The sequence below is a fragment of the Panthera uncia genome, chromosome C2 (genome assembly GCF_023721935.1).
Source record: "Panthera uncia isolate 11264 chromosome C2, Puncia_PCG_1.0, whole genome shotgun sequence".
Taxonomy (NCBI): Eukaryota; Metazoa; Chordata; class Mammalia; order Carnivora; family Felidae; genus Panthera; species Panthera uncia.
Window position 1 is genome coordinate 96,781,928 of NC_064810.1, and position 144,179 is coordinate 96,926,106.

At 34.2% G+C, this 144,179-nt stretch overlaps 1 pseudogene; it reads right to left on the minus strand.

Moving 5' to 3' along the window:
- Nucleotides 1-21,368: 21,368 nt before the first annotated feature.
- On the minus strand, nt 21,369-86,137 carry LOC125921613 (dysbindin-like; annotated as a pseudogene).
- Between the last annotated feature and the right edge of the window lie 58,042 nt (nt 86,138-144,179).

The following is a 144,179-nucleotide window of genomic DNA, read 5'->3' on the forward strand; positions in this document are numbered from 1 at the left end:
ACTTAATAATTGATTGTGAATTGAGGCCTGCTGGAGCTAAGGGCAGTAACTAGCTGACAGCCAACTGGAGCTGGAACTTGATTCCGTCAACAACCTAAGCGAGTGTGGGAGCCATTCTTCCCCAGAGCCTCCTGGGAAGAGCTCAGGATGGCTGACTCCTTGATTTTGGCCTTGTGAAATCTGAAGCAGAGAAATCAGTTAAGCCAACCTGGACTTTTCACCTGCAGAATCGTATGTTAAATTTCTTTAAACTTAATAGCTTTAATTTAGTTAAATTTAAGTAAATTGTTGCTAAATGTCTGGTATTTCTTATGGCGTAAACAGAAAGCTAATACAAGTGGGTGCAGGTTTTGTCAGCCTCATTCATCTACAATAAAGTCTCACCTAAAGGTTTCAGCAACCGTTGATGATTGTTGCTTACATCTATTGTTGTCATTAGGGTTTACAAAATGGTGATTTTTTTCTAATTCTATCAAACCTTCTGGATTTATTACCTGTAATTGTTCCTTAAGGAAGAACTTTTATTTGCCAATGATTTAGCCTGAAATACATTTTGCACGTGAAAAGCATGCTAAATGCCTGATTTTTTCCCCTTTGTTAGTTTTCAGAATAGTGAGGTGGTGACTTTACTACTGTATAAGTAGTAAAGCTAGGTTTTTTGTATCATTCGTTATAAAGTCAGAGATTGTTACATATTTGTGTGTTTCAACCACTTTGCTGTCTGTTCACGGTGTTTCAATGGTCTCATGTGTGGCCAATGGAAACCCCTTCAAGTTGTAACTTTTTGTCAAGACTTTATTAGTCTATGATAGATTACTTTCTGGCACTACAGATTATCCAAGGTTTATCTTGTATGTTTTTACCCCAGACATTGCATTTTCCATTCCCCCAAGACTCTGTTGTTTCTTTGGGGTTTTAGAGACCGCATCTGGGCACTTAGGAGTGCTTTTAATTACTTCAAGGCCATCTCAGTAAACAAAACCAGTTCATGTTGTTTTTTAGAAATGAAAGATAATTTATGAATTTATACTACATTTCCAATTCAAATACATGGTTTATACTTAACTGTGTTGATTTTTATACCTGAATTGGTTTTTTTTTTTGACGTTGATATCTAAAAACACTACTATAATTTATTACTGGTTTTATTTAGCTGACAACATAAACATTACTCCTTTTAATAAGAGGCATCATTTTTTGTGGTAGATGTGTTATCGTACTAATATCTTGTTTGTAAGCTGGGGAAATAGACCATAAATCTCATGAAAACTGTGTGTGGTAGAGTGTTGGTATGTGGAGAATTAAATATGATCAAGAGATGAAAATTTTCTCTGACTAAAGCTTATAATTTCATCAAGGTAGCTTTGGCTTCTTGTAGTTGATTTTGTTTACTAATATTTTTTACTTCTGTATAAAAGTGAATATATCAGTTCTATAAGTAAGATATAGAAAATTTACTAATACAGATTTGTGAAGGCAAAATGCCTAACCAAGTACTGTTTGCCTTTCACTGTAACATTCCCACTTTTCTGACTTTATTCAGGACTTATGCATTCGAAAAATTTAAGAGCTTAGTGATGTAATTTACTAACCTAAACTATGCTTAATTTTCGAGATGTAAGTATATACTTAGTGGAAATATATTACGTATATTATATACTAATTAGTAGAAATAATATATAAAGATGAATAGGCACTTTGAGGCATTGTTTGTATTTTTATAGAATTTAAAGTAATTGTTAAGTATACTAAACATTTATGAAAACTCTGACATTGCTAAGTGTTGAGTGAGTTAAATAGGAACATCAGAAGAAAAATTGGGACCTGCTCGTATGTCAGGAACAGATTTTTACTTTAAGAGATTTAAAAGGAAAAGAAAGGGAAGAGGAAGAAGGATAGAGAGGAGGAAGGAAGGAAAGAAGGAATGGAAGGAATATTAATAGAAAGAGAACACAGTTTGAATGTGAATGATTAAATCTAAAAAAGAAAAGGAGATTGAGGATATTATATGGTCATATTGGGTAGGGTTAAAAATTAGGTGAGTTAAAGATTTAAAAAGTTGTAACTTCGTATTCCTGGGAGAATCTAGGCTTATTTTCATTGTCCCTTTATCCTGTCTGGTTAACACTACTTTTGTCTCAAAAAGTATGTGGCAGGAACAGTAAATCACATTGTCACACAAGTCACACAATACTTAAAAGACAGTAAATTGTAAACTTATCACCTATTTAGAACAATCACAAAATGTACTGTTTCATTCTTACTAATTCTTGTAAATATTTCCAATACATAGTTCTAAGACTAAAATTTTGAGGCAAGAAAGTACTTTTTACAGTGAAGTTAGTGTTTATAATTTTTCTGTAATTATATCTAATTGAAACTCAAATAACCTAAATGCATCTTCAAATTTAAATGATTGCTCACAGTTATTTTAAAAGCCTTACAGGTGATAAAACCCATTAATATTTCCATATAACAACTCTACTTTTCTGTAACTGCAAGATAGAAGTTAAGCAAAGTGGGATTAAACAAAAGTGCTGTAAATGGAAAAGATTTTGCACCTTAGCTACTATAACTACTCTAACAACTTTGGATTACAGATATTTTGAACATGGGTGGTAAAATCAATGTGTTAATTTGAGAAAAGACTATAATGTGATTAAAACACTTTAATAGGCATAAGGATTATTATAGAATATGATGAATCACAGTGGACATGACAGAGCAGAAGAAGCTTTAGATGGGTGAATTAAGACAAAAAGTATTAAAAATTTTTAGGGTTTGTCTCCCTTAGGAGCTAAGTGGATATTTAGACCCTGTCCCTCTATAAATCTTTGGAAATACAGAATAACGTGACACAGAAAGTGACATTTTAATTGTTTGAAAAATTTTAAACTCCAGTATAATTAACACAGTGTTATTAGTATCAGGTGTACAATATAGTGATTCAACAATTCTGTACGTTACCCAGTGCTCATCATGGTAAGTGTACTTGTAATCCCCGTGGTCTATTTCGTCCACCTTTCCACCCACCTCCCCACCCACCTCCCCCTGGTAACCACCAGTTTCTTCTTTATAGTTAATAGTCTGTGTAACTTTTTTTTTTGGTTTGGTTTGATTTGTATTATTTTTCTGTGTATAATTTCTTAAATTCCACACTTGAGTAAAATCATATGGTATATGTCCTTCTCTGACTGATTTATTTCTTCTCTTTTTTCCCTTCTTTATTTTAGAGAGGGAGAGCGAGAGAGAGAGCATGAGCAGGGGAGAGGGGCAGAAGGGGGGGAGAGAGAGAGAGAGAGAGAGAGAGAGAGAGAGAGAGAGAGAGAGAGAGAAACTTATGGGGCTCCATTCCATAACCTTAGGATCATGACCAGAGCTGAAATCAAGAGTCGAATGCTCAACCGACTTAGCCACCCAAATGTCTCATTTCTTCTCTGAATCTCTTATGGTTTAACGGCTTTCTTTAGTGATATACTTAGAGTAATTTCTCTTCATTTTTTGCATATCTAGCATTGGTTTTTGATTTGTAGTTACCATTAGGTTTATATATAGTATCTTATGCATATAGCAGTCCATAGTAAGTTGAAGGTCATTTAAGTTTGAACCCATTCTAAAAGCACTAAATTTTTATTCCTCCCCCCATCATGTTTGAGATAGATGGTGTCATACTTTTCACCCTTTTATTTTGTGAATGTCTTGACACATTTTTATAGATCTACTTAATTTTACTCTTTCCTACTTTTCTTGTGCTTATGATCTCTCCTTTTCACTCAAAGAATTCTCTTTAATATTTCTTCTAAGGGTGCTTTATTGGTGATGATTCTTTTAACCTTTTTTGTCTAGGAAACTCTCTCTATTCTGAATGATAACTTTTCTGGATAGAGTATTCTTGGTTGTAGGTATTTTTCTTTCATTACTTTGAATATATCATGCTAGTCCCTTCTGGCCTCCAAAATTTTTGCTAAAACATCAGTTGATGGCCTTATGGGGTTTCTCTTGAATATAACTGTTTTCTTTTTCTCTTGATGCTTTTAAAATTCTCTTTTTATCTGTCTTTTTGCCATTTTAGTTACTATGTGTTGGTGTGGACCTTCTTGGGTTGATTAGGGGTTCTCTGTACCTCCTAGATCTGGATTTCCTTTTCCTTCCCCAGATGCGGGAAGTTTCCAGCTATTATTTCTTCAAATTCATATTCTGTCCTCTTTTTCTCTTCTCTTTCTGAGATCTCTACAAGGCAAATGATATTATGCTTCATTGGGTCAATGAGTTCCCTAAGTCTGTTCTCATTAATTATTCTTTTTTTCTTTATTCTGTTCAGCTTGATTGCTTTCCATTACTCCATCCTTCAGGTCAGTGATCCATTCTTCTGCTTCCTTTAGTCTACTATTTATTCCCTCTAGTGTATTTCTAATTTAAATTAATGATTTATTCATCTCTGATTAGTTCCTTTTTATATTTTGTATCTCTTTGTTGTGGGTCTCACTGAGGTCCTCTACTTTTCTCAAGTTCAGTGAATATCTTTCTGGCTATTTATTTATTTATTTATTTATTTATTTTTACAGAATTCTCATATTGCTCCTACCCACCCCAACCTCCCCACTGTCTTCTTTTTAATCATTTTATGATATTTCCATCAGGATAAATGTACTTTTTAATCCACATTCTTATTTCACCCATGCCCTCACTCTTCTCCCCCTCTGGTCATCATTAGTTCTCTGTAGTTAAGATCTGTTTCTTGGTTTGTCTCATTTTTTTCCTTTGCTTATTTGTTTTCTTATATTCCACATATCTGTGAAATAATATGGTATTTATCTTTCTCTTATTTCACTTAGCATTATATAGTACAGTTTTATTCGTGTTGTTGCAAATGCCAAGATTTCATTCTTTTTTATGGCTGAACAATATTCCATTGTATGCATATGTGTGTGTGTGTATATGTATGTGTGTGTGTGTGTGTGTACACACACACACACACACATACACACACATTCACCACATCTTCTTTATCTGTTCATCTTTTGATGGACATTTGGGCTGATTCCATAGTTTGGCTATTGTAAATAATGCTGCAATAAACATATGTGTGCTTGTATCCCTTTGAATTAGTGTTTTTGTGTTTTGGGGGTAAATACCTAGTAATGCAACTACTGTATTGTAAAATAGTTCTATTTTTAATTTTTTGAAAAACCTCCATACTATTTTCCACAGTGGTTGCACCAGTTTGCATTTCCTCCAACATTGCAAGAGAGTTCCTTTTTCTCTACATCCTCACCAACACTTATTATTTCTTGCGGTGCTGACTTTAGCCATTCTCACAGCTGTGAGGTGATATCTTATTGTGGTTTGATTTGTATCTCCCTGATGATGAGTGAGGCTGAGCATTTTTTCATGTGTCGGTTGGCCATCTGTATGTCTTCTCTGGAGGAATTCTTTTCATGTTTTCTGCTCATTTTTTAAACATTATTTTTATTTACTTTGAGAGAGAAGGAGAAAGAGAGTCCCAAACAGGCTCTTTGCTGTCTGTGCAGAGCCTAACATGGGGCTCGATCCCACAAACCATGAGATCATGACCTGAGCTGAAATCAAGAGCTGGACACTTAGTGACTGAGCCACCCAGGTGCATGTCTTCTGATCATTTTTAATTGGATTATTTGTTTTGGGGATATTGAATTGTATTAGTTCTTTATGTATTTTGGATACTAATTCCTTATTGGATATATCATTTGCAAATATCTTCTCCCATTCAGTAGGCTGTCTTTTTCTTTTGTTTCTTGTTTCCTTCACTGTGCAGAAACTTTTTATTTTGATATAGTCCTAGTAGTTTATTTTTGCTTTTGTCTGAGGAAACATATCTACAAAAATGTTGCTATGGCCAGTGTAGAAGAAATTACTGCCTATGTTCTTTTCTAGGCATTTCTGGTTTCAGGTCTCATGTTTAGGTCTTTAATCCACTTTGAGTTTATTTTTGTGTATGGTGAAAGAAAATGGTAGTTTCAGTTGTTTGCATGTGGCTGTCCAGTTTTCCTAGCACCATTTATTGAAAAGACTCTTCCCAATGTGTATTCATTTCTCTTTTGTTGAAGATTTACTGACCATATAATTGTGGGCTTATTTCTTGGCTTTCTGTTCTATTCCATTGATCTATAGGTCTATTTTTATGCCAGTACCATTCTGTTTTAATTAATACCACTTTGTAATGTAACTTGAAATCTGGTATTGTGATACCTCCAGTTTTGTTGTTTTGTTTTTTTTTTTTCAAGATTGCTTTGGCTCTTCAAGGTTGTTTGTGGTTCTGCACAAATTTTAGGATTGTTTGCACTGGTTCTGCACAAAGTGCTGTGGTGTTTTAGTAGGGATTGCAATAAATCTGTTGATTGATTTTGATAGTATAGACATTTCAACAATATTCTTCCAACACATGAGCATGGAGTGTCTTTCAGGTTTTTGTGTTGTCTTGAATTTCTTTCAACAGTGTTTTATAGTTCCAGAGTACAGGCGTTTTCCCTCTTTGGTTAACTTTATTCATAGATATTTTATTGGTTTTGGTGCAGTTGTAAACGGGATTGTTTTCTTATTCACTTTTTCCTGCTGTATTATTAGTGTATAGCAATGCAACATATTCTGTACATTGATTTTGTACCCTGCTACTTCACTGAATTCATTTATCAGTTCTAGTAGTTTTCTGGTAAAGTCTTTAGGGTTTTCTGTATATAGTACTATGTCATCTGCAAGTAGTGAGAGTTTTACTTCTTCCTTACCAATTTGAATGCCTTCTATTTCTTTATATTGTCTAATTGCTTTGGCTAAGACTTCTATTACTATGCTGAATAAGTATTGAGAGTAGACATCCTCATTTTGTGTCTGATCTTAGGGAAAAAGCCCTTGGTTTTTCATCATTGAGTATAATGTTGGCTGTGGGTTTTCAATAGAAAGCCTTTATTACATTGAATTATAGTCCCTCTAGACCTACTTTGCAGGGGGTTTTTATCATAAACAGATGTTGTACATTGTCAAATGCTTTTTCTGCATCTATTAATATGATTATATGGTTTTTATACTTTCTCTTATTGATGTGGCATACCATGTTGATTGTTTTGTGAATATTGAACAACCCTTTCATCCTGGGAATAAATCCCACTTGATCATAGTGTATGATTTTTAAAATACATTATTGAATTCAGTTTTCTAGTATTTTATTGAGAATTTTTGCACCCATGTTTATCAGTAATATTGACCTGTAGGTCTCTTTTTTAGTGGAGTCCTCATCTTGTTTTGGTATCAAGGTAATGCTGGCCTCATAGGATAAGTTTGGAAGCTTTCCTTCTATTTCTATATTTTGGAATAGTTTGAGAAGAAGAGGTATTAGCTCTTCTTTAAATGTTTGGTAGAATTCACACATAGAGGCATCTGGTCCTAGACTTTTGTTTGTTGGGAGTTTTTTGATTAATGATTCAATTTCATTTCTGGTTATTGGTCTCTTCAAATTTTCTGTTTCTCCCTGCTTCAGATTTGGTAGGTTGTATGTTTTTAGGAATTTATCCATTCCTTGTAGGTTGTCCAATTTGTTGGCATATAGGTTTTCATAATATTGTGTTACAGTAGTTTGTATTTCTATCGTGTTGTTATTTCTCCTCTTTCATTAGTGATTTTGTTTAACTGGGTCCTCTTTCTTTCTTTTTTTTATGAGCCTTGCTAGAGGTTTATCCATTTTGTTGACTTTTTTCAAAGAACCAGCTCCTGATTTTATTTATCTGTTCTATTGTTTTTTGTTTGTTTTGTTTTTGTTTTTGTTGTTATTGTTTTTTTAGCTTATGTATCATATATTTACTTCTACTCTAATCTTTCATATTTCCTTTTTTATGCCCGGTTTGGGTTTCATTTGTTTTTTGTTTTTTTTTTTTTTTTTTAGCTCCTTTGGTTGCAAGATTAGGTTGTTTATTTGATATTTCTATTGCTTCTTGATGAAGACCTCTATTGCTGTAAATTTTCCTCTTAGAACTGCTTTTAATGAACCCCAAAGATTTTGGACTGTTGTGTTTTCATTCTCATTTGTTTCCAGGTAATTTTTTATTTCTTTTTTGACTTCTTGGTTGACCCACTCATTGTTTAGTTTAATTTAACCTCCACCTACATGTTCTTTCCAGATATTTTCTTGTGCCAACTTGTAGTTTCATAGAGTTATGATTCAAAAAGATGCATGGTATGACTTTAATTTTTCTGAGATTTGTTTTGTGGCCTAATATGTGGTCTATTCTGGAGAATGTTCCTGGTATGCACTTGAAAAGGAGGTATATTCTGCAGTTTTAGGATGGAAAGTTCTGACTATGTTAAATCCATCTGGTCCAGTGTGTCATTCAAAGCCATTGTTTCCTTACTGATTTTCTGTTTGGATGATCTGTATATTGGTATAAGTGGTGTGTTAAAATCCTTTCCTATTATTGTATTTCTATTAATTCATTCCCTTATGTTTGTTATTAACTGTTTTATGTATTTGGGTGCCCCCATGTTGGGTGTGTACATATTTATAATTACTATATCTTTTTGTTGAATTGTCCCCTTTATTATTCTATAGCGTCCTTCCTTGTCTCTTGTTACAGCCTTTGTTTTAAAGTCTACTTTGTCTGGTATAAGTATTGCTACTCTGGCTTTCTTTTTACATTCATTTGCACAATAAATGTTTCTCCACCCCTCACTTTCAGTCTCTAGGTGTCTTTTGATCTGAAATGTGTCCCTTATAGACAGCATATACATGGGTCTTTTTTTTTTAAGTTTATTTATTTTGAGAGAGAGAGAGTGAGCAAGCAAGCATGAGTGGGGGAAGGGCAGAGAGAGAGAATCCCAAGCAGGCTCTATACTGTCAGCACAGAGTATAATGCAGGGCTCAAACTCATGAACCATGAGATCATAACCTGAGCTGAAATCAAGACTTGGACACTTAACCAACTGAGTCACCCAGGGGCCCCTAGAATGAGCCTTTTTATTCACTGTGTCACACATGTCTGTTGATTGGAACATTTAGTTTGTTTACAATCAAAGTAATTATTTGTAGATATTCATTTACTGTTGACCATTACTTTAAATTCTCTATCATATATATTGCTTATCTCTATTTTATATAGCTCTCTTGCTGTGATTTTGTCCTGATCTTTCATTTGGGACATGTTCCTCTGTCTCCTCATTTAGTCCAACTCTCTATGTGTTTTTATATGTGTTAGCAAAGTCAGCTACATCTCCTCTTGCAAGTAGTTGCCTTGCAACTTCTCTACTATGAAGAAGAGATCCTGTAGTGCCCTGCTGTGCAGTGTCCCCTGTTCATCAGAACCTGGTGCTTCATGGGTGTCTCTAATGTGTGTTGTGTGCACCCTACTGTTGTGTTTGAGCCACGTTTGCCTTTATTCTAGTTATCTACAATGGCTGTCTTTGTCTGTTGTCCACAATGGGTTTGGTCCCTGTGTTGTGAGTGGGCTGGTCTGGGGCTGCCTTGGGCTTGAGCTGGATCAACCAGGCTTTTGCCACAGCTACAATCGTACTGAACTACGGGGTGCTCTCCCTGTTTTGGCCCCTGAGAGGTTTTTATTAGCTTGTGGAACAGCAGTGAAGCTGGTATGTGTGGCTGTCTCCCCTTTTCCCAGAGGTGGAGTCACTTAGGAGTATTGTGGGCCCCTTATCCGTGTTACTTACACAATACCTTGTTTGTGACTCTTCTTTGAATTTTTTTTTTTTTTTGAGGGAGACAGAGCATGAGTTGGGGAGGGGCAGAGAGAGGAGACACAGAATCCAAAGCAAGCTCCAGGCTCTGAGCTGTCAGCATAAAGCCCGAGGCAGGGCTCAAACTCACGAACCCAGGAGATCACGATCTGAACCAAAGTCAGTCACTCAACCAACTAAGCCACCCAGGGCCTTTGTGACTCTTCTTTGGACTCCTGCTGAATGTGGGTTGGAGGAGGCAGTCTGTAGGAGATTGCAGAGGTAGGATGAGTTGTTAGCAAGCTAGATAGAGTATTCACGTAAATCCCTGCAACTGTCCATGTTTCTAGGCTGAAGGTTGGAAGTAGCACTGGCCATTTCTTGTTTTTGAAGACGTCTCCTAAAGATCCTTGTCCCCTGGCACATGTTCTGAGATTAGAAAATAAATCTCCTTACTATATATACCATACCAAGTTTCCCCATGTATACCTATTTTTCAAACTGCTGCTTCCATGCTATATCTCAGCAGGCTGTTTGTTATGTTGTTTCTTTAAGGGAAGGAACTCAGTTTCCTATTTTCCTCCAGGTTCTCCTAGAGCTGAGACCTGCTTTTTAAAGTTCCAGTTAAGCTCAGTAAGAACTCATGAAGTTAAGCCCCTCTCATTTTCAAAGCCAAATGTTGTAAGGATTTGTCTTTCCAGTATGGGCCCCGGTGTCCTGGGTGCCTAGGGTAACTGGTGTGGTGTCTGATTCTCTTCCTTTTCCATGCTTCTGTTGTCCCTCTATCCTAAGGAAAGTCTTGGGGTTGAGTTGGTTCCTGAATGCGTCTCTGCCCTTCCTACCTTTTTTGATGTCGTGTCTTCTCTAGGATTAGCTGTGGAGAGTCTGTTCTGTCACACTTTGTGTCATTTTCTGGCTTATATACACTGATATGGATGTTATCTCAGTATATCCATGGGACAAGGAAAGCCTAAGGTCCTCCTACTCCACTCTCTTTCCTGGAAGTGTCAGCATTTTAATTTGGGTGGTCTTTAACCTCTCTCATTTTTTCTGCTTGAAGGTTTATCTAAAATTTATGTTTTTCCAATTAATTTAAGAAATAAGAGCATAGAAATAAAACACCAAAATAAATTTGAAAACTATTTTACCAGTAGTCCTATCAGTAATATTTCAGGGAAATTTTTATATATTTTTTCATCAGTTCACAATCTAATTCTGGATATACAATTCTCAGCAATAGGTCCTAGCTGGGAATGGGAGGTATGGAGAAAAAGAAATTATATTCATAGGTTTGTAATAAACCAAAGGAAGCAAGTAAATTAATAAATTAATTTTTATTAAATAAATTAATGAATTATAGGGATATTTTTCACAGTAATGATAGTGATAATAATTTAAGCTATTGCCATTATTAATTATTATGGGCAGTAAAATAATATAGACAGATTATGGGATAAAATAGCAAATAACTCTGATAAATAGCAGTTGCAAATTTTCACATTAATATGTGATTGTAGAACATAATTATTTTGGCTAAAATATTTTGTACATTAATTGGTACAACAGTTCACATATTTGAAAATAGCATTTTAAAATAAATAACATAAATAGCATAAATAAAAAACAGGAATAGAGAAAGACAACTGTATAATTTGTGTGAAGTAAAACATTGTATAAGCATAAACTATTCCTATTTTAGTAGTAAGGGTGTATGTGTGTGACATGTGTGTGTACACATAAAACATGACCAACTTGAATATATTCTCATAAAAATTAAGGTAATTTTAGCTACTTTTTGTTTTCTCCATATTCCGGAGGGAAAAACTCCTGGAAAATGAATTGTAAAATAAACCCAGGAAGAAAAGATGGAAAAAATAAAAAGCAGAAATCAATGAAAGAGAACATAGAAAAAAATTAAAAAGTCAATAAAACCGACAAATGTCTTTTTTAAAAAAAGTTTTTTTAATGTCTGTTTATTTATTTTTGAGAGACAGAGACAGACCATGAGTGGGGAGGGGCAGAGAGAGAGGGAGACAGAATCTGAAGCAGCTTCCAGGCTCTGAGCTGTCAGCATAGAGCCTGATATGGGGCTCAAACCCACGAACACTGAGATTGTGACCTGAGCCAAAGTCAGACAGTTACTTACTGAGCCACCCAGGTGCCTCTAAAAGTGATCTTTTAAAAATTAACAATAAAATAAAATAATCTTTATTTACTTATAAATATTAAAGTTTAAGAAATGATATAAATCATTGATATTAGAATTGAAAGAGGGGGTATCACTAGCATTCCTACATACCTTAGCATGAAAATAAAGAAGTGTTATAAAATAGCTTATGACAGTTACTTGACCAAATCAGAGAGAGTACACCAATTCCTTGAAAGATATAAATTATCAAAATTAAGAAAAAACAGAAATCTTGTATAGACCTGTTTTTTAAGGAGGGTTAATTCTAGATTTATCAGTAGTACCTTTATCTTATTTTTGAGTTCTTAATTTTTTACTTTATATCTCAGATATTAAGTTATATCTTCACTTTACACAAAAAGTGATATATCTTCTAAGCTATTCTGTATCTTAAATTCTTTTACTGTGGACTGTCATTCTTCCACTGTATGACCTTCCTATGGCAAAAACTGTACAATTAAAAAACAGAGTAAACCCTATTTATTTGAGTTAAACTTTTTTTTCATTGAAAATAAATAAAAACCCTGTTTCACTTAATTAATGTAATGCCACATGTTGATAGAATTCTGGATTTAAGAGGTTGTAGATGCATAATTATAAACACTTCATTGACTTCAAGATTGCTCCATGTTTTCTTCTGTCTCTTATTTTTCTCATTCTTAAATTCATCTCAGTTTTTTTTTTAATGATGTGGATTTCCTCTTGGTATAAATTCAGATGAAAATATGAAGGGTAAGTAACATTATGTAGCATTAGATAAGTTTTTAAGCTCTTTTTCATGAGCTATGAGAACAATACTGTCACTTGTTGGTAGGAATGTTGTTTCACTGAGTCCTGGTGAATTGTGTTTCTCAAGACCATGAGTTTATTTGTTGTTCTAAGCCATTACAAGATTTCACTGGATTGTATTTTTATCCAGTCCACCTTCTTAAAGCCTCTAAAATTCAAAAAGTTACAGACTTTGTAGGCTTTTCTTGAACTTGTTTGTGAACTTGTAAATCTTTTGTTGTTCTGTTCTTTTGGGGAGATTCATGTTTTAGATAAATTTAATTGACTCGTGAATCTTTTCAATGCGTAGAATTTCAAGATGGACTTCAAGTGTGATTCATTGATCATGACTGATTTATATATGTAATATGCCAGTTCTTATTTAATTACAAATACATATAATTACGTATACCCAGCCACATTTTAAGAAGGAAGGAAGGAAGGGAAGGAAGGGAAAGAAGAGAAGGAAGGGAAGAATGGAAGGAAAGGGATGAGTAGAGTAAGGAAGAGAAGAGAAAGGAAGGGAAGGAGAGGGGAGAAGGAAAGGAAGTGAGAAAAGGAAAGGAAAGGGGAAAAGGAAAGAAAAAAGAAAAGAATAAAGGTATTTTACCAGTACCAGGCATGTGAACTGGATTCAAATATATGCATATCATTAACTGGAAATTTGATCATGGGCAAGTTGCTTATTCTGTAATCAGTAATTTTCCTTTATGGAAAAATGTTTAAGTATATTCCGTAAGACTTGCCAATATCAACATATTGTGAATCCATGTAAAGAAAAGTAGATCACAATAAAGTATTTTGGTAAGTATGGCACCCAAAAAGAAATAGACTCTGAGTGAGAATGTAACTTACAGGAAATCAAGGGGATTCAACTGTTGATCAGGGTTTTACTATCAAATTTCTTTACTGATCCCATTTTAGGGGTGCCAACTAGAGACAAGGTAAAACGAGGTTATTATTTCAGTATATCTTAGTTCGTAATCTCCTGTAGTTTAACTATATCACCAGAAGAAAAATAACTCCTTTAAACCCTGGGTGTACATGTTTTTGGTTTTTGGGTTTTTTTTTTTTTTTTTGGTTTCTTTTGTGTTCACAAAAGGGCCATAAAATTTTAGCTTGAGTGATTTTTATCCTTAGAGAATATTGCTGAATTGGATCACACTAAAGAAAAAAAAAATCTCTTTCCACATGCTACAGATTTATGTCGTCTAACAATTAGTAGATGAACTCTATGAAAGCCAGGGGAGGAATCAAGAATAACTAAAATAATCTGTATAAAGAACAAGAATTTGGCAGAAGAAAAGAGTAGTAAGACAGTATGGGCTGGTAGAGAAATAGATTGTGATGCAGGTGACAGAGGATAAATTTGGAAAGTAAAATACCCGGTGTTGAATAACCTGAATGATTTCAAAACTATTAGGAAAATCTGGTCCTTCTGTTGGAAATTTTACTAAAGCTGCTAAAGTGAAATATTACATAAAATAATTTAAGTTTCACAATTATATTCTCATAACATTAAAAAATAGAGGTAATAGGCAAATGTATCTTTGATCTACTTCCTTCCCCAAGGTCCACTCTCTTCCCCAAATAGAAACTCAATTAAATATTATTCATAACTTTAGTCTGTTTTCTATAAATATATGTGCAAATATAAATATATAGTTTGGTTTTGACTAAATGTCTATTTTAAATAACAAACTACAAAATGATTTAAATAAATGTGGGACATTTGCAATGGACACACATTATATGTAAAAACACAGAAACTTTGAAAATAATAAGATGGATGATAAAACAATATGAAAACACTAGCCAAAATGGTAAAAATTATATTAATGGAAAAATATACTTTAATGAAACAGTGTTATCAGAGATAAAGAGAAATACTTCACAATGAAAAAAAAGATTATTCAAAAGAATATAAGAATCCTAAATTTACATGAAATTAGTAGGCACCCTTTAAAATATACAAAACTTAAGTTTAAAGAATCAAAAGAAGAAAAAAATTCAAAATTGTACTTGGATATTTTCAAGATACTTTTTTCCCCCAATAAATTATAGAGCAAGCAGACAGTCAATAAATATGTGAAAATTTAAAAAAAATCAACTTAACATCACTTCTATTTTTACAGACTACTACCAAACCACTTTAATTGGGTGAATCTGGTCTGCATTCCAAAAATATACCATATTATAGGACACAAAGTAAGTCTCAAACACTTAAAAAATAGCCTTGAATTAAAATTTTTAATGTTTTTTAATGTTTGAAAACTAATCAGTATGGCTTAAAATAACCTTTGGAACAATGGAAGTCGGAATAAATATTAGAAATGGGGTGGCTGGGTTGCTCAGTTGGTTAAGCATCCAACTCTCAATTTTGGCTCAGGTCATGATCTCACAGTTCATGTGTTTGAGCCCTGCCTACATCAGGTTCTGCACTGACAGTGTGGGGCCTGCTTGGGATTCTCTCTCTCCTTCTCTCTCAACCCTGCTTTCAAAATAAATAAATAAAAACATAAAAAAAAGGATAAATATTAGAAAATATTGGACTGAAAAATAATGAAAATGTGACATCTCAAAAATTAGAAAAGGTGAAAATCTGTGAGCTAATATTTATTCTCAAAATGCTACCTGACAGCATAGAAAACCCAAAGATACTGGAAACTAATTAAATTAGAAAGAAAAAAAAAAGTGAGCAATTGAATCAATGAAATCAACAACACATACACACTTGAAGACTAAGCAGAGAATAATCAAGAAATGATGACTGAAAATAAAACTTTTTACAAATATCCAAAATGGAAAATGGACATCATTAAAAATTAAAAGGGTAGCAATAATATTTGAAAAAATATGTCAGTAAACTTGAGAACTAGGATTAATGGAAACTCACTGATTTCCAAAATGCACACTAGAGAAAAAAAAATTTTAAATACTTATGTATCTGTTCAAAAGTTGAATCTCTACCTAAATTTTTCCTACTGTAGAAACTCTGGAGTTAAATTTACCAACACTTACTAATCGTACAAACTCTTCCAATATATTGAAAAGGAGAAAAAAACTTCTCAGGTCATTTTATGAGAAACTAAATCATTATTATTCAGAGTTGACATAACTGGGGATATGTGAAATTGAAAAGAATCTACCAAAATAAACAATAAGAATTAAAATATGAATTTTTAAATTTTCTAGATATGAGTTTGAATACAAAATTAAATGTATTTCTTAAGAGGAAAAAGTTTTTAAGATATTACCTATACACATTAAATACATAGGAATCTATGTAAAAAAGTGCAAGATCTTTACAATAAAAGTCATGACTGAGAGAAATCAGTTGCGCCCTAAATCAGTCAATTGATATAACTTCATCATCATGGATTTTCAGATGGATTGGAATATTTAATATTGTTAGCATTTTATTTTTTCCCAAGCAGATCTATAAACTAAAGAAGTCCTAAATAAAATTCCATCAGATCTGTGTCCAAATTGATGTGATCTGAAAATTTATATGGAGAATACTTATGTAAATTTTGTTTATGAGCAACAAAACCTGATGATTTATTATCTACCAAATAATGAGACTTGTTATATGAAATTGATGAGATTTATACAGACAATAAAATGAGAGTTAAGATACATACTTGTACATATATAGAAACCTGATTCATGAAAGACACCAATTCAATTTGGTAGGAAAATAACTGCCTTTTCAATAGATATTTCAAGGTCAATAATATATCTACATGCAATAGAGAGGAAGTTGATTACTATCTTGCATCATAAAAAATACACAAAATACATTGTAAACCTAAATGTGAAAGCTTAAATTATGAAACTTCTAAATGATAGAATATCTTCCGGATCTACAGGAGGGCAAAAATAACTTCATAAATCACAAGTTCCCTATAACAGAACAAATTGATAAATTATACTTAAGTATATTAAGAAGATAGTCTCAAAAATCAACATTAAAATTGAATTATATTTTAATATAAATAAATTACAAATGTCTATAATAAAATAATGTTATTATAACAAAAAATAACTCACATCCATGATGCACAAAGAAGTTTAATAAACCCGTAAGACAAATACTGCAGTAGTAAAAATGATCAAAAATTTTAATCAACTTGAAATATAGATTAATAAACCATTATATATCTCTATATATAGAGATATATAAATGATAAAACCATACTGTGATACTTCTGCATCCCTTTGACACCTGGGCAGGGCACCTGGGTGGCTCAGTCCATTAAATGACCAACTCTTGGTTTTTGCTGTAGTCATAATCTCACTGTTGGTGAGATCAAGCCCTGGGTCAGGGTCCGCACTGCCAGTGCAGAACCTGCTTGGGATTCTGTCTCTCCTCTTTCTCTCTGCCCCTCCCCCAGCTTTCATATACTCTTTCTCTCTCAAAATTAAATACACATTTAAAAATAAATAAACATTTAAAAATAAATATAATTTAAAGGTAAGAATAAATAAAATTAAAAGTAGTGACAATACAAATGTTTGAAAGGCTTCGGAGCAACTAGTAATCTCACAGTTTGTCTTGGGAATATAGATTCATACAACTTTGGAAAATTTTGGCAATGTCTAATAAATTTAAATATTTGCATATTTTATGGCCCAGCACCTTCACTCCTGTATATAACCAAGAATGATTGTGTATTTCCATGAAAAGATATGTACAATAATGCTTAGAGAAGCTTTATTCACAATAGAGTTATAACTTAACCTAAGTTGTCCATGAGTAGTAAAACTTTAAAAAATCAGTGGTAGGATATTCTACAAAATACTACAGAAATACTACACAGTCTTGAAAAAGAACAAACGTTCCTAGAAGCCACAACATGGGTGAATGTCATAAACATAATCCTGAATTAAAACATCAAGCACAAAAGTATATATATTATATAGTTTCATTCAAATAATGCAGGCAAAATTAATCTATGGTAATAAGAGTAGTGACTAGGTTGAGGGGAGTGTTAAGGAGGTTTCTGAGCTGAAATTTGCTCTATATCTTGATCTGATAATAATAAGGAGTATGTGTAAGTAAAAATTCTCCAAAATAGAATTTTAAGATTATTTTATATTTAACACAAAGAAGAGCAGACTTCATTAAGTAAATATGATTAAACCAGCTGTATTTTTCCAAATTAGCACATATGTTGATATCCTGAAGTAGAATGTTAATATTTCAATAAAATATTAAATATGTGCCTTTGCCTTAATATTGGCAGACAATTGTTAGAATGTAGGTTACACTTGTTTTACTATGGCATATTGTGAGTACAATCTTCACTGTCAACAACCAAGGAAGTACTGTGTGTGTTTTCTTAGCTTTAGAAATAGCTTTAGGGGCGCCTGGGTGGCTTAGTCGATTGGGCATTGGACTCTGGATTTTGGCTTAGTCGTGATCTCCTGGTTGTAGGACTGAGCCCTGTTTTGGGCTCCGTACTGAGCATGAAGCCTGTTTAGGATTCTCTTTATCTCTCCCTTTGCATCTCTCCCTGCTCATGCTTTCTCTCTCTCAAAATAAATAAATGAACATTAAAAAAAAAGTTTTGAAGCATCACAATGAATTGTGTATTAGTTACTAGTGATTGCCATTCATAAGGTATTACCAAAAAATGGTGTAAATTCAGCAAACAATTGGTCATTTAGCAAAGGAAAGGGAATACAGGGAGAACCACAATTTGGGCATAAAATGTTTGGAAATTTTGACATTTCTAGAACTAAAATTGTAAGAGATAAGCTTGAAGAAGTTTTTGAGTGGTAGAAACTCACTAAAAATTTAATGCCCTATAGCAATAATTAGATTAGTTTGTTTTCTTTATTTAAGACTTAAATTTGCAGGAAATCCTATTACCAAGGAGAATATAAGCCTTGTCTAAAATGTTCTGTGATTCCTCAATTCATCTTAAAACAATTGCTGAATAGCCTGTAGAGGCTGCCCAGAAAGCAACGAGGGAATACCCACCACCGTTCGTTTCAGATATAACCAGAGAAGTTAATACATGAGTAGCAGACTCCAAAAGAATAGAATCAAGAACATCAGGGAAAACAGAAACAGCAGTTCCTTTCAGAGAGTAGAATCAGTGTGTAAAGTGACCATTGCACAATGATGGCAAGATTTAAGAATTGTCAGTGCCCTTAGCAGGGCACTCCTCTCATCTCCTAGTTTTACTCGTATATTCTGGTTATTTTTCTGTGACTGTCTCTCCCCGCTCTATTACTATAATTTGATTGTTTAGGGGTGGTGCATAGAAAACTTTCTAGGTCTTACATTGATTTCTTAAAAAGATCCATATTGCCATCTCAAGGATATTGGTATCCATGAATTTGAATTAGATGAAGGAATTGGATGAAATTGTGTGGTGTCTTCATTAACAAACATCCTAAGTAAAAGAGTGGCAGTAAAACATACATTTGGTAACCAAAATGTTAGATTTTTTAAAGAGCACTCTGTGCTCATTAAATGTAGTATTTTCTCTTCTAGGAATACAGTTAGAATATGTTTCCTGTGCCCTTTTGGAGTGAGTTTGAGCCACAGTCCTAAGTTATAACCAATGGGACGTAGATGAAAATGATATACAAATACTTTTGTGATGGGGCTATATGTACCTTTCTCACAAGATTCTATATATCCTTTCTTTATCCATTTGTATATCTTATAAAGAGGATACACGAAAATCTCCAGTGCCCTAGGTAATAGTATTTAGTCACTGAATGGTTGCATGGAGATACATGTCCTACAAATATACACACATAATCTCTGACCCTCATGGAATGTTTATTAGAGACACAACAAAGCTTTGCAGTAATAAGCCATTGTGTTTAGGCTTTTTTTGTTTTTTAATTATAGCAACTAGTGTTATTTTTCTTGACTAATAACATCCATGGGAACAACCAATATAAGTTGTACTTTGGAACATCAGAGAATTAATTTAATTAATTATCCTAAGGTTTACTTGCTTTTGAAAAAAAATTGAAACCTTTTTTTTTTATCATTTACAAAATCCTATTGTTATAAGGTGTAGGTATTTGAGATATTTAATTCCTCTCATTTTTAAAAAAATTTTTAAATGCTTATTTATTTTTGAGAGAGACAGAGAGAGACAGAGAGAAAGAGAGAGAGAGAGAGAGAGGAACAGTGCACAGCTGGGGAGGGGCAGAGAAAGAGGGAGACAGAATCTGAAGCAGGCTCCAGGCTCTGAGCTGTCAGCCCACGTGGGGCTCGAACTCGCAAACTTTGAAATCATGAGCTGAGCCAAAATCAGAAGCTCAACTGACTGAGCCCCCCAGGTGCCCCTCCTCTCTATTTTATTCCAATGTCCTTGTCTTTTTATTTTTTTGCGGGGCATTATACATTTTGTACAATTGTGGAATTTGAGGTAAAGGTTTGCAATACATTTCTTTTTATTTCCTGTCCTATATTTCTAAAAGAGATGATTTCCCATTCTCTCCTTACAACTAGAATGAAGTGGACAAGATTGATTTTTCCACCATAAGTAGAAATGGAAGCTTGTTAGCTAAGTTAACTTTATTATACACCTGGGAAGAAAGTTACATTTTCTGCATATTAGATATATTATAAATTTTAAACTTACATTATTTTTGACTACAGTTGCTTGCTTTTGAATAGGTCTTATCTGGTGCCTTTCTGTGAATTCTATTGTTTTTCCTCTTTTTGTGATAGCTTTAAGTATGTATAATTTAAGTAGATATACATAAATATTTTAATTATTCATCATTTATATGCTTTATATAGAAAGATAGGGCTTTCTACTTTGAATCTTGTAATTTAACATATTCACATGTTTTGTGAGTTTTATGTCATTATATTTATTCTAACTATTTTATGTTTGAAACTTACCACGCATTCTAATTTTTCTTTTCTAAATTGTATTGGATTAATTGAATTTTCTTTGTTATGTAATATTTAAAGTTAAAACTTATATCTTCACTTTACTGACTTGAATGTTGGAAGAAAATAATAACACAAGTTTTTATATATTTTTTGGAATACAAAATTAATAACTGTTACACTGCAAATATTCACAATTCATAAAATAAATTAATTATAAACTAATTTAAATAAAGCTAAATATTTAAATATTTCAAAAATTAGGAACATAAATACCAAATAAAGAATAATCTAAATATAAATGCTGAACACATGCAGTTATTCTAACATACTTATTAGCAGATGAAATCCATCCAAAATTATAGAAAAAAATACAAAATGAAATAATAAAAGTTTATAGAAAAATTAAAATGATATGATAGTATTATTTAGAAGGCAAGATTGCCAAACAATATTAAGAAAAGTTAGATACAAGGCCAGATCTATGTATAGTTTGATTCCAATTACACTGATAAATGCTCTCTCACACACAGACTGGAAAGAACCACACCAAAATAGTAGTAGGTGTGGTTATACTGTGCTGTAGAATTATGGGTAATGCCTCTTTTGTCTTTTTTATTTTTTTGCTTCAACATTTCCATGTATTCTAATTATTTTCAACTAAAGCCTAGAACTGTAGGAAGAGGAAAAGCAATGACAAGACAAATATGGCATGATGCATCCACTAATAATAGAAAGGGACTTCCGAGGACTTTATCCCATGCCCCAATCTGGGAAGCACAAAACACCATCTCTGCACACCCTGGAAGAGCTTCGGATGCCAGTGGACTCTCTCCCCAACTAGCCTCACCTCTCAGCTTTCTGAAGGTGACCTGTGGAAAGACACTATTCCATGATCTGTTGGAAGTCTTCCTCAAAAAGCTGCTTAAACAACTTTTGCTAGGTTTGCTGCATTCCAGGACCTTCTTGGTATGCTCTGCATCTAGTTCAGCTCAGAAGCTTTAAAGTTCCTTCCTTTTATTTTTCTTATACTTATGTATCGTTGTAATTCACACTGCCCACATAAATCCTCCAGATTCGGCAGGCAGTTCTCTATCTTCTCAAAACTAGCCTCTAAATAAAAGTCTGATTTGCTGTCATGGATTCTAAGTCTGTTATGAACGCTGGAAGCTGCTGAAGTTACTCCTGTAATTCGATTAGGGCTTATCTTCTTTTTCTCCCAATGTGTTGAAAGCGTAGCCACCTCACTATCCACCAACCCTCCAGCACGTGCACATTGCTTGGCTCTTCTGTGACATGTAGCTCATGTATCTTCATATCTGCTAAGTGGTTCTAGTCTAACAGAGTACTTTGGCAAATATGGAATACTTTGGGGTCAATTTTTCCAGTTGCTGAAAAGCTTTCTGAATTTTATTAGCTAGGGGAATTATATAAAGACTCTTATAACCTAACTCTAAATATTTTTATCTGATTTCTTTAATCCTTGAATAGTATCTCTTTTCAGTAGTACATTTTAAATTGTTTTTTTAAAGCAATGAGACATTTTAATTCATATGAGTTCTGCCTTTTGAGAAAATGAAACATTCCCAGTTCTTTGTCTTCTTTAGTTTCACCATGCTTACACTTCAGTGCAGTATTGCCTATATTACTTAAAACATTCTTATTTTCATACCCTTCCTATTCAAAGACCTTTGAATGAGTGAAAGTTATTCTAGCAATAAAGCTTTGCTTTGTAAATTATAATTGTCTTCCTTCTCTGGAGGAGTTTGTGATTTAGAATTCTTTCTAAACTATGGTATCTTTGTTCCATTCAAAATATTAATGTAGAATTTCAAAGTACGTCAAGGATAATGAGAACTTTTAAATTTTGAATTTCTGCACATCCTTCAAGGGAAAAAATTACAGATCAGTAAAGTTAGATAATAAAATCATCCATAGTTAATACCAACAGCATAACTAGGACAAAGAGAATGCCATACATTTTAATTTACCTAATGGTGAATAACTACCTAAGACCACAGATTGTGTTTAATGCCTGTACTTGAATGGAGCCAGTACCTGAATGGAGAGTCACAGGCAGTTGTGATGAACATAAGGGACTGCTGTTGGGTCCTATTGGGAATGACTACAGATAACACCTAATAATATTCATTTTCTATAGTAGAAAAGTAGAACCAGGACAGGGGGCCTGGGTGGCTTAAGCCAAACCAAGCTAGCTGGTTAAGCGTCCGACTTCATTTCGGGTCATGATCTCATGGTTAGTGGGTTCAAGTCCCCCATCGGGCTCTGTCTGTACTGACAGCACAGAGCCTGGTGTCCACTTGGGATTCTCTGTCTCCCTCTCTCTCTGCGCCTCCCCTGATAATGCTGTCTCTCTCTCTCAAAAATAAATTAACATTAAATTAAAAAAAAAAAGAATGAAAGAAAAAGTAGAACCAGGTTAAGAAAGCACAGAAAACATTAACAGAGAACGTTAATTGCACTTCAAAATGTGTGCTACCGAGGATGGTGGTGTCATGCAGGCATCAAGTCTGCAGACAATGGAAAAATCTTTATAAAGGGACTCCTTGGAGGCCTGATGGTGAAGAGATATAAAGAAGTGCCTGAAAATTAAAGCCTCGTTGGAATTAGAAAATAGCAAAAAATATAAAATGTTGGACCAGAAGAGATTCCGTTAATTTCCATTTGTTAGAGACATCACTGTAGCAACGGGATAGCTTGGTATTGAGCTAAGAAGTGAAGGAAGTCACCAAACCTCACCTTTATAGGCTCTTTGTACTGTTAGTCCCAGAAAATTCAACACACTAATCAAAACAGCAAAATGTGAACCTGAACCCATTAAAGTTACCGTAAGAATAAAAGAAAACATGAGCATTCTATTTCTTAACCAAAAAGTTCTCTAAATTAAAAAACAAAAACTGTAACACCATTCTGATATGAATTAAATGTAATTCAACAAGCATTTTCAGAATCAAAATAGCACTAAAACTCAGAAATACAAAGAGTCTGGCTACAAATGGACACATGAAAGCATATAAAATAAGAGCTGACTGAAGAAATTAAATAAAAGACAATAGTCTCTGAGATGAAGACTAAATTGCAAGGTCTCCAACAAAGAATAGATACAGTCAAAAGCATAAAGGGGATTTAGACAATAAAAGTGAAAAAAAAGCAAGAACAATATTTAAAAAGGCAAAAGTGAAAAGAAATGTGTATGTGTGTGTATGTATAAAGATCTAAGATATATAGCAAATTAGATGAAGTTTTATAGAAATGTTCTAGTTAATAAATGAAAAAAGTGATGGGGTACAGATCTACTTAGGTATATAGTATATACTCTCTATAGATCATATACTATAGATATAGATGTAGTCTATATCTGTATATCTACATATATAAAAGCTTCAGAGTTTACTTTTCTAGTGACCTAGAATACAATGGTGAAGAAAACAATGGCTTACTCTCACTGTGGTGGAACAGGGCAAATGAAATTTTGGGTTTTATAATCCAGTGAAAGTTCCAGTGCATGTTAGGTGTGAACTAAGATGAGACCCCTATCTTTCTGATCTTCAGCAATACCACATGAAGAGGAGGAACTCCTATTTGATGTAACAGAATTGTCTTGTTGATAAAATAATGGTATTTGATAAAGGCCATTTTCACAACAAAAAGCAAGATTAGTTATTTGAGTTTTCCAATAGTTTACCAATGTTAAATCTCAGTAAAAAGAAATCCATACAAAAATCTGTATATAACTTTAATGAAATTCAAGAAGAGTTCACCTCAAATGCAAGCAGCAATAAACATTATAGTTTGTATATTCTATACATATGTGCAAATGCATATGTACACATATACTTACATGTTTTGTTTATAATACCCACAGTATTAAAATTAATTACAATATTTGTTATTAATGGAGGCAGTATACTTTATAAATATGCATTAAAATGTTTTTCCCTAAAATGTAATCACCATTATGCTATAATTTATACTTTGTATGATGATTCAGAAAGGATTATGAAGTGTGGTGTATGCATCGTATTTTTTTTTCAAAACTGAAGTTATTATATTGATGATAAAGCACACTGTTAGCAAGGGTAAAGAAAGAGACACCTTAAAAACTGCAGTTGGGTGTGAAAATTAGTTAAAATATCTAGAGGGCAATTATGGCACTCATATTTGGGGAAAAATAGAAATATCAATTTCATTTTTAGGAATAATTACCTTTATGGAAAGGTATTACAAAATTAAGTAAAATGAAAATTAACTTAAAATTCATAAATTCTAATTTTATAACTTAAAATATATTTCTAGAGAGACATAAATGTTGATATTCAACATATAAAATTAATATAAATATTTTAGAAAATACTGAACAATTAGGGAAAAAAATCACTAAAATTGATTATTTTATCTCGTGTTTTGGGATAATAGCCACATAGTTAGAATGCTTTTTAATGTTGTTTTGCTTCATGTTATTTTTCTCAAAACACGTGTATTTCTCATAAAAATATGGAATATTGCCAAGATCCAAATAAACAACAACTCCAATATTTATAATGCTATATTGTTGATGTTAATGCTACATTTATTACCATATAAAAATACAAAGCGCATATCAAAAAATACTTATTTTTCCTCACAATTATTGTTGTAGTAAGACATACCTTTGAAGTTTTCATCAATGGTAAGAGTAAATGAATGTATGTTTTAATAATTCAAAAGATCTTATTACCTTCTGCTGCAAGCTAGAACCATCATTGCAAGAATGACTAGGGATAGGGGTGCCCAGGTGGCTCAGTCAGTTAAGCATCTGACCTCAGGTCATAATCTCACAGTTCATGAGTTCAAGTTCAGTTGGGCTTTGTGCTGACAGCTCAGAGCTTGGAGCTGGAGCCTGCTTTGGCTTCTGTGTCTCCTTCTGTCTCTGCTCCTTCCCCGCTTGTGCTCTTTCTCTCTCAAAAATAAATAAATAAACATTAAAAAAAAAAAAAAAGAATGACTAGGGAGAGATAAGCCTTAAGATAGTTGAATATTTCTTTATAGTTGCCTAACTTATTAATATCTTTAAGAAAAATTAACTCATTTCACTTAGCATAATACCCTCCAGTTCCTTCCACATTGTTGCAATTGGCAATATTTCGTTCCTTTTGATGGCTGAGTAATATTCCAGTGTATAAGAGACAAATCGAGAAACTCTTAACCACAGAGAGCACACTAATGGTTACCACAGGGGAGGTGGGTGGTATGGGTGAAACAGGTGATGGGATTAGGGAACGCACCTGTCGCGATGAGCACTGGGTATTGTATGGAAGTGTCGAATCACTATATTATACACCTGAAACTAATATTACATTGTATACTAACTAACTGGAATTTAAATAAAAAAAATTTTAAACAAAAAAGGAAAGAAAAAGAAAAATTAACTCTCCTTGTCCTAAAATACATAGGAAATTTATGTTATAGAATCTGGAAAAGCAGATTCCTCACAGTTATTAAATGATTTATATCTAGTGACTTGTTTATCAAATGGTAAAGTAGAATATCAAAAGCAGCAAATGTTCATTACACAATTAAGACACTCAGGAAGCACATTATGATCCGTTACAAATTATTTGTAAATTTTAACATTTTGTCAAGAAATCCTTACATTTTACTACAGTGGACATGGGAAACAAATTAACAACAATGAAAAAGGGATGATGATATATGTTATTTAACATGTGTTTACTCCACATTGTGCCTGTCTGAAAAAATGTTTAAACAGTCAAGTGATTTCATCTGTTTAGTCAAGCAAGAATACAATAAGCATTTTTTCCCACAATACCATAATAACTGTATTACAGAGCTTCTATAAATTATAAATAATCTATAAAATAATTATAAAAAGCATGAGCCCTAGAGGTGAAAATTTCTGGATTCAAATCCTGGTTCCACTAGTAATCAGAAATGTGATTTGGAGAAAGTCGTATTCATTAGCTTCTTCATCTTTAAAATAAGGTTATTATGAAAATAAAAATGATTAGTATCAGACACGAAAAACCACTATATAAAACTTAGTCATGACTATTATTATAATTGTTATCATCTTTGCTGACAATACTATATTACCAACTACTGCTAGTGTTAGTAATACTGAAGGTAGTTATCATTTGAATTTTATCTGCCATAAAAACGCAATAACCTCTTCTGATAGCCTTTGGTAGAATATAAATTTTAACTTCCTGATCATGAAGCCATTCTTAATGTACAACTGAAATCTTAGTGTTTTTTGGAAGACAACACAGTAGCGGGAGAAGCATCCATTATCTGCAGATTATGATGTGCAAACTTTTAAGCATGTGATTGAATTTTTATAACAGTCTTGAAGTAATTATTTGTATTCACATTTTGCAGATGCTGAAACTAAGTTCTAGTCTATAAATATCTGGCAGAGCCAACACTGCCTTCTACGGACAAAGGAATAAGTCAGTCTTTGACGCACAGTATTACAATTAAGCCATTCTTTAGGTTCAACACAAAGTAGCCCCATGTGTTTATTTTTCTGATGTTGGAGTGATACTATTGTCAGATTATCTATCTAGAGAAGATGTAGGACTATAGATAGAATGTTGCTCCAGAGATTGAGAGACTTAATGTTGCCTACATCACAGGGTTCTTGAGAGGGTGCAAGGAAATGTTTACAGAAATAAATTTGTGAACTGTGAGAATATATGTCACTGGAATACTACATAGCTTTGAGAGTGTTGTGATGGTTTTTGACAAAAATGGAGTATTCTGTAAAGTTTTTTTAATGTTTATTTTTGAAAGAGAGAGAGAGAGAGAGCGGGGAGAGAGCAAGCGGGCGAGGGGGAGGAGCAGAGAGAGAGAGAGACAGAAGATCTGAAGCGGGCTTGCACTGACAGCCAAGAGCCCAATGGGGGGCCGTAACTCGTGAACTTGTGAGATCATGACCTGAGCTGAATTTGGACACTCAACTGACTGAGCCACCCAGGTGCCCCTAGTTTGTATAATTTTTAATAACTCGGGAGTCTCACATATCCAAGCAGAAATGCAGTTAACTTTTTTCATTTTGCTTTTTTATAATATCATAATCCACACATGATTTCTCTTTTTTTGGAATACTGTTTGCTAAATGTTGTTTTACTTCTATTCCTTTCTTTTTTTAAATATATTATAAACATTCAGTAACGGTCCTTGAGGGGCGCCTGGGTGACTCTCTCAGTTAAGCATCTGACTTCAGCTCAAGTCAGGAGTTCCTGGCTGGTGGGTCCGAGCCCCACATTGGGCTCTGTGCTGACAGCTTAGGGCCTGGATCCTGCTTTGGATTCTGTCTCCCTCTCTCTCTCTGCCCCTCCCCCAGTCATGCTCGCTCTCTCTGTCTCTCTCTCTCAAAAATAAATCTAGAAAAATTAAAAAAAAAATGGTCCTTGAGAATTTACTTGCCTCTTGGAATTTGTGGGTACAGATAATCCCAAAATTTTAATTTTGCAATTATGAAACCTGTTACTAACTTCTTCAAGAATAATTATTTAAAAAAGAAATATATGCTGGGGTACCTGGGTGGCTCAGTCAGTTAAGCAGCCGACTTCGGCTCAGGTCATCATCTCACGGTTCACGAGTTCGAGCCCATCGTTGGGCTCTGTGCTGACAGCTCGGGGGGCCTGGAGCCTGTTAGGATTGTGTCTCCTCTCTCTCTCTGTGTCCATCCCTCCCTCAAGCTCTGTCTCTCTCTGTCTCAAAAGTAAATAAACATTAAAAAAAATTTAAAAAAGGGGCGCCTGGGTGGCTTGGTGAGTTAAGCGTCCGACTTTGGCTCAGGTCATGATCACACGGTCCGTGGGTTCGAGCCCTGCGTAGGGCTCTGTGCTGACCGCTCAGAGCCTGGAGCCTGTTTCAGATTCTGTGTCTCCCTCTCTCTCTGCCCCTCCCATGTTCATGCTCTGTCTCTCTCTGTCTCAAAAATAAACGTTAAAAAAATTAAAAAAAAAAGAAATATATGCTAATTTTGATTGAACGCAATTTTAGATGGTACTTCCTTTTGCTATCCTATATTATAAATAATGTTTGCAATGAAACTAGAAAATTTCAAAGTAATGATATCTTCATAGAATTGGTAATCACAATAGCTAATAATTCTGAATACTTGTATATCTGTCTCTTTTATGCCATTTCATCTTCATAACACTCCTAAGAGTTTTGTTATTGTCTATGTTTAAAGATAATTAAATTGAGGTCTCAAAAGGTTAGTTAGTTTTACCAAGATAGGGAAGTAAGAAATAAAAACTTAAGGTCTCAAGTATGATCCAGGATTCAAATGAAAGTGTCTGACTTCAAGAAAAATGTACTACTATGAGACATAGGGTCTTGATGAATCATGATTGCTATGTGAAATATGTAATTAGAACTATTAATATTCTCCTTATTCACGTATCTTCAGTTTACACCTACATTTTACCTATTGAAATTGTGAATTCTTAACCATTGTATCTTAGTTTCTTTCTATTCCCTCTCCTCCCCTTCCTCATTAAACATTTAAATAATGCTTACTATATCTAGGCACTGTTGCAAGTGCATCATATAGCTTCCATATCCTCAAAATTCTGCTCATTTTTATTTTGTGATTAAACTGCACTCTATTAGATCCAGTTTTGTTGAATTCAATTTTTAGGTCTAAAAATGCACCATATCAAGACATAGGTAGTTGCTTTGATTTGATTTGGATTTCTTTAAAAGTTACATTAAAATTGTAAATTAGGTGGCTGCATATTTTACATGTGAACTGAAACAATTTTGAGAATGAAATGGACAGTGAAAATAAATGTGTCAGAACAAGAGGAAAAATGCGGGACTCTCCTAGCATACCAGTCAACCCACTCATAATGAATAAATTAGAGTTCTCAATAGTAGGAAACAATTAGGCTAAGTGAACAACTTTTTAAATTTTTTGTAGGATGATCTTTTGAAAATATATATGCTAATGGTCAGCACTTCAAATGCTGAATTATTAATTCACACCTACTGTTACTACATTTGGTCATATCCTTAAAGTCCCAAAGTTTGCACTTTCAGTTGTAGAATTACACATAAAAGAATCACTAAAGCATTACATTTCAGCCTGTATAGACCCAAGAAACAGGTTATTCAGTGAGTTTGTTTACAGATGATATCTCAATATAATATTGCTTGAGGCAGATCCTGGACCTCCTCAGTACATCTCATGGCTTCTAGGGATTTAGAGTGTGGATATGGGGGGATTCTGTCACAAGAAAGCGACTCTATCTGCAGAAAGTGGCTCTATCTGCTTCCATTTTGATTTAGCCTGCAAGTCACTAAAGGAAGCTTAAGTTGATTTGTAGACTTTCATAAGTTAAATTTCAGAAATACCATGGGTTTCATTAACAGAATTTCAGCATTGCAATTTTGAGCTTTTATATCTCTCCAAGTTACTTACTGAAATAAGTGATTGTGAGATCTTCAGCACTATCAGTGTCTGGCACATCATTATGATCGTCATGAAACATTCGGATAATTCTCACTGTATGCTAGGCACAGTTCAAAGAGCGTTAGGTAGAGTATTTCCTCTTACCCATAAGATCAAACTAGTATTGTCGTACTTATTTTGCAGATAACTAAACCAAGGCACAAAAAGACTAAGTTACCTGCTAACGGTACATAGCTGGAAGGTGGCAAAATCAGAGTTGGTTCTTCAGTCTGCACTCTTTAACCATTATACCATGTTGCTCCTGACTTATATTCTATTAATGATACATCTGTTATCTCATCTGAATTTTAGTATAAACCAGTGAAGTAGTCCGGATAGCTATTGTATTCTCAAATTATGGATAAAAATAATCAAGCTCAAAATTACAAATAAAAATAATTCAAGCATCTTGTGCAAGCTTATGCAACAAGAGGTACAAGTGGCATCTGGAAAGGGAAAATCTAAATATAATTCCAGTCCTCTTTCAACTACATCATCCTAAATTAAAAGGCTAGAATACATCTGAAGAAAAGTGGGGTATACTGAAAGAATGATTCTAAACTTGAATTCACTTTTTTTTCTAAGACTAAATATATATCAGAATATGTTTAATGTTAAATCATAACTGGAAGGGCGCAAGAAGGAATACAGACACAAGAGCAAGGCAAAGAATGATGTGCAAATGCCTCTAATAAACTAATTGCACAGAATATTTCAAAGACTCAGCAAGCACCTTTATCCATGGTGAACATGATTCATCATCCATGCCCACTTCCATATGTAACTCCTTCATAGTCTTCTTTCCTGCATATCTTTTGTGTTTCCTGCTTTAAATGCCCAATTTTTAAAGAATCATTAAGCTAATAGGAATATGTACTGGGAAATTCATGAGAAGCTGAATACTAATATATCTTTTGCTTACTCTTCTCCTTAAACTTGAATTAATTGGGAGTCTATATTAGTAATGTCTACAGCCTTATTGTTCCTATATAATCTTCAAACATTGAACTCTAGAATAATAATCTTAATCAACTCCCTGGAGTCTCTGAAACTTTAATTTCTTCACCTAAAACAAAATCAAGCAAAACAAAGTGATATCCTAACTACTTAGTTGTCATTAGTATCAAATGAAATAGTATTTAAGGAAAGCTATGTAAAATGTAAAAAAAAATATTGAAATATAAAAACAGTAAATCCATGTGAATCATATAATAAATTCTTACCAAATATTAGGGGCTTTGTATATGGTTATCTTTCCCACTTTTTATGAAACCTATTTTATGGGACTTGTTTTTAACCTACCTGCTTATTTCCAATTCAGTTCTTGTGTTTATTGTTGTTTTGTCATCCTTCACTACCTCCCTGAGTGGAGAACTGATCCTGAAACCAGATAAACTGACTCCGATTCCATTCAAGCAGTTCCTACTAAATAGAATGAAAAATGTGGTCATTTGATTTGTGTACTTAGTGAAGATAAATACCTAGTGCTGAATAAATATTGGATGCTTATGAACTTAAAATTAAGCTACCAGATAAGTAAAATTTCTGGTCTGTCCTCTGGACCAGTTTCTTACTATGATTTATTTCCCCCTCCCCTCTTTTCTTCTTTGTATCTCAGCATCAAACAGGATTAAGGCAAACTAAATATCTTGGTCACATACTTTCTAATTAGTATCCAGCCTACTTTAATCTGGCATCTTTCGCCACTGAAAATTGTCTATTCTAGCGATTTAGTTCAGTCTTTTTCATTTGTTCTTTGAACATTTGAAACTATTCATAACCTTTTTTTCTTGAAATTTTTTACTATTTTGCTTCTACAAAGCCATTTTGCTCACTTATGAACATTTCTTCTCAATCCATACGTCTGTTTTCTTTCCTTCCCCTGCAATCTGACACTCCTCCCTTGATTGTTTCATCCATTTCCTGATTGGTTAGTTGTACTCTGAAGGCTTCTAAATCTGTATCTCTAGTCCAGGTAACTACCCTGGGTTCCAGAAAAATATATAACTAAATATACATTTTCTCCTAGTGCTCCCATAGATATGTAAAACAAGCAAGCCAAATGTGAAACATGCTCTTTCTTACTATTTCCTATAGTAACTAACAAGTGGCTAAAGCCAGAATTATGGAAGCAGTTTAGACTACTTAAAACATTTTATCCCTTTTTCAGAGTTGTCATTAGATTCTGTATATTGAACTTAATATGACTGTCTCCACCTCTGCAGTTTTTGGTCTCATAGTATCTTGGATATTGTTATCTAATGTTGTAATATCTAGCATTATAATATAAAATCACACAGTCTGGAGTGCCCCATCAAATGTCCCTTCGCAACTGTAAACTATATACTTGTACTAAAGTCATAATTGAGTTATTTTCCTGTTTAAAAATATTTAATGACCTCTGTCATGTACAAAATCTCAAACTTCAAAAAAATGGACTGAGAGACTTTTTATGATATACTTCTTCTTATCTTTGCAATCTTTAACCTGTTATTTTCTTTCTCAGTTAAACTACTGTTGAGTCTTAACTCGTATTTAAACTTTCTGGTTCAATTTATATGTGGTTTTTTTCCAAGAAATGTACACACACTACTGTAAATGTAGTTTCTCCTCCTCATGATTTTTTTCTTGTAATTTTCTTAATAACATTTTCTTTTCTCTAGCTTAGTTTATTGTAAGAATACAGCATGTAATACATATAACACACAACATGTGTGTTAATTGACTATTTAAGTTATCAATAAGACTCTGGTGAACAGTAGGTTATTTGTAAATTTGGGGGGAGTCAAAAGTTATATGCAGATTTTCCACCGTAAGAGGGGTCACTGTTCCTAATGCTTGCATTGTTCAAGGGTCAGATGTATAGTGATTGGCTACATCTACTTCCAGAACATACTATGATGTGGTTTGCCTTCAGATCTCTACTCACCTGAAGATGAGTATAATTCCTGAAATGGTACATCCTGTATATCTTAACACGTGTACCAAGGTTTAGTTAAAATATCATTCTAAAGTAAAATGTTCATTCTATAACTAACCTAGGATTTTCTCACATATTTTTTTCATCAATCAGGTTCTATTTTGTTTTTGTTTTTGCCAGGTCCACATGCAGTCATGGTTTAGATGCCCTTTACTTATTTTGCGATTATTCTTTGCTGCTAACTCCATTGAAGTAACCCTTTTCTTCTTACCACTTAGACCTAATTCTCATTTCTCATTCTAGGCATGCCATTTGCATTTGGTTACAGACATTGTTTTCACTCTGCTTTTCCTTGAATAAGATGACACTTATTCAGTGTCTATATTCATCTATTCTCAGGTTACATAATTCCTTGCATAAGCAGCCTAGGCTCTTAGCCACATTGCAGAGAACATTACTGATCTTTACTGTGAGCCGTTTTCGTATCATATGTGGTGCTGCAGCAAGATAAATTGCCAGTGGATTTGTGCAATCCTTTTGTTGGGAAAACACAGCACTTGTAATTAAACACTTAAATTGAGTCTTTTGGGTCAAAGACCTAGTTATTTCATCACAATAACAGTGAGATTCTCAATGAGATGCATGGTGTCCTCCGTTACCTCTTGTTTTGCTAAGTGAAAAGTTTCAAGAAAATAGAAAACTTCAGGCTTGTAATGTAGGTCACAGATGTCAGATTTCAGGTTTACCTAAGTTCTTTAATGCTTTTAAAGCTTTAATGAGGTTTAGTTTATGTACAATAAACTGCATATATTTAAATTCTGCATTTTTGATATAACATTTTAAGCCATCATCATATTCAAGGTACTAAATATTTCTATCAAATCCTACAGATTCTTATGGCCCTATTAATATACACCCTTCACTATCCCATTCTCAAGCCAAAACTGATCAGATCTGTGCCACCATTGAATTGATGACATATTCCAAAATTTTATAAAAATATAATAACATATGCAATCTTTTCTTTATTTCCTCTTTTATTCTAGAAAAGGATTTTGAAATTTTTTCATGTTGTATATAGCAATAGTTTGTTCCTATTACTGATGAGTAGTATTCCATTGTATAGATTGTATAGATTCAATTGTAGAGATATACCATAACTTGTTTTTCCATTTTCCTACTGATGACATTTAGTTATTATACATAGTTTCTCTGTATGTGCACATACAAGTCTCTTAAACATGTTTTAATTTCTCATGGTAGTGAATTACCAAACTTGTTTCCAGACTGGCTTATGATGTATATTGGCTTATGTTACATTACAAAGTGGTCTTTTTATGTTTTAATTTTAATTTATTAGAATTTTTTTAAATTCAAAGATAATCAACATACAGTGTTATATTAGTTTCAGGTGTGCAATATAATGATTCAACAATTCTATGTTTCTCAGTGCTCGTCAAGATAAGAATACTTTATTTTTAAGATAAAGATACTCTTAATATCCTTTATTTCACCCATTCCCCTCACCCACCTCACCTCTGACAGCCATTAGTTCTCCATTTTTAAGTTGTTTTTTAGTTTCCCCTTTTTTTTTGCTTCATTTGTTTTGTTTTGTTTTTTTTTTAATTCCGCATATGAGTGAGATAATATGGTATTTGTCTTTTCTTGACTGACTTATTTTACTTAGCATTATAACCTCTAGGTCCATGTTGTTGCAAATTGCAAGATCTCATTCTTTTTTATGACTGGATCATATTTCATTTTGTGTGTGTGTGTGTATGTTTGTGTATACCACTCTTCTTTATTCATCTATCAGTGGACTCTTGAGTTGTTTCCATGTATTGGCTATTGTAAATAATGCTGCAATAAACATGGAGGAGCATATATCTTTTCAAATTAGTGTTTTGATTTTCTTTGGGTAAATAGCCAGTAGTGGAATTAATAAGTCATATGGTAATTCTATTTTTTATTTTTTGAGACACCTTTATACTGTTTTCCATAGTGGTTGTGCCAGTTTGCATTCCAGCTAACCGTGCACAATTTTTCCTTTATTTCTTATTTTTGTTTTGTTTTGTTTTTTACTTTAACCATTTAACAGGCATGAGATAATATCTCATTGTGGCTTTGATTTGTATTTTCCTAATGATTAGAGACATTGGGTATATTTTCATGAGTCTGTTGACCATCTGTATGTCTTCCTTGGAAAATGTCTTTTCATATTCTCTGCCTGTTTTTAATTGGATTGTTTGCTTTTTTGTGTTAAGTTATATGCTCTTTATATATTTTGGATACTAACCCCTTATCATATATATCATTTACAAATATCTTCTCCCATTTAGTGCGTTCCTTTTGTGTTTTGTTGATAGTTTGCTTCACTGTGCAAAAGCTTTTTATTTTAGTATAGTCCCAATAGTTTACTTTTGTTTTTGCTTCCCTTGCCAGAGGAGACATAGCTAGAAAAAATGTTTCTATGGCCAGTGTCAAAGAAATGATCACCTTTGTTCTCTTCTAGGTTTTTATTATTTTGAAGGCTCACATTTAGGTCTTTAATCCATTTTGAGTTTATTTTTGTGTATGGTATAAAGTGGTCTAGTTTTTGCTTTTGCATGTAGCTGTCTAGTTTCCCAGCACCATTTGTTGAAGAGATTGTCTTTGTCACAAGATGGTATTTTTAAATGTCCAGGATTCAAATTTTAATTTACTGAAATCATCTCCATAACAATGAGTGAGACAAGGTCTTCATCCCACTGCACCCATCTGTAAAATGGGGACAAAATATAACCCCATTTAAAGGTTGTATGACTAAAACTAATAATAAACATTAAGCATAAAACAGAGTGATTAGAAACATATTCAAAATTGCATTATCAATATGATTGGTTTCATGGCATGACCTAATTGGTAGATTGTGGAAAATAAAACTTTATGAACTATCTTTTTTTTTAAGTTTATTTATTTATTTTTGAGAGAGAAGGAGAGAGCAGGGGAGGTGCAGAGAGAGAAAGAGAGAGAATCTCAAGCAGTCTCTGCACTGTCAGCACAGAGCCTGATGTGGAGCTTGATCCCATGAACAGTGAGATCATGACCTGACTTTGGTATCATGGTAATGCAGGCTTCGTAGAGGGAATTTGGAAGCTTTCCTTACTCTTTTATTTTTTTTTGGAATAGTTTGAGAAGAATAGGTATTAAACGTTTGGTAGAATTCACCTGTGAAGCCATCTGGTCCTGGAGTTTTGGTTGTTGGGAGTGTTTTGATTACTGATTCAGTTTTATTGCTGGAGGTCCATCTGTCCAAAGTTTCTGTTTCTTCTTAATTATGTTTTAGGAGGGAATATGTTTCTAGGAATTTATCCTTTCTTCTGGTTGTCCAGTTTGTTAGCATACAATTCTTCATAATATTCTCTTATAGTTCTTTGTATTTCTGTTGCATTGTTTTTAATTCTCCTCTTTCTTTTGCATTTTGTTTGTTTGCATACCCTCTCGTTTTTTATGAGTCTGGCCAAGGATTATTAATTTTGTTGATGTTTTCAAAGAGCCAGCTCCTGCTCTCATTGACCCATTCTATTTTATTTTTCTTTTTAGTTTCTGTTTATTTCTGATCTAGTCTGTAGTATTTCCTTCCTTTTACTACTTTTGGGTTCTGTTCTTTTTTTAGTTCCTTCAGAATTTCTTTTTCCAACGTTTATTCATTTTTTGAGAGGGGGGGAGGGGCAGAGAAAGAGGGCGACACAGAATCCGAAGCAAGCTCCAGGCTCTGAACTGCCAGCAAAAAGCCTGACATGGGGCTTGAACCCACAAACCGCAAGATTATGACCTGAGCCGAAGCCAGATGCTTAACCAATTGAGCCACCCAAGCACCTCTCTAGTTCCTGTAAATGTAAGTTAGATTGTTTATTTGACATCTTCTTGCTTTTTGAGATAGGTCTATGTTGCTGTAAACTTCCCTCTTAGAACAACTTTTGTTGAATCCCAATGATTTTGTACCATTGTGTTTTCATTTTCATTTGTGTGTATTTTTTTTAATTCTCCCTTGATTTCTTGTTTGACTCATTCATTGTTTACTAGTATGTTATTTAACCTCTCTATATTTGTGTTCTTTCCAGATTTTTTTCTGGTGGTTGATTTCTAGTTTTATAGCATTGTGGTTGGAAAGGAAGCATGTGTCATATGACTTCAATCTTTTTTAATTTGTTGAGGCTTTTTTTGTTGCCTAACGTGATCTATTCTGGAATGTATTTCATGTGAACTTGAAGACAATGTGTATTCCACTATTTTGGCATTGAATGTTCTAAATATATGTGTCGAATCCATCTGTTCCAATGTGTCGTTCAAAGACACTGGGTTTTTTTTTGTTGTTGTTGATTTTCTGTTTAGATGATCTATCCAATAATTTAAGTGGGGTGTCAAAGTCCCCTACTATTATTTCATTACTATTGATTACTTTGCTTATGTTTGTTAATAGCTGCTGTATGCATTTTGGTGTTTCATGTTGGGTGCATAAATATTTACAAATATCATATTTTCTTAGACTATTCGTTTTATGATTATGTAGTGTCCTTTATTTTTTGTTACAGTTTTTGTTTTAAAATCTATTTTTTCTCCAATGTAATTATCCTGCCCGGCTTTTTTTTTTCTTCATTTGTGTGATAAATGCTTTTCCATCACTTTATTTTCATTCTGCTTGTGTCGTTAGATCTGAGAGAAGTCTCTTGTAGGCAGAATATAGATGGGTCTGCATTTTTATCCATTTCACTACCCTATGTATTTTGATTGGAGCATTAGTCCATTTGCATTCAAAGTAATTATTGATAGGTATGTACTGTGTTTTGTGGTTATTGTTTTTGTGGTTGTTTTTGTAGTTCTCTTTTCCTATCTTACTCTTTTCTCTCAGGGTTTGCTGGATTTCTTTAGTGATAGACTTAGATTCCTTTATCTTTACTTTTTTGCATATTTATTAGTGGTTTATGATCTGTGGTTACATTATGTTTGTACATAACATTTTAAGCATTTAGCAGTCTGTGTTAAGTTGATAGTCACTTAAATTCAAACCCCGTTCTAAAAACACTACATTTTACTTCCCCCCCCCCCCATTATGTCTTAGGTATATGGGGTCAGACTTTACAATTTTTTATTTTGTGTATCCCTTGACTGATTTTTATAGATATTTTTAATTTTACTGCTTTTGTGCTTCCTACTTTTCTTACTTCTTATGGTCTTTCCTTTCCATGAAAGAATCCCCTTTAACATTTCTTCTAAGTCTGGTCTACTAGTGATGATGCCTTTAATCTTTGTCTAGGAAACTCTTTATCTTTCCTTCTATTCTGAATGATTGCTTTTCTGGATAGAGTATTCTTAATAACAGATTTTTTTCCCCTCTAATCATCTTGAATACATAATGTCACTCCCTTCTGGCCTGCAGAGTTTCTGCTGAAAAACAGCTGATAGCCTTACGGAATTTCCCTTGTGTGTAATTTTTTTTTCTGGCTGCTTTTATAATTCTCTATAATTTGTTTTGTCATTTTAGTTAGTGTGTGTCTTGGTGTGGACCTCTTTAGGTTTATTTGGCAGGGTGGAGTGTGGTGCTTTTCTGTGCCTCCTTGATCCAGACTTCTGTTTTTGTTTGTTTGTTTGTTTGTTTGTTTGTTTTTGTTTTTGCTTTCCCCAGATTTGGGAAGTTTATAGCTATTATTTCTTCAGATACATTTTCTGCCACTTCTTCTCTCTCTTCTCCTTCTGCATATCTATAGTTCTTTTGCTTCCTCTAATCTATTTAGTCTAAAGGGACTAGTATATTTTTATTTTCAGTTATTGAATTCTTCTTCTCTTGTTCATTCTTTATGTTTTCTCTTTGTTGAGGATCTCACGGAGGTCTTCCACTCTTTTCTCAATTCCAGTATCTTTATGACCATTGCCTGAAGTTCTTCAACAGGCATGTTGCTTATCTTGGTTGCATTTAGTTCTCTTGCTATGATTTTGTCCTTTTCTTTAATTTGGGGCATATCCTCTGTCTCCTCATATGTACACTTATGTAAGTACTTGCTCTGGCAAGTGGTGGCCTTTTGAAGAGGTCCTGTGGTATCCTGAAATGCAGTATTCCTGTTCATCAGAACCTGGAGCTACAGGGATTTCTCTTATGTTTGTGTGTGCACCCTATTCTTGCAGCTGAGTTGTTTTTGCCTTCATTTCAGTCATTTGCAATGGCTATCTTTGCCAGTTTTGTGAAGGGTTTGGTCCCTGTGTCAGTGTGCCAGTCTGGGGCTGACTTGGGCTTGAGTTTGGTCAGACCAGGTGTTTGCCAGAGCTGCAGTCACACCCAACTGCAGGGCACTCTCCCTATGAGGTCCTTCAAGATTTTTCTGTTGGGCAGTGACTTCAGTCAGACAAGATGTCTTTCCCCAGTGCAGTACTGGGGCTGCAGTCAGACTGGTGTGTGTCATTATCCTTTCAGGACAAGAGTCACTTTGGAGAGATGCCAGCCACTGTCAGGGCTGTTTGCATACTGCCATGCTTTGTATGGACTCCCGCCAAGTCTGTGTTGGAAGGAGCAGACTGCAAGATAATACAGGGGAAGGGTGAGTGGTATTAGCTTAGTTGGCACAGGTTTGCTGTAGGAGGGGACCTGGAGTAGCTTTGGAGAACCACCAAGGGTTGGCCACAGGAGAATGCAGAGACAGAGCTGCTATTAGAGGGGAATTGGAGCTGCTTTAGAGAACTGCTGAGGGGGTAGAACTGTTAGAGGGGGTAGGTACACAGGTGAGTATCCAGATTGGATGCACTGTTAGCAGGTTAGATGGAGAATGTTCATGATCTTCTGGTTTCCGCAGGTATCCCTGTATTTAGGCTGGGGCAGGGGAGATATCATGCCTGCCATCTCTTTTGTTCTTGGATAAGTCTCTTAAAGATCACTGCTCTTCCCGCACACTTTCTGAGATTAGTAAATGCATTTCCTTTGTTTATATTCTAGGTGGTTTTCAAATTACTGCCTGAATGCCGTATCTTAGGAGGGCTGTTTGTTATGTCATCTCTTTAAGGGCAGGGAGTCCTTTTTTTTTTTTTTTTTTTTTTTTTTTTTAAATCATCCCTGATTTTTTAAATTCCAGATATTTAGCACCACTGATTGTAAGAACTCAAGAAGTTAAGCTCCTCTGGTTGTCAAGCCCAAATATTATAGGGCTTCCTCTTCCCCGTGTGGGGTTTCTGTGCCTGGGTTGCCTCATGTGGGCACCCTTCTCTTTGCCTGTAGTGTCCCTGTCTCTCTCTCAATAGTCTCCTGGGCCAGCTTGGTTCCTGGTCACGTCCCTCCCATTCCTTCCATTTTTCATTTGGCCTCTTCTCTACATTTTGCTGTGGAGAATCTGTTCTGCCAGTCTTTAGGTCATTTTCCAGGTTATTTACACCGATGTGAGTGTTATCTAGGTGTGTCCCTGGGATGAGGTGAGCCTAGGATCTTTCTACTCTGTCATCTTCCCCAGAAGTCCTCTTATGTTATTTTCAAAAGCTGCTTTGATTAGTTACTATTAGAAATCCCTGACAAATAATTACTCCCCTAGGTGATATTGAAATTACAGTACACTTCATTAGGTATTAGATGCTTTGTATAGTTTTTTAATGGAAAAAATAACTTTTATATTAACTAGATGTTTGCAAGGTATTTTTTATTTCTCTTGGGAAATGCTTGTGCTGTTACCCTATGTGTAGGGCAACTTCTATTTAATTCATACATTTATGTGAATAGATTTTACTAATTGGATTCTAGTTCACAATTGATTTATTGTGAAATATTTATTCAGAAAGTGCTAGTGGATGTGATGTATTGGGAAGATTTTATAAACAAATTGTGTTCATTGCCTGTATCTTGGCAGAAGTCCTCTTGACTAGTAATCCAACATCTATTATGTAACTGACTCACTTTTGATTTTCAGTAACTTCAATAAAGGCATTGAATAACTTCTGAATTGTATGTGATTTTGATCTCCATATGAAAGAGGTAATTTTAAAGAATGCAACGTGCCAGATGGGTAAGAGAGATGAAAGTGAAGAAATGAAGCGAGAGAGGTATGCGAAGGAAGAAAAGGAGAAATTTAAGTTATTGGTGGAGAACAGTTGAGGAGAATAAAAATATTTACAAACTCAAGTCCACAAATAACATTTAATAATATAGTAAATATGCAGTGAGAAGAGGAAAGCAGTTGTCTACTTAGCCTCTTTAATTTCTCAAAATATTATTGGAATGTATTTCTCTGATCTCTGCCTTTTATACACATATATACACATAGGAGAAAATACTTTTAAATACAGAAGTATATATACAGTTAAATACAATAATGTTTTTGGGGAAAATGACAAATTCCTAGAATGCGTTACAGGCTACACATTATTCCTTTTACACTGATTTTTAAAAAGAAGAAAAATAAGTAACAAGAAAAACTAAAATGTGTTGATCTTTCAAGATAGCTATTAAGTGTTTCTAGATGGCTTCCAACTCCTCCTAACCACTGCAGTGCTAGAAGGAACAGCTTCACATATGCCCCCTTATGAACATATGCATGCCTTTCTCTCAGATAGGACTTTGGGATCATCAATTATATTTAATTTGAGTAAGCACTCACAGGTTTGTCTTCAGAAATTTCTGTTATCAGAAATTCTTGACAATTTCCAAATCTAGAGACCCAGGAAAGGCCTTGTTCTAGTCATTCGCGTGGGCTAAGGCAAAGTTAGAGATATTGCCAATCTTTTAACACAGTGAGTACTTTCAATTTTAACAGTCCACAGATCAAAATTTTAACATCTTTTAACAACATCTTCTCTGTCTATAAGCAGTGTCCTAATGAAGTCTTTTACATGGAAATTCAAATGTCTGAGATACCTATAAAAGAAATGTTTGGCAGACTTTTTAATCAGAGGATATGGCCCTAATGTCCTTGTACCTATGGTGGCTGAAGTGTGGAAGCCTTATAACCCCTATTTATATATGTAGAATATCACAAGGGTATTTGTTTACTGGGACAGTGGGAAAAATGCTTCATTTTGGATGCTAATGTGGATAAATCTTCAGTTTTAGTGACAAAATGTTGATCTTTTCCATCAACAAAATTGCCTCTTCTCTTTTTAAATTATTTTTAAACTTTTGGAAGTATTTTCTTTTAAATATGATAATTTTACTTTGAATTCAGTATCTGAGAACTGATTCTAAAGAAAGCCTATAAAACATTAAAATTTAATGATCATCTCCTTATAGAAGGCCAAAGGATCTATATATTTGTATGTTCCTCCTATGTTTTGACACAATCTTTAGCACTTTGGTCTTTGCAGAAAATAGTGAACTACTTATTTGAAAATACCAATTACAAAACAATCTCAGGAGGCCTGAATTAGGGAAGCTAAGTGCATTACTCAAATGCATCATATCCCCTGTGTTTTATCACTAGATAAGTTTACTCAACCTGGCAAAATTTATAATCATCAACAAAATAGAATACATTCTCTCTGTGTGTCCTCTGAGGTATTTTTTCTTTCATTATTTACTTTACATGTAAGGGATCAATTTTCTTCTCTATTCAACTAATACAAATAAGTACTTACTTATCCCTTGCTTTAATGTAAGATTTTGGTAATGATTTGCAGCAAAATCGTTAAAGTCCCTTTCATTTTGTTTATTTAGCAGTAATTATCAAATTGTTCTTAACTTTGAAATGTGCATATCAACTCCAGTTATATACAACTTCAAGTTCCTGTTATTTGCCAAAAGAATAGACACCAAATCAGAGAAAAAAATTTGCAATGTAATCACAAACCTTAATGTAGACTGATTTATATCTGTATTTCATAAATATAGACTAATTTATATATCTGATCATTAGTATGAATGGAATATTCCTGATACAAAGCTGTATCTAGTATTGATAATGTTTTCCTAGTATGATTATGAAATAAAACCTAATAGTATTTTAGCAACATATGTGTATTCAAAAACATTCAGATGATGTCACTTTTTAATGATAGTAATTGTCACATTTTTTTCCTTTAGTTATTTAAATTGCATGGGCCGTCACTTAAGAAATAATCCATATTTTTCCAAGGTTGTTTTGACATTAATAGCATTTTACTGCAGTTATTCTTTAACATTGTTCAATTACCGTACTTGAGAAATGTTATATCCTTTTCTGTTTAACAGTTTCTTATGATTCACTGAAGTCTGTGACTGAAATGAAATAGAAAGAAATAGACTACCAAAATTGATAATGTTAAGATTGACAGGTGTGCTAAGAAAGCAAGTCACAGTTGGACCTAGAAATCAGCCAAAGAAAGTCATTGAATCCAATAAATGCTGCTAACATCAAATTGAACAGCTTTCTTATGTTAGCAATTGTGCTGGAAAATAACAAGGTAAATGCATACAAATTTTATTTTTATTAAAATAGTAAGTAGATATAGATATATAAATAGTAATTATGTAATTATTATATATACATATGTAATTATTATTTAGAGATATACAATTAGCAGTATAAGTCTTAACAATAATCTCATCTCATCCTTCTACGTTATCAGTTCTACTATGACAAGGTAAAATTTCTTATGGTGTAATCCCTTTATCCTGGTACTTACCTTGATATTTCCAGATAATTTTATATCTCTATTTTGATCAATTAGAGATGAACATTTAGCTTTTTTACCCCAACACAATACACTTCTGTCTCTGTTTACTCCTTAGCTGTATCACACTTTCTGATTGAATCAGTAATTTCATGGTGTGTTATCTATGTAGTTCACTATGATTCTTTTTTCTTGTGTGCAATGTTGCAAGGTTTGGTTATAATACTGCTTTATGTTTCACCTACAAATTTGCAAACACCAATTCTTATTTTGACCTATTAGTACTGTCATAGTTTAAATACATATACTTTTTGTTTGTCTTATTTGCCCAAAAGGCAAACTTACTATTTTGTTTCTCAGTCTCACTGTTTCACTTGGGTCTGGTTGCACTCTTCCAGGAGCTTATGAAGAAAAGGTGCTAGGAATATTAAACCTTTTTTTTTAATTGCAGTGTTAACTGCATTTAATACATACAGTGTTAAATTAGTTTCATTGTACAGCTTAGTGATTTGATACTTATATACAACACCTGGTGTTCATCACAAGAGCACTCCTCAATCCCCATCACCTATTTCACCCATTATGCCACTCACTTCCTCTCTGGTAACCATCAGTTCTCTAGAGTTAACAGTCTGTTTCCTGGTTCACCCTCTCTTTTTCCCCCTATACTCATTTGCCTTGTTCCTTTAATTTCCCATATGAGTGAAATCATATGGCAAATGTCTTTCTCTGACTTAAACTTCGCATAGCATTAGACTCTCTAGCTCCATCCATATCCTTGCAAATGGCAAGATTTCATTCTTTTTATGGATGAGTAATACTCCACCATACATATATGCACCACATCTTTTGTTTACCAGCTGATGGACATTTGGACTGTTTCCATAATTTGGCTATTGTAGATAATGCTGCTATAAACATAGGCGTGCATGTAGCCCTTTGAATTAGTATTTTTGTATTCTTTCGGTAAATACCTAGTAGTACAATTGATGGATCATAGGATAGTTCTATTTTTAAGGAATCTCCACACCATTTCCCATGGTGGCTGCACCAGTTTGCATTCCCTACAACAGTGCAAGAGAGTCCCCTTTCTCCACATCTGTTGTTTCTTTTGTTGATTTTAGCTATTCCGACAGGTGTGAGGTAATATCTCATTTAGTTTTGATTTGTATTTTGCTTATGAAGGACGAGGAGCATTTTTTTATGTTCCTGTTGGCCGTCTGTAGGTCTTCTTTGGACAAATGTCTATTCATGTCTTCAGCCCATTTTTACTTGTATTGTGTTTCACTAGATGCTGTGTTTTGTAGAAGTTCTTTATATGTTTTAGACACTAACCCTTTACCAGATATATCATTTCCAAATAGTTTCTCCCATTCCTTAGGTTGCCTTTTAGTTGTGTTGATTTTTTTCCTTCGCTGTGCAGGACCCACAATTATATGATCAATTAATCTTTGACAAAGTGGGAAAGACAGTCACTTCAACAAATAGTGTTGGGAAAATTGGACGACTTTCTTATACCATACACAAAAATAAATCCAAAATGGATTAAAGACCTAAATGTGAGACATGAAACCATTAAAATCCTAGGGGAGAACACAGGCAGTAACCTCTTTGACATCGGCCATAGCACCTTCTTAATAGGTATGTCTTCTAAGGAAAGAGAAACAAAAGCAAAAATAAACTATTGGGACTTCATAAAAATTAAAATCTTCTGCACAGCAAAGGAAATAATAAAACTAAAATGGAATATTAATCACTTAATCATTTATAAGAAAATACTTATAATCTGATAAATAAATTTATATGTATATAAATTACATATATATTAAATATATATATCTGCTAGAAAATATAACAGGTTTTTTTTTCCTTCACTCCCTGATAGAAAAATGTTTTTAAATTATTCTGTGTATTCTAACTACTAGTATTTGGAAGACCAACGATACTATGATTGTAATTCTTGGTATTCCTAAATCCTGTGTCTTACTCTAAGTGTTTTAAATTTAGATATTTGGATTATGTTTTCAAACTGATAATTCCTATCCTTTTCAGGACTTCGTTGATAAGTCCCTCTATCAACTGTCCATGTTCATTTTTTCTTTGACAGAGTGTGTATCTATTTGAAGTTTCCTTTAATTATCTTTCATTGCCTGCTGTCTGGTCTTTTGCCCTAAAGTATTTTGTTCTTTGACTATATATTATTCAGAAAAATACTGCTCTTCTCTGCATGGATGTAATACATGCAATATGTTGCATTGTTTTTCTTGATTTAAATTTTCTTGTATGCTCTGAATTGTCAGTGTTTCTCCAGACACCTTTATCTGCCTACTGTGCTTTCTGATATTTCCATTAGAAATTTCCTCAAGTGGAATAAAATTCATGGCCATCCTTTCAGATTTCAAAATAAGTCATTAAGAAAAACCTTGGAAAGTGTATTTCAATCAGAAGGTTTGTTCAGGGGCGCCTGGGTGGCTCGGTCGGTTGAACATCCGACTTCGGCTCAGGTCATGATCTCGCGGTCTGTGAGTTCGAGCCCCGCGTCGGGCTCTGTGCTGACAGCTCAGAGCCTGGAGCCTGTTTCGGATTCTGTGTCTCCCTCTCTCTCTGACCTTCCCCCGTTCATGCTCTGTCTCTCTCTGTCTCAAAAATGAATAAATGTTAAAAAAAAAAAAAAAAAAAGGTTTGTTCACTGTAAGGCTTTATTCTAGGGTGATTGAACAAGGGACCTGACATTTTTGAGTGACCTCTAAAATATAGATAGCTTAAGATTTTGTGTCTGGGATAGTTCAGCTTTTAAAATAAATATTGCAAAAATTTCTGCTTAAGCGAATATGCTGAACTGAAGAATTTGGATAAGAGGAATTGGATAGCCAGTCCATATGGAGAATCTTATAATACCTTATATTTTTTTCCTTTGGCCCACTGCTACTCTCCATTGCACTTCTGACTTTCTTCAATTTCATATATCTGATCCCTTTTATCAATCCAATTCAGGTCTATCAGAATAAATGATGATTTTTATGTCAAACACTTTGCTTAGAACTATATGCATTACAATACATTACCTTCATTTTAGCAGGGAGAATAAATGCATTTTCATGTGCCATATTTAGCTAAATGTTCTTACTGGATACACATTTGGTATTCTCTTTTTTTTAGAAGCCTCATTATTATTGATAACTCTATGACGTTTACTGTAATTAAAATAGTTACATTCTCTTTTTCCTATTTTCTTTTTCCCATGGGTAGATTATTTTAAGAAAATTAAACTTGAATGTTATTCAATTCAAAATTATTATATATAGAAACTATCCTTCCATCGATTTTCCTTTTAAAGAAATAGCTATATTGTAGAAGGATATACATGCAATAAAATCACCGTTTAAAATGTACACTATATTTGGGGCACCTGGGTGGCTCAGTTGGTTAAGCGTCTGACTGGCTCACGTCATGATCTCACGGTCCATGAATTTGAGCCCCGCGCCGGACTCTGTGCTGACAGCCTCGGAGCCTGCTTCAGATTCTGTGTCTCCCTGTATCTCAAAAATGAACATTATAAAATTTTTTTAATAAAAAAAGTAAATGTACAGTATATTTTAGTTTATTCAGAATTGCACTACTATCACCACTATTATAAAACACTTATAACATCCCAAAAGGAAACCCTGTACACATAAGCACTTATTACCCACATCCCTCTACCCTCCTAGCTCTAGACCAACACTATTTTATTTTTATTCTCTATGAATTTCCCTATTCTGGACCTTTCATATAAATGGAGTAGTTTGTGGTATTTGTTATGGACTTCTTTCATATACCATAACGTTTTCTTTTTTCCTAACTTTTTGAGATGTAAATGATATACAACATTGTGTAAGTTTAAGCACTTGATAAAGCATATATAAACTTTGACAGGTAACACCTTCACTACCTCACATAATTTCCTACTTTGCATATGTAGTGGTGCCATTTAAGATCTTCTTCTTAACACTATTGTATATTCTATACCTAAAACATGCTAACTGTAGTCACCATGCTATATATTATATCACCAGAACTTATTCATCTTACAACAGAAATTTGTACCCTTTCACCAATATCTCACCACTTCTCTGACCTTAATTTTCAAAGTATCATTTTGTACATTATAATCAAAGTTTGTATGTGTTCCATAAAATGATATATAGATACACATACAAACACACACAGCAGGTATGGTTATTCCATCAAGGCATTCATAATATTTAAGTATAAAAATTTATATTAAAAATAGGAATACAGGACTTTAAGAGAAAAAGTACAACTTTGAAGTTAAGTATTAACAGTAAATTTTAAGTAATTATACATATTCTGTTTGTAAATCAAAATAGATCATATGACAAAGAATATATTTCTCCATTTAATTTCCAAAAGAAAAACAACCTTATGTTGCATAAAAATCACTTCTATGTTCAATATCAGATGTAATTGGCCAATGGTATCATTAAAACATACTGACATCAAACATTTTCTACAAGTATAGTTCCATGTGAAAATGATATTAAGAGAAATGCTCTGACAAAGCCTGTTCATGTAATAGCAAGTGAGTATGGCAACTAAGCTCAGTAAAACTAGTAATTCCCATCTTTTAAAACCTTGTTTAGAGATACTTTTGTTTTTCAGTGAACAGCCATTCATGGAGTTGAACAGTTTCCAGTCTAACATGGCAACATAGGAAGGCCCTGAACTCACCTCCTGGATGAAACACATCACATTATAACTATACAATAATTCCTCCTGAAGAAGAATTGAGGGCACATTAAACATCTTCTACACAACTAAAGATAGAATAGCAAAAGAGAACAAGAGACACTGTAACAAAGGAAACTCCAAAGCAGTGGAATGGTCATAGGGAGGGATAGCATTCAGCAACCAGGCATAGATTCCTCTGTCTCTGAAAATAGGAAAATAGCCACAATTTAAAAGAGCAACTAGCACAGGAAAGACAAAACTAGAACTACACCAAGCAATGCAAAGTGCTACAAGAACACGCTCCAGGTATCAGGGAGTGGAGGGGGGTGGGAAACTGTTACTACCCCACCTTAAAAGCCTAGACTAGAGTGGGGTCCAGATGCCATTATCAACAGGTCTGGTGCTCAGTGTGATTTGGCAAACACTGTGAGCCCAGAGTTCTCAAGCCCACACCATCCTTTGTGGTGCTGGAACATAGAAAATAAACCATGGGTTGTTTTATCTTTTGTATTATGTATGAATTAAAAATTATAAATTTGTTTTTTTTTTACTTTGTGGTTTTCATTTTTGTACTTCCTAATTTTTTTTGTCATCTTATTTCTTATTTTCTTCATTCAGGAAAAATCCAGAATTTAAAAGAATAACTAACATAAAAACGTAGCTCCTGCCAGATACCAAAGAAAGGATACATAAGAACATTGCAGCAAGTTTAAGAGGAACCATTCTGCCTAAATTAGAATAAGTCAAGACATCTCTTAGATAACATCAAGTGAACAAACATTCATATTATAGGGGTCCCAGTAGAATAGAGTAAGGGGTAGAAAATTGATTTGAAGAAATAATAGCTGAAAACTTCACTAACCTACCTCAAGGTCCAAGAAGTACTGAGAGTTCCAAACAAGATATATGCAAGGAGGTCCACAGCACATCACATCATAATTAAAACGTCAAAGACAAAGACATTGTAAAAATCACAAAAAAAGCAAAAAGTGACCTACATGGGAAAACCTGATTTTTCAGCAGAAACCTTGTAAGCCACAAGGGAAGGACATGATTAATTTAACATGTAGAAAAGGGGGTGGGGGTAGGAAACATACACCTACCAATGAGAATAGTCTACCCAAGGAGGCTCCATGCTGCCAGTGAAGGGCTTAACACAGGGCTCAATCTCATGAACTGTGAGATCATGACCTCAGCCAAAATCAGGAGTCAGATGCTCAACTGAGCCACCCAGGTACCCCTATACATTCTTTTCAGGTATACATGGAACATTCTCCAGAAGAGATTACATGTTAGGCCACAAAACAAGCCTGAATAAATTTAAAAGAGGAAATTAAAAAAAAAAAATATGTCGAGACAAATGAAAATCAAACCAGTCCAAAATCTTTGGGAGGCAGCAAAAGCCATTCTAAGAGAAAAAAACATATAGTAATACAGGCCTACCTCAAGGAACAAGAAAAAGCTCAAATAAACCATGTAACCTTATACCTAAAGGAACTAGTTTCCTCTTTGATTGCTTTGTTGACACATTGGTTGTTTAGTATCCCATTGTTTGGCCTCCAAGTGTATTATTTTCAGGCTTTTTCTTGTGATTTCTAGTTTCATACTACTGTGATTGGTAAAGATGCATAGTAGGATTTCAATTTTCTTAAATTCATTTACTGTTCCATTTTCCAAGGTAGAAAGCTCAGTAATTGAAAATTACCTCAACCCTCTCCCTCTTTATGACTGACTGACCTAAAATTCCTGTTGATTATACCTCAGAAAAGTGTTTCAAGTACAACTTATCCTTACCAGGCCCATTGTCTTGGATTTTGTTCAGAAATTGAAGACAACACAAAGAAATGGGAAACATTCCATGATCATGGATTGGAAGGACAAATATTGTTAAAATGTCTATACTACCCAAAGCAATCTACACATTTAATTAAATCATTATCAAATTATCACCAGCATTTTTCATAGAGCTAGAACAAACAATACTAAAACTTGTAGGAATCACAAAAGACCCCAAATAGCCAAAGCAATCTTGAAGTCCAAATTTGTGATGCCTCCAGCTTTGCTTTTCTTTTTCAAGTTATATTACAACATTGTAGTGATCAAGACAGGATGGTACTGCCACAAAAATAGACATGTAGATCAGTGGAACAGACTAGAAAACCCAGAAGTGGACCCACAGTTATATGGTGAACTCATCTTTGACAAAGTAGGAAAAATATCCAATAGAAAACACTCTATTCAACAAATGGTGTTGGGAAAACTGGGCCAGTTTATTACACCATACACAAAAATAAATTCAAAATGTATGAAAGAACTAAATGGGAGACAGGAAAACATCAAAATCCTAGAGGAGAACACAGGCAGCAACCTGTGCTTTTTGACCATACCCATAGCAACTTCTTACCAAGTGTATCTCCTGAGGCAAGGGAAAAAGAAGCAAAATTGAACTATTGGGACTGAATCAAATAAAAACTTCTTCACAGTCAAGGAAATAATCAACAAAACTGAAAGGCAGCCCATGGAATGCAAGAAGATATTTGAAAATGACATATTGGAAAAGAGTTAGTATCCAAAATCTATAAAGAACTTACCAAACTCAACAACCAAAATCAAATAATTCAGTTAAGAAATAGGCAGAAGACATGAATAGACATTTTTCCAAAGAAGACATCCAGATGGCTAACAGACACATGAAGAGATGTTCAACATCACTCATCAGGGAAATACACGTCAAAACTACAATGAGATATCACTTCACACTTGTTGTAATGGCTAAAATTAACAACTCAGGAAATAGATGTTGGTGAAGATGCAGAGAAAGGGGAATGCTTTTGCACTGCTGGTAGGAATGCAAACTGGTATAGTCACTCTGGAAAACAGTATGGAGGTTCCTCAAAAAGTTAAAAATAGGGGCAACTGGGTGGTTCAGTCGGTTAAAGTCTGTCTCAGTTTTTGGCTCAGGTAAAGTTGTGGTTTTGTGAGTTTGAGCCCTGGGTTCATCTGGAAGTACAGAGACTGCTTGGGATTCTCTTTCCATCTCTGCCCCTCCCTCACATGTGCTCTCTCTTAAAATAAATAAACTTAAAAAAAATTTAAAAATAGAACTATCCTACCACCCAGCACTTGCACTACTCGGTATTTACCCAAAGGATACAAAAATACTCATTTGAAGGGGAACATGCACCTCAATATTTATAGCAACATTATCAATAATAACCAAATTATGGAAAGGGGCCAAAGCCTCATTGACTGATGAATGGATATATATGTATACATACACCACATCTTCTATATCCATTCATCAAATATATATATATATATATATATACACACACATACACATATATATATACATATATACATATATACATATATATTTGACTGATATATATATGTCTACACATATATTTGACTGATATATATATTATATATGATATATATAATATATATATGTATATATATACATCATATATATAATGGACTATTACTCAGCCATCAAAAAGAATGAAATCTTGCCATTTGTAATGACATGGATGGAGCTAGAGTCTATTATGCTAACCAACATAAGTCAGAGAAAGACAAATACCATATGATTTCACTCGTATATGGAATTTAAGCAGTGAAACAGATGAACATGGGCAGGGGGAGAGAGAAGCAAACTATAAAAACAGATTCTCAACTATAGAGAATAAACAGGGTTGCTGGAGAAAAGGTGGGCAGTGGGGTGAGTTAAATGGGTGATAGGCATCAAGGAGGGCACTTGTAATGAGTGCTAGGTGTTATAAGTAAGTGAAAAATCACTAAAGTCTACTTCTGAACTATTACACTGTATGTTAATCAACTGGAATCTAAGTAAAAACTTGAAACTGCAAAAAAAAAAAAAGAAAAGGAAAAGCAGCATGCTGATTGGTGACTGTGGGCTCTGCTTCTCTCTGCCTGCACCAATGCCCTGTTCTTGGCTAAGATTTTTTCATGATTCCATATGTCTCAGCACAGATTTCTTATGGTTCTCTGAAATGTGGCTGCTCATACTTCCCCCTCCTCAAGGTAAATACCTAGGAGTGGAATTGCTAATATGGGCTACCTCAACAAACAAATCAAAGCTCACCTGGTGCAGGGTCCAAAACATCACTACAAGTAGGGAGATAAAGTAACCAAACTCACAACAAGAGAGAGCAAGTAACATTCTCCAAAAAACACCCCCTGAAGGGCAAGGCCCTGGACAGTGCATGATCCCCCTTTAAAATAATAGTACTTGCAGGTGCAGGGCACATAACAAGCTTTTAAAACAAAGAAGGGACAGAAAACTAGCCAAAATGATGAAAAAGAAGAATTCTCCTCGAGAAAGATTCCAGGAAGAAATGACAGCTAAAGAATTGCTCAAAACAGTTATAAACAATATAACTGAACAAGAATTTAGAATGATAGTCATAATAATTACTGTGCTTAAAAAAAAAGCATAGAAGACAGCAGAGAGTCTATTGCTGCAGAGATAAAGGAACTAAAAATAGTAATGATGAATTAAAAAATGCTATCAATGAGGTGCAAAATAAAATAGAGGCAGTCACAGCAAGGATTGAAGAGGCAGAGGGGAGAATAAGTAAAATAGAAGATAAAATTATGAAAAAATAGGAAGCTGAGAAAAAGATTAAAAAATTCTGGATCATGAGGGGAGAATTAGAGAACTAAGTGATTCAGTGAAATGAAAAAATATCCGTATCATAGGAGTTCCAGAAGAAGAAGAAGAGAGAGAAAGGGGCTGAAGGTGTACTTGAACAAATCATAGCTGAGAACTTCCCCAATCTGGTGAAGGAAACAGACATTGAAATCCAGGAGGCACAGAGAACTCCCTTCAGATGTAACTTGAATCAATCTTCTGCATGACATATCATAGTGAAACTGGCAAAAGATACAAAGATAAAGATACAAAAACAAAGAGATAAAAGATACAAAGATAAAGAGAGAATTCTGAAAACAGCTAGGGATAAACGGGGCCTAACATATAAGGGCAAACACATAAGTGTAGGAGCAGACCTATCTACTGAAACTTGGCAGGCCAGAAAGGACTGGCAAGATCTTCAATGTGATGAACAGGAAAAATATGCAGCCAAGAATCCTTTATCCAGCAAGTCTGTCATCCAGAATAGAAACAGAGGTAAAGGTTTTCCCAAAAAACAAACAAACAAACAAACAAAACTGAAGGAATTCATCACCACTAAACCATCTCTGTAAGAGATCCTAAGGGGGACTCTGTGAGTGAAATGTTTCAAGGACCACAAAGGACCAGAGACATCACTACAAACATGAAACCTACAGATAGCACAATGGCTCTAAACCCATATCTTTCAATAATAACACCAAAATGTAAATGGACTAAATGCTCCAATCAAAAGATATAAGGTATAAGAATGGATAAAAAAACAAGAACCATCTATTTGCTGTCTATAAAAGACCCATTTTAGACCTGAGGACACCTTCAGATTGAAATTGAGGGGATGGAAAACTATCTGTCATGCTACTGGATAGATAAAAGAAAGCTGGAGTAGCCATACTTATATCAGACGAACTAGACTTTAAAGGCTGTAACGAGATGAAGAAGGGCATTATATCATAATTATGGGGTCTATCCATCAAGAAGAGCTAAAAATTATAAACATGTATACATCGAATTCAGGAGCACCCAAATACATAAAACAATCACAAACATAAGCAATCTTATTGGTAAGAACGTGGTAATTGCAGGGGACTTTAATATTCCACTTACAACAACGGATAGATCATATAGACAGAAAATCAGTAAAGAAACAATGGCCCTGAATGATACCCTGGACCAGATGGACTTGACAGATATATTTAGAACTTTTCATCCTAAACCAGCAGGATATACATTCTTCTGTAGTGTACCTGAGACATTCTCCAAGATAGATCACATACTGAGTCACAAAACAACCCTCAATAAATATAAAAGAATTGAGATCATACCATGCACACTTTCAGATCACAATGCTATGAAACTTGAAATCAACCACAGGAAAATGTTTGGAAAACCTCCAAATTCATGGATGTTAAAGAGCATCCTACTAAGGAATGAATGCGTCAGCCAGGCAATTAAAGAAGAAATTAAAAAATATATGGATACAAATGAAAATGAAAATGCAACAATACAAACCCTTTCAGATGCAACAAAGGCAGTCCTAAGAGGAAAATACAATGTAATACAATACATTATAATCCAGGCCTATCTCAAGAAATGAGAAAAATCCCCAATACAAAATCTAACAGCACACCTAAAAGAACTAGAAGCAGAACAAAAATAACAAAAAACTGAAACCCAGCAGAAGAGAAATAATGAATATCAGAGCAGAAATAAACAATATAGACTCAAAAAAAAGTAGAATAGATTAATGGAACTAAGAGTTAGTTTTTTGAAAAAAAATTGATAGACCTCTAGCCAGCCTTCTCAAAAAGAAAAGAGAGAGGACCCCAATAGGTAAGATCATGAATAAAAATGGATTTATCACAACCAAACTCTCATAGTACAAGCAGTTATCTGAGAACACTATGAAAAATTCTATGCGAAAAAACTGGACAACCTGAAAGAAATGGAAAAATTCCTAAACACCTACACACTACCAAAACTCAAGCAGGAAGAAATAGAAAATTTGAACAGACCCATAATTAGTGAAGAAATTGAATCAGTTATCAAAAATCTCCCAACAAATAAGAGTCCTGGACCAGATGGCTTCCCTGGGAAATTATACCAGACATTTAAAGCAGAGTTAATACCTATTCTTCTCGAGCTGTTCCAAAAAAATAGAAATGGAAGGAAAACTTCCGGACTCATTCTATTGAAGCCTACATTACTTTGATTCCCAAACCAGAGACCCCACTATAAAGGAGGATTTCAGGCCGATATCCCTGATGAACATGGCTGCAAAAGTTCTCAACGAGATACTAGTAAATCGAATTCAACATCATGTAAAAAGAATTATTCATCGTGATCAAGTGGGATTCATTCCTGGGCTGCAGGACTGGTTCAATATTCACAAATCAATCAATGTGATACATCACATTAATAAAAGAAAGGATAAGAACCATATTATCCTGTCAATAGATGCGGAAAAAAGCATTTGACAAAATACAACATCCTTTCTTAATTAAATCCTCAAGATAGGCAGGATAGAAAGAACATACTTAAACATAAAAGCCACATATGAAAAGCCCACAGCTAATATCATCCTCAATAGGGAAAAACTGAGCTTTCCCCCTGAGATCAGAAACATGACAGTGATGTCCACTCTCACTACTGTTGTTTAACATAGTGTTGGAAGTCCTAGAATCAGAAATCAGACATAATGAAATAAAAGGCATCAAAATTGTCAAAGAAGAAGTCAAACTTTCACTTTTGGCAGACATCATGATACTCTACATAGAAAACCCAAAAGACTCCACCAGAAGACTGCTAGCACTATAACATGAATTCAGCATGGTAACAGGATACAAAATCAATGCACAGAAATTGGTTGCATTTTTATACACCAATAATGAAGCAACAGAAAGAGAAAGCAAGAAATATCCCATTTACAATTGCAGCAAGCACCATAAAATACCTAGGAATAAACCTAACCAAAGATGTAAAAAGATCTGTATGCTGAAAACTATAGAAAGCTCATGAAGGAAATTGAAGAAGACACAAAGAAATGGAAAAACATTCCATGCTCATGGATTAGAAGAATAAATATTGTTAAAATGTCAATACTACCCGAAGCAATCTACACATTCAATGCAACCCCAATCAAAATTGCACTGGCATTCTTCTCAAAGCTAGAACAAACAACCCTAAAATTTGTATGGAACCACAAAAAGACCCCGAATAGCCAATGTAATATTGAAGAAGAAAACCAAAGCAGGAGGCATCACATTCCCAGACTTCAGCCTCTACTACAAAGCTGTAATCATCAAGACAGTATGGTATTGGTACAAAAACAGACACATAGACCAATGGAATAGAATAGAGAACCCAGAATTGGACCCACAAATGTATAGCCAACTAATCTTTGACAAAGCTAGAAAGAGTATCCAATGGAAAAAAAGACAGTCTCTTTATCAAGTGGTGCTGGGAGAGCTGGACAGCAATGTGCAGAAGAATGAAACTAGACAACTTTCTTACACCATTCACAAATATAAACTCAAAATGGATGAAGGACCTAAACGTGAGACACGAAACCATCAAAACCTTAGAGGAGAAAGCAGGCAACAACCTCTTTGACCTCAGCTGTGGCAATTTCTTACTCAAAACATCTCCAAAGTCAAGGGAATTAAAAGCATAAATGAAGTATTGGAACTTTATCAAGACAAAAAGCTTCTGCACTGAAAAGGAAACAATCAACAAAAGTAAAAGGCAACCGATGGAATGGGAAAAGATATTTGCAAATGACATATCGGATAAAGGGCTAGTGTCCAAAATTGGTAAACAACTCACCAACCTCCACACCCAAAAAACAAATAATCCAGTGAAGAAATGGGCAGAAGACACGAATAGGCACTTCTCCAAAGAAGACATCCAGATGGCCAACTGACACATGAAATGATGCTCAACGTCATTCATCATCAAGGAAATACAAATCAAAGCCACACTGAGATACCACCTCACACAAGTCAGAGTGGCTAAAATGAATAACTGAGGACACTACAGATGCTGGCGAGCATATGGAGAAATGGGAACCTTCTTGCACTATTGGTGGGAATGCAAACGGGTGCAGTCGCTCTGGAAAACAGTGTGGAGGTTCCTCAAAAAGTTAAAAATAGAACTACCCTACAACACAGCAATAGCACTACTAGGAATTTATCCAAGGGATACAGGAGTGCTGATGCATAGGGGCACATGCACCCAATGTTTATAGCAGCGCTATCAACAATAGCCAAATTATGGAAGGAGCCTAAATGTCCATCAACTGATGAATGGATAAAGAAGTGGTGGTTTATATATACAGTAGAATACTACTTGACAATGAGAAAGAATGAAATCATGCCATTTACAGCAACATGGATGGAACTGGAGGGTATTATGCTAAGTGAAATAAGTCAGTTCAAGAAAGATATCCTATGTTTTCACTCATATGTGGATCTTGATAAACTTAACAGAAGACTGGGAGTAGGGAGAGAAGGGGAAAAAATAGAGACAGAGGGAAGCAAACCATAAGAGATTATTAAATACAGAGAAAAAAAATCAGGGCTGATGGGGAGTATGGGAGGGGGGGAAATGGGTGATGGACATTGAGAGGGCACTTGTTGGGATGAACACTGGTATTGTGTGTAACCCAATTTGACAATAAATTATATCAAAAACTTTTTTTTAATTAAAGATATAATACAGGGAAAAAACTGCATAAAAATTATTTAATCCTCTGTATCTGTACATTTGTACAATGTGCTTTGATATTCGTGTTCTGGATTTCTCACCAAAAACTTTTTCCCCAACATCTTACGCTGATGAAGCCCAACCCTTCGATGTTAACAGGCATTAAAGATCATTAGGCTTAGCCCTTCAGTAGGCGTATGAGAAAAACTGAATTCAGAGGAACTACATCCCTACAACTGAATGGTATGATTTTCCAAAGATAGGTAGCTTGTTAGTATAGGGCTGGGACTAGAAACCAGATCTGCTGATTCCCCCATCCTGACATCTAAATGACCAGGTACCTTAGTATAGTTATCCAAAAGAATGCCATGGAATTTTTAGTCCAAATCAGAGTTTTAAAATAAGAGTGTAAGTTATTTCATCTCTGAGCAAGCAGTTTGACAAGGCTCATTAAGCTGAAACTATTATTGAAGTTATTCATCTTTTCAAATGTTAGATTTCTTTTGAGACATTAAAGACAGTTCTAAATTACTCCTGTGATGTAATTTTATATTGTATCACTCCAAGTAACTTCACTTTACCAGTTCTAAAACTTTGTCTTAATGTTTTTCTGATCACAATACTCTTTAAAATTATCTATCGATTGTTTTACTTTGTTCTTGTCTCTTTCCACTAAGTATACTATAGATTTCATAAAAGCAGGAACTTGTCTGCTTTGTTTGTTGCAGTAACTCAAGAATGTAGAATACTGGATACTGTTGACACTTAATACATATTTTTCAATAAATAGCTCCAGTGGTTTATTGAAATTTTTTTTGAAATGCATTCTAATTTCTGAAATAGAAATGACTAGCTTCAAAACCATGACTTTGAGTCATCTTTAAACATTATTACATTTAAAAGACATTTTAAAGCAAATAAAATTGTCACTCAAAAATATACTAACAATATCAGTACTAACAATATTAAACAATCTTATTCCTTACACCAGGTTCAAGGTACTTGTAACGGAACCCAAGTTTATCTGCCCAGTGTCCAGAAAAGCCAATTACTGAGGAATAAGTATGCAACAAGGAAAGGGGTTATTTGAGAGGCAGCCAAAGAGGAGAAAGACAAGGCAAGCCTCAAACCACATCCCAGAAAGGATGAGAGTGAGGGCAATTGGAAGGCAAACAAAAAAAGGTCTGTTGCAGTTGCCCTTCTTAATCCAAATAACCCTTTGGTAAGCCTTCCAATCCCGACTTTCTTTTCATCATTCCTCATTCTTGAGGCAATTGGGATGATGGCCTCTCTAGTTACTTCCTGCTGAAATGGGGTGATCACTATTATAGGAATTGAATCCTTCTTCACTCATTTTTACATATTCTTTAGTTCAAGGATGAATCCCAACATTCCGAATTAACAAGATTTTTGTACTTTGGTTAATAGTGCTTATACTATGTTTTATCTAGAGCCTTAGTGGAGATTTGTTGCAACTAAATAGCTTGTTGTACTTATGGATGGATTTCTTTGGATCAGTTCTCCCAAATAGTTCTAGGTTCCTCAGAGGCTTGTTGGTCCAACCAGTGTTCTTGTTGATGTTCTCCTTGCTGACAGGGTATAGGGAACTTGTGGATTCTTTGTAACTTCAGTGTGATGAATCCACAGCTTAAATCCCTTATGATATCATTGAAGAATGGGTAGTTAACAGCACCTCATAAAGGTATTGTCCAACAAAGTTGGATATGGTTCTCTGGCTACTTGCTCTTCCAAGTCTTTAATAAATCTCCAGGATTCAGGTGGTATAAAAGCACATCTGTGGGGTACATAAACCTGATGAAGTAAATTTATGTACTTAATGTACCTGATAGTATCTAATTCTCTAATGTGAGCCCCACCAAGTCGTGAAAGGAGTGTCAAAAAAAGTCTTCCATATAACATTTCATAGCGGCTTAAACCAAGCCTACTTCTAGAGGCTACTCTTACCTTACCTCAGGGTAATTAGTAAGGCTTTTTCCCAAGTTAAGTTGGTTTCTCGGCATATCTTTGCCAAACTTCATTTTTTCTGTTTTTCCAGATTGTTGAGGGCATCCAGGAAGGGTAACTTCCATTGAATGCCCAAGGCATTGGACACTACTTGTGTGATTTTTGCCATAAATACTGCTCCATTGTTTCTCTGCATGGTTAGAGGCAATCCAAACCTAAAAATGATTTTGCTTAAAAATTTTACAACTTCTAAAGTTTTCTCTGAATAGTATGGAAAAGCTTCAACTCAGCTTGTAAAGGTGTCCACAAATACCAGCAAATATCTGAGTGAAATCATATGGTACTTATCTTTCTCATTCTGACTTACTTCATTTGCTATAATACCGTCTAATTCCATCCATGTTGTTACAAGTGGCAAAATCCCATACTTTTTTTTTATGGTGAACAAAACAGACAAAAAACATAAGACAAAATAGAATCAGACAAAAATATACAGATAACTGTTGCCAGAGGGAAGGGGTAGTGGGAGGATGGGAAAAATGGTTGAAAGAAAGTAGAAAGTAGAGGCTTCCAGATGTATAATGAGTAAGTTATGGGGATAAAAGGTATAGCATAGGAAATACAGTCAATAATATTGTAACAGCATTGCATGGTGACAGAATGTAGCTGCACTAGTCATAAGCATAAGGTATAGAGATGTTGAATCACTATGTTGTACACTTAAACTCATATAACATTACATGTCAACTGTACTCAGATTAAAAATGTTAAAAAATAGATCAGCAAATATTGAAAATCACCTGTTTTCGGCACCATGGTAAAGTCTGCCAGGTAAAGATGCCTCTAAGTTGTATAGCTTTTAGAACTGCTGGGGCTCCTGTTTTAGGATTGTTTTTAGCAAAAATGTCACATTTTTAAAACAGGTCTCTGATGATTGGGACCTCTATATATTTCTGGATCTACTGGAGTAGCATCTCACCCATAATGGGTGCTTTGGTGAATATGGTTAATTATTTCTTCCATAGGAAGTTCTGGGATAAGGATTTATTATATTTCTAGCCGTCTTTAGTGCCAACATGGTGTCTAAGTCCCATTTTTTGCTCATCTTAGGACCTCCAGGGAATACTAGAGTTGCTATTTAGTGAAGTCTGTGTCTGATACTGAAGTCATTATAGAGTTTTGGAGTCTTGTATAGGCTGCCATCTTGGCAGCTTAATCTGCCCAATTGTTCTGGGGTCCTCCGCAATGGACAAGAGCCGAGTCATCACTGTATCTAGCTCTTCATTGTCCTTGATCCAGAAAACTGTTCCCAACCATGAACATCTCAGAGTCTGGATTTTACAATTGCTGATCAAATCAGGACGGCTGGAATAAACGTGTTCAATTACCTGTAGGTATCTGGTGATCTTTCTGAATAGCCCATACAGCTGCAGGCATGAAGATTGTCTAGGGCCATTGTGGCAATTTTTCTCTGAATGTTACCTCAGGTTGCCTAGCTTCAGGTGGCAGGGCTACAGGAAAAAATAGTACTTTTAGTTCTCAATGATTATAAATAAAGAGAATGGGAGAACCTTAGTTTGAATAGTCATATCCAGACCTTACAGGAAATCAGAATTTAGGATCCAGTCCAGTTTTATAGGCAAACAAACATTCAAAGACAGTTAATCAGAAATAGGATCTAACATACACAAAGGTGTGTTACTGAAAGGTAGTTCTCTAAAATCAGCTTCATTTCCACCAAAGATAGTCAAATTAAGACTAATTTTTAAAATAAGTCCACTTTTAACAAACTTGGCCTAAGCACAGAAAGAATAATGATTGGCCACATAGTTGTTTAATTTGTTTTGTTACAATTTTTCATTCCTTGAAAAGGAATTTCAAATTACTTTTAAGAGCCTTTTGGGGCTAAAAAGCCAAACCAGATATTTTCCATCAGAGTTTTGCCTGTAATACCTATACATTTTGGTTGATTCCTCTCTTCTCAAGGTCCTCAAAACATCCTGAGGATCTGGCACCTGCCAGGAAGTGACCCTCTTTACTCACTTGGCAAGGCTGTTGGAAACCATGTAATAAACAAGGTAACAGGCTGATTTTTCCAAGGGATTTCATTGGCTCCATAATACCAACCTAGTTCCTTAAAGCTGTAAGGTCATATCTGAGTCTATGCATATCTCCCTAAATATGACATTCCAGTCAAATCTTTGGTAATATGACCAACATTTCCAATGGTGTCCTATCATAAGGATAACAGATTCTTATAGAACTTCTGCAAATAAATGCAGTGCCATGAAAATATAAGAATACTCAGTTTCTGAATTCCGGAGGGAGGAAAAGGGTATTTGTTACCAAATTTCTTTAAGTTATACATAGCTTACAAGAAACAGTTTCCTTAAATCTGGAAGAGTAAAAAGACAATCAGCAGTGTTTTTAATGAGTCATAGTATTTTTTTTTCATATTCTCTAGTAATCCCTGGAGGTATTGAGTTGGTAGTTCTTTTAAATCAGGAACCTGAATGTATAGCTCTTTGGCAGTCTTCCAAAGTTGACAAAATTGAAATCTTTAGAATCTTTGGCTGTTTTTGCTCTCATTTCTAACCTTGCTCCTGCCTTCATTAGATAAATCAGATAATCCAGCTCCCTAGCAGTGATTGGTGAGCTATTTAACCATTGGCTTTGTTTCCAGAGCTGAAGGTAAAGATCTTTAGGAATCTGAGAAGCTTCTGTGGATAGCCTTGGATAGACATATTGCTGAACATAACAGTGTACTTTCTCAATAGCTGGGGGGAAATTTGATCTATTGTTTCTCCAGGAACCACCTTTAATCTTTCTGATAATGATTTCAGAAACCACTTCAAGTACATAAATATTTGAATCTGGACAGTTACTAAGGCATTGCTAACAGTTCTTTGCCTTCCTGCTCTTATTGCAATCACATGTTCAGAGAATAAGTCATGATCCTTATTTGGGTTGTCACCTGCATATTTTTGGCTTCCTTCAAAGAGTGCTGATGCCAAATCAGCCCTAACAAATTCATGATAAAAAATGATAGGACAAGTTGACAATGAGTCTAAACAGGTTTTATTCATCTTGGATCTCTTAGCATAAAATGATAAATCTATCAGTGTTTCATACTTACATGCATACTTGGAAGCCTTTTTTTTCTGTCCTTTGCTATTGCTAACAGAATTTGCTTCAATGTACAAAAGGACTCTATAGCATCTGAGACTGAAAACTCTTCTTCTTCAATTCATTCAATCCCATGTCTGTTTGAATGCTGTTTTCCAATTCTAGAAATTATCACAGACCTGCAGTTGTCAAAATCTTTCTATGAAGATTTTTATGAATTTCCTTAAAGAAGAAATACATTTGCAAGAGCATGAGAGTAAAACTATAACTGTAAATGGCAAGACTCAAAGAGGGCCGTGGTTTATCAATGCAATTGACAAGGAGACCTGATTATTTCTGTGATTATACTAGCACATATCAAAACTTTAGGAAAGTTTCTGGAACAGTGATCACATTCGCCCATACAATATAACCTAAGAAGATTTACCATCATTTATTTGACAATGCTTCCCTTGTAATTTGATATACCAGATCAACAAGCCTAATTACTCAAAAAGCCTTTATTTAGAAGTCGAATTTTGAGAGGTTCTTGGGTGGCTCAGTTGGGTAAGCAACTGACTCTTGATTTTGGCTGTCATGATCTCACGGTTTGGGAGTTTGAGCCCACATTGGGCTCTGTGCTGACAGTGTAGCCTGCTAGACATTCTCTCTCCCCTCTCTCTGCCCCTCTTGTGCTCTCTCTCACTCTCTTTCTCCAAATAAGTAAAATAAACTTAAAAAATTAAAAACATAAGTTGAATTTTGAGAATTTTGTCTGAAATATCAGGTTTTAAAACACATACCTAAATAGGATTATAGATCATTAGAAAACTTAATTATGTATTTAGAGAAGGTGGCTATAAGAGATTCTAAAGGCAAATGCAGAGGGTTATATAGTTGTTAACAAAATAGATTTTTTATTTATTTTTTATTTAAACATTTTTTTAAATGTTTTATTTATTTTTGAGACAGCGGGAGACAGCGTGAGCAGGGGAGGGGCAGAGAGAGAGGGAGACACAGAATCTGAAGCAGGCCGCAGGCTCTGAGCTGTCAGCACAGAGCCCAATGCGGGGCTCAAACTCACAAACACAAGATCATGACCTGAGCCAAAGTCAGACGCTTCATCGACTGAGCCACCCAGGTGCCCCAAAACAGCTTTTTTGATATTGAGAAGATTCAACTTTCTGAAGTAATCAAAGACCTATAACGACAAAACAGAGATTTCGTTTTCTAGACTGATTAGATTGATTTTTAGACTTATTAAAGATAAATAAAAACACTTGTTTACAATTTAGACCAATAGTATTAATAACACTGTCATTTTAGCAAGGAGAAAAACCAAATGGCAATCTTACGTACTTGCGAATTAAAACTCATTCATTTCTACTAGATGGATTTTTTAAACACTTTATGTAATCCCTCCTTTTTCCTCCTGTCACTCCCATGTTGATATATACTTATTGGGACTAGGACATTCAGAGCACTGTATGGATCTTAGTTCTTGTGGTAAATGCTGAAATGTTCAGAGTCTCCAACAGGAATGAAGGGCCTCCAGCTGTAGGGAGGCCACCAAAACTCTCAACTCTCAGATGTTATTGGGGATTGCCTTGATGAAAGACAGCTGTGTTGCTAAGGTTCTCTCCTTTTCCCAGGTAGCCACATCCAATGACCATTATAAAAGTGTAGCCCTTTGCTCCAATTTAAGATGGTTTTCAAGGGCAATCCAACTTTTAGAACTTCTTAGAAAATCAACTAAGTGTTCTGTTAATATTGTATCACCTCTCAACTTTCTGCCTAAACTTGCTTCTTTATTCTCCCTTCTCTTCTCCATGTGTTGATCAGCCCCTAATAAGCTTTTTTATATACTAATTCTCCTTAATCTTACTGTTGACTATGCCCAAAATTCTTTTCTAAACGTTTCCTTCTCACAAACCTCTACAACATACATTTTTACATTCATTCAGATTTTGTCCTAAGTTTTCCCTCTTAAACAACTGGTCTCTTTCCTTGCATATTGTTTCCCTTATTTTCAGTAGTCTTTATTACACTTATTAAAATCACTTACCTCGGGGCACCTGGGTGGCTCAGTAGGTTGAATATCTGACTTTGGCTCAGGTCATGATATCACGGTTTGTGAGTTCAAGCCCCACACCAGACTCTGTCATGACAGCTCAGAGCCTAGAGCCTGCTTCCGACTCTGTGTGTCCCTCTCTCTCTCTGGGCCTCTTCTGTTCATGCTCTGTCTCTCAAAAATAAATAAACATCAAAGAAATTTAATAAATCTATATCTATCTATCTATCTATATCACTTACCTCTGCTTCTGTTCTTAGATTGCCCATAAAGCTTGCCCATGGAACAAAATAAGGCATTAGACAAAGTTCAAGGTTTTTTTTTTTTCCTTACAAACTTTGCAGTAGAGATAACATGAACTTACTTGACTTTCAGTAACCATAGTTTTATATGTAATACTGATAATATTTTTATATGTAATATAAAAGTTTTATATGTAATACTGATAATTCTTGAGACAAGCCTATCTTAATTAAGATAACCTTAAATTACCTTTAATACCAACTATTTTTCCCAGATCATGTTGACTTGTAAATCATTTGAGTTAGTGTCTATCTTTCTGAGATTTGAAGTAAATTCTTACAAGCACTTACCTTTAAACCAACTAAATAAAGCCTTTTTACAAATTAATTTTATCAGTATCATCCAGGGGTAGAGAAAATCTTTCACATTTACAAACATACATGGACACACATACAAATATACAAACAAAATGAAAACAAATCTTAAAGACACAGTTTCCAGGTATCTCCCTTTTACAACACTAATCTAATTGCAAGATGGTATTATAATTTATGGATGCATTAACTGGTCGTTTTTCTCTGGTGTCTAATATTGTGGCCAAGCAGTGTTGCAAAAAATTGACAACTTTGGAGAATACAGTCTGAAGGCCTGCATGTGGGATCAAATTCTCATTTCCCATTTTTCAATTAGAACATGGCTGGTTTTATTCAAAGATACTAAAATCTGCATCAACAAACCAACCAAATGAAGCCCTGAGTGCTGCTGTGAGCATTGGTTCCTCCCCAAAAGTCAGGGCTTTAGTAACTGAAGCAAATGGCTTCCCGATTTCTAGTTTCTCCCTAAAAGTCAGAGTTTCACTGAACTAAACAGCTTCCAAGTCAGCCTTTTCTTAAGCAAGAAAAGAACACAAATCCTCTATTTGGAGGCAACTGAATGGAAAAATTCTAAGTCAAACCAAATGGGAGGAATAAGTTCATGTGCTATTACACACGAAATACTCACCAAGAGATGTCTGTCCAAACCAAACCCAAAAACTTTCCTTGTCACAAGATTTAAGTTAAGCACTGAGGCTAGAGTTCCCAGCTGGGGGTAGGGGGGCAGGATGGCCCAAGAACAAAGAGCCTAGGCAGCTGCTTGGCCTTGTCACCAGTCTCTGGTTACTGGCTGGGGCCTAACAAATCATGGGCAAAGATCTCCTGGTTGGCTGGCCAAATTTGTAACCAAACCCAAGTTTGTCTGCCAGATGTCCAGCAAAGCCAGTTACTGAGACATCAAGTATGCAACAAGAGAAGGGTATACTTGAGAGGCAGCCAAATAAGGAAGTGGGAGAGCAAGCCTTAAATCCACCTACTCAGAGGAGGAGAGTCAGGGAAATTTAAAGGCAAATAAAAAAGCCTGGGCAAAAAGTTGCAGCTGTGCTTATTAGTCCCATTAACCCGTTGGTCACCGGTTTACCTGTGCTATTATGTAGAGTATGTACTCAGTAAATTCTTATCAAATAATAGAAAATATTGTTAAAATAATGACTGATAGAAAACTATTACCTCTTGGTCTCCTATTATAAAACATACTTAGAAACACACAAACAGACGTAATTCAAAACCATTAGTCCCTTGAAAATAAAATAGACCAATATTTTTAGGAAACCATTATCATTGGAAATGTTTTCATTGCAAGTAAACAGATGACTAATAATAACTTAAAAATAAAGCTTTATTTTGCTAATATAACAAAATCTATAATTAATCCTTTCTTTTGGAATTTTATCAGTGACTTAAATATCACACATATTTATAATTCTCTGGGCCTTTTTCTCCTGATCACAAGATGGCTATTTCATTTCAAACCACCATACCTACATTCCGTGATGAAGAATGTGAAAGTAGGAAGGATAAAGGACTGAGGAAAACCACGTCTATCCCCTTTATCACCAAAAAAGAAACCCTTTCCTCTCATCAGGTTTTGTCTTACTGGCAAGAACTTAATCACTTGACCACATTTATCTGCAAAAGAGGACAATAAGTTATGCAATGCTACAGTTAATTTGGACCAATCACACACCATGGCTTGGAGTTGGCCCCATTATTGCTTCAAAACAGAATGTGTTACAGATCTATATCTCTCATGAATATAGATTTAAAAATTCTCAATATAATATTGACAAATGAAGTCAAACAACCTATAAAAAGAATTATACACGATGGCCAAGTGGGACTTATTCCAGGTGTTCAAAGCTGGTTTAATATTTGAAAATTAATTAGTATAATCCATAACATTAACAGATTAAAGAAGAAATATCAAATGATTATACTGATTTAGAAAAGGCATTTAATAAAATTCACCCATTAATGATAAAAACTAAAAAAAAAAAGAGGAATGGGGGGAACTTCATCAAATTGATAAAGAACATCTACAAAAATACCCTAAAGATCATGTTATATTTAATGTAAGAGATTAGAAAAATTTTCCACTAAGATCAGGAAGAAAGCAAGAATGTTCCCTCTTACAATTCATTTTCAACATTGTGTGGGAAGTCCTACCTAATGCAGTAAGGCAAGAAATCATAGCAAGTTATTTTATGTATGTAGAAACCTGATTCTAAAGCTTATATATAAAAGCAAAAGATTAAGAATAGTCAATAACACAACTGTTGAAGGAAAAAATAAAGTCAAAGGACAGACACCATGCAACTTCAGGATTTACTATAAAGTTCCAGTTATCAAGTAAGCAAATTATTGGTGAAAGAATAATTAAATAGATCAATAGAACAGAAGAGAACCCAGATACACCCACACAAATATAGGTAACAGATTTTTGAGAAAGAAGCAAAGGGAATACAATGGAGAAAAGATAGTCTTTTCAGCAAATGGTGTTGAACAGCTTTGTATCCATGTGCAAAAATAAATCTCAACACAAATCTTACATATTTTCACAATTAATCCAAAATGAATCACAGACTAAATGTAAAATGCAAAACTAAAAACTCCAAGAAGACAGTATTGGAGAAAATATAGATGAATGTGATTTCATGATGACTTTCTTTATACAACTCCAAAGGTATTATTCATGAAAGAAAAAATTGATAAGCTGGACTTCATTAAAAACAAAAACAAAACTTATCCATGAAAGACACAGTCAATAGAATGAAAAGAAATAAACTAGGAGAAAACATCTGCAAAAGACATATCTGAGAAAAGACTATTATCCCAAATATACAAAGAACTCTTAAAACTCTATAAGAGAAACCCAATTTAAAAATGGACAAAATATCTGAATACCTTAAGAGACGACACACAGATAGCAAATAAGCATGTGAAAGAATGACCAATATCAGATGTTATTTGGAAATTGCAAATTAAAACAGATACCACTACACACCTTGGTAGAATGGCCAAAATCCCAAACACCTAAAACACCAAATACTGGTAAGGATGTAGAGATATAGGAACTCTCATTCATTGCTGGTGGGAATACATAATGTACAGCTACTTGGGAAGACAGTTTGGTAGTTTCTTGCAAAACTAAGCATATGATCCGGCCAACTGTGATCTTTGGTATTTATCCAAAGGAGTTGAAAACATGTCTGTACAAAAACCTGCTTTCTTCATAATTGCCAAAACTTGGAAGCAACTAAGATGTCTTTCTTAGTTGACAAATGAAAAATTAATAGACAAATATACTATGGTACATACATAAAATGAAGTATTATTCAGTAGAAAAAATGAATGAGCTAATACACCATGAAAAGACATGGAAGAAATTTAAATATCTATTACTGAGTGAAAAAAGACAATCTGAACAATCATATAAGTTCCAAATATAAGACATTCTGGGATAAGTAAAACTATAGAGATAGTAAGAAAGATCAGTCATTGCCAATGGTTTGTGGACGAGAAAGGAATAAATTGGTGGAGCACAGAGGATTTTTAGGACAGTAAAAAAATTGGTGTGACACTATAATGGTGGAGATATGCCATTATACATTTGGCAAAACCCATTGAATGTACAACACCAAGAGCAAACTCTAATGCAAACTATGGATTTGGGGTGATAATCATGTGCAAATGTTGACTCATCAATTGTAATAAACATATCACTCTGGCTTGGGATATTGATGGTGAGGGAGGCTATGTGTTTATATTGGGAAGGAAAAAATTTGTGTATATACATATATAATATACATTACACACACACACACACACACACACCCCCTTATAAAAAGAAATCAGAATGTGTTGACAAAGAGGAAAGGAAAAATTAACATGTAAACATCTAAGAGTACCTACCTTAGATTCAGTGGCTAAGACAGCAATAGAATACTTTGTGTCAAAAAGGAATAAATGTGCAAATACCCTTTACTCACCTTTTTATATTATAATCTGGGCTATGTATCAATTGCATTCATATAACTATAATTATATAATTATAATTAATTATCTCATTTTATCTAATATTATGCTTCAGGGTAACCCTAATGTTGATTAGTGCAAATTTCTAATTTATAGAGGTATTCCAGCTTATAAGTGAAATAGGAATGAGAGAAGTATCTTTTGATCATTTTACAATCTTTATGTGATTAATGAATCAAGGTCACATGATCACCAATATCTACTAACATAACCAAAAGAAAGATGACCAAACATTATTGTGCCTCCTCCTGGAAGGCATATTAATTTAAAAAAAAATCACAATTGGATCAAACCTCTAGATGTAACTAATTTAAAAAAAACACGTTACAAAATAACATGTGCAACCTTACCACTTGGATGAAGTAAGCAAATTTTATTTGGGGAAAATTGTATAGTATAAACAACTGTTTCTTCAATAAATAATTTTAAGTAATATAGTACATAAGCCTATAACTTAAAAATATTCATTAATTATATTTTCTAAGTTTTAAATACATACATTTCAAAGGCTTCACATTAATAAGAGTTATCAGATAATACTAAATTACAATGTGTGGACTTTTTTGTATCCTAACTCAAAAAAAAAAATACTGTAAAAAAGCTTGTCACAAAGAATCACAACACAATCATGCCTAAAATTTTTCAGTAATTACAAATACCAACAAAATCAAGTATGTTGTCCTATTTTTCCAATTGATTCTTTGTTGTTTAGAGAGACACTAAAATATTAATGGATGAAGTCATATTGTGTCTGGTATCAGGTTCAAATAACCTTGCTGGTGGTTGAAGTTGGGAGTTAAGTCTGGATTCAGAGGAAACAAGATTGACTATGATGAGATCATTGCTGAAACAGGGTAATGGATAGAGATTTTTGTGGATATTTTTGTGTATGTCTGACATTTGCCAGAGATTGGTTGATTTTTTTCTGAGGTCCAAATTCTCCTCTGAAGTCATGTTATGTTTAATTTGTATTTTTGGAAATGATTGCTGGTGGTGGGAAATAAATTCTTAATTAGACCTTCACTGATTTGAAGGCAAAATGAGGATTGTTTTCTGGAATAAGGACATACAATGGCTTGATTAAAAAATATCTAATTTATTTTAAGTTTTTAATTTTCTAATTTTTTTTTCTAATTATACCATGATCTTTGGTAATATCTTTGATCCTATTGCTACTTTGACACAATGGCCTTTCTAAAGAAACATCAGTTTGTGGAGACAGTTATGAGTTGGCAATATGCAATCTGCAGTAAAAGCTAGTGATTGTCTAAGGTTAGATGACTGGGTGGGGTGACAAGGGGAAATCAGGACATATTTGTAGGATATGTAAATATCTCTTGGGAACTTCCAGAACTACATGGTGAGAAACAATTTTGTAAACCCCTCAACTCTCAGAGGTGAAGCAAGTTGTAGATTCATTTTTTTAATTTGTTTTTTAATGGGCCACTAAAGAAATGTGCAACTGTGGAAGGGGCAGACTAGATAACTGGTGATATAGCATTAACTTTTAATTTATTATTGAGGGTGAAGTCTCCAAAGATAAATCAGGAGCATTCACTCAAAGTAACTTGTTATTTTCACAATGTAATTACTTCTTCCTAAAAAACAAAACAAAAAACAAAAAAACAAACAAAAAAAATTTGATAAGTCAAAACTATGAGCATTTGATGGTTTTATAGCTCAGCTTGTAAGGTGATACATATTAATTAAATTTTATAAAATTATAAAGGAATATATCTCAAAGATTCCATATGAATAATTTTCTCTGGAAACTAAATGGCAAGGCAACAAATTACTCTGGAATGTAAGTATTCCTCCAAATAGCACTTGAGAATTCTTTCTATGAACTAGCAGTTCAAATCATGCCTGCAATGAGATATAATTTGTAGTAGTTAAATGGAAAACAGTAGTTTTATTACTCAACTGAAGTAATACATGCTAGAAGAAAAACTGGTAAAATATTTTTAATTTGATAATACAAACCTTAAAGAAAGATTTACAATGCTACCTGCAGGATTAGTGGTCTTCTGGATAGAACATGAGTTTTAGCAAACTCCTGTTATCAGTGGGGTTTGAATACCATGATAAACTGAACTCTAATATTAACAGTAAACAAATCTTTTAACTAGCATATTATGGGTCCTTATTCAATATAAAATGTGAATACATAACAGTATCTTTAATTTCTTTAATCATGCTTTTACTTTTAAGTTCACTTTGGCTGTGTTAGCCATGAAGTAGTTCCTGGTCACAGGTCATAATAATTCAAAAAGATTGTGGCTAGCAGCATTTACGTCCACGAAATAACTTACCCTGAGTTTGAAGATAGTTAATTAACTTCATATCTGAGGAAAATCATTGAATTTCATTTCTAACATTTTAAATATAGATCAAAATAAAGTTGGATGAAAGTCAGTATAAATCACAGTAGAATCTGAAATTATATACTTTGTATGTCAGTGCTAGCATTTCTGTCAGAAATCTCTTTAAATATCAGAAAAAATCCCTTTGTAGTTGTGTATATCAAAGAAGGAAATATATGATCCTTTTTTTAATTTTTTTTTTTTACATTTATTTATTTTTGAGAAACAGAGTGAGACAAAGCGTGAGCGGGGGAGGGGCAGAGAGAGAAGGAGACACAGAATCTGAAGCAGGCTCCAGACTCTGAGCAAGCAGTCAGCACAGAGCCTGATGCGGGGCTTGAACCCATGAACTGTGAGATCATGACCTGAGCCAAAGTCGGACGCTCAAACAACTGAGCCACCCAGGTGTTCCCCCCCCACACACACTTTTTTTTAAAATTTTTTTTGTCTTAATGTATTTTATTTTATTTTTTTCCAATATATGAAATTTATTGTCAAATTGGTTTCCATACAACACCCAGTGCTCATCCCAAAAGGTGCCCTCCTCTATACCCATCACCCACCCTCCCCACCCTCCCTACTTTTTTTTTAAATGGTGAGTGCTTTAGGGATCATGTCATGACAAAGTTGAAAAAAGCTTAGTAGTGGGTTAGTATGAGACGAGAGGTAAAACTAATAAAATTAGCTTTTCTTTTTAATTTCTAGCCTGCATATATATAAATAGGATTCTTTATAGCCTATACTTTTATGAATTGAAATAACTATGTACATTCTATATATTTTGTTGTACATATTTGGTTGTTACTTTCAAGTACTATTTCATTTACATATTTACTTATGTTACCTTTAACACCCATGTTGGTGGGTGAGATAGAGAGCAAGCAGGGGAGGGGCAGAGAGAGAAAGAGGGAGACAGAGAATCCCAAGCAGGCTCTGCAGCTATGAGCACAGAGCCAGATGTGGGGCTCAAACTCAAACTGTGAGATCATGACCTGAATCAGAATCAAGAGTTGGATGCTTAACCGACTGAGCCACCAAGGCGTCCCAATTCAACAACTATTCTTTTTTAAAAAAAGTTTTTTTAATGTTTATTTATTATTGAGAGACAGAGAGAGACAGAGCATGAGCATGGGAAGGGCAGAGAGAGGAGGAGACACAGAATCTGAAGCAGGCTCCAGATTCTGAGCTGTTAGAGCCCGACGCAGGGCTCAAACTCACAAACTGGGAGATCATGACCTGAGCTGAAGTCGGATGCTCATCCAACTGAGCCACCCAGACGCCCCTCAACAACTATTCCTAAGCATTATCTTATACAAGAACCGCTCTAGACCCTAGAGTCAAAGTAGTGCACACAGAGAAAAGAATTCTCTCATGAATTACATGTGCTGGTGGGAGAGACAGATATTAAACACACACAAACACATATGCATACACATACATACATACATAGCAGGTGGAAATAAGTATTAGGAAAAGAAATAAAGTAAAATTATGGGAATAACGAGGTCTATTTTGTATCAGGAACACAAGAAGTATCTCTCTGATAAGTGATATCTGGCAGTTCTTAGGGTAGTTTTCCCATAAGAATGAAAAGCAAATGGAAGGGCCTTGAGGCAGTAGTATACTAAGCATATCTAAGGAACAACCAATAGGCCAGTATGGAATCAGCTGGTGGATCCTCCAGATAGGAGAGAGCTAGGGCTTGTCAGCAGTGGTAAGATTTGCTTTAATTCTGAAAAAGATGGGATGCTTTTGAAATATTGTGAGAGGATAAGATAGATTAGATGTAGATATAGATATTTAGATATAGATATTTAATTGGAGAGAAGTATTAGAAGCTTAGATCTGGAAGATAGGTGAGTTCCTAGCTACTGGGTGTCAATGCTTCTAGGCCCTCTCAGCAGGGTAAGGTACAATATATGTATATCCATGAATAGTTCTATATGTACCCATATGTATCTGTATTAGGGTAATATGAGTTCATACTGATGTTTTCAAGCCAAACTGTTACCACATAGAATATTGTGGCCTACTCTCTTTGCTCATCTGTAACCTCCTACTCCAACTATAAGAAAGCTGGCTGCAATCATCCATCTTCATGTACTTAACTGTTCAATTCCAGTATACACGTACAGTGGTTTCAGATATTAACTGATAGGAAACAACTTTATTAACTAGAGTAAAGTGTTGTGCACAGTTACTTTGCCTTTATTCTTAAGGTTGCGACTCACTCCCAACAGCATTTGGACCAGCAATAGTTCCTCCCGTTCTCTTCAGTGAGATTGTTTTCATACATTTATAATAAAGTTAATTTCTTTTGTCACATTAAGCATATCATTCTGAGATCTCCTGGTCTACTAAATGATTTCTTAAATATTTTCATACACTAGGTTCCCTCTTGTTCAACAAAATTCTATGAGTTTTGACAAAAACATAGGATAATATGTGTATCGTTACAGAATTATACAGGAGAGTTTCATCCCCTAAAAATTCCCTGAGCTTCATCCAATCAACACTTCCTCCCCACTCACCCCTGGAAAACCTGATAAATTTCTCATATCTTTAGTTTTCCCTTTTCCAGAATGTCATATAAATGGAATCATGTATTATGTAGCCTCCTAAAGCTAACTTTTTTCACTTAGTGTTACCATGGATTATATTTTCCTGTCATGTCAGTTTTAAACTATCTTAAAGTTGGGGGTGCCTGGGTGGCTCATAGGTTAAGTGTCCAACTTTGGCTCAGGTCATGATCTTGAGGTTCCTGGGTTCTAGCCTTGTGTTGGGCTCTGTGCTGACAGCTCAGAGCCTGGAGCCTACTTCAGATTCTGTGTCTCCCTCCCTGTGCCCCTCCCCTGCTTGTGCTGTCTTTCTCTTTCTCTCTCTCAAAAATAAGTAAACATTAGAAAAAAAATAAACTATCTTACAGTTGATAAACTTTTTCTTCCCAAAAAACACTTACCTCTAGAGAATAAACAGATGGTTATCAGAGGGGAAGTGGGTGGAGGGATGGGTGAAATAGGTAAAGGGTATTAATAGTACACTTACCTTGGGGCACCTGGGTGTCTTGCTCGATTGAGCATCTGACTTCAGCTCAGGTCATGATCTCATGGTCCGTGGGTTCAAGCCCCGCGTCAAGCTCTGTGCTGATCTCACGGTCCGTGGGTTCCAGCCCTGAGTCCAGCTCTATGCTGACAGCTCAGAGCCTGGAGCCTCCTTCAGATTCTGTGTCTCCCTCTCTCTCTGCCCCTCCCCGCTTTCACTCTATGTCTCAAAAATAAATAAACATTAAAAAATTGAAAAAAGAAAAGAGTACACTTACCTTGATGAGCACTGAGTAATATATGGAACTGCTGAATCACTATATTGTACCCCTGAAACTAATGTTACCCTATATGTTAGTTGCACTGGAGTTAAAATTTTTTAAAAAGTTAAAGTTGTTTTTTTATAAATAACAATTTGAGTTGGGTGGGTTTGTTTTTCTAATCCAATCGGAAACTTCATCTTTTAATTGTATCTAGACTATTAACCTTAAAACTGACTATCAATATGGTTAGATTAATATTTGCCACATGTGTGGCTATTATTCTACCTATTGCATTTTGTTTCTTTTTTCTTTTATTTCTCTGCTTTCTCTTGTTTTAATTGTGCATTTCTATGATTCCATTCTTTCTCCTTTCTCAGCACAGTATTCCTTAAAATTTTTTTCTTTAATGGTTTCCTTAAATTTATAATATGTTTTTAAATAATCTAAATCCACCTTCACATAACCTTCTACCATTTCATATTTAGTGCATGTATCATATGAGAGAATACTCCCATTTCCTGCTATTCCTTGTGGCATTGCTGTGATTCATCTTATTTTGCCATATGCTGTCATCACGTTGCTATTATCGTTACTTCGAATATTTACATATTAGGTAATTATGAATAAAAGAGTTAAAATATTTAATTTTATCTTCAATTATTCCTTCTCTGATTCTTTTTTTTTCTTTTTGTAGATCTGAGTTTCTGATGCATATCGTTTTTATTCTCCCCAAGAACTTCTTTAACCACTTTTTTCAGAGAAAGTCTGCTGGTGACAAATTCCTTGATGATAATTTTTTGTTTGTCTGAAAAGCTCTTCATTTATCTTTCACATTTAGAGGATAATTTCTCTGAACATAGAATTCTCGGATTTTTTTAACATCAAATATTTCACTCTAGTTTATTTTTAGTTTCATAGTTTCCTACTAGTCTATTTTAATTTGCATCCTTATTTCTCTTATGATAAAGTATAGTGTTCTTCTTGACTTTTTTCTTTTGCTCTATTCTCTATATTTTTCCTTCTGGTATTCCAATTATGTGTATATTTACTGTTAAAAATTATCACATAGTTTTTTGTAAAAATATATATTTTCTCTTTTCATTTCAGTTTGTAACATTTCTCTTGATCTGTCTTTAAGGTCACTGATTCTTACTTTGGCTGCCTCGAGTCTACTGATGACTGCACTGAAGGAACTCTTCACATATGTTACATTTTTTATTTCTAGTTGTTCCTTTTGATTCTTAAAGTTTTAGTCTTTCTTACACATTTATTTTCACATGTTATCTATTATTTTAATTACATCTTTCTCTCTCAAAAATCAATAAATAAGGAGGCTCCTGGGTGGCTCAGTCAGTTAAGCATCCGACTTCAGCTGAGGTCACGATCTCATGGATTGTGAGTTTGAGCCCCACATTAGGCTCTGTCCTGGCAGTTCAGAGCCTGGGGCCTGCTTCAGATTCTGTGTCTCCCTTCTCTCTGCCCCACCGCTGTTCACACTCTGTCTCTGTCTCTCTCAAAACTAAATAAACATTAAGAAATTTTTTAATTAAATAAATAAGTAAATAAACTTAAAAACGGTGATGATTTTCAAGTTCTTTACATTTTTAACTGAAAATGGAAGGTTGCATTTTAAGGGCTAATAAGTAGAAAAAAAAGATTATAAGGGACTGGTATGGAAGCAAGTGTGATTTTAAGAGGCAGTTGCATTTTGGCTATATTTCAAAGAAAGCCTCAAAAGGTTGCATAAGTGAGTGAGTGAGAGAGAAAGAGAAACAGAGAGAGAAAGAGAGAGAGAGAGAGAGAGAGAGATGTATCAAAGATGACACCATAGTTTTAAATCAGAGCAATAGAAAAATTGAGTTCCCATTTACTCACATTAGGGAAAGACAGGAGGAAGCAAGGAAACAAAAGTTTTGTGGGTTGGCAAAAAAAAAGTCAAAGATGTTTTTATTGACAAAACAGTGATTATTAAAAATTGAAACTACTATTAAGGAAATGTTTAAAATAAAGTACATAATCAGGAACAATAAGGTAATTGTGTTAGAGCATAAAGGGAAATTTGGAAAGAGAAATACTTTATTAGAATTTAGGGTTTGCTTGTTGGGGAATGTCATGGAAAAGACATGACCACAAATTGACCTGTCAACTGGACCCAGGCACTCAGAGACTCCTCACCCTCCCCCCTGTCCTTGGAATGTGGGTTCTGCTGATCTTTTCCACTCCCAGGGGCTGCTCCAGAAACATAATCCTGAGAACCTGCATGGTATACATGACTGAGCCCAGTTAAGTTCTCTTCATAGCTTTATAACATTTGGTGGGCAGAAGCAGGGATCCATTCGTCTTGCTGCTGCCCAAGACCAGCCTCCTGTGTAATTTCCTTTGCTCATTAAAAATGCCACTTACCAAATTGGAGTGGCTTACTTCTTTCTTTGGTTTCTTTGGTTTCTGCCTTCTGAGTACAGGGGACAGTTTCAGATTACAAGGAGGCTCCAGGGAGGGTTACGAACCAATGTTGTTGAGAGCTAAAAATCCTTTCAAATACTGAATTCATCATAGCTTCATTTTATGTATGAAGAAAAGTAAAAGTAAATTAAATTTGAACAGAGAACTATCTTGTAAACCAGGGTCGTTCTCACAGCTCCTTAGCTCAGCAAATTATCACTTAAGATATGTTTCCTCTTTAAATTCCTCTACAGCTATAAGTGATAAAATAACTACTTCTCACTACACACTGATTATGTTAAATACTACTTACAAATTTATGTTTCTTTTTCCATCACCAAATTTTTAATTATATTGCAATAAACTTAGTTTGTATTGTGATCTAATGTTTTCTATAAGTTTGATTATGATGGTATATGTCTTTTAGAGGTTTCTAAAAGTTCATCTGTAAATTTGAAAGCAAATGAGAAGAGTATATTATAAAAAATAATCCCAGTTTAATGAAGCTGACACTTTCTTCCAGTCTTATTCTGAGATCTTCAGCAGCAGAAATACACTCCTTTAATTATTTAACTACATCATTTTCTGGTGTTATTTAGAGGATGGAGACTCAGTGTATTCTTAAACTTAACACATATATTTAGTTTAATACTGAATTTAATATGCATAGATGATTATGACTCTTATGGAAATTATTAGTTACATATTAAAATGTAAAAAAACTTTAAATAATCTTCTGGGATACATGTTGAAACATTTACATTATTTTGTAAAATTCTAATTCATTGTGTTTACATTTCATATTTTTTAATATGTAACTTTAGCAACTACAAAATGCTCTATTTCTTTTTCCAAGTATTTTCTCTCATACTGTGTCCTCAGTTGGAAATATATTTAGATTAGTTTAAAGGCCTAACTATGAAGAGAAAAGAGGAATGAAGGGCCTGGAATAGACAATAGCAGTGAAATGGAACCAGTAAGTTAAATATTGTGGGTTTTTTCACTTTCTCCTTTTTTCCCTCCTTTCCCTGTCTTCCCTGGTGTTTTCAATAAATCCCACCCATCCTTATTAAAATGTTTTCAATCCCCTAGTTTCGTTGGTAAAGCAGTTCAATTAATATGACCAAGCCTTACCCTCCTACATTTAAGAAACTGGCCTCAGAGAGGGTATAATCCCTGAACCAAAGAGTATATTTCTACAATCGAAGAGTATATTTCTCTTTTAGCGAAAAAAATAATCTCACCCAAGCTGGACTGTTTGGCATCCAAATATCAACTGTGCCATAACTTGATAATGTTGAGTCTGAGTAGCACTAATCTTCTTTTAGATGTTACCTTGGAAAGGAGTCGATAGAATTATTTCTAAGATGGTCTGGATAATTATATTTCTAAAATGATATGGGTGATTAAAGATAAATATGTGGAATAGCCTGGACTAGCAAAGGATTCATTGTAATATTCATCTCTACTTAAAACTAAAATTAAAGCCAAATTCCTTTAAAATAAAATTAAAACAGGGGTGCCTGGGTGGCTCAGTTGGTTCGGCATCTGACTCAGTTTCAGCTCAGGTCATGATCTCATAGGTTGTGATTTCGAACCCCACATCAGGCCCTGTGCTGACAGCTTGATGCCTGCTTGAGATTCTTTCTCTCTCTCTCCCCCCTCTCTGCCCCTCCCCCACTTGTGTGCACGCTCTCTCTCTCAAAATAAAGAAACAGAATTTAAAAAAAATAATAATTGAAACAATCACTGTTTTCAATTTTTTTTCCAGGAAATTATCAGAGCAAACTAAAATATAAATTACTTCCAAGATGAGGGGAGAATGGGTACATGGCCTATTTCCAATTGACCAGGTGTAGACCAGAAGAGACAAGATGAACAAGAGTTCATGTGATGATATCTTAATCTTTTCCCTTGATAGTTACTTGATGAGTTACTTAAATAGTTACTTACATACTCTGATAGAGTCTATGTGGAATGGACTACTGTGTGCTCTGAAATTCAATATAAAAGCCATAAGTGATCAAGTGGAGATGAACACATCAAAATATTGCAGTGTGAAAATATCTGGAAAAGAACTAATACTTTTCCACTAAATGCATAAATGAATCCCTCTCCTTCTTATGGACATTTACTAAGTATTAAATTGTAACATTTTGAGTATGTGTGGAAATGTGCACACCCCTCACCCTGCACTTACAGGAGGCTTAACTCACAGCATTCATTCATCCACCTGCCTAAAGTGCTTGGGTTTAGAGACAGTTTCTTTTTAAATATGGTAATTTCAACATGATAATTATTTGACTTTGGCTATGCTCCTCAACTTATCTGTGCCTCACTATTCTCGTCTACAAAAAGAAGATAACAGTATCCGCTTAGGAGGTGTATTCTTGGAATTATATAAAATAATGTTTTCAAAATTTCTGCCACTCAATATATGATCAAATAAATGCAACCATTGTGATTAGCTTTATCATTAATCATCATCATCATCAATTATTAAGTAATCACTATGAGGAAGGAGTGATAAGTGATACAGGGACATAATGATAAATCATATAATTTTCTATGTTTAAGCTATTCATGCAGAAACTTTAATCTTATAAGTAAGAGCTGATGACAGAACTGAACTACAGAATTCTCATGGATGACCCTTTATAAGGAGTGTTGGTTTTATACTGCATTTATATGCCGGAAAGTTAGAACAAGTGCTGACAATTGTGATGTGCCCACAGTCAAGTCTTCCATTACTGACTCTGATCTTTACAAATTTCCACCTTCATTAATTTGTTCTAGGTCCCTTTGCCTATTCCCCATTTGTCCACAGAGCACTCTCAATGCTTTAACAAACTTTCACACCAAACACTGAAGTTATAAGTGAAAGGTATATTTCTCATAATTTGGATGAGAATATTTCTTATACCACAGGTGTTTAAAAATGTTTCTCTGCCTGGGGACCAAGCAACTGTTTCAAACTACCATTTGATTTTTGCAGTTCCGTTGCAAGCAGTTTTAAAGTGCAATTAACTATTCTTGGAAAGTCCTTGTTTTCTGCTATCATAATAACCTACCTGTAATGAACCATGACTTGTAGTTATGAAAAGTCATCAGCCCCAGTGGCTTCATTGGCATTTCTGTCTGCCAGAGAAAGCAACATAAGAAATAATAAGACAAAACAAAACTGCAATAAAAAAACTCACAAAATATTATTACTAAAATATTTTTCACCCCCTGGACAGAACATAATCAAATATAATAAGGAAAGGTTAACATAATATTATAAATCCTTATCTGTCCTGATATATCAATCCATTAGAAGTTAATGCATAATATTTTCTTCTTTCTTGCAGTTGTAACAATATGTTAGAAATAGATAGCTTTGTCTTTATATATATTATATATATACCTAATTTAATATCCTTTATAATATTTATGTTATATATCCACTTAATTCTAAACACATGCAACTACTTTGTACTTTGCAGTTTTTGTCACATACAATTGCAATGCATTTATGATTGATTACAAAATATAGTAGTATTATTTCTAAAAAGTGATATACTCTAATGGATGTTAGTTGATCAAAACTACTCTAAATTAGAGATGAAAATTATTTTTTGTATCTCTTTCCTCATAAGGAAACAGAGGAAAATAATATAAAACTTTAATATTGGTATTGGTAGAATGTATACTTTCTATTTCCAGTGATTATTTTTATGTTCACTCCAAGATGTACATATGAAGTTTATTCTTATAAAAATAAGAGTAAACAGTTTATTTGCTTAAAAAATTAAGTTAACATGTTCACTGATAACTATTGTAATGTTTAGTTGCTTTGAGTTCTGAACAAAATCACTCAGTGTGATTTCTTTTCTTTCCCAATTGATGAGAGGCCTCCAGGCAGGACTTTGTATCTAGATTAATAAACTGGTTACCTCTCCAATTAGTTGTGTTTGGTCAAGGCTTCACATATACTGCAGGGACTTAATAATTTATCTAGTATAAAAGTCCATGCCATTTTGGCATAGTCATCAACCATTCCTATGCTCTACTTACTATTTGTATATATACCCCCATGAAATATCCATAGCATTCTTATTCTCTGCATTGGCCTTTGCAGACTTCCTGAGGTGTCCTCAACACATTGATCTTTCCCTCTACTGGAGCTCAGCTTAGACTCTTAACTACACCTGGAGTGCAAAGTTATCACCTCTATCTAAAAAGAAATCACTGCCTTTTCTTCCAGCGTAACTGAAAGACACATCCACATAAAACTTTTTCCTGTGGGAATAAAGCTTTTCCTCTACCATTTATCTGCAGTATTACTCTTATTTACAATGTGAAACATTTTGTCTTCTACAATAGGCAGTGTGTACATGTTTGCCTTCAATATTCTGTGTAATCTCTGTAAATTCAATTTTAAAATTTGCAAAGATTAGCATTCAATAAGTGTCTTTGGAAAAAAAAACATGTAAATACCATTTTTGTATAAATGTGGAAACTTGGGTTAGGAGCATTATTTTAAGTAACAATATTTTTCTAATAAATGGCTAGAAACAAAATTGCCTGGAATCAATGATTTTCCCCATCTGGAATCAACTTCATCCAGTATCTTTTTTCCACACCCTGTTCCTATTTAGATTCTGCTTCCTGCTAAATTATTTGTAGCAATCCTCACCTTAAAATTAAGGAGGTCAGTTTGTAAAGGATGTGTGTGAAAAGTTGGATTTTATATGTGGGTCATTGTTCATTTGTGCAGCACTCTTAGCCATGACTACTGGGGTCTTGTTTTTAGAACTATCAGGTAAATTAAAAATCTAGGTGACAGAATCACAGGTCTGCAGAAAAAAATGACCAGGAAAAATTGTACAAAATAAGTTTAGTGTGGCATTATGAAATTTGTAAGAAAAAAATGTAATTATTGTACAATTTGGCTAATCTGAGTCTTGCCTTCATCCTGGGAACATTCCATTAATTCTTGCTAATAATAGCCCTTTAAAGAGATAGTTATCTATGAAAGTGAATACAAGGAGATATACCTTGTTTTCTACCCTGAAGTTTTCTACACTGATAATTACAAGCATGTGAGGAATCTATCGGCAAACAATTTGAGAGAGGTTATTATTTGAATAGATAGACAGATAGATAGATTCCATTTAGTCAACCTGTAAAGTAGGGAAAGTAGATATTCTTGTTGATAAGTGAAGAAACAAGATAAAAGAAAAATGACTTGCCCAAGTTCAATGGCTAATAACTGGTTGATCTGGGGTCAGTTATTCCTACTACTAGTCCATTTCCCCCCATTCTCTTACCTTGCATTCACTTAAGAAACAATTACTTCGGATAATGAAACACGGTTTTCATTATCTGGACTTTCCTGACAGCCTGTTTGAAACGTTTTTCATATAATTTTTAATATTTAGTGAAAGTTTACTCACCCCCAGTATTTGTCTTAAGTGTGTTAATTCTATTAACTAATTCAGTTCTCTCAACAATAGTATAAGAGGATAAATATGCTGCTTAAATTTAGATTCTTACCAAGCTCCCATTCTTCGCATCAGTCCTTTGAGGTAGATTATTATTATTTTCTCCATTTTAGGCATGAGTAAACTAAGACAGAGGATAAAACAGCCTTTGAAATCAGGCTGACTACAGAATCTGCACTCTCATGTTAGTTTGATAAGACTAAGTTATGTGATCTTGCATGGGTTATCTTCTTTTCTGGGTTTCCATTTTCTGATCTATAAGATGAATAGGATAATAGTTCTTATGTTAAAAAAATGACTGATAATTAAATACATTTAATGTGCTTAGAAGAGTGACTGGTATAGGATTAGTTCTTTTAAAAATGATAGCTTTCATTTGACTGCCTTTTAAATCAGTGTCTCTGATTTAATCCAGCCATTAATATTAAGCAGTAAAATTAGAAATGAATTTAATTTTTTAATCAAGGATATGTCAACACTAGAACCTTAACCGATCACTGACAGTAGCTCATGGTGATGGAGGTGAAGTTATATCAGAATTGAGTTATGTCAGATATGATGAGACCAGCTGGCCATACATAAAACTGACAGAGAATAAGCATGGCAGAGGTACAACTAAAAACCTAAATGAGGCAATATTATACTGTAACCATAAACTGTTAAGTCTACTCTACAGAGATATTGTAAATAGTTTTTTTATTTTTATTAGTAAATAACACCTTTTATTTGTGAGAATTTAGAAATAACTAGTTTTAAAGAGAAAATAAAAACCAAGAGGCCACCACTATTCCAGTTATCTACTGTTATATAACAAGCCACAGTAAAACTTCAAGATTTAAAGCAATAATTTATCATTATTCCTCCCAGGCCAGAGGGTTGATTATACTCTGGGGCCCCTCATACAGTTGCAATTACATAGTAGATGGGTCTAGAGTCATCCAAAGGCTACTTCGCTCATGTATCTTGTTCATGATGAGATATCTAAAGAATTGAAGAGTTTTCAAGCACCTGTGTGTGTACATTTGTTTCTCAGTCTCTTTCTCTCTCCATAAAGACTATCCCCATTTGATGGGTATTGAGGAGGGCACCTTTTGGGATGAGCACTGGGTGTTGTATGGAAACCAATTTGACAGTAAATTTCATATATTAAAAAATAAAAAATAAAATAAAAAAATAAATAAAAAAAAAAAAAAAAAAAAAAGACTATCCCCATGGTTTGCTTAAATTTCCTCACAGCATGGTGATCAGGGTAGCTGGACTACTGATATGGCATCTGGATTCCCCAGAGCAAGCATTCTAAAGAAAGTAAAAGCTGTTAATCCCTTAAAGTTTGGGGTGGCTAACTGTCATATAATATCTCAAGAATCAGAATTACTGAATTTTAATGTGAACTGAAAAATATTTTTAAATGTGAAATTCAAACATCAATCCCAAAAGACGTGTTTCTTCTATCTAAATCAAAAGATTTCTACAAACTCATCTCATTGCCACTGCAAATGAAATTTTGTAGTACCTTTACCAAGGATTTTGCAGAGATCGTATATTTAACATGTCCATATTCAAGCAGTGTTAAAACTCCAATTCTTTCAATATTTTATGTATTTCTATGACTTATGCAATGGCTGTATTAATGGAATCATTGAGGAAGAAATCCTGGATATTTTAGGTAAAATGTGTCATATCTTAGACACTGAAATTCTGGACAATAGCTAAAAGAATTATCTACAGAAGAATATGAGTTGAGATATCCATATACAGATCTAGATCTAGATCTATATAATCAATAAATTCTTAATTAGATCTGAATATAAAAGTGAACAATGCCAGAAACAGCATAAAGAAAGCTGAAATAATTCTAGCCAAACAAAAAATAAAGCTACACAATAGTCCTTGTTCCTCATTGTAAGTATAGCTTCCCACCCCAAATGGTAGTAATATGAAAACATAACTCCAGATATAATTGAAGATGATAGGCAGTTTATGTTTTGTCAAAAGGCTAAACTATTTGGCCCTGTTTCATGGCTACTTTTGTTGTTCCCAATGTAAGTTTTAGGTCTCTGCTATACTCCTTAAAATTATGTGCTATACAGAAAACCAAGGGTATTTAAAGAAATTTTGTGAAATCAGAGTCAGTAGCTTTCTAACTAGGTGAGCAATAATAAATGCTTTATTTGAAGCTTGAAACAACTGTTACAATGGGAGGCATATTGAGTTGTGCCAGGTGTCTGGGCCTCTTCATCCTGACTTCAGAGAGACAAGACTTTCTACTGTTCTAAAGTCTGATGTGGAAATTGGGTTGCATAAAAGACCAAGGTTCAGAGAATGATACAAATCTGAGATGTTACTATTAGGATTTATAATTTTTTAAATTATTCACAAAGAAGACAAGTACATAATATTTTAAATATTTTAAAAATAGGCATTTTCTAGGGATCCTGATTGACTCAGTCAGTTAAGCGTCCAACTCTTGGTTTTTGCTCAGGTCCTGATCTCACGGTTTGTGAAATTGAGCCCCACATCGGGTTCTGTGCTAACAGTGTGGAGCCTGCTTGGGATTCTCTCTCTCTCCCTCTTTCCCTGGCCCTCCCCTGCTTGTTCTCTCCCTCTCTCTCAAAATAAAAAAACTTAAAAATAGGCATTTTCACATGTAAAATTTAACTATAATTAATGTAAGTACATCTCTCAAAGGGTTAAGATGGCAGAGGAGTAAGGTGACCCTAGGTTTGCCTCCTCCCTCAAACACAGCTAGATAAATATCAAATCATTCTGAACACCCAAAGCCGCATGTCTATATGCATAAAAAGTGACCCATGGAAGGTAAGAGGTGCAGAAAATTGATTTGGGGGAAAAAAGAGCTGCGGTTGTGGTGGAAGGAAGGGAGCCCTGATTGTGGAGAGAGGAGAAAGAGAGAATGAGAGAGAGAGAAAGATTGAAAAAAAAAAATCAGAACATGCACAGGGGACACTTTCTCAAAATCATTGACTGGGAAAAAGGAGAGGACTTAAATACCGCCAGTTCTTTATAAATAGTGAGCGTAGACTCTGAAGTTTCAGAGGTCAGTGCCATCACTAAGGCAGCACCTGGTGGTGCTCCAGAGGGGAAGGAGGTTGGAGTCTCAGGAGTGGGCAGCATGGTGTGAGGATCCCCTGGGTCATGCAGGGAAAAGCAGTTCTCCTGCTTGGAGTGCATTTGGTAGAGGTGATACAGCCTTTCTGCAGACAAAGGACCCTGTGGGCACCACTGAGGTCCCCTGTTCACCAGCATAGGAACAGAAATGCAAACTTAGGGCAGCAAATTCTGGCACTGGCTGTGTGCTGTGATGTACCATAAACTCCGAACCACTGCACAGTCCTGTGACTATTTTCTGGGACAAGTCAGAACTAACCAAAGTGCAGCAAGACCCTCTCCCAGATGATCAGCATGGGCCCCTGCCATGGGGGGATCTCTAAATTGTGGGATTTTGAAACTTAGCTACACCTGAGATAAAACACAGGAGTACTGTACCATCTGACAGGTGGACAGCTTGGAAAAAGACAGGGTGAGGGAAGGGATATAATGGAGACCAGGGACACAGGAGTAGCAATTGTTTGCTTATCTGTGAGGGCTTCCTGAGGAGTGGTAAGCATGAGCTCCCTGTTCCACAGACAAGAGAAGGAGGTAAACACAATTTCACCCCTTGCCCACCACCAGTGACCAACCTCAGTGAGAGAAAAACAGCACCACCAACTAGAGACTGGCCTGGCATATACCAGGTCCCACCCCCTTGTGCCCTGGAGGCACATCTCCACTAGGGCAAGTCCTTCTGAGAATCAGTGAAACGGGCCTCTTCCCCAGAAGACCAGGACGAACACCTCACAGGCACTAAATCTACCGATCATAGAGTGCTGCAATCTTTAGCTCTAGGGGAAACAGGAACTAGCGCCATTTGGGTCATTTTGTTTGTTTATTTGTTTTGTTTCTTTGTTGGTTTTTATTTTTGGATACATAAACAACAATTTGAAATATATATTTATTAGAATTATTTTTAATTTTTTATCTTTTGTTTCTATCAAACTTCTCTTAACAAGCACACCAAAACAAACCTAGGATCTAACTTCCTTTATTATTTAAAAAAATTCATTTTATATTTTTTCTGCCAAAATAATAAAATGGTTGGATTCATCCTAAAAGGAAGAACATGAAGACATGATGGTTAGGGATTTAGTCAATACATATATAAGTAAGATGTCTGAACTAGAATCTAAAACAACAATTATAAGGATACCAGCTGGCCTGGTAAAAAGCATCAAAGACACTAGAGAATCCCTTACTACAGAGATAAAAGAACTAACATTTAGTCAGGCCCAAATTTAAAATGCTATCACTGAGATGCAAACCCAAATGTATGACATAACAATGATGATGGACGAAATAGAGGGAAGAATCAGTGATATAGAAGATAAAATTATGGAAAATAATGAAGCTGAAATGACGAAGGAAACAAAGGTAATGGATCATGAGGGCAGATTCAGGGACCTCAGTGACTTAATACAGCATAATAACATTCATATCATGGGAGTCCCAGAAGATAGAGAAAAGGGGACAGAGGGTTTATTTGAAAAAATTATAGCTGAAAATGTTCCTAATCTGGGGAAGGACGTAGACATCAAAATCCAAGCAGCACAGAGAGCTACCATTAAATTCAACAAAAGCCAGACATCACCAGTACATATACTAATCAAATTCACAAAATACAGACAAGGAAAGAATCCTGAAAGCTGCAAGGGAAAAAGGTTCTTAAAATACAACGGAAGGAAAATCAGATTTGCACCATATTCATCCACAGAAATTTAGCAAGCCAGAGGGAATAATAGAATATATTCAATGTGCTGAATGGGAAAAATATTCTTCCAAGAATACTTTATCCAGCAAGGCTGTCATTCAGAAAAGAAAGAGAGAGAACAAGTTTGATAGAAAAACAAAAACAAAAAGAGTTTGTGACTACTAAATCAGCCCTACAATAAAAAGTAATGGGTACTCTTTGGGGAAAAGAAGGACCAAAAGCAACAAACTAGAAAGGAACAGAGAACATTACCAAAAATACCAACATTACAGGTAACACAATGATACTAAATTAAGTTAGCATAGGTGGATCAGCTGGTTAAGCATCTGATTCTTGATTTTGGCTCAAGTCATGATCTTACAGTTTGTGAGTTCAAGCCCCACATCAGGCTTGGTGCTGACAGCCTGGAGTCCGCTTGGGATTCTGTCTCTCCCTCTCTCTGCCACTCCAATGTTTGTACTCACTCCCTCTTTCTCAATATAAACAAACAAACAAACAAATAAATAAATGAATAAAAATTTAAAAAGTAGAATTTTAAGAAATTTAAAAATGTCACTGAATATAAATGGACTAAATGCTGCAATCAAAGATCTTGGGTATCAGAATGAATAAACAAACAAGACACATCTATATGCTACCTACAAGAGACGCATTTTAGACTTAAAGACACCCAAAGGTGGAAAGTGAGGGGATAGAGAACCATCTATCATACTAATGGACATCAAAAGAAAGCCAGAGTAGCCACACTTCTATCAGACAAACTAGATTTTAAAAGAAAGACTATAACAAGAGATAAAGAAGGATATTACATCATAATTAAAGTGTCTATCCATCAAGAAGATCAAACAATGCTAAATATTTATGCCTCCAACTTGGAAGCACCCAAACATATAAATCTATTAAAAGCAAACAAAGAAAGTCATTACTAATAATACAATAATATTAGAGGGTATTCACACTCCACTTACAGCAGGACAGATTATCTAAGCAGGAAAACAAGGAAACAATGGCTTTGAATGACACACTGGACTGGATGGACTTAACAGATATATTAAGAACATTTTATCCTAAAGCAGCAGAATATACATTCTTCTGAATGCACATGGAAAATACTCCTAATAGATCAAACACTGGTCACAAATCAACATTGAACCAGTACAAAAAGATTGAGATCATATCATGCATATTTTCAGACCACAACACTATGAAACTTGACATCAACCATAAGAAAAAAAAAATTGGAAAGACCAAATATACATGGAGTGTAAAGAACATCTACTAAAGAATATATGGCTTAACCAGGTAATTAAAGAAAAAAATTAAAAAGTACAAGGAAGCAAATGAAAATGAAAACACGACAGTTCAAAAGTTTTGGGATGCAGCAAAGGCAGTCCCAAGATGGAAGTATATTGCAATACAGATCTAAATCAAATAGCAAGGAAAGTCTCAAATGCACAACCTAACCTTACTCCTAAAGGACCTAGAAAAGGAACAGCAAATAAAGCTTAAAGCCAGCAGAAGAAGGGAAATAATAAAGATTAGAGAAGAAATAAACAATAGGGAAACAGCAATAACAACAAAACAGTTGAACAGATTAATAAAACTAAGAGCTGTTTCTTTGCAATAATTAATAAAATTTATAAAACCCTAGCCAGACTTATCAAAAAGAGAAAGGACCCACATAAACAAAATCATGAATGAAAGAGGAGAGATCACAACCAGCACCACAGAAATACAAACAATTATGAGATTATGAAAAATGAGATACCAAAAAACTGAGCAATCTGGAAGAAATTGACAAATTCCTAGAAACATGCAAACTACCAAAACTGAAACAAGAATAAATAGAAAGCTTTGAACAGACCCATAACCAGCAAAGAAATTGAATCAGTAATCAAAAATCTCCTAACAAACAAGAGTCCTGGGCCAATGGCTTTCCAGGGGGAATTCTAGTAGAAATTTCAAGAAGAGTTAATACCTATTCTTCTGAAATGTTTCCAAAAAGGTGGAAATGGAAGGACAACTTCCAAACTTATTCTACTAGGCCAGCATTACCTTGAGTCCAAAACCAGACAAAGACGCCACTAAAAACGGAATTACAGGTCAATATCCCTGATGCACTTGGATGCAAAAGTTCTCAGCAAGATACCAGAAACACAAACCTAACAGTATATTAAAAGAGTTATTAACCACAATCAGTGGGATTTAATCCTGGGCTACAGGGGTGGTTCAATTTCCACAAATCAATCAATGTGATACACCAATAAAAGAAAGGATAAGAACCATATGATTCTCTCAATAGATGCAGAAAAAGTATGTGACAAAATACAGCATCCATTCTTGGTAAAAACCTTCAACACAGTAGGGATAGACGGAACATACCTCAGTATCATAAAGGCCATATATGAAAGACCCACAGCTAATATCCTTAATTGGGAAAAACTGAGAGTCTTTTCCCAACTGTCAGGAATAAGACAAGGATACCTACTCTTCCCATTACTATTTAACATAGTACTGGACATCTTAGCCTCAGTAATCAGACAACAAAAAGAAATAAAAGGCATCTGAATCAGTAAGGAAGAAGTCAAACTCTCACTATTTAGAGATTATGTGATACTATATGTAGAAAACCCAAAAGATTCCACCAAAAATTGCTAGAACTAATACATGCACTCAGCAAAGTTGCAGGATATAAAGTCAAAGTGCAGAAATCTGTTGCATTTCTATACACCAATAATGAACCAGCAGAAAGAGAAATCAAGGAATCGATCCCATGCACAATTGCACCAAAAACCATAAGACACCTAGGAATAAGTCTAACCAAAGAAATAAAATATCTATAAACTATATAACATTTATAAAATAAATTGAAGAGGACACAAAGAAATGGAAAAACATTCCATGTTCATGGATTGGAACAAACATTGTTAAAATATCCGTACTATACAAAGCAATCTACACATTTAATGCAATCCTTATCAAAATACCACTAGAAGTTTTCACAGCACTGACATAAAAAATCCTAAAATGTGTACAGAGCCACAAATGACCCAAATAGCCAAAACAATCCTGAAAAGAAAAAAAACAAAAAAAAAACAAAACTGGAGGCATCATGATTCCAGATTTCAATTATATTACAAAGCTGCAGTGATCAAGACAGTGTGGTACTGGCACAAAAACAGTCATATAGATCAATGGAACAGAATAGAAAACTCAGAAATGGACCCACAATTATATGGCTAACTAATCCTCATAAAAGGAAGAATGAATATCTAATGAAAAAAAGACACTTTTTTCAACAAATGGTTTTTGAAAAACTGGACAGCAACATGCATAAATACATACATACATACATACATAAATGAAACTGAACCAATTTCTTACACCGTACACAAAAATTCAAATTGATTAAAGACCTAAATATGAGACAGGAAACCATTAAAATCCTAGGGAAGAACACTGGAAGCAACCTCTTTGACCTTGACCATAAGCAACTTCTTAATAGACACATCTCTGAAAGCAAGGGAAACAAAAGAGAAAATGAATTATTGGGTTTTCATCAAAATAAAAATCTTCCCTTGTGAAAGAAACAATCAACAAAACTAAAAGTCAGCGTATGGAATTAGAGAATATATTTTCAAATGTGATGTTTGATAAAGGGTTAGTATCCAAAATCTATAAAGAACTTATCAAACTCAACACCCAAAAAACAAATAATCCTGTTAGTAAATGGGCAGAAGAGATGAATAGAAATTTTTCAAAAGAAGATATACAGATGGCTAACAGACACGTGAAAAGATGTTCAACATCATTCATCATCAGGGGAATGCAAATCCAAATCATACACCTGTCAAAATGGCTATAATAATAACACAAGAAACAAGTGTTGGTGAGGATGCGGAGAAAAGGGAACCCTCTCACACTGTTGCTGGGAGTGCAAACTGGTGCAGCCCTCTGGATAATACTATGGATATTCCTAAAAAGGTTAAAAATAGAACTACCCTATGACCCAGCAATTGCAATACTAGGTATTTATTCAAAAGATACAAAAATACAGATTTGAAGGGGGTCCATGCACTCCGATGTTTATAGCAGCATTATCAACAATACCAAACTATGGAGAGAGCCCAAATGTCCATCGACTGATGAATGGATAAAGAATTCATATATATATATATATGTATACATATATATATGTATATATATATATATGTATACATATATACGTATATGTATGTTAACTAAATAGAATTTAAATTTAAAACTATTATATATATGTATATATATATAAAATCAAGAAGTCTTATCTCTTAATTTGTATCTGATTTTGTTACTTTTATGTCCCATACAATTTCTTTGCACTTGAATAATTGAGCAAGGGAAAAACTGGATGCTAAACAATTTTCAAGTGTGTTTTGCAGACTGTCTTTCAGACCCTGTATTGTCCATCTGTCTATAATCAAATAAATAATTTCAAAGCTTTGATCATTTTTTTCTCTAGAGGTATTTATTACTTTTGTACATTTGCCTAGTTATTAACTTCCCAATTAGGGTTGCATAAAATATAAAGCACCCAGAGATGCTGTTCGCTGTATACAATATAAATCTATTTCCATTGTACAAGTGACTCTATTGTTTTTTAAAGATCACAGTATTTAAGACAATTGAATCTTGCAGGCAGAATGATTAATGGATACCTGCCAAGTTCGATTGGCTGGGTTAATCTATATGACTTAGAATCAAGTCAGTTCTCTTGACTCCAAAATTAAAAGACAGAAAGCATCATCCAAAGTCATATTTTTAACATAGTGTTTGATTTCATGTTTACATCATGCCTCTGGCAAGATGCACCATTGGAATGCACAACAAAAATATAGTATAGAGAAAGAAAGAATAGATGAAATCAAGAAGGTATTGAAAGTTCTCTTCTGACACTTGCAAAGCCCTTTTGTTTATTTAAAGATTAAAATATTAGAAGGGAAGAAACTGGTAAAGGATTCTTCCTCTCTTATAGTAAAACAAATACTTTTAAAAATAAATCAAAGTTCTGTTAGTGGCTGGTAAAGAGGATAGATCTTTTTTTTTCCTATTTTTCCCATTAAGGTAATTCTAGCTTGAAATAGATGTTGACTCTCTATGTTATAGAATTGGAGACTAGACTTAAAACAATTTTTGTTAGACTAGAAATCCATATGGGCTTTTCCCAAACTACTTGGGAATAAAAATTTTGATACTTAGTGATTTATACATATAGAAACAAACAAAATTTTAAATAACTTCAATTTCTGTTTACTAAAATTTTCCCCCTGGAGAAGTGGGTAATATTAGGTGCTTATATTTATACATTTACATTTTAAAGTGATTTTTATTTTGTAATCCTAAGACTTTTACAATTAAAGAAAGTTATAATGAGAAGGGATAAGATGATGCACTATGCCAAATCAACTTCCCAACGAAGATGAATATATTTCAGGAATTGAGTCACTCTTGGATGTCCTCTATTCCAACTCTTTCATTTTGCCAATTTGAAAACTGAGGTCCCAAACAAACAAAGACGAAGAAAGAACTTTTTAGGACCACATATAGACAAAACAAGATCAAGATCCTTGCTCTCCTGATTCTTCATCTAGAATTCTTACAACACGATGTACTTCTGCTGTATAGCCTTAGCCACTTCAAGTGCTATGTAATAGCAATTTAGAGTATCTCAAACTAGAAAATGCCTGCCAGTAATAATTTTTATCTAAACAGGCACAACATTTACTAGCTATTCTGCATAAACCTTAGATTTCAAAAGTGTGTGTGTGTGTGTGTGTGTGTGTGTGTGTGTGTGTAAAGCTCAAATGCAAATATAGAAAGTTTCCTGTAACCTGTAATGGCAGAAAATACAAAGCTATCCTTTCAAAATTTAGGCAATGGAGAATTTTAAGGAAAACATACCAGATTTAAAATAAATTGCAAGTCAACAGTTGTATTTCAAACAATTAGATTTTAATTGTATTTTAAAAATCTGCTGAGAACTGAAACATAAAACAAACAAACAAACAAAAAACTATAGTTTTCTGGGGGGGAAATGCACCAATGAAGATGGGAGAAAATTGTGAATTAAAGAGGGAATTTGTGCTGTAGCATATAGAATACCTTCTGCTAAATTCTCTGAACTGTTTGCACTGGCCCTCCAGCCCAATAAATGAATTACTATCATACAATTAAGGTCAGTTTCTCATACTGACAGTATTCCCACAGAAGCCACCCACTAATAGTACCTTTGTTCTAAAGCCACGTTGTCGGTTTAATGGAATAAGTGGTATTATCACACAAAGGAATGTGAAGTAACATATGCATCAGTATTATCTATGAATTATTGCACTGAAACTTCTCTATGCCAAAGTTGGAAAAATGTTTGTGGATCATTTGCTACAGATCTCACAACAGTGGAAAACTCTGTCAATGTATTATTAAAAATTTATGCTGGCATTACAAGAAGGCCCTGTGTGGCTTTCAGTATGAGAGCTAATACATTTTATATTAGCATTTCTGCTTAGAAAATCTCTAACTAGGCTGCCAAAGGGGTTAATAAATTTGAGTGAGAAAACACATTTGTTATTTTTTTCATATGCAGTCTCATGATTATACTGTTTAATATTTATTAACAGAGTCAATAAAATTTTTTGAAATTGTTTGATTGTACCATGACCTAAAAAGTTACTCTCGCAAATGTTTTGACAATGCAGATGCTGAATGCCTTGAGCAATTAAATTTTCAAGTTTCTGGATATATACTTTGATGAATATCTTACATTAATAAACCAGAAAGTCTACCTAGATCTCTCTTTCAGGCTTTAACATATATTTCCCCCTTTTAAATACATAATTAACAAGATCAATAGTCTCGGAAGGATACAATTTTGAAATACATAGTTTGATAAAAAATAGAACACCATGACTTTTCACATAAAGAACTCATTATTTCCATATAATTTGAATTAGGTCATAAAGAACAGGTATGGGGTTTAAAAAGGACTAATGATATAAAATATTAAATACATTTTATGTACCAGGTAATAATATTATAAATACTATTAAGCTTTAGTATGATTTTCTTTGAGATAGATATTATAGTCTTTTTTTAGATGAAGAAACAAACAGTTTGAGTAAATTGTCTAAGCTAACATAGTTTCTATATCAGTAAAATGTTGTTTATATTTCAGAATACATCACTGATCATCACTCTAGACTGGGGCAGGAACTCTGCATTGGTAGGAACTCTGCATAATTGGCCCAGGATCTACTCTCCTAAAAGAGACTGAGTCCTCCACATTAATTATTCTGCTTTTACTAGTTAATAGTAATATGAGGATTAAGCAGTACACTTGCTGTGATGAGCACAGGGTGATGTATGGAAGTGTTGAATTACTATATTTTGTACACCTAAAACTAATATAATACTGTATGTTAACTGAAATTAAAATGCAAAAAAAAAAAAATGAAGTAAAGAGCATGTGGCCTGGACCATCTATTTCCTATCATCCTTAGGTGTTCTGAACTTTCTTATTACCTGAATCCCAAACTTTTCCATTGTACTTTCAAGAATTATGCATGCTACAAAACCCGCCCCCCAATATTTTTAATCTCCTAGCTAGAAGTTCTTTCCACTTCCATGTTTCTTTGCATGACTCACTATTGAGAACACCACCCTAGTTATAGCTGTTCAGTCATGTTTTTGGGTAATTAATTATTGCAGATTTTTGGATCTTTTGTCAATGTTGCCCATTATCTTGTACAGATAGTTCAGAGATTGTTGCTAATCCCCCAAGTAAAAACACAAGCAAACAAACAAACAAGCAAACAAACAAAAACCTTACTGCCATTGGTTTGAATGTTTATGTCTCCCAAAATTAAATGTTGAAATCTTAACCTCCAGAGGTGATGGGTGGTGGTATTAGTAGGTGGAGTCTTTGGGAGATGATTAGGTAATGAGATTAATGCTGTTAAAAAAGAGATCTCACAGAACTACCCAGTCACTTCCACCATGTGAGTATACAGAGAGAAGTCTATAGCCCAAAAGAGGGCCTTCACCAGAATCTGACCATTCTAGTACCCTTTTTCTGACCTTTTAGCTTTCAGTTAGTGAAAAAGAAATTTCTGATGTTTCTAAGCTACCCAGTCTGTGTTGTTTTGTTATGGCAGCCTGAACAGACTAAAACACGCCATGTTCTCCCTCACATCCTTGTGGTTGCCCTTCATTGATTCCTGCTACCAACAATTCATCTTATGTTGGCATATAACTTATTCTGTCTTTAAACTCCAAGCCCTGCTGCGTTACTGTGCAACTTCTACGAGAAGCCAAACATTTCATGAATCACTCTGTCCAGTGAAGTCCTTAGCCTGTTCGTAACCACTTCTCTACTTCACTTAAATCATCCACTCCCACACTGATACCTACAGCTCTGTTGACACATTAAATCAATCCAAATTCAAATCATTCATTCAATTATCTTCCTCTGAGTGTATCTTTGGCCACTCTGTTTATTCATTTCACTGTGATCTCTTTTCAGTCTTTTCAAAATATGCAATCCATTTCTCTACCTTTTCTTTACATTCCATTAATATTATTTTAAATTATCCTGTTATTTTTAATTTTCTCATGATCCAGCTTAGATTGCTAATTCACAAAGATACTTTGTTGGCCTAAGTTTTATCAAATCGTGTTGGAAAAAATCACAGTATTGAATGAATCTAATTCTGAATATTATCTACACTGGCCCTTTAGCAGTTCTGAAAAAAACATACCAAGACAAATTGTTTCCACCATAAATTCACAACAAACAAACAATAGGGGGGGATTAGAAATACTAAGCAGACTTATCATGTTTCTAACTGTTCTCCAATTCTCTATGAATCAAATTTAACATTTTCTTTAAGTCTGAAATTTCTAACTCTCCCCATTATTCTCAGAAAATTACCTTGCTTTACACAGACAAGAGTAGTTATCAGATGAGAACTCCTTTATTATATAATTACTCAACACAAGGTACTAACTGCATCTAGTGGTGAATTTATCCAAACCATCATCCCCAAAAGCACAACCTGGGCAGCATCAGTAGCTTTGTGCAGGGACTAGTAGGAAGATGTTACCAAGTTTTGAGAGCTTTCGAATTATGGACCCTCCAACAAATAGGCTCAAAGGAAAAGACTTCTCATGAGGGAGAACACACGGAATTGAATTTGTAAATGATTTGAAGTACTAGGAAAATAAGTTACAGGCTTTGAGTTGTGGGTAAGTGCAAAAACAAAATACCTGTTGGGTCGGCAGTAATCAAATAGCAGTGTGGTGGCCAGAGCACGTAAAGATCTCAGGGATATACTTTAAATACTCATTTTCAAAAGAACAGAAATCTACCCTGCATGCAACATTCAAATTTAGCAAGCCAGACAACCTGAGATAAAAGAAAACAGATTAATTTAGAAGATGGAGGGGTAGAAAGAAAGCAGATGGTAGAAAGTACAGTGATAGTAAAATAACACAGCATAAAAACTTGAGAGCACCTCCTAGAAAGGCAGCACCTACAGAGCTTTAGAAAGATCTGGAAGTGAGGAAACACACAGAGAACAACAAAAACGTTCTCAATGAGAATACAGCTAATAGATCTTGAGGCTACACAAAGGTCACATTTTGAGTAGATTGTGGTAATAATATATGAAGAACCATTGAAACATTGAAATTGTGAAATTTTGGAAAATTCCTTCACTTCACCACCCTATTCACAAAGAATTAATAGTATTCAAATATGGAGAACAAAAAGGATTTATTCAGAGTTATCCTGAGAAAATATAAAATTGAATCAAATTTTTTTCAAGATAAAATAGATACATTAAAAAGTAGGGACAACAAATCTTATGAAACAATTATCTAATATTTTTAACTTAAATACAATAAATTAATAAAGCTATACAGGCCTCAAAATAATGAAAAAGTCAGAAATAGGGTAACTTGGAAATGAGATATCCAGATAATAAGAAATAAAAAAAAAAATGAGAAGTGACAATAATAAGGAAATATAAACAAAAATTAAAAACCATTTCTGGAAATGAAGGCTAAATTAGGGGGAATAAATAAGAACACAATAGACACCACAAAAAAAAAACCCACAGTAAATAAACTAGAGAATGGAAACAAAAAAAATCCAAATTTAAAAGGGAAAAATGATTAGAAAGGAAGTGATAAATGCGGAGCATAATTAAAGAAAATGCAATGTATATATCTGGTATCCCTGAAAAATAAAAACAGCTTAAGAGTTTATTAAGTATCTTGAATTATTTGATTGAATTAAAAATTTCAATTTAGTGGCTGGTCTCTTCACACATGGACTGATCCCACATTAATGATAACTGGTTTATAGTGAAGCATAGAATTTTCTTAGAATATGTATTTGTCTGAGTGATATTTTCTCAATTTTTAGTAGCTATCATCTCTATGGAAACTGCAATAACATTTGGTTATGTCTAAGTGTATAAGAACCAATTTCTTCTTGAGAATGAGATCAGCTTTCTCCAAAATAGACAGTTAAAATCTGAGATCATATGTTTAGTTTTGAACAATCTGTTGTCTTATACTTTCATGTTCTTATTCAAACAGTTGCACTTTTTAAAAATTAATTTATTTTTTTAAATTTACATCCGCAGCAACTGCACTACTAGGTATTTATCCAAGGGTACAAACAGTTGCACTTTTTAAAGGAATTTGGTCATTTCACATGGATGGGGACAAATCATCTCAATGCTTGCTTTTTAATTAGTTTGTTCAGTTTGCTGAGTCTGCTCTTTCTTTGTTTTCTAATTATGACAGAGAATCTGAAACAGATGCAGAAGAAGCATGACCTACTTGAAAAATCAGCAGCCAGGCCTGTAAGCTTTGTGGAGTGATGTTAACACTAAGGAATTATCAATTCAAGTGAATTCCAATATGCAATTGAAGTCATTAGTATGGATTGGTGTCAAATTTTCAAGCATTTACCTTATTTATTGAATGGCCTAATACTTATAAATGGTAATGAGGAGAGGGTGGAGTAGGAAGATAAGGATAGACTCTAATACTATGGTCCTTAGGGCTTCTATCTGAATTTCAGGATTACTGTCAAATAAATATTTATTAGTGTCCTTTCTCTATATGTAGACACTAACTATAAATATAGATGACTGGCTAAAAATTAAGTGTTAAGCTGGAATTAGATATTGAAACTGAGTACCAATATTCTCCTTAGTAAATCTCTCCTGGGATATTATTCTGTGCATAAAATGTATTTTTCTGCACATATTAATTAAAACTTTTTAAATGATCACTGAAACTGTATCTCCTGACCTACAGAATATATCAAATGTATGTTCTTAGGTCCTTGTGGCAGATGCAAATTAAATATGAGAAATGCACATTGAAATTCCTATGAATGCATCATTTTGCAAAATGAGCTTTACAAATTCCATATTTTATGCAACCCCCCCCAAAACAAAAACAAAAACAAAAACAAATGCTTACCAAGCTGAATGATGCTGAAACAGTTTATCAGCTGAATGATGTCATTCAGCAGTTAGGAACAGTTAAGCTTTGCAGAAAGCAACCAGATATTTAAATGAAAAGTACTTTACAAATATTATAAGAGGAAAATGTCTATGACTCTTCTATATTTGTTAGAATGGAAGAATAAGAAAATAAAAATTTTAAAGTAAAAATATCACAACACATTTTAAATTTCATAACAGTAAAGTAGTATAATGCATCCTTAAATTTTGCATTTTATTTTATTATTTTATATTACTTTATTTATTATTTTTAGAGAGAGAATGTGTGCATGAGCCAGGGAAGGGTAGAGAGAGAGGGAGAGAGAGAATTCCAAGCAGGGCTAGATTTCACGAACTGTGAGATCACCACCTGAGACAAAATCAAGAGTCAGATGCTTAACTGACTGAGCCACCCAGGTGCCCCAATTTTGCATTTTTAAAGATTAGAGTAATAATAGTATATAGGACTAATTCCAGTTCCAACACATCCATTTACAATTCACTTTATGTGTCTGAACCTCAGTTTCTTCATATATAAGAGGATTCCTATGAGAATGAAATGAAGTAATCAATGTAAAATAACAAGCAAATCAAATGGCACATTGTAGTTACATATAATAGGTGCTCAGTAAATATTGGTTTGCTTTTCTTGTGTTTCTGTATTATAATCAATTTTTTCAAAATTTGAGGAAAATAAAAATCATAACTACACCTACCTCTCCAACAATGATTATCTTCACAGTCAACTCTGTTTCTTCTATCTCTATTTTTAGAATAGGTCATAATAACTTAATAAAATAATGTCCATTAAACCATAAAATACCAAAGGAACACAGATACAAACAAGGTAACACTAACTAGAATTTGTACTAGTTATGTTAACAGAAGTTGCTATGGCAGGTACCCCCAAAATAACAGTTTAACACAACAGAAGTTTATTTCTTTTTCACTATTCCAACTGTCAGTGGTTAGAGAGTTGGCACTATGCTTCATAGTCTTTTAGGAATTTGCTAACTCAGGAGATAGAGACTGCTTGTTTTATATCTGGCTACTAAGATTTACCTGAGAGCAACACTCAGTTCAACAAGGAGCAGGCACTACAAAGAAAGTGGGGATGAGGTAATTAGGCAATTTTGTTAGAATTGGCATGGGAAAGGCATACATTATTCCCTTCATAATTCACTGGCCAAAGTTTAATCATTTGGCTATAACTAAGCTCAAGGGAGACCAGAAGAAAAGGCAAACTTTTTTCTGAATATGCTAGTTAATTTGTGCCTAAGAAAATAGTAAGAATTGACTACATAGATATTAGAAACAATATTTTTATATGGTTATGTGTGTAACATAATTATTAAAATCTTCTATGTGCAATAGAAAATGTATTCAGAAATGCATATATTCACCACAAAATGAGGAGTATTTGTCAATGCATATTAATCACAGTGAGTATGCAGTGTTGGACCTAAAAGCAAGACAGATACATATTCTGCATGGCACGTATGCATATAACAGGTGTAGAAGAAAATTAATGACCTCTATAATCTGTGTTAGAGATAAATTCAGTAAATTGTATCATCAGTGACACTTGCTGGGTGGGTGAGAGGGAATAGAAATATTAGACCCCAAATAGGAATTTTACAAGTCTTAGAATCAGATGTCTTAATTCAACTATAAGCACATTTTTAATATTCCCAGGTTTGACATACTTAGCTAAAAAATGAAAGGAATACTTTCAAGTAAGAAAAAAGTTACTCTATTTTGAAAAGAAAATCCATCTTCATCGACTTTATCTGATATACTTAAACATTTCACATATCAACTTAAGCTGTGTAAAAAGGATGGTAAGATTGTTTTCTGGATATAATAATTTGACTCCAAGAAGTATTTATTTGAACATAGAACACAAAATTAATGTTTCCAATGAGCCAGTACTCTCTATTAATCTAGTATTAATAAGATTCATTTGAGATCTTCTATTTGTTAGTGTTAGAACTCCCACAATGGAAGATAAGAATAAAGTAAGGCAAGCCAATAAAGAGGTATAACATGACTTAAGGCTTAAAAAGACTTAAGGAAATGACAGGCATTATTTAAAACAGAGAAAAAATATGGGTTATTCTAATGAATGTTTTTAGATTCTTTAATGAATGTAAAAAGAAACAATGTTATATCTATTAATTTCCATTATTATATTAGCTTATTTACTTGCATTTCCCCCCAGTTTTATCCAGTGTCTTGGTGCCTGATAGATTTTCAAATTGGAATTTATATGGCAATAGGTTTTGACTTTTGGTCATTAAAGTCAATGATGACCACTACTGCCAAAAGTCAGTTTTTGTCATAAATAACTAGAACAGTATGGAATTGTTTAGTAGGTTAAAATTAAGAAGCTATATTTTCAAAATGTGAATTTTATTCAGTCAGTGAATACATCAGTAACAGTACTTTTTTTCTGAACATAAGTTTAAATTATATTACGGAATCTATTAATAAAATATACTTTTAGACAATAGATATTATAAAAATCCTCCAATTAAAGATTCTCGATGGAGGGCATTTTATTTCCTAAAGGGAGCTTCAAATGTCAAAAAGATGAGAGTCTGTTAGAGAAAGGTTAAATTACTATATTGGATTTCAGAAAAGTTTATAGCTTTATTCTCTTAACTTTACTAAAGTGGTTTGTGATATTTGCAGTCAAGCCTTGTCAAGTAAAAGTTTATGCTGATCAATATGGGTGTTTTTAAATCAAATTTTAGTGCATAAGTTAAATGTCTTGACAATGTGATGCTGCCATTATTATTTCATCTGGGTTTTTAAAAATATTAATGAATTATAGAATTTTGTAATAAATTTTGGAAGATAATTTTTGATCAAATACATAAAAATTCTGTTCAGGTTTAACTTTTCAAATCTGATGATCGGACAGCTAGTGTTAATTTTGAGTACTGCTAAATATTTTACAAGTCTATTAAGAGAAACTCCATTTTAAAATTCCATTTAGTTTCTTTATTTACCTTGTAAGATTTATTCAGGTTACAATACAGTTGCAGGTTAGATAGAGCTTACTCTTTGGTATTCAAATTGTAAAATAAGACTTGAAATCATGAAGCTGGGTTCTAGCTGTGCCACTGACTAGCTCCTGTGACCTTGTGCAAGTAATTTTCCTCTTTGAGTCTGTCTGAGTACCCTTATTGGTAAAAATGAGAGTGATAGAATATTTTATTGATTTCTAGATTCTTTCTAATTCTAGCACCTTCTGAGATATCTTTTTAAAGCAATGGATATGTATGACAACTCTATTATGAAGCTTGGAATATGTTCAATCAGTAAACTAGCAAATAAAACATTTAATTGGAAAAAATTAATGAATGATGGTTTTCATAGACCATGATACAGTCACGAATACTTTTTTTGGTATTAATGTGGTTTCAGTCCAAGTTTGGGAGATTCATCAACATGCATTCTTGGTTCAAATCACCTGATACCAAATGTTATCTTGTTTCATAAACTGCCTGAACCTCAATCTGCATCCTTCTGGTAGATTCTGTTAGTGATTCCAAATCCCCAATGTTTAAGATAGATAGATGATAGACGATAGATAGATAGACGATGGATAGATAGATAGAAAGATAGATAGATAATTATGTATGTATGCTTAATAAATGTATGTCTCTTTCTATTTATCTAAATAAAGTTACTATTTGAAGAAATTTAAAAAATAACAAACCATTAGCTTAACTAACCAGGAAAAAAAAAGAGTAGCCTCAAATAGTTAAAATCTGGACCGAAAAAGGGTATGGTATTACTGACGTTACAAAAATAAAAAGGATTATATGGAAATGTTATGAACAATATGTGTGTGTGCATGTACAAATATCACATGAACATATTTGCAGTCAATCCTTGTCATGTCATGTGAAAAATATATACATATATTTATTTCTGATTCAGTTATCAAGAGTCCATTCCTGTGGCTTGGTACCACAAAACAAAACAAAACAAAACAAAAAACAAAAGAAAACAAAACAACAAAAAAGATACTGTATCCTGGTCAGCAAGACGAAGATAAAATAGTTCCATATTTTTAGAGGGACAGCAAGTGCTAACTCTGGTTGGCCGATTTTTTTTTTATGTTCCCAAAACTGAAATATACATCAGAATCCCTTGGATTTGAGGAACAAAATAATAACAAGTTTAGAGAAACTTTCATATTTATTGTCAGAATTTGTGGGAGGGAGGACCTAGATATTGTAATTTAATGTTAAATGCAGGTATTTTTTATATAGTCAGAGGGATATATTCCTGGAGGAGAAGTCTTTGAATTACTGCTTAAGTATAAGGTGACTGATAACAGAGTTTTAATTCTGAGTTTCAGTTTCCAGACTTTGATACTATAAAGCACTAATCACAGAGTACCCATTCAATTAAACATATCTATCATCTACCTATTGAAAATGTACCAAATGCATATAAACAGAAGCAAATTATATATTAAATATGGTTCATTTTACATACATTTATGAAGCTTTAATTCATTTCATGAAGCTTTAAATTTAAAATTAGAAATTAAAAGTTATGTTGAGCACAAATCTCTAATTCTATAGGCAGAGAGAGACAGAATGAGGGGAGGGGAGTGGAGAGAAGAGAAAGGGAAGAGAAAATGAATGATATTAGAAAAAATATGCACTTCATCTTCAGTGTCACCATTTTTCTCACATGAGTCATCAGGCAATGTGGATGCCATTATAATCTATGTTTTGTGTATTTTGATGCTTATATTCTAGTAGCTTAATACAAAATTTCTTCTCTCCCAAAAAAACTTTTATTTTTAAGCTATTGCTTTTATCTGCATAGTTTTCAATATAGCTACATTCTTATATTAAATTTATTTTCTTCTGTAGCATATATATATGTAATTATGGCTACCTTTCTCTGAATAAAATTATATCATTGAGAATTAAATAATAAGATCATATATAGAGTCTCATGAAAATTTATGGTCATAAATGCAAAGATTTTTATTTTTATAATTTTCAAATATATCAGATAATTGATATGGTCCTCTAGTTTTACATGCTGAGAAATCAACTTTTGGTCATTTTAAAGTAGAATATTTTTGGCATTTTTGTGAGTGAAAAGAAGCAAGCAAGCAAGCGAGAAACTGAGGCTATTGTATATAGAGGTTGATTTCATGGTATAGTCCCCCAATGCAATTATTCAGATTACAAAAATTTGTTCCCACTTAAAGCAGGAGACTGCTCAGATTGAGAATCACAACTGTTGTGAAACTCTGTAAAAGAATTCTAGTCTATCGTTACATTACTGTAATGAAAAAAGTTTCAAGACCCTTTGATTTATGGAGATATTAATTTTAAAATATTACTCCCAAAATTATATTATGTTCCTTACCCCCCCATATTCTCTTTTCCAATCTGTCCCTTCCCCTTTCTTACTCTGTGCTCATAATGCCCCACTCCCAATTAAAAGTAACCATAATTTGTAGTACACATAAGCTTCTTTTTAAAATATCTATTTATTGAGTAGTTATAAAATATTAATGAGATTTATTTTTGTTGTTGGAAGGGGTAATATCTGAAATTACAGGATTCTCTAGAATAATTATATTTTGCTGGAAATCTGATTAAATTTTATTACATATTTTCAGTGACAATTTTTCAAACATTTTTTATAATTTGTATTATATCCTCTTCATACAGTTTGGAATTTGGTAAATTATATTTTGGACATCACAGTAATTTTTCATTAAAATGAAATGCTAACTGGGAAAATGATGGATATTAGTCTCAGAGCCAAGTCAGTATTCTGGGAAGATGACTTGAATAACCAAAGTATGTGGTATGAGACTGATAAATTTGTTTGGGTTTGGCATGCCCTTGGCCTGATAATGACCTTAACTTTTTTGAAAAATGAAGATATGTTGACATATGCAAAATAGTTGTTGCTTATGAAAGTTAAAAATTAACATTTTATATAATTATAAATTTCATAGGTTTTCTAAGGGTTAATTTATAATATCTTTAAGTCATTATTTAAGCAAATTTCCCTATTACTTACATCATAGTTTTCTGATAAAATAATCTTATAAATTCAATACAACTTGATTCTTTACCATAATGGATAGACCTCATATTTATTTAATATGTAAATTATTTTATGTAAAATATTATAATCTTGAGATAGCATAAATATTATTTCCCTGTCCTTTTGAGATCAATAATGGATCATTAAATTTTATATCAAATAAATAAGATGCCATTTCATGAATTATGGCATAATACATAACATAAAAAATACATGAACATTGCTTACTTATTAAGAACCCAATAAAGTATAATGATTACATAGTAAAAAATATTAAATGAAGTAAAACATTTTTTCTTTTTTTCCCCAAGATTTGTCTTAATTCATGTCATATTAATGAATAATTTATAAGGAAATAATTATTGTACATCTACTTTATAAAATTCTGGTAATTTGAAATGTATTTACATTGACTTTCAATTAAAAGCCAGCTTGAAGGTGTACATTTAAATAAGAGAGAAAGAAGTGTGAGCTCACTAATATTTTTTTGTCATAGGATTTGACCCAAGCTTCCTTGCATTTTCCTCTTTTGGAATTCACCTTCATTTTCCTCTTCTATGCCACCTTAACAAAAAGGTTAATCAGAGGAAGAGTTAAGATGGCAGAGGAGTTGGGAGACCGTAGGCTTGCCTTGTCCCTTGAACACAGCTAGATAAATATCAAATCATTTCAAACACCCAAGAAATTGATCTGAGGACCAAGAGAGCAAAATTTCACAACTAGAGGTGAAAAAAAAAAATGCCACCTTATGGAAGGTAGGAGCTGTGGAGAGTTGATTTGATGAGAGAAGAGCTGAAGTTACTTGTGATAGTCAGGGAGCCCTGAACACACAGAGAAGAGTGAGAGAAAAAGAAAAAGAGTGAAAGTGCTCATTGGGGATTTCACAAGAAAAAATCTTCCCCCAAATCACTGACTAGGTAAAATAGAGGGCCTGAATTCCACAAGGTTTTATAAATGGTGGAGCACAGGGTCTGAAATTTTGGAAGTCCATATAATCACCAGGGTTGCATCTGGAGGGCTTAGCAGTGTTCCTTTGGGAAAGGAAGGCTGAGGTGCGGGAGCAGGCAGCATGCACCGGGTCACACAGGAAGAAGCAGTTCCTCTGCTTGGAGGTGACATAGCCTCTCCAGGGGCAAAAGACCTGGTAGGCACCATTTAGCGGCCCCACTCAGTAAAACAGCAACAGGTATAATGCCAGTGAGTCTTGGTGCCAGTTTTCTGCTGTGCTTTACCATAAACTCTGAAATGCTGGGTGGTCACACAACCGAGTTCTGGAGCAAGCCAGCAAAGGCCACAGTGCAGTGTGACCCTCCCCCAGAGAAACAGTGCAGATCCACACAACACATATCTCTAAAACTTAGAGTTCTGAAACCAAGCTGTGTACCTGAGATAAAACACAGGAATTCTGTGCTGCCTAGAAGGTGTACAGCACAGATATAGACACAGTGAAGGCGAGTTTCTGGCAGAAGCTAGGGACATAAGAGAGGTGATTGTTTGCTCTTCTGTAAGGGCTTCCTGAAGAGTGGCAGAGATAAGCTTCCCATTCCAGGAACAAGAGAGTGGGGCAACACTCTCCATCAGCACTGATTGCCTCTAGTGAGGAAAATAGTACCACCAAGTGGAGGTCAGAGCTGCTTACACCAAACCCCACCACCCTGAACCCTGCATGTGCATTGACACTAGGGCAAGTCTACCTGAGAATCAGTGCAGCAGGTCCCACCCCCAAAAGACCAGCACAAACCTCTCGCACACACCAAGTTTACTGAACATAGAGTGGTACAAAGCTTCAGCTGTAGGAGAAATAGAATCTAGCTTCCTTTGTTTTCCTTTTTCCACTTAGGATACAGAAAAAAAGTTTGTAAACATTAAAACAATGCTAATTTATTTTATTATTTTTTTGGCCTTGACAATAGGACAAGATGAAGGAGTTCACCCCAAAAGAAAGAACAGGAAGAAATGACAGCCAGGGATTTAAATCAATATAAATATAAGTAAGATGTCTAAACTAGAATTCGGAACAACAATTATAAGGGTACTAGCTAGGCTTGAAAAAGCATAGAAGACACTACAGAATCTTACTGCAGAAATAAAAGAACCAAAAACTAGTCAGGCCAAAATTAAAAATGGTATAACTGAGATGCAAATCCAAATAATGCCATGACAAGCAGTATGGATGAAGCAGAGGAATGAATCAGTGATGTAGAAAATAAAATTTTGGAAACTAATGAAGCTGAAAGTAGGGGGAAAAAAAGGTTTTGGATCACAAATGTAGTTTAGGGAATTCAGGGAAGCCTTAAAACATCATCACATTCATTCCTAGAAGTCCCAGAAGATGAAGACAGAGGAAAAGGGGTAGAACTTTTATTTGAGCAAATTATAACTGAAAACTTCCTTAACCTGAAGAAGAAAACCAACATCAAAATCTAAGAAGCACAGAGAACTCCCGTTAAATTCAACAAAAGCCAGATATTACCAAGACATAGTATAGTCAAATTCACAAAATACACAGACAAGGACAGAATCTTGAAAGCACCAAGGGAAAAAAGTCCTTAAGGAAGTCAGATCAGGTTTGCAGCAGATCTATCCACAGAAACATGACAGACCAGAAGAGAGTGGCATGATATATTCTGTGCTAAATGGGAAAAATATGGAGCCAAGAATACTTTATCCAACAAGGCTGACATTCAAAATAGGAGAGATAAAGAGTTTCCCAGACAAACAAAAACTAATGGAGTTTGTAACACTAAACCAGCTCTGCAAGATATATTAACGGAGACTCTTTGAGTGGGGAAAAAGGACCAAAAGCAACAAAGTCTAGGAAAAAAAACAACAACACAGAAAACATCACCAGAAACACCAACATTATAGGTAACACAATGACACTAAATTGATATCTTATCAATTAATCACTCTGAATGTAAATGGACTAAATGCTCCAATCAAAAGACATAGGGTACCAGAATGGAGTAAAAGAAAAAAAAAAATAATAAAATAAATAAATAAATAAATAAATAAATACACATTAAAAAATAATTTTAAAAAGGAGTACCTGGGTGACTCAAGTCATGATCTCACAGTTTCTGATTCAAGCCTTGCATTGGACTCACTGCTGTAGGCATCGAGCCCTCTTTGGATCCTATGACCCCTTTTTCTCTGCCCCTCCTCCACTCATGTGCTCTCTCTCTCTCTCTCTCTCTTTCTCCCTCTCAAAAAAAATAAGCATTGGGGTGCCTGGGTGGCTCAGTTGGTTGAATGTCCAACTTTGGCTCAGGTCATGATCTCATGACCTGTGAGTCTGAGCCCTATGTCAGGCTCTGTGCTAACACCTCAGAGCCTGGAGCCTGCCTCAGATTCTGTGTCTCCCTCTCTCTCTGCCCCTCCCCTGCTCATGCTCTGTCTTTCTCTCTCAAAAAATAAACATTTAAAATATTTAAAATAAATAAATAAATAAGCAAGCATTAAAATCCCAAGCAAATAAAAAATAAAAACCAAACCAGACAAAAACCTCACTAAAAAGGAGAATTACCCTCCAATATCCCTGATAATCATGGCTGCAAAAATTGTCAGCAAGATGCTAGCAATGCAAATAAAACAGTACATAAAAATAATTATTCACCATGATAAGGTGGGACTTATTCCTGGGCTGCAATGGTGTCCAATATTCACAAATCAATCAACATCATACACCACATTAATATAAAAAAAGATAAGAACCTTATTCTCTCAATAGATGCAGAAAAAGCGTTTGACAAAATACAGCATCCTTTCTTGATAAAAACCCTCAACAAAGTAGGGATATATGGAATATACCTCAACATCATAAATGCCATATATGAAAGACCCACAGCTAATATCACCCTCAGTGGGGAAAAACTGACAGCTTTTCCTCTGTGGTAAGGAACAAGACAGGGATCTCCACCCTCACCATTACTATTTAACTTAGTACTGGAAATCTTAGCCTCTCAGCAATCAGACAACAAAAAGAAATAAAAGACATCCAAGTTGGTAAGGAAGAAGTCAAACTTTCACTATTTGCAGACAACATAATATTCTATGTGGAAAACCTGGAGACTTCACCAAAAAATTAGTAGAACTAATACATGAATTCAGTAAAGTCACAAGGTATAAAATCAGCATGCAAAAATCTGTTGCATTTCTATACACCAATAATGAAGCTGAAGAAAAAGAAATCAAGGAATCTATTCCATTTACAATTGTATCTAGGAATAAACCTAACCAAAGATGTAAAAGATCTATACTCTGAAAACTGTAGAATACTTATGAAACAAATTGAAGATGACACAAACAAATTGAAAAATATTTCATGCTCATGGACTGGAAGAATAAACATTGATAAAATGTGTATACTACCCAAAGCAATCTATACATTTAATGTAATCCCTATCAAAATGCCACTGGCATTTTTCATAGAATTAGAGCAAACAATCCCAAAATTTGTATGGAACCACAAAAGATGCTGAAGAGCCAAAGCAATCCTGAAAAAGAAAAGAAAAGCTGGAGGCATCACAATTCCAGACTTCAACCTCCAATACAGAGTTGTACTCATCAAGACAGTATGGTACTAGCATAAACATTGACACATAGATCAATGGAACAAAATAGAAAGCCCAGAAATGGACCCACAACTTTATGGTCTACTAAACTTTGATGAAGCAAGAACGAATATCCACTGGAGAAAAGACAGTCTACTCAATAAATAGTGTTGGGAAAACTGAACAGTAACATACAGAAGAATGAAACTGGACCACTTTCTTATACCATACATAAAAATAAATTCAATTTCTTTATCCATTCATCAGTTGATGGACATTTAGGCTCTTTCCATAATTTGGCTATTGTTGAGAGTGCCGCTATAAACATTGGGGTACAGGTGCCCCTATGCATCAGTACTCCTGTATCCCTTGGATAAATTCCTAGCAGTGCTATTGCTGGGTCATAGGGTAGGTCTATTTTTAATTTTCTGAGGAACCTCCACACTGCTTTCCAGAGCGGCTGCACCAATTTGCATTCCCACCAACAGTGCAAGAGGGGGGAGGGGAAGGAAAAAAAAAAAAAAAGAGGTTAGAGTGGGAGAGAGCCAAAGCATAAGAGACTGTTAAAAACTGAGAACAAATTGAGGGTTGATGGGGGGTGGGAGGGAGGGCAGGGTGGGTGATGGGTATTGAGGAGGGCACCTTTTGGGATGAGCACTGGGTGTTGTATGGAAACCAATTTGACAGTAAATTTCATATATTAAAAAATAAAAAATAAAAAAAATAAATTCAAAATGGATTAAAGACATAAATGTGAGACAGGAAACTATCACAATTCTAGAGGATAACACAGACAGCAACCTCTTTGACCTCAGCCTTAGCAACTTCTTACTAAACACATGTCCAGAGAGAAGGTAAACAAAAGCAAAAATGAATTATTGGGACTTCATCAAAATAAAAAGCTTCCACACAGTGAAGGAAACAATCAATAAAACTAAAAGGCAGCTTATGGAATGGAATATTTGCAAATGACATATCTGATAAAAGGTTAGTATCTAAAATCTATAAAGAACTTATCAAATTCAACACCCCAAAAATAAATAATCCAGGTAAGAAACAGGCAGAAGAGATGAATAGACATTTTTCAAAAGACATCCAGATGGCTAATAGACATATGAAAATATGCTCAACATTACTCATCATTAGGGAAATGCAAATCAAAATCATGATGAGATATCACCTCACAACTATCAGCATGGCTAAAATTAAAAACACACACACAAAACACAAAAAAACAATAAGTTTTGGTGAGGATGTGGAGAAAAGAGAACTCTCTTACACTGTTGGTGGGAATACAAACTTGTGCAGCCACTCTGGAGAATAATATGGAGGTTCCTCAAAAAAATTAAAAATAGAACTATTCTATGAGCCAGCAATTGTACTAGTAGTTACTTACCCAAAGGATACAAAATACAGATTCAAAGGGGTACATGTACCCCAAAGTTTATAGCATTATCAACAATAGACAAACTATGGAAAGAGCCCAAATGTCCATTGACTAATGAATGGATAAAGAAGATGTGGTATGTATGTATGTATGTATGTATGTATGTATACACATGTATACACACAATGGAATATTACTCAGTCATCAAAAAATGAAATCTTGCCATTTTCCACAATGTGGATGGATCTAGAGTGCATTATGCTAAGCAAAATAAGTCAGGCATAGAAATACACAAATACCATATTATTTAATATGTGGATTTTTAGAAACAAAAAGATGAACATAAGGGAAGGGAGAAAAAGGGGAAAACAAACCATAAGAGACTTTATTACAGAGACCAAACTGAGGCCTAGTGGGGGGTGATGTTCTAAAGGGGGGATGGGTATTAAGAACGGCACTCACTGTTAAGCACTGAGTGTTATACGTAAGTGATGAATCACTGAATCCTACGACCAAAAACAATATTACACTATATGTTATCTAACTAGAATTTAAAGAAAAATTTGAAGAAAAAACCCAAACAAAAAATAGGACTAAATCATGCAAGCTGTATAGCCCAAGACTTAATATACACAGCTTCTCTGCCGCTCTAGACCTTTAGCTATGTGGAAAGGGGGAGTGTGAGAGAATAGAAGCCAAATAGGAGGAGCATAAAGCCAAAACAAGGGACACCTGGGCTAGAGTTCCTGTTATAATTCTAGAAACTCACCAACATCATGGTGTTTTGGTATTGTAAAGATGAAAGGAGGGTACAAGTAGACATAGATTGGTTCAGATTATGGCACCTCAGCTTTCCTCATTTCTTATGTGGCATGTAAGAGATCCAGAGGTTCTTGAGCAGAAAGTAAACATAGTGGAGATGTGGGAATGAGAGCTGACTTTCAAAGAATAAGGCGTAGTACAGTGAAAAGAACTTGAATTGGAATCTTTGGAGTGTATAATTTAGCCAAGGATCATATAGAGGACTTAGATAAGAATTCCGTATTTACAGAACCAGAGAGAAATGGAGGGGACAGATTGGATGATAGTGGGCCTTGACTACATCCAGATGTGAGACCATAAATGAAATGTAAGCAACTTTCATTAGAAGAAACAATGATAGAAAACATTGACAGGAGTTCAGGAAAAAGGAGTTACTTCACAGTGGAGTGAGCAAGCAACAGAAAAGGACTGTACAAATGATTTATCACTCTTTCCATCATGAGGATATATACACTTTCCTTTATTCCTAGATGCCAATGTGGTATGCCTTAGGTTCTCAGGAAGTCTGTGTATTTGGGGATTTTTGTCTTTTAACAAAAAGTTTAAAATTTCCAGCCATTATATTGTTGACATTTCTTCTTTTCCATTCTATACTGCTGTTTAAATTTTATTAGATATATATTCAACACTCATGCTATTTTTCATATGATTTAACCTTCTTTCATATTTTTTATCTCTCTCCCTAAACTGCATTCTATATAACTCATTTTACCTTACCGTTTGTTTACTATTTCTGTAGCTGTGTTTAATCTGCTAGCTAATTCATCAATGGGATTTAAATTTGAACTGCCTCATTGTATTTTTATATCATTATGCTTTGTTTCAAATATTCTTGTCCCAAGCTCACAATTTTATCTTCTAATGTATCAAATACACTAAACACATTTTGTAATTTTGTCTGATAATTTCAGTATCTGAAGTTATTTTGGGTCTGTTTCTGCTGTTTCAGTGAATTGGTTCTCTAAAAGGTTTAGGATATAAAATTTACTTAAGTTTGTCCAACATGCTGTAAGTATAGTTGTAAGTGAAATCTGCATCATATTGTCCTTTCTTTGGTTTTACTGTTTGTATCTTCTCCTGTCAAGATCTACTTCTTTTTCCTTGGATCTTACTCATTTTGAAACTTCATTTATTTTGTTCTTGTTGTTGTTTTTCTTTTCTTTTCTTTTCTTACCCCTTGCATCTTCCACCATCTCATTTGTCATGCCTTACCTGTCTCTTCATTAGAACCATCACCTCCTTCCATTTGTTTGTACCTGTGATTTAAGGACAAATCACAAAATGTTCAAAATGAATCAAATAAATAACTTACAGGTCTCAAGTTGTTAGAAGGGTATATAACTCAGTGATACTAAATGAATAAAGTGAAGGGGTCTTTCTAGCAGTCATTATAGTCTATCATTGACTTTCCCCATATCTTGAAATAAATAACTCATCTTAGCATTCTAGGTCCTTCAGTCAATAAAAATTAGGAAACTGATATTTATGGAATTAAAAGTTCCAATGATAGATCAATAAAGTTTATCATAAGGCAAATCCTTATCTATTTACATATCAATATCATCCCCTGAACACTAATCTAATATTATTAGAAGACAAAAAAACACTAAGTGAAAATGACTTAACATTTCTGGGATTATTAAGGATATATCATGTTCTTATATAATTCTTCCTTTTTATAAAGCTGCAGAGAGAGATCTTTCAGAATTTTAGTGAAAGAGAGCTTTTCTCCTAAAGAACTTGTATTCATCATCTTTTCCGACAATGAAAACTGGATAACTGCTTATGTTTTCCTTTGTGCCTTGTTCTCTGTGAAACTCTGATACAGACTTGAAGCTCATACATAAAAAAGGCATTCAAATGCCTTCGGTGCATTTGTTATCTTCTTTGACTATGATTTTCTATTTTTTGTTTTACCATTTCATTTTCTAAGAGTTTATGGCAAGCTGTCAGCTTTGAAACTTTTGCAGAAACAGAGAAAAAAAATATATAGTTGATTCTTGAACAATATAGGGCTAGGGGTGCTTAGCTCCCAGTCAATGGACAATCCATGTGTAACTTTGGATTCCCTCAAAACCTAACTACTAATATCCTCCTGTTGACCAACAGCCTTACTGATAACATAAATGGTCAATTAATACATATTTTGCATATGTATCATTATTGTATTCTTATAATAAAGTATGATAGAGAAAAATGTTATTAAGAAAATAAGGAAGAGAAAATACATTTATGGTACTGTATTTATAAAAAAAACCCACACCCTATATAAGTGAATCTGTGTAATTCAAACCCATTTACTCAAAGGTCAACTGTAGAAATACAAATCAGCTTCTTAATGGGAGACTCTGCTAACAATTTAGAAGGTTCTAAAAAGTAAAGTAATTGTATATGCATTTGACATTTGCATAATGACAAAAATTATTATTCCTCGTGATCTTTTTTTGATCATAGATTGATATTAGCTGAACAATCTAATGGTAAATGATAATAGGTGAACAATCTAATGGTTAACCAAATTCTGTATTTAGCTGTGTTATCAACATGGACATTAGCTTAAAATATAACAATTATTTTGATTATAACCTTTTATTGTTCTCAACTTAAATGATAGAACATTTCAATATAGAATAAAAACTGAACACTATGACACATGAAAACAAAACAATCCTAGAGATAAATTTATGTATAGGTCCTATTTTCTATCCATCTAAATTGTGTCTTTTCACTTTAGTCAGAAACTGATTGATATTATAGAAAGTCATCTCACTCCCATAAAGAAACATTGTTTACTCTATGGAGATGGGGAGGATTGGTTTTATGTCATTGACGAAGCAGAAAAATATTTTAAACTTCATATTATTTGATGAGTTATTACTTAACTTGTAAAAATCTGTTTTTCCCACTACCTATCACATTTTGTACCACATATAAAATCATTTTTTTAAAAAAATGAATATTTTTAGAAATAAAATATTTTATTTTATTTAATATAATATTTATGGATTTTCTCTACTAATATATAATTGCAAGCCATCTCTTGGGTAATCAAATAAGAGAATGAATTCCAAGGCACCCAGAGGAAGCTATCAAATTGATGGATCAATGGAGTCCAATTCATTCAGGTTTTATGATGTTTTTTCACTTGGTGTCTACATTTTTTATTTTACACCATCAGCACAGAGCTGCACGAGAACTCATGAACCGTGAGATCATGACCCAAGCTGAAGTCCGATGCTTAACTGACTCAGCCATCCAAGGTGCCCTGAAACACGTTATTTTTTGAGACACCTGGATGGCTCAGTCAGTTAAGCATCTGACTCCTGATTTTGGCTCAGGTCCTGATCTCGCAGTTTGCAGGATGTGCTGATGGCATTGAGCCTGCTTGGGATTCTCTCTCTCTCTTCCTCTCTCTCTCAGCCCTCTCTTTCTCTCTCAAAATAAACATTAAAAAATTAAAAAAATAATAAACATCATTTTTGAATCCATAAAACTGAGTATATTTATAATACAGTAAACATCAAAGAATTCATTTAACAGTATTATTTTCTGTTAACTCTAGTATTTGAAATTTGTTTATTTTATCTAAAATGTGTCATCCAAGTATATTAATAATTTACATGATTTCTCAATAAATATTATAGATTATTAAAGAATAAACCAATGGGAACCTCTTTTACTAAAGGGAATTCATTTTTTGCCAAAGAAAGGAGAACAGTATAGAAACTTCAATCTCATAAAAAGTTTGACATACATAATACCAGTAGGCATTCCGTGTTTCAACTCTCAAGATAACTCCTAATTTTTTTTTTTACCAAGCAGTGACTAACCAGTTCATATAAATTATTTTCAATAAATTAAACTTACATCACTGGAAGATAAAAACAAAAAACTATTTCAAAAAGTACAAAAATGGAGATATTATTTAACTTCATCTATTAATCTGGTCTTAGAAATTATTCTGGATAATTAAACTTATAGTATAAACTCCCTTTGCTCTCTAATCAAAAGTCAGTAGATTTTTTTAAAAATAAGTCTTGAGAAATCAAAGTCTTCTTTGGGAGAAGGAGGGAAAAGTCTACCAGAGTTAATAATTTACAAATTTAAATTCATCCTTATCAGTTCTGATTTTTTTTTTGCATCAACCCTAGAAACAGGGGTACTGCATTTTTTGTGTATTTGTAAATTTTTAAGATAAATAATATTAGTTCCTCAAGATTAATGCATTTGAACCCCCCCCCAAAAAAAAAAACACTTATTATATAATCCAGGATAGTAGACATGGAGGTGTCCTACTCAGAACTTTAATTGTCTCTACAGAGATCCAGAGATGATTAAATTCTCAGCCAAGATAGTCTCTTACCTAAGACAGGGAAACCAGGAATGAAGACATCAGAGTGAGTTGTGATCATTGGGGCTCCTCAGACTTCTCTGAACACTTGGAGCCTATAGAGATGGCCCACCTGATACATTAAGAACTAGTATTTCCTTTTCTTGGGGAGATACTGCAGACTAATAGGCAACCCCCTCAGGTGATGTCCCAGGCTGATAATTATAGTTAAATTTCAGCATAACCAGGTTGGCAATATGCTAAGTTTGATAGAGGAGGAAAAAGATTACAACCCAAAGGAGCTGCAAAAATTAGCTAGCATGTAACAACAGGATCCAAGGGAGTACTCCTGATATTGGATTTTGTCCCTGGCAACACCATGTTTTATTAACTAACTCATCAACTCCCTGTCAGTAAAGCCCCCTTGGCTGCTTCTCTGACCTTGCTGATTTTTACAGTAGTTAAGCAGCACCACCTGGCCTCTACTGCTGTATTTTAAGGGACCTGGAATATAAACTAAGTAAACAAGAATTCATTCATTTAGGGGCACTTTTATAGAAAACAAAATTTAACTCCCTGGCCAGGACCCTAGGGATTATGCAAACTAGTGGCTAGGTGGCTCTTTAAAACCTGGAGAAACTGATAGCTGAGACTGAACTGATAGCTGAGTGAGGTTGAAATGCCTGAGTTACCTTGGCAAATGGTAGATAAACGGATAAAAATGTTCAGGGGCATGTACATAAAATGGTTATTTAATGAATAACCATTAATGAATAACAAAAGAACACTGTTCCAGGGGAAGGCCCAGAGGACTTACCTTTAGCTAAAGACATGATAACTGCAGTGATGAGAGGGACACTAGCTTTACTAAGAGAAGGTTCTCCTCCACAAGTCAAAGCTGATGGTAGAAGATATAGCCACGGATATTGTTAACAGAAAGGAAATAATGGGTCCCCAGAGTAACAAAGGTCAGGTGTTGTTGCTTAACAAATCTGAAACCAGAGGGTCACAAATTGCTGTAAACACCAGCAAGGTCAGAGAGTGGTAAAAGGGGCTTTACAGAGAGGGAATTAGTGACTTAATTAATAGAACGTGACATTGCTGAGGCAAAATGACAGCAAATGAAGTTGCTGTTCATTAACTATCATCAGAAGAAAGCATGAATGGAGGAGCAGGAATCTGAAGGTGGTTTCCCCAATAAAAACTTATCCCTTTCTCATTTCCCAGACATGAACCACTTTTCAGATATAGAACCCTGCTCTGAGAATTAGAGATGACAGCCTCTGCCTTCTATTCCTTCTGAGTTCATTGTAGCACTGAGGCCGTACTCTCTCTCTGGGCTTTCCCCGCTAATGCCTGAGCATGGCAGAGGAACTAGAGATACTATAACTGTAGTCTGAGGTCCTTCCTACTATCTGCTCTCTTTCTTCCCCTTCTTCTACAGCTATCAGATCTGCATTGAAAGTTTTCTTTGCCAACCTCTGATCCCCCTCCCCTTCAACTTTCCTAGATATTACCTTCAATAAATTCTGTTCATGTTCAATTCTCTATGCTTCCGCTTTCTGGGGGACCCAACATGGTATACTAACTCTACCAGTCTACTGACTCTTGCACTCACAGGGGATGAAATTAGACCAATAGTACGGTAATTCAATTTTAGTCAATATATTTCAAGGTACATTTACTATGTGACATATATCACTGACCATTTCATACACACACACACACACACACACACACACACAAATGAATGAGATATGGTCCCTATATTCAAGAAACAGTCTATATGAAGAACACACATATGCAAAGTAACTATAATCCCACTCATGCAGTGATCAGACTGTCTTAAAGGAAAGGTATTGAAGTGATTCGGGTGGAGAGAAGCTTAAAATAGTTGTGACTGGGAATCTCTGGGGGAATTTTCTAGTGAAAACTTCTAGCTCTGATCTACTTGTGGTACACAGTATTTTCTAAAAATAGCCATAAGAGTAATTTTATTCTCACCTGATCTTTCAGAAGCTTGCTTCAATCAAGAATCTGTTTTCTCTCCCTCAGAACTGCTACCATGTCTTTGAAACTACCACAATGAAGATAATACAGTAAAAATAATACTGTATTGCTTCTGAGATCTAGGTCATAAAAGACAATGAAGTTTTCACCTAAGAATAGATGAACCAAAGACGGGGAAGAAATGACGGGGAAGATGATGTTACCACCAGTGACCCATGAGCTGGATCTGGGTAATCAGAGGCTCCTCATCTGCTTCCCTGTCTTTGGAATGTGGATTCCGCTTGCCTTTCCTGTTGCTCTCAGAGGTGTTCCAGGGACATAGCCTTGAGTTAGTGATATTGAGGACACCTGCATAGTATACTTGATTAAACCCAGTTAAGCCCTCTCCATATATAAACTTTTAAAGCTTGGCAGTCTTGCTGCTGCCCAAGACAAGACTCATATGAAAGTATGCTTTGCATTTTACAACAGCTACCTACTAACCTGGAGTGGCCTGCCTCTTTCTTTGCTGTCTCCCTGACCTCTGCATTTGGGGGCCAGTTTCAGATTACAACTGGGAAGCTCCTGAGGCTCTTATGAGCGAACAGCCAACATGTCAGAAATTCTGCTACCTTAAAGACTGCATGTTGGAAAGACACAAGGAGATACTAATTAGAGACAGAGAGAAATGCCCAAGGAGTCCCAGCTGTTTGAGGCTTCCTATCGTGGGTCCCACATGTGTGAGTGAGCAAGCCATCAGATGACTCCAGTAACCAGCCTTCCAGCTGCCTCAGGGATGGCAGAGACTAGCTTTCTTTTTCAAGGACTTTCCAAATTGAAGAATCATTACTAAAATAAACATCATTTTAAACCATTAAGATTTGATGTATAAAATAATGTCAAAAGGTACAAACTTCCAGTTATAAATAAATAAGTCCTGGGAATATAATGCACGGCATGGTGACTATAGTTAAAATAATATTATATTGTATTTTTTAAAATTGCTAACAGAATAATTTTTTTAATATTGCCAAGAATAAGCCTTAAAGGTCCTTATCACAAAAAATTATAACTAATCGACATTAATTAGATTTATTGTGGTGATCATTTTACAGTGCATACAAATGGCAAATCATTATGTTATACACCTGAGAATAATATAGCATTATGTCAATTTTACCTCAATAAAAAAGACGTAGTTTTCTAGTTTCAATTACAAATAAATTTCAGTAGTTTTTCAATTGATTGATACATAGAGGTGCGTGCATGTGAGTGTGTGTATAATCTGTTCATCATTTGTTCATTAAAGGGATTTTCATTCATCAGTTTGAATGAGTTCTTCATTTTTTAAATATGATATTGGTATCATTCAGGACTATTATTTTCAAATAATTTTCTCAAACTGAAATTAAAATTGAATTTATCAATTCATAGAGCTGGAATTCCAGGGACATAAAGGCTTAAGATATAGCTAGACTCAAATGTGCAAACACTATTTTAAGAATCCCTCATTCTGTCTCTCAACTGTAGTCTTCTTTTTGTTTAATTTGTTTTCAACCAGAATCTCTGTGGTACAAAAATAGCCCTAAAGAGCTCTGGATTCCATGAGCCATACAGTTATCCCATCAAACTCAGACAATTTAACAGAAAATATTTCTAGTGTACTTCCTGACAACAATTTCATTGACTTGGCTTGAGAAATATGTTCCTCTATGAATTGATATGTATGACTTAGGAGGTGGATTGCTCTAATGTCTTCCAGGCCTGGATCAATGGATAGAATTTTAAGACTTCACACTTATGTTAAAGTGGCTACAAATTTCAGTGTTTCCAATGCTTTATGAAGTATAAGACCAGAATACTACCAAGGTATTAAAGACACAGAATATACATAGTATGAAATTTTTTTTACTGTATTTTTTTTCCTGAGTGGTTGTTTCCTGTGTAAATGGGTGAATTGCAAGATTCTGTGAACCACTGATCTCTCTCTTCTATAGTTTCAGGTAAATACTTGTCAAAGTCTTTTTTTTTTTTCCCCATGAGAAAAGATGATTGCTGATCCTTATATTTTACCTCACCAATGACTATTTTTTCAATTATCATTTATTGAATTTTATAAAGGAAAAAATGATAAAGTGCTTTTTTTGGTCATTTTTAGAACAATTTTAGATTCACAGCAAAACTGAGCAGAAGGTAGAGATTTCCCATATTCCCAATAAACTTACATTGACACATCATCACCAAAATCCCACAGCTTATGGTTCACTCTTTGTGTTGTACAATCTATGGGTTTGGACAAATGCATAACAACATATATCTACCATTATAGTATCATATGAAATATTTTCACTGCCCTAAAAATCCTCTGTGCTCTACCTAGTCATCTGTCCCTTTCCCCAGCCACTGGTAACCATTGATCTTTTTACTGTCTCCATAGTTTTTTTTTTTTTTTCCAAATGTCACATGGATAGAATTCATTCCTCTGTTTCTATCATCTTGTTGTTCATTCCATCAAGCAAGCTTCTCTTTTTGTTTATTGAGCCCTTTGCCTCTGCTATGTTATTTCTTATCTTTGTGTTAAGGGTCTCATTCATGTCTTCCACTCTTTTTTCAAGTCCAGTGAGTATCTTTATGATCATTACTCTAAATTCTCTATCTGGAATGTTACTTATATCTGTTTCACTTAGAACTTTGGTTGTGGCCTTGTCTTGTTCTTTCATTTTGGACAAATTCCTCTATCTTCTCATTTTGTCTAAGTCCCTGTGCCTTCTTCTGGGTATGAGGAAAGTGAGCCACTTTTCCTGTGTTTATGGGTAATGGCTTTATAAAGAAGAGGTCCTGTAGTGCCCTGCAGTGTAGTGTCCCCTGTACTCCCAGGGCCTGGCTCTTAAGAGTGTCTCCAATTTGTGCTGCATGTGTCTTGGCCACTTTACCCTTCAGGCTAGTCATCGGCAGAGGCTCTCTTTGCCTATTGTGCAGTGTTTGGTCCCTAGCCTGAACATGGTGAGTCTTAACTAGGTGTGTTCTGGTCTGCTTGTGAAATTCGACCTGTTGCCACTGCCACCAGAACCAAGTCGTACAGAAACTCCCAGGTTATGAGATGCAGTGTGGGCAGGGGTTTGGACTGGTCTTCTAGGGGTGGGGGCCCACCACACTGGGACTGATGCAAGGGTAACTGGGAAGGGTGGTTCCACCCAAGCACGTGGGAGTGGGGCTGGAGGTAAGCAAGTTAGGTAGTGAGTGTTGGTGCTATGCTGGTTCCCACAGGTGGCTCTGTGTTTATGCTGAGTTGTAAGGGAGGGAAATGGCACCTGCCAGTTTCTTTCTTCTCTGTGAATGCTATCTCTCTGGGACACACTCTGAAATGAGTGGATAACTTCCCCAGTGTATGCCCAGGTGCTCTTTAGGTTGCTGTTTCCATGCTATATGTCAACGGGCTGTTTGCCCTGCCTTTTCTCCAAGAACAGCCCTAATGCCCTCTGGTCTCTCCCTGAACCAAGCCTGGTGACCTTTAGATTTGCAGGCTTAAGCCCCGCTGGTTGCAAGATCTCATGAAATTTGGCTTTTTTTTTTTGTTTTCCAAGCGATACTGATCCATGTGCTCCCCTCTGTGCTAGTTGGTCTCTCACCTTTCTTTGTGACTGAGGGTCCCGCATACCATAATGGCCAAGATCTGTTTCTTTCCCAAGCTACATCTCCTCACTTCTTACCTTCTTTGATGTGACCTATTCTCTACCTTTAGTTGAGGAGTTTTTTTTCTGCCATCCTTCAGGTCAATTTATGGGATATTTAGGGTGACTTGCTAATTATCTAGTTGTATTTGTGGGATGTGATAAACCTAGGGTCCTCCTACACTACCACCATCTTCCCCTCCTTCGACAACATTATTTTGATAAATTGAACACCAAATCATTATGGAATACCTTTCTTTATGGCTTTTGTTATTTTCTTTAAAATCTTTGTTTAATATTAATATAATCACTCCAATTTTTTTTGTTAGTGTAAGCATGTATATCAATATTCAAAATGGGTTTCTAATAGGTATCATAGAGCTGCGGCTTGATTTTTGCTCCAATCTGATAATCTCTGCTATGTATTGAGTTGTTCAGATAATGTGTATTTAATATTATTATGTATATGCTATTTATGATTTAGTTTAGGATTGCTATTTTGCTTTGCATTTTACTTGTCCCATATGATTTTCCCCTTTCCTATTTTTCTGATATTTTTGTAAAGTAGCATACATTAATGTTTAAAATAACATACATTTATGTTTCCATAGAGGAATAATATAGTTGTTTTGCCAGTTTTCACCCTTACATGTTTTTAATATAATAAACTTTACTTCCGTAGACAAAATCCTCAAGTCCTTTTTAATTGGAGTTATTCCACTACTTATCCAATTAACAGCTGATATTTTCTATAATTATAGATCAGTCAGAATCTTTCTTCTGGATCACCCAAGAACTTTAAAAGAAAATGCCCAAGAGTCCTGGTCAACATAAGATCATAGTGCAAGGATATATTTAACTATCATCCATGTATGGTCACACCATCTTTGAACTGAATATTAAAATCAATAGCATATTAAAGTTCACAATTTTACTCTTTGGTGCTTTAGTCCTACTGATTTCTATATCCTTCACCCATAATCCACCTTTACTGACACACCTTGACCATGACCGAAGTCATACCATCACTTCCATCTTTACATCTAGTACGATTTTAATATCTAAGAGAATATTTCCAAATACTATTTTACTCTGAATTATTTTGAATTATTTTTAATCAGTTCAATGCTTTGAAGGTCCAAGACAAGACAAAATACATTCTAATATTTAAATGTTTAACTATCAAAAATTCTAATTGTTCAACAAGGCCACAGGATTCTCAAATGTATTCATCTAGTATTTTCTCTAGTGTTTCTAAATATTGCTTTATAACTAATTCAGAAAATGAATATTATTAAGCACATGCTACAAGCCATGAACTTTGCTAGATGACCTGACAACTTAATTCATGCCACAGAGTATTTCACAATTTAAGTATGGCTCTATTATTCACAATCATTCAGATTCATGCTTAATGTATTTGTGTGAGCTGTACTCATTATTAGGAAAGTGAGCACTTCCACAGGCCACACATTTTACCCTGTATTTATTTCTATCAGCTATTTTTTGCAATGTATTGTTAAATAATTAAGATAGAAGCGAGATTTTATTCACATCTATATTGGTAAATTGATCAAGTTATGGTGATAGGCTCAAATAGACAACTTCAACAATATTATCTTTAAAAATATCCATGAACAATGACAAGTTTAGTGAATTAAATACATAGGTATGTTACTATCACAACAGAATACAGAAATGGAAGAATGGTGGCATTTTAAAAATTTACTTTTAGATTTACTCATTTTGCAAATGTTTTGTCAAATATTTAAAAGCTTTTGATTCTTACTGAAGCCATCAACATAAGATTAAATAAAATAGGATTTAAAAAAAACTACAATTCTATTATATTATTATTCTCCATAATGGAACTGTGACAGTGAATAAGTATTTTGGACGTTTTTACCAGTCTGAGATTTTATATGGCAAGAAAAGAAATTGTGATATCAAAATAAGTGCTTACAGAGATACTTTTTACAACAATTTCTAATTCTGTCAACCTACTAGCATAGTATGGCTTTAAGCATATGTTTATTTTGCATAAGATAAGAATATCACAATATGAAATCATCAACCATACTGAGTATAAATTGACATATGTGAAATTTCTAAGGAGAAAAAGCTTTAGACTCAAATTTGCAAACTAGAGACAATTATGCCTTCTTTTCCTTGGCTTCTGGAATGGATATATTACAGTTATATGTATATATTCACATGCAAAATCCCTTTTATTTTCAATGACAGATGAATAAGATATAAATAACTATCCAACTCAATGACTCAAAGGGAACAAAAATTCACTTACTATGGTATAAGCATAGGAATATTCTATGCAAGGTCTGTGACTCAACCCAAAAAATAAAAGTACTATTCTGTATCATGGAAATGAATTATTTGATATAAGTTATTATTCTCAGTCTATAGAAGATTATTCAATATACTCCAAATTTTAGTAGAGCCAAGAAAGCAAGGAGGCTAGCCATAGAACCATTAATGGGATGGTGATCATTTAACTTAAATATCAAATAAAGATATCATAAAGATATAATTTATATTTCAGTTAAGCAAATCAACTTATCACTACTACTAAAGTATAGTTTGTCAGGTGTTGTAGACTTTGGGGGGAAAAGGCATACGTATGCCTCTACATACTCATACTGTAGAGTGATTTCTTATCACAAATGATTGGAACACACTTCTGGCATCCTAATGTTCCTGTACTGATGGGCTCTTCTGTTGTTCAATGTGTCTAAAGCAATAAAATCAGCTTGTAAGCATTGCCTTGGCAGATGAGCACTGCATGCATTCAGGCCATTATGGCAGTAGGGATGCTCAGTTGGGAAAATGGTATATAAATAACTGATAACATGAGGGGAGTCTGATTAATCCTTACTGGCCAGTGACTATTTTTAGGATCCTCTTGTGTTTGAAAGGATTTGTGCCTCTGAGGAATTGAATAAGACTGTGAATGATAACTCCATTTGACAGCACAAAACGAGTTCTTAGAAAATAATTATTTTAAAAATGATTTCTGAAAATCAGAGTGGTATTTTTTTTAATGTAAGTATATGCTATCCTTGATAACTACAATTAGGGGGACATACAAAATTCCTCCCAAATTTAAATCCCATTGAAAGACAGCAGTGTCTTTCTTCCCATCTCTCCCCCTACACTGCCTGGAAAATATACAACATTTTTTGCCAAATAAGGTAGAACTCAAAGAGGCGTACACATATGCTGTCTCTGATACTTGGGGTATTTATGCAATTGCCTTTCAAGTTATAAAAAGAAAGATCTGTATGCATCAAAGTCAAATAAGTATTTTAGCTCAATTAAGAGAAACAAGTTTATTTTGTCAATTAATAGCATACATTTTCATATCAGCTATTATTACATATTTTAAAGTTTTCATTACCCCACGACCAACTATGGAATACCTGATGAAGCTAAATTTGTCTATTATTTCTAGCTTTTGCTCTGATGGGAAGAACTAATCTTTGATAAATATTATCATAAGGTTTTGGGACACTCAATTTAGATTCATAAGTACCCAATTAAAAACATTATATGATATGTCTTAGCAAAATTATTCATTATCTTAATTCCAATATGATAGGTTGATTGGTGTTCTAGCCAGTCTTTAGATGACTGAAATTTTGACTGGTAATACTTCTCCTGGTACCAGCTACCAATTTTTGAACATCTACACTATAAGAGATGCTACTCTAGGTGTTCACATTTATGATTTATAATTCTCAGACCTGTTGTGAATGCTATGTAATATTATCCTTACTATATAAAGGAGAAGGACATGCAGTTCAAGGGTAATAGCTTGACCTATATTATAGAACTACCAAGTTACTGAGCTGGGATTGTAATGCAAGTGTGCATGGTTCCAAAGCATGTTATTTTTTATATTATGTTATGCTATCTGAGGCTTATTTAATTTTATTTTTATTTTAAAATTATTTTTAAACTATCTGAAGCTTAATCACAATTACTTATCATCTCTTACCATGGGCAAAATGAGTTCTTGAAACCAGTCACAGCTATTTATAGTGAACATTTGTGATTCACATTATAAATGTATACTACAAACATGAATGTGAAAAAGATCCCTGAAAAAATAATGATATTGCAGAATGTAATAAATAGTATTAATGCATAGTTGGGCCTTATAAATGCTACAAATGAGTAATTAATTTTAACTTGCGTCTTCTAGCAAATCTTGTAAGAGAAGAAGGACTTGATAGGTTAATACAACTCCAACACACAAATGTAGGGACAAATGAGGGGAAAGGAGTCTAAGCAGAAGCAGTGAAGTTGAGAAACATTAGACTGAAAACCATGAATTTAGAACATAGTTTTGCTTTCCAGAAGTGGCATATAATTAGGATTTGTGTTAGTTGTAAGAGAAAATGGTAACACTCCAACAACCATAACATCCTTACTCTTTTCCTCTTTCTTCTGAAAATATTAAGTTGATGACTACATATTATAATTGACTAAAGCTGTATATTCTATAATATATAACCTATTTTTATGCATACTTTAGGTTATGTTTATAATAAAATAATCACCCAATTCTATATTTCAAAATTACTTTTATGGCTCATTGAGTGTTGTTATGAATGAAACTGCTTCACCAACTAGGTAAATTGACCTGATGACTGCAACTTCCCACATTGTGAGGAAGAACTAAGATTGGCAAGCAATAAAACCTGTGGAAGAATGTCTAAATACATGAATGTATTTATTAACTGCTACTTCCTATATAAGTTCTCAGCTTTTAATGTACCATGTAGAGAATTACATTACATTATTTACATTACATTACATTACATTATTTATTTTACATGTTTGTTGTTCCCCCACAAATGTAATATTTTCTGAATACAATTCCATTTATTTTCCTTCATTAGATTACTAAGATCAAATGCTTTGTCATAGTTTCATCTTTTGAAAAAATACAAAATAGATCTCTATTTCATAATTTCTTGTTACATTCAGAGAATATCCTTTAATTTGAAAACACATGGATAGTCACACTTCATATAAATATAAAATCCAGGGTCACCAGGATGGCATGGTTTATTAAGTGTCCAACTCTTGATTTTAGCTCAGGTCATGTTCTCATCATGGTTGCTGAGTTTGAGCCCTGCTTCAGGCTCTGCAATAACAGTGCAGAGTCAGCTTGGGATTCTTCCTCTCCCTCTCTCTCTGCCCTCCCCCTGCTTGTACTCTTTCCCTGTCTCTCTCTCTAAATAAAAAATAAACTTAGAAAAAAGAAATGAAATCCACACATAAATGACTATGAACTAAATGCATCTATTTTATCAGCACTATCTTATTTCAAAAATAGCATTTTTAACCAGGGATATATTAATGTGGATAATGATAAAATTGTAGAGAACTGCATTTTATTTTTTTTTATTTTTTTAATTTTTTTTTTAACGTTTATTTATTTTTGAGACAGAGGGAGACAGAGCATGAACGGGGAGGGTCAGAGAGAGAGGGAGACACAGAATCTGAAACAGGCTCCAGGCTCTGAGCTGTCAACACAGAGCCCAAGGCGGGGCTCGAACCCACGGACCGCGAGATCATGACCTGAGCCGAAGTCGGACGCTTAACCGACTGAGCCACCCAGGTGCCCCGAGAACTGCATTTTAAAGAGGGAGATATATAAGTCATTTACAATTGTTAAAAGAAGTACAATTAATATCATAACAAAGAACCAAACAGAAATTCCGGAGCTCAGGGATACGATGAATAAAATTAAAAATGGTATGTAGAGGGGCTCCTGGGTGGCTCAGTCGGTTAAGCATCCGACTTCGGCTCAGGTCGTGATCTCGTGGTTGGTGAGTTCAAGCCTCAGATGTGGCTTTGTGCTGACAGCTCAGTGCCTGGAGCCTGCTTCAGATCCTGTGTCTCCCTGTCTCTCTGCCCCTCCCCTGCTCTCTTTCTCTCTCAAAAATAAATATTAAAAAAAATTTTAAATGCTATGTAGAGTAGATAAATTATTTGAAATTACTCATACTACCCAAAGCAATCTATAAATTCAAGTCAATGTCTATCAAAATCCCAATGGCATTTTTCACAGAACTAGAAAAAAATCCTAAAATGCATATGGAAGCATAAAAGACTCCAAATAGCCAAAGTAATCTTAAGAAAGAAATGCAAATCTGGAGGTATCATGCTTTCTGATTTCAAACTATATTAGAAAGCTATAGTAATCAAAATAGTATGGTATTGGCAAAAAAAAAAAATGACACAAAAATCAATGGAACAGAATAAAGAGCTCAGAAATAACCATATATATAAAGTCAACTAATCTTCAGCAAAGAGATCAAGAATACTCAATGGGAAAGAATAGTATCTCTTCACTTAATGATGTTGGGAAAACTGGATATCCACATGCAAAAGAATGACATTTTCTCCTTATCTTATATCATACACAAAAACTCAACTCAAAATTGATTGAATTAAGGGCTGAAGTCATAAATTTTCTAGAAGAAAACATAGAGGACACTGTCCTTGACATTGGACAGGGTGATTTTTTGGATTTGACACCAAAAGGACAAGTAACAAAAGCAAAAGCAGACAAGTGGGACTACATCAAACTAAAACGTTTCTGCTTTTTAGGAAAGGAAACAATAAAAAAGATGAAAGTGTGACCTGTGTAATGGGAGAAAATATTTGCAAACCATATATTGACTATGGGGTTAATATCCAAAATATATAAGGAACTCATACAACTCAACGAGAGAAATAATCCATTTAAAAAATAGGTAAGAACCTAAATAGACGTTTTTCCAAAAAACATATAAAAAGGGCCAATAGGTGTGAAAGATGCTCCCCATATTGCCATTCATCATGGAGATACAAGTCAAAACCACAATGTGAGATCACCTCCATCTGGCAGAGAGTGATTGCCAAAAAAATGAAGGATAAGTATTGGCAAAAAAAGGGACTGTTTTATACTGTTTCAGGCAATATAAATTTATCTAGCTATATGGAAAACAGTATAGAGGGTTCTCAAAAGCAAAAATAGAACTGTCATTAGATCCAACAATTCCACTTCTGGGAATACATCCAAAAGAAATATAATCACGATCCCAAAGTGATACTGCACTCCCATGCACATCTCAGCATTATTTACAGTAGCCAAGATACAGAAATAACCCACGTGTCCATCAATAGATGAATGGGTAGAGGAAATGTGATATGTATGTATGTGCATATAAATATTTGTATGTATGTATACAAATACATATACATATACCCATACATATATACACACACAATGGAATATCACTTAGCTTTAACAACATGGATGAACCTGGAAGACATTATGCTAAGTTAAATAACCTAGCCACAAATAGAAAATAGTACATGATCTCACTTATAAAGACAAATACTACATGATTTCAACTCATATGAATAGAATGGTGGTTACTGGGGCTGTAAGTGGGAGAAAACAGGAGCTGTTGTTCAGAGGGTACAAACTTTCAGTTATAAGATGAATACATTCTAAAGACCTAATGTACAGAACAGTGACTATAGTTAATAATTGTACTGTATGCTTGAAATTTGCTAAGAGTATAGATCTGAAATGTTCTTGCTACAAACACATGAAAAGACTGGTTAAGGATGTAAGTTGATAGATATGTTAATTAGATTAATTATGGCAAACATTTCACTATATAATTTTTATTTGTGAATTATATTTCAGTAAAGCTGGGAGGAAGAGAAGTATAACTAAGACTAATGCAATGGAAAATATCAAGGAAACCTAATAGTTCTGGAAACATCACTGAGAAATTTTAGAAAATGAACATGTCAATTAAATTAACTACTATGGGATTATTGTGGCAGTTTGATTATTCCATAGTTTTCTTAGTTGACACAAAGTGGCTTATACGTTCTCTGTTTTTTTTTCTATGAAATATGAAACAATGAAAAGAATAAAGTAATTAGTATGGAGATAAATACTAAAAATATTTCAATGTCACCATGTGAATAGGCTACTATCCCTACCCTAATGTTATCAGGAAAATACTGGAATCCAACTCTTTTTGCACTTCTGGTGCCAGAGGGATGGAGAATTAACACAGGACCTTTCATTTTGTCCTATATTGACCAGTTTTCTAGGGTACCTGGAATTTTCCCACTTAATGTCCAACTCCGATATTCAAAGGATTTTGAATTCAGTTTTTTTGTTTTTTTTTTTTTTTTTTTTTTTTTCTAGTGGGAGTATTTTCTCTAAACTACTACTGAATTTTGGGGGAAAAACTTAAGTCAGTCTTATTAATTATATATATGTTTTGTTCAGTATACTAACTTATACCTTATATTTATATCAATTTGACTATTTGACAAGGACTGAGACTATAAAATTTTCTTCCTATTATGTTTAATTTTCTTTTGTATTGTTATTCATATATGTACACAAACACAGGTTTTGTTTTGTTTTGTTTTAAACCTTAGATACAGGGACTTGAGTTAACCATGTTCCTTAACTCAGCATAAATTCATGGAAATGTAAATCATTTTATTTTTTCCACATTATCCATGGTACCATTTTTCTCTCTCACCACACACATACTCTAGTATATTTGAATTCTATCCTTGGATATATATGCACCTTCATAAAATATTTAGTGCTATGCTTGTTTATTGGCATGTATGCATAGTTCCATTTTTATTTTCATAACTGCTGTGACTCTTTAGATTTCACTGTGTTCCTTACTCATCTTATCAAACTCCATGTTAGAAAATCTACATAGTCACTTAAGCATGTGTATATTTATAATTATAAATATAATAATTTGCCTTAGGATTCCCTAACTGAGCAATCAGTTGAAATAGAACTTCTTTTCTGAAATTTTAAACTATCTTTACCCTAACTTTAACTTCTGCTTCAATAATACTGAAATTTCTTTGGTTCCAGACCACTTGTCATGCTTTTCTTTCCATTCCATCGTTTCCGTCTTCCTAAAAATCCTCCTTCCTTTTCTGTGTGTTTGAAAACTCTTCCTCTAAACACTGCTTCTTGGGGCACCTTGGGTGACTCAGTCAGTTGAGAGTCTGACTTCAGCTCATGTCATGATCTCGTGATCTCAAGGTTCATGGGTTCCAGCCCCATGTCAGGCTTTGCACTGACAGCACTGAGCCTTTGGATGCTCTGTCTTCCTCTCTCTCTGCCCTCCCCCATTTGCATTCTCTCTCTCTCTCTCAAATAAACATTAAAAAACTGTTTAAAAAATAAGCACTGCTTCTTTATCATTTAAGGCTGCATATATTATTAGTATATTAATTAAACAAATGAAATAAATTTAAGTTAAAATTTGCTTAAAACATACACACATACTCCCACCAATTTACAGAAACAGAGTCTTAAAAAGAATGTGGATAGATGGTTGATTCAAAGACAAAACTTTTTGCTCAAATGACTAAGTAATGTCCTTGACTTTGCACTGCCCCCAGCAGTCTCATCCTGAGACTATGACAACCACTTGGACTGTACTTCCTTAAGCACTGTTGTGATCAGGGAAGCCTGTCTTCCTCAGGCTGTATTTTAATAAAAGGAAGCTTCTTTCCAGGAACCCTCTATCAAATTGTTGATAGGTTAACTGACCAAATTTGCTTAGGCCTGCCCTTTTGTAAGTCAGTTACTGGCAAGGGAAAATGGGTTTACCAGGATTTGAATAGACTGTCCCGCACCCATAAGTTTTCCTTGAGGCACATGAGATAAGATCATGAGGGAAGCATATAGGAAAGAGTCAGGTTTCTATTACAAAAGGAAAAAGCAGCATTTGCACACTGGGATGGAACAACATGGATACCACAAAGATTCGCTTCATACCTTCTTTAGGAAAAGTAAATATAAGTTCCTAATTCAGAGCTTTCATAGCACAAAAATATAAATATATGTGTAGCTATCACTATGGAAGATCAACACTTCTAAAAACTGAATGAATATTAAAGGGTAACTTTATTAGATTCAATTTCTTGAAAGTAAAGAAGGGACAATAATATTATCTGCCTTCTTGTGCAGCTATAATTTTTATCATAGTTATTAGCACATAATACTTGGTATCATTCTCAACCTGAGATGAATACTCAATAACACTATTATTAATATTGGTAACTACCCACTCTGAATGAGCATGAGCTCTCCAGTCTATCATTTCCTGGTATGATTGAAGTTTTCTTTGGCCATAGAGCAACTTGAGTTTATGATCTTTGGCTAAAGTCAAAGTCTTAAAAAAATTAAAAAAAAGCCTCTTTCATTCTTGATAATAAATCCTATTGTTATTACAGTTGCTTTTGAAACACACATTCACACCCACCCACCCACCCACACACACAGGCACCCTCCTCAGGGCAGAGATTATCAGAGACAGGTGAGATAGCAGGAGGATTTCTCAGAGATACTTGGCAATACCCTTGTTTTAACTTACTAAATATTCAGCCTGCTTTTTCCTCCTCAGATCTCCCTCCTGTCTCACTATACTCAAATTTCCCTATTTATCTCTTTTTGATCATTCACATTTTATGCAAATTACTTATCAAGAGATATACCTTCATTGCCCCATCCTTCCAGTATTAGGCCTGACCATACTTTAAACAGATACCTAGGACCATGCTGTTTGTATTCAAAATTCAGAAGTTTTATTAACTAATAAATTAAACATTTATCTGTGATTATTTGTCAGGCTATTTTCAACAAGACTCTTACTTTGTTCATAATGTTATTTGTTCCCTACCACATATTCAATAAATATTTGTTAAATGTGGTTTACTGGGTAAGATTCTCTACAGGTATTAAATTTATGAGACTTCTGTGTGGCCTAGAAGTAAAGAAGTCAATTTTTTAAATGGATATCAATCTTAGGCTAGAACCTCAGGTATTTCCAATGTAACTTTACTTTTCTATTAATGAACTTAATTTATAAAATGAGCTTTATTACATTCTATGATAGAAAAATATTACCCAATCAATAATGAAAAACTTAATCCATTATGTGTTTTTCCCATTCCAAATAGGTCTCCTTCATCCCCAGTAGATCCCATGATCTGGAGCTTAGGCAGTAACCCACAGTGAGGGTGAGCTTCTAGTTTACTTGGTGGGAATCATCTCACCCCACTGGCCCTGGTTGAGTCATCTCTGTCCCTATCGAGTGTCACAGGCCTTGCAGTATGGCTGGGCCTCCTTCTCCTCATCACAAGACTTTTCTAGACTTGGCTGTCAACACCATGTCCACACCTTTCTTGGGCAAACCTGAAACAAAATTCATTCACAGATGGCCACATAAATCCTAATGAAGCTTTCATAGACCCCTGTGACTAAAGAGCTCTTGCTACTATCTCTGATCTACCACTTGTGAACCATGCCAGATGCCAGTGAATACAGTGAGGCTTGCCAACTCCTCAGGCTACATATGGAAAGTGAGGCTACATTAACAGTGTTGGTTAGAAGGGTTTGATTGCTAAAAGACAGTCATATACCTCAAATAAAAATACACACATGTATAATTATATACATAATTATAGAATTAAAGAAGCCAGGTGTGAGCTACAATTGTCCTCTTTCTTTAGGGCTGTACCAGACACACTTTTGCTCTAAGATCTGGGCCATTATATGTGCACAAAATACCTCAGAAATAGAGCCCATAATAGGAACTCAGCTGAGGCTCCTAATGGTCATGTAGACATATTCTACCTAGTCAGCCCCAAAGGCAAATGACTCCAGAGATCTCATTGAGACCAGGTGCAAATCATCAATCTCACTCTTATCAGTAAAACATGCTAACTATCCGATACAAACCATCTCCAAACTCCATAGACCCGTGGCTACCAAGCAACATCATTCATCAGTGTGCTTCTTGCCTTGATCAGGGTTCAGTGTCCTTTAGATAATTTAGCCAACAGTAGAGGCCAATTTCCGGGTGCTGCAATTAAATTCAGCACAAAGGCAGAGGTTGGATTTATTGGGGTAAACTCCAACATATACTCACACCTAGATGTGTGAGCTCTTCTATCTTCCAACAATAATCTATAAATATTTAAATCACTTGGGACTGTGTCAGTGTTCTGGCAGGAAAAGATGGCACATTCAAATAGAGCAATTAAGGAGGGTTTAAAGAAGAGACTATTTTCAAATGATGGATTGTTCAACTAATACAGGATGTTGCTACTCCCCAGAACTAGAAACAACAATAAAATATTAGCAGCCCTAGCTCAGAGGAGCCAGGAAGGAAATAGATTTGGAAATAGGAAAAAGTAATTGCATGTAAAGGGTAACTAGTAGAAAGTCCCCCAGAAAAGGGACACAGATAACCAATGGTGATAAATGGCAAGAGAGGTCTAGGGAGGTGGGGAATACATACCCTGACTGTATTCTCTGTTTCAACTCTGATATTCTGCCAGAGGGCAAGGAAGTCACTCATACAGTCAATACTATGCAGACTCCTGGGACACAGAGCACATGGGTAGGCGAAGAATATATCTGGAGAGGAAAGAACAGAATATCCAGCATGGTGTTAGAAAAAGGTAAAAGCCAGGCTCTTACTTAATCATGCATTCTTGCAAATTCATGGTATTTTATGAAATATAATTTATGTTCAGTTTCCCTCAGGGATTAAAACCCAAAATTGCAGGATGTAACAACATGAAAGCACATACATTTTATACTCAGAATCATTTTTTTTTGCTTTCCTAAGGCAGCATTTCATCCTGCACACAATAAGCTGGCTGGGGAAAGGGCTATGGGGCAGAAGGGAATTACCAAAAGCATAAAACACATTGTGTTAATACACTAAAGTACCTTTTACTACTGCAATAATAATTCCTTTGATTTCTATGATCTCATTTTTAATTGATTTAAAAATATTTATATAAAGTTTGATATTTATATGTTTATCAAAATTTAGGCTAATCTTTTCTCTAACTGGGCAAAGAAGGATATCTAAGCTCCAAGATATTAAACCACTCTCCTAAAATTCCACTTGCTTTGGTTGCTAAGCCATACCTAGAATCTACATCTCACTCTCTGATGCAGTTTTCTTTCTATCATGAAAACTGACCATATAGATTAGATTACTGATTTGAAGCAGTATGATTAATAAGTAAGCCAACAAAAATTGGCCACACTGTTTCCTCTAAGTTTCAACATGACACTGGGGCACAAATATTAGAAAAATACCTACAAAAATGATACCTTTTAAAGAATGAACTCATTCTCGGTGCACTACATTGTGCTTACCTATATTGGGTTAATGTTAAAAGTCAGAAGATTGATCATTTTAACTGTATTCCAAAAGCTCTAAATTAAAATATGTTGTATAATTACCATCTCACTTTTATAAATTGGATTTCCATAGAAACTAAAGATGAAATATTTCAAACTTGAAACTTGTCTGATTAAAGTACCCAAACAAAAGTCTATAGTATCCCTGCTTTTTGAGAGTCTGCTTTATGCCACTTTACTTTTATATTAGACCTATATTAGTAGCTGTTTTTGCTAACTGAAAGAAATCTGAAGAGCGTTTTTGCTTTCATGAAAAAAGTCAAAAAGCAAAAATAGCATTCAACACTTGCAGCATGCACCCTGAGCAGTAGGAATGGCCCCGCCAAGCTCCTTCCCCAGGAGCTCCACTCAGCACCTCAGCATCAAGCTACCATAGTTTTGAATTGTGTTGGTGAGAATCTGTCCTTTAGCTCAATTTACTTTGTGCATCTTTTAGCAAGATGTGTCTTGAGCTGTCAGAAAAGCCCAAGAGAAGTTATTTTTGGGGTCTGGAAATGCTCAAAAAATTCTCCATATAGATTAATGGTGATTGCTTCTTCACTTTACACAATTATGGCTTACAAAGCATTTTCTAGGAATGATCTACTTTTGGGTAGCAGCTAAAACTCGCATTTGGTCTTTCAAATTCATGTTTATAGTTGATCACAGATAAATTCTACATTACTATGTCTTGGAAAACATCTGAGTAGTCAACCAAATTTATACAGTACTAAAATAAATTTAAATGAGCTATGTTGTAATTACTGGTCCAAAAGCTGAATTATTGGGTGTGATGACTAATTTTCTGTGTCAGTTGGCTAGGTCATGCTACCCAGATATTTGGTCAAACATTAGTCTAGATGTTTCTGTGAAGATATTTTTTAGGTGAGATTGACATTTAAATAGGTAGCCTTTAAGTAATTTGGTTGGGCTCCATCCAATTGGTTAAAGGCCTTAACAGAAAAGAGACTGACCTCACTTGAGGAAGAAGGAATTCTGCCAGCAGACTGCCTTTGGGTTTGAACTGAGACATCAACTTTTCCCTGTGTTTCCATCTTGCCAGCCTATCCTGCAGATTTTGGACTTTTCACCTTCTATAGTCCTGTAAGCCAATTCCTTATAATGTATCTCTCTCTCTAATTCTCTCTCTCAGAATTACCAAATAACCCAGAAATTCTATTCCTAAATATATACCCCAAAGAACTAAAAACAGGAATTTAAACAGATGCTTGCTTGCATGCCAATACTCATTACAGTATTTCCAAAAATAGTCAAAAGCTGGAAATAATGCAAATACCAATTAAGAGATGAGTGAAAAAACAAAATATGGTTTATACATACCATGGAATCTTATTCAGCCATAAAAAGGAATAAAGTTCTGATACATGGCTGAATCTTGAAAACATTACATTAAATTAAATAAGCAAGATGCAAAGGGAAAATATTGTGACTCTTTAAAAATGTCAAGGTCAAAAAAATGTCAATGTCATGATAAATAATGAAAAACAGAAATTGTCATGGATTACAGACAACAAAAGTGAGATGCCAACTTAATGCAGTGTAGTAACCTGGATAGGAAGCTGGAAGAGAAATAAGATACTAATGGAAAAACTATTGAAATGTAAATAAAGTCCTAAGCTAGGTGAATAGTATCAATATTGGTTTCTTCATTCTGAAAACTGTATTATGGTAATGTAAGAAATTAACATCAAAGAAACTGGGTATGGGGTGTAGGGGAACTCTCTGTACTATCTTTGCAGTATTTTTATAAAAATAAAATAGGGTGGCCAATTTTATTTTTGCCAAAAACTAATCATCAGAGAAATGCAACTCAAAAATATATTTAGTCTAGGGGCTCTTGGGTGGCTCAGCTCAGTTAAAAGTCCAACTTCGGCTCAGATCATTATCTCGCAGTTCATGAGTTCGAGCCCTGCGTTGGGCTCTGTGCTGACAGCTGAGAGCCTGGAGCCTGCTTCGGATTATGGGTCTCTGTCTCTCTCTGTCTGTCTTTGTGTGTCTCTCTCTCTAAAAAATAACTAAACATTTAAAAATATTATTTTAGTGGTGCCTGAATGGCTCAGTTGGTTAAGCATCTGACTTTGGTGCAGTTCATGATCTCATGGTTTGTGAGTTCGAGGCCTGCATTGGACTTTGTGCTAACAGCTCAGAGCCTGCAGCCTACTTTGGATTCTGTGCCTTCCTCTCTCTCTCTGCCCCTCCCCTGCTCATGCTCTCTGTCTCTCTCAAAAATAAATAAACAAAAAATTTAAAAAATAATAATAAATAAAATTCTTCTAAAATAGTTTGTTAAAAAATACATAGGAGAAATAAGTCAAACAGTGGGTCTGAACTCAAAATATATGGTAAAAAGAAATGTAAAACAAAACAAAAATAAACACAAACCATCAAACCAATTCATTTTTAAAAAGCTGGCGGTAAAAAGTCCCTGTTTGAATTTAGAGAAAGCTCATTCTATAGGCCCTATAATCAAAGGCATCTATTATTCGTTTTCCCAGCTGGTAACAATAAAGAATAATTTTTCCGAAATCCCAAAACAGCATCCATGGAACTGTATCTCCTACAGATATTACAGTATTACAGGCACATACATTACAGATAATTTTGTTTTGGTATTTATCATTTCCTAGAAAAAAGTTTCACCACTTTGCACGCATTAACTCATTTAATTCTCTTCACAAATCTATACATTAGACAATGTTATCATCCTCATTTTACAGATAAATAAGTCAGGACACTGAGATTAAGTGTTTTGTCTAAGATTATTTGTAGTAAATTGCAGAGTTAGAATTCAAAGCCAGGATTTATGACTTTAGAGTTCATCATCTTAATTGCCAAATTATAATGTCCTTGTACAATTAAGTGTATAACAACAGATACAGACAATTGTGCTATCAAATTCACAGTCTCTCTCTTATACTTTCTAAGCACCCTGACACTAAACTTAAAGTATTAGCTTTTCAAAATAAAAGGCAACTAAGTTGGTAAGGAAGAAGTAAAACTTTTCACCATTTGCAAATGAAATAACACTATATACAGAAAACCTTAAAACCTCAACCAAAAAACTACTAGAATTGGTAAGTGAATTCAGTAAGGGTGCAGGATACAAAATCACTATACAGAAATACACTACATTTGTGTACACTAATAATTAAAAAATAAAAAGAGAAATTAACAAAAAATCCCATTTACAACTGGAAAAAAATAATAAATTACCTATGAATAAACTCAACCAAGGAGGTGAAAGACCTGTACTCTGAAAACTGTAAAACACTGATGACAGAAATTGAAGATGACATAAACAAACGGAAAGATTTTGCATGCACTAATATTACTAAAATGTCCATACTACTCAAAATCTACTGGTTTAAGATAATCTCTATCAAAATACCAACAGCATTTTTCACGGAAAAAAATAATCCTAAAATGTGTATGGAACCACAAAAGACCTTGAAGAACCAAAGCAATCATGAAAAAGAACAAAATTGAAGATGTCACAATCCCAGATTTCAAAATATACTAAAAAGTTGTAGTAATCTAAACAGTATGGTACTGGCATAAAAATAGACACATAGATCAAGAGAACAGAATAGAGACCCCAGAAACTAACCCATGATCATATGGTCAATTAATCTTTGACAAAGGAAGCAAGAATATGCAATGTGTAAAAAAGATTTTTTTTCAACAAATGGTGCTGGGAAAACTGGACAGCTACATGCAAAAGGTTGAAACTGGATTCCTTTCTTATAGTAGATATGGAAATAAACTGAAAATGGATTAGAGACTTAAATGTGAGATATGAAACCATAAAAAAATCCTAAAAGAGAGCACAGCCAGTAATCTCTGACATTGGCCATAGCAACATTTTTCTAGATATGTCTCTTGAGGTAAAGGACATAAAAGTAAATTAAACTATTGGGACGACGTCAAAATAAAAAAAAAATTCTGCACATCAAAGGAAAGAGTCAACAAACATACAGAAGACCTACTGAATAGAAGATATTTGCAAATGACAAATCTGACAGTTAGTATCCAAAATGTATAAAGAACTTATACATCTCAACAACCTCAAAACAAATAATCCAATAAAAAATGGGCAGAAGACAAGAACAGACATTTCTCCAAAGACATACAAATGGCCAACAGATACATGAAAAGATGTTCAACATCACTCATCAGGGAAATACAGATCAAAATTACAATGGGATCACCTCACACTTGTCAGAATGGCTAAAGTCAAAATTAAAAGAAACAACAAGTGTTCATGAGAATGTGGAGAGAAAGGAACCCTTGTGCACTGTTGGGAATGCAAACTGGTACAGCCACTCTGGAAAACAGTAGGGAGATGCTTCAAAAATTAAAAGTAGAACTATCATGATCCAGTAATTCTACTACTGGTTATTCATCCAAAGAATATAAAAACACTAATTCAAAAAACTAGATGCACCCCTTTGTTTATTGCAGCATTATTTATAATAGCCAAATTATGGGAACAACCCACATGCTCATTGATAGATGAATGATAAATGCTAAGTGAAATGAGTCAGTCAGAGAAAGACAAATACCATATGATCTCACTAATTTGTGGAATTTAAGAATCAAACCAAGCAAACAAACAAAGAAAAAAAGAGACAAACCAAAAAAACAGACTCTTACCTACAGAGACACACTGATGGTTACCTGAGGGGAGGTGAGTGAGGGGATGGATAAAATAGGTGAAGGGAGTTAAGAGTACAGTTAGTTATTATGAGCACTGAGTAGTGTATAGAATTGTAGAATCACTATATTGTACACCTGGAACTAATACAACACTGTTACATTAATTATACTGGAACTAAAAAATATATTTTTTCATTTCCCCATAAAAGAGAAAGCTTTTATGTACTATGTACATATGTGTTCTTTCTTCTATAACTGACTTTTTTGTGGAAGGGGTTCAATATATTTGTGGTATTCATGAGGAAACACAATATCCTTGCATGGCACACATATAATTTATTCCATTTTTATCCTGATAACATTTTGGGTATTTCTGATTTTTTTTGATGTTATGGAAAATATTACTCCAATATGCTTGTACATAAATGTGAAATATTTTCTGTAGGCTCCGTACCAAGAAAGGGAATTGCTAGGTTCTAGGATGTACATGTTTTACCTTAATTTTTGAATAGTGCTGAATTATTTTCCAGGGTGGTATTCCAATTATACCTAACTAATAGTTCATAAAAGTTCCCATGGCTTTACATGTTTATCATCATTTGACGTTGCTAGATATTTTATGTTTTCATAATTCAATGGGATGTGACAGTATCTCACTGTGCTTTTCATTTAATTTTCACTAACATCATATCCTCTTGGTCATTTTGTGTTTTTTCTTCTGTAACCTGCCCATTCATTTTATCCTCCAGTTTTTACTGTATTAATTTTCTGTTTCTTAGTTTTAAAAAACATTTTAAAATATATTTTTACATTAATATTGTACATTCTCAGAGGCGCCTGGGTGGCCCAGTCGGTTAAGCGTCCGACTTCAGCTCAGGTCATGAGCACTTTGTGAGTTCCAGCCCTGCATCGGACTCTATGCTGACAGCTACAAGTCTGGAGCCTACTTCAGATTCTAGATCTCCCTCTCTCTCTCCGCCCCTCCCCCACTTGTCTTCTGTGTGTATCTCTCTCAAAAATAAATAGTTAATTAATTAATTAAATAAACAAACATTAAAAAAAATTGTACATTCTCTGCAAGTATTTACTCCAAGCCATTGACTATCATTTTGTTCTTAAATGTTGTCTTTTGATACCCATATTTTTAAAAAATAATATAATCAAATGTATTAATCTGTTAATCATTTACCTTCTAGTTTAGGATTTTCTGTTGAAGAAGTCTTTCCCTACCCTAAGGTGCCACGTATTTTACCTCCTTTTACTCACGTTCATCATGCAAAGTTCCTGTAATTCGTTTACAAGACCATCTTTTCTGTAGCCTGTGAAATCCTCAAGGGCAGAAGCCATGTATTATTCATTTTTCTACCCTGGGATTTTACGATGCTCCATAAATGTTTGATAATTGAAAGTCATGAGCTAGTGCAGTAGGTGCTAGTGCAGGTTTTTGGTATATCTTTCTCATGTGATAACCACTACATTAAGTTCTTACAATTATGTTACCAGTCAGAGCCTGGATCCCCATTGAGTCTCTGATTGTGATATGCTTGGTTTAAAAAGTTAAATCTAAAGATATTCTACAAAGGAGAAGCATTATATAGTTACTAGAAATGGTGTGCATGGCTTCCTCTGCTTAGCTTAATATTAACAATTGGAAGTAGTGGAATCTTGCTGTGGAAAATACTTCCTGAGTCTATCTTTCTTTTTGTTTTCTTACATATATGGGTGGGAATTCATAAGGCATAACATTTATAAATGTCTTAGTGGACATGTTTTCCTTTGTTTTCTGTTAAATGTTGCTCAAAGTAAATTTTATGTTAACAGGTACTTATTTCTAGATTTTATAATAATGCTATAGTTTACATGAAATTTGTTCCAAACAATTTTGAGCTTCATATGAGCAAACTGTCCAGTGTTGTTCTTACTAAAATAGCCAACTATTATACTTAACATTTATCGGGTTTCTGGAATGTGATGGACAGTTTGAATAATATAAATTATACAAAACATATAATAGAGATATTTACATTGTAGAATTTAGAATGTAAAGATGTTCAAATTGTTACAAACAAGGCAACTGAATTTTGATATATTACCTCTTTTGGCCTTTCTCTTTTTTGGGGAAGTATTTGGAACATCATATGGTCATGTCTCTCAGATAAAGTATGACTCCTCAGAACAACAACAATAAAAAAAAAAGTCAAATCATTGGCTTTTGAATTATGAAAGCTAAGGTCTAGGCATATGTAAAAAATACTGGATCAGTATTCGATGACAAAGTTAGCTTTTCCTAACTTTGAATAATATATCAGATTAGTTTGACTGGGAAGAGGGAGAGTATAATATAAGAAAAATAGTGGAATAGACAACAGTACAGATATCTGAATAGAAGGTCTGTGACTTGCAGGGCACTCTGGAGTGATGCTGAAGGACCCACAATGCTACACGTTGGAGTTCAGGGTTTTTGTTTTTGTTTTAGGAGTTCAGATTTATACCATAAGAAATAGCAAGGCATTGGAGAACCTTAAATATAGGAGTAGCAGGATTAAATTATTTGCATTCCATAACATTATGACTGAAGGGTGAAAGGTAGATAAGGAAGTGGTTACAGATTGGGGCACTTAGCAGTTTATTGCCAGCACTTATGAACCTGAACAATTGGTATACAATAGGCAAAGGAAAGAATAAAATATAGACTGGTTTACCCAGATGAATTGAGAAGGCTTCATAATGATCATAATAATAGCTAACGTTTATGCAATGGTTACAATATGTTAACCAGTGGCCAGACAATGATGGTCAGTAAATATTTAACAACAAACTGGGACTAGCAGCGGAGTGGGAAAGAGCTCTGATTTGTATTTTGTCAATTTTTGTAGTATAAATACTCTCAGTATTGCCAACTTCAACCTGCCAATGAAATGTCATTCAATAGAAATTGGGCAGAGACATGAATAATCTTAAGTACGTCACTAGAATTTTTTTACATATGTTAACTGCATTTGATCCTCATAAGATGTCCCTTTAAATCATGATTTCATAACCTCGATACTATTCACAGTTTGAACCAGATAATTATTTGTTGTGAGATGCTGTCTTGTGAATTATAGAATGTTTAGGATCATCCCTAGCTTCTATCCCCTGGATGCCAGTAATACACCCACCATACCAGTTGTGACAACCAAAATGTCGTCAGTCATTGTCAAATGTTTTTTGGGGGACAAATCCTTGAGTATTAGAAGATTAAATGTATTAAAATTATGAAATAATTAACAATATTTTAAGATAAAGTTTTGTTTTGATTATAGTACATTTTTCATATCACTAAAGTCTTTTTTTTTCCTTTTCCTTGCCTATAGTCTGTATCTCTGTGACTCAGTTTTTTCTTTGTATAAAATGGGATAATAATATATCTACCTCAAGAATTGTTATGCAAAAAAAAATAAAGTAAGTCAGACAGAAAAACAAATACTGTATAATATCACTTATAAGTGGAATCTAAAAAAGCTGAACTCATAGAAACAGAGACTAGAGTGGTGGTTACCAGAGGCTGGTGGTTAGGGGAAAAGGGGAGATTCTGGATAAAGAGTACGAAGGTTTAGTTATAAGGTGAGTAAATTTTGGGGATCTAATGGACAGCATAGTGACTGTAGTTAATAAGACTGTATTATGTATTTGAAAGTTGCTGAGGAAGTATTTATTCTTAAATTACAGGCCAATTTTATTCAAAAGCGTAGATGTAGAAATTATAAACAAATTTAGCAAACTCAATCCAGCTCTGTATAAAACATTAGTACATAAGTGCTATGAAGGCAATAATATCTGGTTGTTTTTTTTTCCCCATTATTGTATCTCAACACTTTGAACAGCATCTAGAACATAAATGGGCATCAATATTATTACTATTAATTATTATTATTGTCATTATTGTTGTTTCACAGTTTTATTTAAAATCTAGTTAGTTAACGTGTAGTG